This window comes from Atractosteus spatula, chromosome 13 (genome assembly GCF_055471065.1).
Source record: "Atractosteus spatula isolate fAtrSpa1 chromosome 13, fAtrSpa1.hap1, whole genome shotgun sequence".
Classification (NCBI taxonomy): Eukaryota; Metazoa; Chordata; class Actinopteri; order Semionotiformes; family Lepisosteidae; genus Atractosteus; species Atractosteus spatula.
Window position 1 is genome coordinate 4,320,591 of NC_142718.1, and position 144,179 is coordinate 4,464,769.

A 144,179-nucleotide genomic window follows, 5' to 3' on the forward strand; every position below is an offset into this window, starting at 1 on the left:
CGCATTTGTACTGTATACTTGGGGATTGTGGGTTAAGTCAGATTTCTGCAAACACTTTCTTAGTTTTATGAAAGAACCCCACAAGAGTTACAAGTTACTTGAACAAAATGGTAACTACTTACAGTAACTAATTACTCTTACTGTTTCACAATGTAAGTAAATACGGTTATAACTTGTTTGGGCAAAATATTTGCCTGGGCGATCACAGATCTTCCTCAATACATTTTAATTTAGGTTTGTGCATCAAAGGCTTTTGTTCCTCAACTGTTCTTGGGACTGAAAAGGAAGCACAGTTGATGTCCATGACTCCTAAGTGAATCAATCAGAAAAGCAGCTTATTAAAGTCGAGGTGGAACCATATATTGTAATCTAATCCATGGCTGGTTTAAGCCTAGGGCATTTCATTAGTCATTAGCTGTGACAAGAATTCTTTGAGTACCAGTGCACATGTCAGGGTTGACGTTAAGAGCACCTGGTTGGACCCTGTGCTGAGTCATTAGGCAGCTAGTCTTTGGTGTCCAAATCCCAAGGGCAAAAGGCAAAAGTCGTAGTCGAGGTAGAAGAGCTAGGTCGGGTATCACAAGAGTCAGGTCGAGAGCATCCACATCCAAAACGAGAGACGAGACGAAGTTGAAGCGGGAGAAAAAACAAGGTCGGGTAGCCAGAAATCAGGTTGAGAGTATTAAACGCGCACAGGAGAAAGCCAAAGGCTATTCTCAATAGTGAGCGGGGACTGAGAGGGTATAAATAGGGAAGAGCATGAGGAATGAGAATTGATTAATTAGTGCGCGGGGGTTGGTGGCGAGAGGTGCTCATAGGAATGTGGTTCGTGACAGCACAAGTGGTTAAAAACCATTTCCTTGGTGTTTATTTTGCAACGGTGAATTCTGGCACCTGCAAACTTGCAGTGATGTCAGTGAGCAACGTATCATTCTTCTAACTCACCTGTAAGACACTGTGGAGCTCACAAAGACAAATGGCATACTGTAGCAATTCATAATTTAAAAAAACCTTAATCTCTATAATGCACAAACAAAATTTGAAGGATCACTCAGAGCTAAAGAGAGAAAAGAATATACAGTAAAGGTTTATATGTGATTTGATTTTGTTTTGCAGCACACTACCTTACAGAATAGCATGACACAAGCAGATATTAGACACATTATATAATCCACAAACTTGTGATGCCAAAGTATTCTTCGTGGATTATCTGTTATGAAGTAGATACACTGAGTTTCTGAGAAGACAAAAGCATTGTAGAAAATAAAGCAATAAGGTATGTTTGTCATTGAGGTAAAGTAAGGAATAGTATATTTTATTGCTTTTTAATATAACATTTATGACTAATTTATACAGGTCAAACAATCATTCCTCCCATTGCTGTATTCTTACAAAGCAAGTTATGCTCAGTTTTCATTTAACCATATTTTGATATTATTTCTATAGTTTTTTATGAATATCTGTGAAAACTGCTTCTTCTGTGCCAGTATAAAAAATAAGGAATATTGGACTTAACACCAAGCAACCAGCTGGTAGTATCTCTTGAAAGTCAGAAAATTAAGTAGACATTAAGCAATATAAATCTTTGTTATCTGTGCCAGGGTGCTGTACCTACAGATCCCAATATACCCTTACTGAAATACTTTAAAATGAAGTTTAACAAAGTTCTAGCATCATTGCGGTATGTGTGGTTTCAGTGATGAAAGACAAACCCCAAAGGATCTGTTCGTGTATACTTCTAATTTATACAAATTATAGCTACCCAGAGGTAATAGTTTAATATTGTCTTTTAGAGTCCACTTACTATTCATGTTACTCTGTACTAACATGTCTTCACAGAACATGGATCAAACTGTAGCAAGGAAGTGCTAACTGAGCATCTTTTTGAGCTGATAGCTCTTATTTGTTGCATAAGATAGTTGATATAGTTATTTTTCATAAACCCTCTACAGCACCTGGTAGTATGGCAGATTGTAAATGTGCTGCCGTAGAAGAAAGGTTCAGAGCTGTGCTTGAGGTGTTCATTTAAAACAATGTGTGTCTTTTCTCTTCCAAAACAAGACTCTCGCAGGCTCTTGGGACAATTTTCCCCACAAAATCCTGAAACCACAGGTCGAAAAGTGAGACACATACTATGGGTCTGTGTTACAGACTATAGACTATACTAACAGTGTACTCAAACACAAAAGTATACAAGGACAACTGAGAGACCTCAATTAACCTAAGAAAACATGACTAAAGTATTCATTTTTTGCTGCATTCCTAGAAGTACCATGTCAATCTTTGTACCAGGTGTCCCGTTGCCGTTTAAAATATTGTAAAAAGCAGAAAAGGAACAGGATGATTGTAACCTTAAGTAATATGGAAGGAACCATCAGGACATGACAGGAGCACATGCACAACCTCGGATATTTCTCAACATTTCTCCTCTTCTTAAGTTAATTCAGGGGGCAATTTAAGCAGCAAGCGGTGCAACATACAACATTTAAGTAATTTTTGTAAGTTTCATTTGTAAGAAAAGAAATACAAAAAACAGCACACGGACCATAAAAATGATTAAAGTAACAGTGTGCAATATTTAAGAAGGTGTTAAAGGGGAACTGTAACGCTCTTTTTATATTTTGGTGTTAGAAAGCATCAGCATTGATGAGTGCATTTCAAACCACAATACAAGTTAAATGTACACGGTAACTTGTAAAACCTCCAATTTACATCACAAAACAGATGTAAATACAAGTTTTTACAGGTCTGCACAGAGCCATGTTCTGGGATTCAGAACGAGGCAACAAAACTTCCTATGACTTCATGCGCCCTATTACATTGTAAACAAGCAGGCTTGTGAATACAGCTCTTTTAATCCAATTGAAGCATTGCTCTTGACTTCGAAACGGTTTTGCCAACCAATACTACTTCCTTGTTAACTCTGCATGCAGATCACTTTGGAACATTTCTGTGGTGAAATGTCTGCTGCACAACTTGTACTCATTTGCTCGTACATCACATTACATTAGTCATTACAGACACTAGTGAGCAGCTAGTAAAGGGCAGCATTAATTCGTGGGAACTCGAATGTGAGTTTGTGGTGACATGGCGACTTGCAGTACTTCACAAAGTTCACGATTTTGTGCTTAATTCTAAATTTGGAATATTTTTCCATAGTATCCACTAATTTGTTTGTTACAAAGATTTATTAACTGATCTGAGAAACTGGAACTGCAGATTCCCTTTAAGAAGGTATTAAAGTATGTACTTGTAGAGGGGGCACTATGCAATAGAGATCAAAGTGATACAACTTTTTTACACTTATTATCTGTAAGCCTGACAGACTTTAGAAGAAAGCTAAATTTCCTTCTATTTCTCTTGCAAAGGGGACAGCGGAAACATCTTCCTGAAGACAAAAAGTCTAAAGACTGATGAAGGACATGATGGGACTTCAATGTTGCTGTAGGTCTTCCTCAGGATCTGCTGGCCTCCTTTAAAGACTCACCCATGATTTCAGAGCTGAGACAGCATTTTGCCTTTTTGACTGAGAGAATTGAGCCAACAGATAAAGGAAGAAGTTCAAATACTTTCTATAAAAGGGCTAGAGGAGCTAAGAACATGAGCAGGCTTATTTAGACTTCTAGTTCCTTTACTGAAGAAGAACAAAATCCAAAGGAAAGAAAAATGGCAAGTTTAGAAATTGCACTACATTACAGGATGCAAGGGCAGAATTAAAAAAAAATTATCTGTCTTACATAGATGAATGAATAGTCTTTAACATGGATAAAAATAAATGTCTACTTAAAGGTTAAAATAAACATTTCAGGATAAATCCAAAATAGTTCACTGAGTGCAGTTTTAATTTCCTCCAGAGTGGCTTTCCAAGCCTCCTGGAAAGTAAAATAGATTCAAAAACAAATTACTTCAAATGGATGTGTCTAGTACAGCTTTAATTAGATCATCAGATGTTGTTTGCAGGCATGGCTGCCCTCACTGTTAAGGACATGAAAATTGTGGTCTGTCATACGCCTGCTGGCTGTTTCCTCTTCAGAATCCGTTCTGTATGTTCATATATTGGGGTTGTATGGTACCTGGCTCCATGTGGTCTAGAATATTTGCAGAAATGACATGAAGATGTTCAAATGATTCGTATTTCCACAGCCAGATAAGACTTTCTGACATTTTCAAAAAATTCAAAAAGCACACTTACTCTGATTTTTTGGGGTGACTGTACTACTTTTCTGGAAACTACAGATGATATTGTTATTTATGTCTCATATGTTTGATGACTGACATTTTAAGAGTTGCATATATGGATTATTGTACTTGGACATGGCATTAATTTATATCACGATCTTTGTGCTATGGAGAATTACCAGTATTGGCGGATAGTGATCTACAGTACCTTAAGGATGTTTAACAGTTTAGCGTGAACAGTCTTTCTTAGTGTAAGTAAGCTTTTTAACATTATCCTGCAATTAACATGCAATTTCACAGCAATTAAGCACACAGCAGACTGAACACAGTCCACTTTAAGAAAGGAAAAAAATTCAGAGAATGGAAATCAGTGATAAACACTGAATGTCAAAACAACGTGAAAAGCCCAAATATAAATTCCTGTCCTTTTCAGTGTCAAACTGGAATTTTAATTTTTTGTGACTGTCATCATTAAGGCCTCTTTTGTTTATCTTGTTACAGCTACTACTCGTACAATAATCCCAAAGTTCAGCTACAAACTGAAGCAATATTCACAACTTTTACCAAGTCTCTAATTTAATGAGCAGATTCTCAGGAACGACCTAATGTTATAACCCGTAATATAAACATAGAACACATACAAAAAAGGCAAGACGGTGTATCTTAATGACTGCCTGATTAACAAACAAGAAAAGTTTATTGTTGCTGTGCTACTTCTTCAAAGAGAGATACACGCCAGATCTGCTGTCCAACAGCTTGAAGAAAATGTACAGCAAGAATCTTAATGACTACCTTGAAGTTGCCATCAAAGTATCCCTCAATTGTTGTCCTTTGAGCATCAAAATATCCCCAGACTAGGCTGTACTGATAGACCTCACCAAGAAAAACTTAGAACTCACATCAAATGCTGCCTTTGTTTTGATTTTTTTTAACATTAACATATCAAGGGGATCTAAAATGCTTTGAATGCTGAGCTATTTTCCCTAGGTGTGTTCTCAGTACTACAAAGGGGTGACCAAACTTTCAGGAACGTTTCGAGTATGGCAATAAGCAGTATGAAAACAGGCTGGAATAATGTTCTACATAACAAATCCCATTTAGTCGCACATAATATTAATAAACAATCTAGTACAATATTGTAAACATCTGCAAATGCCACGGACTGGAAATTACTGTAATGACTAGCAATTTGTATTTATGTTTTACAGTAAAGACTAGCTTCTGTTCAAAAGCGATTGTGCCCAAATACTTTTGCAGTTCTTCTTGAGGTAAGCATTAAATGTGCCAGCTGTTACAAGTTAGAAATAAATGGAGCAAGTCAATTTACAATATCTGCAGGAGTTACCTATTGAATTCTCTCATGACAACCAGTTCCTGTACAGTCACATATAAGTAGCACTTACAGCAAATGAAAGCAACTACAACTTCTTCTGCCACGCAGTGGATCACTAACCTAGAATTATAAGAGCAAGAAAGAGTAAAAACAACTCTTCCACATCGGACATCTCTTTCACAGCACTGTCTCCAAACCCACAAAACCCTTTATCTTCTGCCTGTGTTTTTTACCGTCTCACTACTGACAAAAACCCAGTATCTTTCTACTGCTCTATGTTTCTTAGTAAAATAAACTGGTGTTTAAATTATGTTATCCCAGTGATAAACACATATGTGGAGCAAGGTTATAAACAAGTTCCTTTTATGAAAAAGTGAAAATAAAATGCATATTTAGATTTTTTATTAATTATTATTTTGCAGTACAAATAAGAAAAAATTATCTCCTTTTCTTTTACTCATACTGTGTGACCAACAAATGTATGTGCACATTAGAGCAATTTACTAAATAATATTGCAGATAACTGGACACTGGGCAGCTTTATTTTAATGTTCACTCTACCCTCAAACTGCATTAACCTGGATAACCACTTTTTGTCTTACATTTTAATTACGTTCCTTTTCCATTATTTTAACGGACTCAAAGTCTTAATCTATAACCCATTATCATCAATGTGTTCATATCTGGCTTTTCTATAATTGTCCATAAACACTTATCCGACAAACAAAAAAAAATTTATCATTAAAAACATCTCAGTTTTAAGTGCCCGCCAAAAATAGTTTTGTGATCTAGTTCAGGAAAATAAAGAAATAAACAAGTCAACATAATAATATATTAAGGTGATCATTTGAGAGCTTTGAGCTCGACTGGAAAGAAAAGAACTGTATAAATGCAAGGATGTATAACTAATTATGAAAACTGGGGGCCTAGTTCAGCCAAAATGGTTTACCTGAACCACATATTTAAAACTACTTTTGTCCTGTTCGTGGGAGCTGCTGTAATGACTGAACTGAAACCACCTTCCACCTGATGTGTTGCTACGGTCATTTTGACCCCCACACCAGATCCCCAACTTCTTTGAAAAATGACATTTGTAACACAAACTACACCAGCTCAAAAACCATTAGGTCAGTTATCTCCACACAACTCCAATGAATTGGAAGTCTTTCAAGTATTGATGTTTACACCCTTACAGTGGAACTATTTGTTATGGTTGCCACAACATTTTTAACAGGTCAACAGAGTAATTAAGGTAGTTCAACCACCCTCACACACCAGATAAATATAGAAATTTAGTTTTGCAAGAACTAGGTACTGTCCTTGGAACTTACAATAAATCTTTCATTTTGGTGTAACGTCAATTGGATTAGAAGTACAAATTCATCAGTGTCCGTGGTTAGTTTGCTGAATTTGTACACAGTATACTAAGCATCAAAGACATCACTCTTTATGGATTTTTATAGAAAGTTAGTATATGAATGTTGGATAGTTTGGATAATTTAAGATTTTGCCATCATGTTATTGAGTTTGTCGTATAAGCACAGAATCGCCTCATTAACGTGGGAGGATTGGGCCTGTTGATTGTGAGTTTATATAGGGAGGGAGAAATAAGCCTTCTATTTTGGAGGCTGGACTAAGTCTGCACAGGAAGGCAGCCTGGCTGGACATTACAGCCAAGCACAGTCTCCAATGAAGGCCACAGTCTGCCAGATCATGAGTCATGACACTTCACTGGATCAATGGGGAGGACCATGCTGTAGGGATTGTTAGCAACCTCACTGCATGACGAGACATTAATCAAGACTTGCAACCTCACTTACTGAGCAGTCCCCACCTGGATGATGTGACGGCAGCCATAGTGTGCCAGTTTACTCACCACACAACAGCTGTCAGCGGGGACAGAACAGAGTGATGAAGCCAATTCATAGATGGGGATTATTAGGAGGCCACGATTGGTAAGGCCAATGGGAAATATGGCCAGGATGCCGGGGTTACACCCCTACTCTTATCGAGAAACACCCTGGGATTTGTAATGAGCACAGAGAGTCAGGACCTCGGTTTTAAATCTCATCCAGAGGACGGCGCCTTTTCACAATATAGCGTTCCCATCACGATACTGGGGCATTAGGACCCATACAGACAGCAGGCTGAGCGCCCCCTACTGGTCTCACTAACACCTCTTCCAGCAGCAACCTTAGGTTTTTCCCAGGGGGTCTCCCATCCAGGTACTGACCAGGCTCACACCTGCTGAGCTTCAGTGGGCTACCAGCTGTGAGTTGCAGGGTGATACGGCTCCTGGCATATTCTTGTGGGCTCCTCCCAAAACCGCCTTGCTGATTGTTAAACAATGGCTTTCTCACGAGATAATGTGAAAGTTATGCCACAGATACTCTCCTTGTCAGCCTCGAGCCCACCGGAGCATCAATGGCATGAGCAGAGAGGAAATTTTGCTTTCCTTTATTGCCAACAGCCACTCCTTAACACCTTTGACGCCACCTTGTGTTCCGGAGGATTGCACAACAGTGGAATCTTCTTTGACTGCCATCTAAAATGTAATATGGATTATTATTTCACCTGCAAAGCCCACAGATGACTTTGAGAATAGCCTTACTTTAGGCTTATTTATTCTATACAAGGTTTTCTTCCTCTGACTAAAAAGGCCGAGCCCCAGCCCAGTATTAAAGTACCAGCTCATGAAAGATTAAAACAGAGCCAAGGTGGTACGATTGACACATCTCTAATAAAACAATCAGTTATAAGCCAGGTTACAGAATATTGGAATACCTCTCCGTCTCAGAAACAAGAGCCCGACACTGGTCACAACAGCTCTCAGATAATAACACCCAGACTGCATTGACACAATTTTGTGCATGGAATTCTCAGTATTAAATGTCGCCAGGCAATATGAGACAGCCTTTGGCTCTTGTAATTCATGTAATTCATGTTTTAGGTACAATGGTTTGATAAAAGAGAAGACAGAACACCCAACGTTTCAGCCGTGGAGCCTTCTTCAGCAATGTTTCGATCGTTCAGTGTCACAAGAAAAGTTGCGTTACTGTAGGATTGTGACAAAAACATGGCTGTTGTCTGCAGGTGTTGTCTGGGTTGCCGCGACAACTCCACCAAGACTTTTGAAAGCTGGCTGCCAGGAAACTTACAGGACAGGGGGGGTGGAGGGGTAAATTAGCATTACACAAAGCTGAGAAACAACTTCAAGAAAGAATTCTCATGATCTGGAATAGGGGAAATGAAGAGTAATAAACATACAGGCAATACACTGTCACAGGATTTCAATGCTTCACAAAAAACAGATTGTCCAGCACTAATATGCTATATCAGTTTTAATGGAACAGTTTTTAAGCATCACCAACAATGTTATGCAAGGTCACGACAAGAAAATCGCATGGTATGACAGGCCAACAGTAGCAAGCAAAATTAAAGAGACTGAAATTACAAAATTACATGAGATTAAAACAAACCAACGGCACTGCACATTTTTGTTAAGTGCATAATTTTAGAGAGGACTGGGCAAAGGTTTGCAAAAGGCTGAAGATATCGATTAACACATATAATAAATATATTTTTGGGACATTTGCATTGATAAAAGGACTATACTTTGAAATGAAGAAGAGCCCCCAGCCTCAAATATCAGAGAGCCTGTTTAAAAGACTTCAGTCAAAACTTTCATGCTGAAGGTTTAGCACACAATCAGCTGTGCTTAGTCTGCTACACACTTACAGAACTTCTTACTTATAGTAAATAACTACTGTATATCCCATAGGAAACAGAACAAATTCATCACTTAATAGTTGAAAATAAAGGTCAGAAATGTATTGTACTGTACAGAGGACAGGTGATTTCCAAGTTTCCAATGTATAGTGTACCAATCTGCACCCAGTCATTACAAGAGTGATTTTTTTTCCCCATTCACACTGTATGATATCATCCGGAACAACACCTGCTGAACTGGATTTGGGTTGGATGTAAAGACTCTGTCTGATGTGCAGGAATCTATTTTTATACCCTCACCCAAAAAGCTGCAAGAGAAAAAAACCCAAAATAAGAAATTAAGAAATAAAGACGGCTCATAGAGAGAAAGAGCAACCCCATTCAGAAAGGAATGCTTCTGGAACCGAATGTGACCATTGCTGTAATAAAGATCACCTTTTTCCAGCTACAGGATGCCTTAATGTTATATGCCTTCAATTCAGATTCAAACCAAAAGGGTATAGCAATGTCAAAAAAGTATGTTTTGTGTACAAGGAACCAAAGAAATGAAACGATGGCTTGGCTGTATTCCCTTAGTGAATGTATTTCCATCCTCGAGCTCTATTCAGCTTTTTATTACATCGGTCATTAAAGAGTTGAGCATTTCTCTTCCTTTACTTCTCTGAGAATGGTTTCTTGCACTGTGAGGGCAATGTTAAAGGAAATCCTTTTTCAGACCTAAACATCTGAATGAAAAGGTCAATGCCTAGTAACAGAAATATGAATCCGAGACCAGTCAGAAATCTAAGCGCCCAGATCTGAGCAACAGGCCTCCAACAAGTTAATTGAAATTCATTGAAGTCTGAGCGTACGCGAAGAGGCAGAACAAAAGACAGTAAGAGGGGGGGGAAGCCCCCAAACAAGTTTCTTTCTCTGGGAAGTAGGGTGGAGTGGGACCCTGGCTATCTCACCCTGGCACGGGGATACAGGAGACAAAAACAAAAAAACCCTTGTCTTTGCATGTAAACGCAGTTTACATTTATGCAAAAGAAAAAAGCCGAATGCCCTTAATCGTGACTGGCAGGGTGGCTGACCTCTCTTCCACAGGCTACCTCGCACACAAAAGCCGGCATTTTCAACCCTTTTCTTTAAAGTCTGTCCAACTGCTTTTTTTAAAAAAAAATTATTATTCCCGCCTAGTGACAAGGAATGGATAAGTCTTTTATTTATTTATTTAAAGCCTCTGAAACCTCCTTCAGGGGCAGCTAAGGGGAGAGTGGAGGCTAAGCGGAGGTTTAGCCATGTTTGTCTGGGCCCTTTTGTAAGTGGCAAGGCTTTTTGGCTACGACTGACAACCGGCTTTGATTCACAGGCTGACAGGAGTCAGCCTCAGCACCCAAGCTGAGACCTCGCTCAGTTCCAGCTGGCGAAGGAAGAAAAGAGCTTGGGTTCTTTTCACAGACAGTATTGCAACACCTTCAGTTTCCCCTTAGCAGGAAGGGCAACATGCAGACACACACACACACAAACGCAGCCCGAGCTTCAGTTTACTGGCCTATATTGTTGGAGGGGGAAAACCGCAGGTTTTGTTCAAGTTCCACCACAACCAGGTGACTTCTTGACAACTGCGTGTACTTGGAGAATTATCAAGAGGTTTGAGGGCAACATCGGTGCAACACTTCAAGAAATTGAAACAGAACACACCAGGTTAAGATTCTTTCAAAAGAAAACCTGCATTTTAACCAATGTAAGGAAGCACTTCTTCAGGAGGCTGAACAAATATGGCTGTTTGGGTTGCTCGGTTCCTTAAGGAGAAGACAAGAGCTTGACAATCATCTTGTTGGCACATGACTATGATTAACCATTCACAAATTTGACACTTCATATTTTGATACAGGTTTCCGTTTCTGGAAGAAAGCTCCAACAAGATTATGGGCACCCATGTGCATAAACATACATCTTAAGGTGAATTTCACCTCTCTTAGAATTTAAGGCTATTGCTCAAAGCAGCTGAACGTAGTGTACTGAGGAAACAAGTTAAGGACACACAAATCCTGGATTAAAACTTAAGGTATTCAAGACTTCATAACATCAATTTTGTGATTCATAACCTCAATTTTGTGATTTTTATGATTTCTGTGATTCTTGTGATTTTTGTGAGCTCGTGGAACAGGCATTTCATTGCCAGCAACTACTGCTGCACGCCGTATTGTTGTGCATTTGATCAATAAACTTTGATTTGATTTTGATTTTGACTTCAGGTGTGACAGGTGTAACTCACCATTAATCTGCTTCTAACTTTGTTGCAACCTCTGTAGTCAAGTAATTTGTTTTGCTTGGGAGTATTTCTAAGTCCTAGATCATTTTACAGATCAGATGTGACATTCCCAGGTTTTTATGTTGGTCAAACATCCAGGGTTTTAGCCCCGTTCACAGTTTTCAGAACAACCATTTCCTCATCTGACGGAGGGAGACAATCACACACAGCACAACCCTCCAGGCCGAATAAGCTGCGAATCGTTCTGGACTGGTAAATAAAAACACTAAAACAATGGGCATTTTGTTCGAAGAAGCAGAATCGAGCCTATTGTTTACGGCACATTCTGAACCAAATGAGCGGTACAATTTTCCGACAGCAGAGGTCAGTCTTCAGTGCCGCACTGTGTAACCCGATGCAAGAGACCGAAAACTTCAAATCAAAAGTCTTGCTCCTGAAAAAGAGAGATTTGATTTTTTCCCCTCTCTCTAAAACACTGTACATTAACGGAGAGCAGTATCCTCATTTTTAGGAAACAAGTCCAACTCAGAAAAACAATACAGAACATAAAGTCTTAACTAGTAGATACGTTTACACAATTATGTTTGTGAAGTATCAGTATCTACAGTATAATTATTTCATACTAAGAGCCAATACAAAACAACAAATGACTATTGAAACAAATAGCATTTGTTTTGTTTGAGTACACACTGTGTATAATACTATGAACTTAAATATTCATTATTTCACTCAACAGCCCTTGGGAATTCCTCCTGCACTCAAAGATAGAGGAGCATTTTTTTGTGACAAATTTATTTCCATCTTGTACAGAATCTGTGCTAGTGCTATACACACAACCGATCTCTGAAATTTTGGCAATTCGACAATTTGAAATTTCTTCATCACAAAGTTTGTGAGCCAGATTCATGGTTCTTCATTCTAATAATGAAAATAATGAAGCTTAGCACGGACAATTACCTTTGTTATTCCTTAAACATACAGGAAGATACCAGGGTAACGGCTCAGGATGAGAGAGACATTAGGTTAGAAATTCAAGTTGACAGGTACATGTACAAAATGCAGAGAGTGTTCCAGATAGAGAGAGTTTCAGCTGGGATTAAGGACTGAAATGTGGGACCCCAGTTTTCATGCTACCTGCTAAGGAACTTGTAAATAAATTCAGTTTTGCCATTAGTATCACTTTTAGTCTTTTTCCAAGATGCTAATGAAAGTTTTCTGCTACAATGTCAAAAGTATCGGTAATCTGAAAATGTACACAATTTATACTTAAAGTTTATTATTCTTGACAGTAATATCTAAGGCATATCAGCCAGATTCAACAGGAAACTGCAGATCCAAGTTTTGGAATAATGGCGTTAATTTGTGAAACTACCAGGTTACTAGCAGGAACCTAAACTAGCAGGTTTGCTGCTGGAAGCTAGCTGAGATTGAAGTCTTCAGCTTAAACTTTCTTAAGTTTAGTATTCTAAATACTGAAAGGTTGCAATGACAATTACAGTGGTGACACAGTAAACTTTAAATTCTCTCAATTTGTTCATTTATACCTATTTTTGAACACAACAAGACTTAATTTTTAGTTTTCCCAAATTCAGTTGTAAAAGCATTTTTGAGTAGGACCAGGTTTAACTATAAAACACTGTTATTTTGGCTATATATAGTGTATTATAAGTAACTGTACATTTCACATTCCCTTTTTATAAACAGCAATTTGGTTATCTTTTGACATTGTTACCAATTTTCATCATATCAAATTTGTCATATACAGTATTTGCATCACTAAGACTGTGACTTGTTCTGACATGACTAACACATTACTGTACTTAAAGTCTGATTCTGCTTAGAGCCTTGACGTGTTTATAACATAAGCTACGTTTTTAGCACATGTATACCATATTCTGTTACAGACATACAGTATTTATAGTACACACAGGTGTCTGTTCTCAAATCGTGTTATGTTTAACAGCTGAAGTCTTCGTATTAATGTCCCAGTTCTACGTCCTCTTTATTAATTTAAAATTTTAAACCAAATGAATATGAAAAAGAACCTAATCAATTTCAGAATCATTATTCCCATATTTAAAATTCAAATGAGAAATAGATTACAGCACAAATGCATTTGCTGTGACGTCTTAGCCACAACGGGCGTTCAGATAATAAAATGTTTCGTCTGCTGCCACCTGATGGACCGTATTGGTACTACACGACTAAATTGCAGATTGAGCGCGATCACTTTTTTTAAAATTAAATTGACCAGATTACTGTACATGTGACTTCAAATACAGGAACAATTAGAGGAGTGCTGTCTAACTGCCCTTGAATTTTAATTCCTAATTTCAACCTATCGTCTGCCGACTCTGAAATACACGCACTGTTGAGGCGTTCATTTATACAATTAAATTTGTTTATATTCTATTAATGTACAATTACATACTGTAAAAGGTAAACGTAAGAACAAATTCAGCACAAGTCATCGTCATCAACTTATGTAAATAGTGATAGTGAAGAAATAGTGATTTTATATTATATTCTGTTGATCTCGCCCCTCTTTTCCAGTGTGCGACAACACCCGCCTAATTGAACTTCAACTTACAAATTTTAAGTAAAGTACAAATGCCGATCACTTGTTTTCTTTTATATATGGAATCAGAAATAAGTACAAATCCATTATACATTATTAAGCATCAAAAGAAACATAATTCACCCATGTTTATCCGAAATGAAGCATGCGCACGTTCTATATTGATTAAATATTTTTGACCTCGTTTTGATTAACTGATCACTCATGCCTAACGTGAAAAACTCGGATGAATAAGTGGTAAACGGAAGTGGTAAGCAGAAAATCAGGTGAAAAAAGCAACTCGACACGCCGTAACTAAGAAGGCTGTCAGCACAGTCGCTCGCTATCTCGAGTGTTCGCAACCACTAATCTCTAACCTGTTAAGCCTTTGCAGCCAAAAACACGTCTCCTCGGTAAAATCGATGGGTTAGTCCAAGTCTAGTCGTTTGTTCATGATTTTGTCCCTCTGTGAACCACTGCGTCTTCTGCTTTTTGCTCCAGTTGAGGTCGCAATCAAAAGCTAACCGACTTCAGTTTTGAATATTTTTAAATTTGCTTTGGGGTCTTAAAAGGTCACATGTGTTTTGTAATTGGTATCAACCCCACACCAATTTCTGCGTTTCAGAACTGCCCTCATTCAGGTGTGTTGCTGGAAATGCATCCAATGGGACCTCTGCAGAAGGAAAAAGAAAGCTTATTGTGAAAAAGAAACTTCATTCCACCTCTTTCAGGTCAGCGTACACTAACCACTTAAGAGCTGTTCAATCAGAAATTAGGGTAAGAAAGTGAGGTAGCAGTGGTTAGGGTGCTGGACTAGAAGGTTACAGGTTCAAATCCCAAATGAGACACAGCTGTTGTCCCCTTGAGCAAGGTGTGGCACCTGAATAGTTTTGATAAAATAGAAGCTGTAAAAATGGATATAAATATATGCTGATTTGGATAAAAGCATCAGCCAAATAATGCTTTATAAATAAGGTGGGTGCCTCTGACTGAAAGGTTGCCAGTTCAAATCCTGCAGCCGGCAGAGGAATCCTACTCCATTGGGCCCCTGAGCATGGCCCTTAACCCCAACTGCTCCAGGGGTACCATATAAATGGCTGACCCTGCACTCTGACCCCCCAGCTTCTCTCTCTGTCTGTGTGGATCATGGAGAGCGAGTTGGGGTATGTGAAAAGACAAATTCCTAATTCAAAAAATTGTATATGACCAATAAAGTGATCTTTATTAGTAAGAGGAAAGGCTTAGCAACATTTAGTTAGAGGAAACGGTAATCTCGAAGTTGGGAATTTTAGAAAACTAAAAGTCTAAACAAGCAAACTGATCAATTAAAGGCATCAATTAGCTCTGGTGTTTTAGAGCTCAGCTGGAACAGAAAACTGCCGACATCATCAATTATCTACAGAAGCTCATTTTTTGTGATTGAAGACAACTTGACTTCACAGTGGTGCGTTGAATACTGTATGTCCTGGGACCTCACCAGTCACCATTTCTACAGGCTCAATCTGATGTTACAGCATTCCGGAAGCACGACACAAGACCTCACACTGCTCCATCCCTTTGTGAATGGGAGAGAGCCTATATCACCCATGACTGCAGTTCAGTATCCACCCGGGTGAGGCAATGACATGCATTTTGCAATAGCAGTCCCACTACACAGGAGATCAGGTGGAGTAACAATGGAATTAAAGGGGAACTTTAAGGGGGGCAGATCTTGTAGAAGTTATATTACTTCTGATGATGGCTATTCGCTTGTGACTTTCAGAGGACGCCCCCTGAAGATGACTATTTCTGAAGTTGTTGCAGTTATACCCTTTCTTTTGATGCTCAGGAACAACACGCGTTAACAACAGGCATATCTATAAAAAGGCGTGAAGATAAATATGTTGACATCTGGATGTGTGCATTACTAATGCACTTTGAAATGACCTCAGAATTGCATGGATTCTGAGGGTGAGTTCCTTGACTGGTTTATTGTTTGGTTTATGCTATTTTTTTTTTGCTGTTGTAGGTTCAGTTTCATTGATACAAGATATCTGTACCATCGCCTACCATCAATATTTTGCAATGCATTTTCAGGGCCTTTTTTAAAACCGATGTATAAGAAGTGGAAGTGCACTAAGCAGAAACACAGTAAGTGAGATTCATGCAGTAGAAAAAACTACAAATAAACAGTGAAATGAAATGTGGATGTAGAATACAATGCTATTGGAACTTAGATAGGCACAGGATGATTACCAAAAGTTTAGATACCTAAAAACAGTACCGTAAGTACCATTTTAGGCTTTCATAAAATAATGTACTGTACCCTAATTACTTCATTTTGTCCAAATGCATCATAGTTAGGTATGAATAAGACACGAAGAAATCTAAAATATGGCAAGTATACTCAAATGTACCGCTACAAAAAGGCTTATTTCTGTGTATAGGAGAGCTGCCTAATAATACATCTACCCTATTGCCTTTTTCCAATGGCTCAAGGAAAGTAGAAGTTTTCTAGAAGAAAATGTTTAAATTATGAATCAAGTAAATAGTGCTTTGAATCTTGCCCCGACTTCCATTTTCAAATAATGAAACAGGTTCGTTACAGATCTATATTTATATTTAGCATGCTACAGTACATTAATATATTAATAATGTTAATCACTGGCAAAAATGTGTGCTGGTAAAATGTCATATTTACAACCACAAAGCAGCATGTCTGATTCAGTTGGAAGTACCGAATTTTGGTTCCTTTTTACATATGAAACACAAGCAGCAATTACATTTACAAAGGTATAACTGTTTACAAAGTATCAATATGATCAGACTGAATACAAAACATCTTTGTGATATTACTGAACGTGCAAAGGTCTGTAGTACAGTTTCATGGTTTTACTCACAGCTGACAACATATGATTTAGCAGAGAACTTGTTACAAAGAACGTTTAGAAATAAGGAAGGTATAATCAGAGCTTTCCATTTCAGTTGGCACTAATTTGTTTTAAACAAAATACACTACATCTAAAAAAAAAAGTATACTTGCCCAAATTGACATGGTCTCAGAACAGCATCTTCATTAAAAAAAATAATCTACTATTATCAACTGCTCAGAACAGTGCAGTGTACTTTCTTAATTGCCTTGGCAAATAATCATCACCATTAATGACCCAGAACTATTTACATCTCTGCTAAAAACGATGATGCCGTTGGAAAAACTGAATTTAGTAAAAGAAAAGGCAATGGAAGAATGAGTTTAATAAAAAAAACATTTCACTGCGGAGTACAGTACGTTATTACTTTAATTCTCATCTGTTATTGTGTTACAATTGTAAGACTGTTTACAAGACTATACAACGGAGGCAAAAACATTCATCTTTCCCCAGATTACTTCATGGTGATCATTACAGCAACAATTCCTTGATGCATGCTCAGAGCCCGTTTCTTACATACTATGCATTACTAAAATACTATATACTGTATAACTGGAGCTATATATTGGACTACAGGTTCTGGAGAAGGCTTAGAAGTCACCTTTAAAACATCAATTTGTAAAGATCTAAAACCCAATTAAGTTTCCTTGTGCTAAAAAACACAAATGACACATCACACAGGTGACCTACAAGACCTTCATGGCTCCCCAGGACCCTATAAGATCCTGATGTATGATGCAATATTCTTCTGTCAGGCATATAAATTGATTTTTTTAGCCAATGTGTGAAACTGTCAAAACTGTACATCAGCTTACATAGAATGGTGAACAATGCCCAAACAATTAAATCAGAAATCACTCTGAAAAACTGAGATCTTTTAATTGCAGATAACAACCAATGGGTACTTGTAGCAAGCTTTCTGGCAAGATGGAAACAATATCATTACAAAAGGTCTGCAGGTAAAGAACATTAATGTACTAACACTTAGAAAGCTTCAAAAGGGTGATTTACTACCACTGTGTCTTTGTAACAAGTAGTGATGTAGAGGCAATTCTTCCTGGCTGCACTTCTCTGCCTTTTACGTTTGCAATAGAAGCACTGTAGTCGTGTACAAAGTAATTTTTCCAGGATTTTGAATATTATATTAATGTGATTGAAATAAATTGACGACTACTGGCAAACCTTTTCAAACATTGAATTCATACAACTTTTCCAGATTCCCACAAGACAAGGGCCATTCCATGCATCAAATGTTAGGAGAGAAGTTCTGCCCCCTCAACTGAAGTCTTCCTGACCACGATTAATCAGCAGGGCTATCTGAAGAGAAATTTTAAAAAGAGGCTATGTGAGTGCTCTTGAAATGAGGAGATAAAAAGGAAACTGAGGAATCTAAGAAAAGAAAAGTCAGATCTCTATCAAGGAACCTGTATACACCACACAAGTAGGAAAAGGAACTGGAAGGACTAAAGCTATGCTTGCAATAAAAACTCCCACTCCTTACCAAGTTTAATCCGTAATACTACTGTAAGTAACCGATTTTTGGTTTGCCAAAATACTATACAAGGCTGTATATATAGTCACAATAACTATTTTCATTTAGAAAACATAAAAAAATTGCCATTCGCAGATTTTAAATTTACACTTCACAAATCACAATTCAATCAGTAATATGAACAGAAAAAAAATCTGCAATACCCTGCTTTGTTTTGGATTTTCCTTTTTCTAAACTCTTAAGATTTGACAGGATCAAGTCGTTTTCATTTACAACAGGTATCGTGGCGGACGATACTTAATTCACTTTAGTCTCTATGCTGGGGCCACTAAAATAAAAGCACAACCAGTCAGAAGAAGAGGAGATAGCACCTTCCTGATAACTTTGTTTTTGGATTAATTTAATTTTACTTTGGTTTGAAAAATAAGAGCATAATCTACGAAAGGTTACAAACGAGAGGAGGCCATTTGGCAATAGCTAGTCATCCATGGATCTTGGGGTACTGGATTCAACAAGATGATTGGGTAGCGAGCTTGTTGCATTCTCCTACACCCCTTTGTGTACATATGTACCTCCTGTTCTCACTTTTGAATGCGCTTCCACGTAGTTAATGGATGGGGATGATAACCAGACTTACTAAAAACGTTACAAGGCAGTGTTTTTGATCACAAAGCATGTGTTACATCTTCAAGCTCAAAGTAAAATGATTACTTTTTAAAAAATAACATCCACAGTCCTATAAGAATATGGGAAGAATGAAACATACAGGCAACAGCATTCCTAGAAGGCTCAACCCTTCTACCTCTCTTTAAAAAACAATTGATAAAAATGAAGCCTGATCGAATCGTTCAGATTAAACAAACTGTAAAAACACAAAGATCCTAAGGTTTTACAGACTAAGCTTCTACTCCCTCCAGATTTCACACTTAATTTGTTTCTTTAAAGTGCCATCTCTATTGCGGTGTCACACTTTTCTTTCAAAGCTGAATAGTCATTTTGGAATGCTCAAGTAGTTCAGTTCTTCAACTCTGGCCCAAGATAACAGATCAGCAAGCTTTATAGTACTGTAAAAAATGGATAAACAGATGGAACCCAGAAGACTGTGGCTCTCAAGGGCAGAAACTGAGGAACACCACTTTCAGTCAATAACTAAAATTTATGTAGGCTGAATATATATATAAAAATCTGATCATTTAGATTTGTAATCTTTATCCATTGTAGTGCAAAGCAGAACAGATAATTTTGAGTTTTTTAAATGAGGGAGTTTAAAGAACATGAGAAATAAGTAATAGTTAATAGTATGAATGTGCCTGTATTAATACTGAATCCACAACAGGATTCAATATATTTACTTTGGTTTGTAAACCAATATCAATGGATAAGTCTCTTTTTACTATAGTGGTGAAAAGACTAGAAGGAGACTTGTAAAATGTCACCGTTTTATGTAATAAGTGTCCCTTTCCAAAAATGTCATAATTCAAGTTCTCCTAAGATCAGAGAGTGTCTACACGCAAAACTATTGAGCTTCTGAAAAGAACGCCCGGCATGGCCTTTTCAAAATTTTAAACATTTAATGGTGTGACTCAAATGTGATTGATTTTCATCACAACGGGGGAAAAAACATCTCAGATTACCCAAGAGTTCTCAAAGTACTCCTGTCCCAAGATACATTGTCTGCTGTGCACTAACGCGGAATCAGCTGAAGCAGTCAGTCTCATGCAGACAAGATCACTTCCTTACACAAGGACAAAGGTAGCTTGTTCCCATGTGTCCCTATTATGGTTTGAGGTAAAGTCATGCAAAAAAAAAAATAGACATATTTCACAAAACACAATTCAAGATGACAACTACAGAAAATGCCCACCTTTTGAAGAATGGGTCTAGAGTCTCGTGCATGTTGCAGACAATTTAAATTGGGTCAGCGATAACAATATTGATGCTTACCATTACAAAACCGCAGGAACCCTGATTCCTAATATTTCTTTATCTGCTTACACAGATATAATACCAATATGTTCATGCCTATGGCCAAACGATGAGGCAGTCTGTACTCAGGCAGGCAAGATTTACTTATCCTACCCAGAACAAACATCACTTCCTAATACCATCCTGAAAGTCACCAACATGATTTCACAAGGAAATGGTGTACTCGTGTATGTCATCACTAAACTAAGGTATATACAAGTGGTGGAAATATATGTATGTTATTTTAATAAGTTACATTTTTTTTATTTCCAAATCCATAAAGCAACTTGATTCAGTTTCCATAATGTAAAGACCTGTTCTGTAAAATGACAGCCATACTGTCAATTAATGTTTCAATAGAAGACTAAAAATGTTAACAAGCTGCTTACTCCAGAAATGCCATTTTGTGTCTCTGTACATGGCATGTATACATGTATGAATTCAGGTATATGTACAATTTATTTTTCATTATCAGGTTACTAAAGATTACAGATAACCCTACCATTATTTTTACATAAAACTAGTCCACTGTCAACATATCTGTCAGGCATGACAGAAAACACAGCCTTAATCAAACTTTGTTTAAAATGTTTGTGAAAACCAAATCATTTCACAGCACACCGCCAACATCATTTTCTCAGTAACCTACCAGCTAATATACTATAAATCATGGTCTGGTCAAATCAAATTCTTCACGATGGTAAAAATTTTCAGCTACGATGACCACGCTCCCTCGTTTACATTTGTAAGTAGGACTGAATTAGATTTCTTGTGAATGTGGCTACATTTCACTGACCAAAACCCTGGTATGTAATTATATGCTTATATTTAGAAACAGGAGAAGCATCTTCAAATTTGTGATAAAGCTAGGAGTCTTCCGTCTGCGGGCAGGAAGAGGGTGTCTCTGTAGGCTGCGCCACTGTCAGTTCCTGCTCTTCTTCCCTCGGCTCTGAGCTCAGGCCCAGCTCTGCGTCCATCTGATCCAGTTCTCTTTGGTCCAGCAGCTCGAAATCTTCCTCCTCCAGGCCCCCAGGTGCTGTCGCTCCATGGGCAGGGCTTTCAGTCTCCTCTTTCAGTTCAGTCTCAGTCAGGGGCGTCTGGGGCTCCGGAGGGAGGAACTCGGCTATGGAAGGGCCCTCGCTGGCCTCGCTGGAGCGCAGGAGGGCGGACAGAGTGTTCTGTACCACAGTGGAAATGGCCGTGCTGACAATCTCCTCGCTCAGGGCCTCAAGGGAGAGCCCCTGGCCCTGAGCCTCCTCTCCAGTCCCCGGCGGCCTCCCGTGCCCGTTGAAGTGCGTGTTGACGAAATGCAGAGGGGACGCTAGGCTCTGGATCAGGAAACCTGCGGGGCTCTGCTCCCCGGGCCCCGGAGGGGTCGCCAGGGCTGTCTCTAGCTGCTGGCCCACGCAGCAGCGTGGGGACCCCTGCTCGATCGAGGTGTACTCGTCCACTGAGGGGAACTCTGGCAAGTCTTTGGAAAAGGTTTCCTCTGGCTCACTGTTCATGCTCTGCTGGTCCAAGTCTGCAAAAACAAAAAACAAAGGGAAGATAACTACATAGATGCAAAGCAACGCATATTATATACAGGTCTGTGAATATGTATGCATCCCTTTTCACATTTTCTACCTCTCTGCACATCTTCAGAGATGCTATCAGAGCAGGTGGCACAGTGGCATGATGGGTAGCATTGCTTCCTCACAGCACTGAGGCCCTGGATGCAATTCCTGCTATCTGCATGGAGTTCGCATGTTCTCTCTGCATTCCTCCAGGTACTCCAGTTTCCTCTCACAGTCCAAAAACATGCTGGTAGGCTAACTGGCTTCTGAGAAAATTGGTGCTGGTGTGCATGTGTGTGGCCTGCGATGGACTGGTATGCAATCCAGGGCGTACCCTCACTTGTACCCGTTCCTATTGGAACAGGCTCTGGCTCTTCCGTGACCATGTATTAGACAGAGAAAATGGGGGTCATGTGGGTCCTAGTGAAATATAAAGGGAGCCTGAGTGAATAAAGAAAACCAAAGTTTTCATAAACAAGTCATCTTATATCCATCTTATGTCCCTGTGTGAAAAAGTTAACACCCCCTTAGATTCAGTAACTGCAAACAGACGCTTCCTGTAATTGGTGACCAGTCCGTCAGATCACTGTGTGGGAATTTTGGCCCACTCCTCCATGATGAACCGTTTGAACTTCGTGACATCTGTAAGTTTTCTACCAGGAGCTGTTTGTTTCAGGTCCTGCCACAACATTTCTAAGAGGTTTATGTCTGCACTTGAACCATTCCAAAACATTGAATTTCTTTGTACGGTCTCAATTTTTTAATAAATTATAGTCTTTTTGAAATTTTTGTCTTTCAAATCACCCTTGAAGTTGAAGGTAAAATGACAGGCTCTCAAAAGGTATTCACAAATTCCACAGGCAAACTTACAGTTACAGTACCTAGTTATTTAAGCCATTATTAAAGTGAAACGTGTAATAGAAACTGTGTCTCTACAAACCAAAAGCTTCTAGTAAGACACAAATTTTAGAGAATGAAAGAATCAGTATTTTGGAATTGTAGTCCTTGTGCAAGAACCTGTGACTAAAAACCATCCAACCTGCTGAATCACACCCATCATTCCAGTGACATTGTCATTCAGTCTGTGAATGCTATACGATCTTCAAGATCCCAGACATATGAATTCACTTACAGTACCTACCCTTTGTGAAATTCACTACACAAATGCAGGATGGTTTTTTTCTGAGAAGCGAAACGGGTTTACCTTCTGACACATCAGTGAGCTGTGGTGTTGTTGCCCTGGAGACAGAGAATCCACCGCTCTCTAGAATTGAGGCCTCTTCATCAGACAGCTCCGAGTCCGTGATGGCCAAGGCGAGAGCCGCCGTCTTCACGTCCACCTGGCAGAGACATTGACAGTACTCCAGCCCTTTTATTTCCGCAGTACATAAATAAGCCACTGGCCAGTCCGATACAGACACAGGCCAGTGAATCCTGAAGTGTGGCACACAGGACCTAATTATTTGCAGACCCATGGGAAGAGTACTTACAGTTGGAGAGAAACAGGAAAGCTCCTCCTCACTTTCACTCTCGGTCTCTGCCAGCGCCTCTTCACTTCCTTCTGGCTCCTTTTTCATTTCTACACAAGACGTTAACTCTTATAAGACCACAGCTCTTAAATGCAAGATATGTTTTTCATATCCTCACGTCCACTACCAGAAGCTTACACCCTCCCCTTATTTACTGTATTACTAAAAAAAAAGCATTTCACCTACACAGAATAAAGACACCCACTAATTAGCTGTTTGAGCCATTCCAGGATTTCTGAGCTGCTGGCTAAGGGGGCAAGAGGAGACCTACCACTGCTTAATACAAATGCAGTATAAGACTGGAAATATATATTTACCATTTACTCACACTGAATTGGTATGAAAGCCTGCAAAGCTCAGTCATTTTTAGAAAATTGGCATTTAACAGTTTTGTTGCTTTTGCTTGTTTGCCTTTTCTCAGTCCCTATACACTGTTTACAATGATCCTAAGTCAAACAATGGCCCGTGCCTTTTATGCAACATAGTTACAAAGTCTGTCAATATAAATATTAAACTAGGATAAAACTGGATCAACAATTCCATAAAACAGATGTTGGCCTTTCATTAAATCTATTAATGACAGTTTATTTTGGCTCTGTCTTTCGACAGCTGCCCTGCTGCTTTTCTTTAATAGTGACTTACTTTTCTTCTCATGCTTGCGGTGCTGTGTGCCTCCCTTCATGCTGTAGTCGAGTTTCATCAGGATGGGCTCTAGCCCAGTGTACATCTTCTGAATCAACTCATGGTATACCACCAGTGGCCAGAGCAGTACACTCAGCACTGCGGAACACACCAGAGAAACAGAAATAAAAAAACTGTCTTGATCTTGTTTTGAGACCTCCCATAAGATGACCAATTTAAAAAGTGGGATTAACGTCAGAGAGTGATATGCACTCATATTTACTTACATATAATATACGAGATCATTATTCCTGGGATGTAATGTCCAACAACAGCCAAAATTGAGCATCCTGCACACATCATCGCACAGAACTGAAAGAACATAATAAAGAACACAATACTTAATTCTGAATAAGACCACTTACATCTAATACAAGCATTCCTTGTATTTACACAGTAGTTATCATTCTGAAGGTCGGGAGCTTCACATATTGAATGGGAATCGATTCATATGAATGTGATGAAGTGAGAAAACCATCAAGGTCAGCTATTGGTAAAATAAAGGTGAGTTCGAATAAGTGGAAATTAGCCAGGACATGGGGATTAACACACCTAGTCTTCATGAAAAGAGCACATTTAAGGCAAGAGTATATGTATTGTGTGATCTTTAACAACCACCAGTAGAGAAGGTGTCAGTTTAACACCACATTTGATGGTCAGCATTTTCCTATTGGAGAGTGATCGCACCACACTGAAGCGTTAGTCTAGAAGAGCGCCACCTGCTGGTCCACTTGCACCACTTTCAGCAGCAACATGATTTTCCTTAAAGTGATCTTCCATCCATCCATGCTTGAGTAAACCAGGACAAATATAATGTATAAAACAGAAGAATAAGTTCCAAAAATAGGGGTTTTGGATCTTAAAGATAAAAAAAAGAGATCACTTTCATCCATGCAGAAATATGAATAATTTCTGCAGTGTAATGCCATGTTTAGAGATGGTTAGAGAGGGTAAAAGACAGATAATAAGCATTATATTTACATGTATTTATAATAATGTATAATATGGATAGCACAGTGGTGCAGTGGTTCACTTTCCTGCCTCATAGCGCTGGGGTTCTGGGTTCTATTCTAGACCTGGGCCGCCATCTGTGTGGTGGTTTGTATGTTCTCCCCGTGCTCTTGTGGGTTTCCTTTGGGTGCACCAGTCTTCTACCATAGTCCAAAGACATACCGGTAGGTTAACTGGCTCCTGGGAAAATAGACCCTAGGTGTGAGTGAGTGCATGTCTGTGATTGTGTCTGTGTGTCTGCCCTGAGATGGACTGGCGTCCCATCCAGGGTGTACCCGGCCTCACGTCTGCTGCTTGCTGCATAGGCTCCAGCTCCCCTGTGACCCTGAACTATATATAACATACTGTATATTAAACTCTACAAAATATTGTGTTGAACTCTTTTACATTAAGGAAAATATTAAAGCAATGATAAAGGAGTAAACATAAGGTATTACTGCTTTGGAACAAATTCTGTTATACCCTGGATGGATTCTGGTTGAATGAAAACAATCTTCACTACAAACAGATTAAGAGTACAGACAAAATCTTAAATCCCATGCATTAGAAAATATCAAAACAAGTAGAACTAGGCATTTCAAAGTTTAAACTATATATTCTGGAAATGTAGTGCTTGTTCTCCAGTAATCACTTTAGATTAAAATCTATTTAGATGAAAACCCGACCACTTGATCATGCAATCATGTTTATCACAAGAGATATATTACCTTGCCATGATTGAGCCGTTTGTACTGCAGCATTTCTTGAATGTAGAGGCTGCAGGTCAGGTAGCTCTCAGCCAGATGGTGACTAAGCTCTGGAACACTTAGGAGCCGGGGATGCACTGCTATATTTTCTCTGAAGATACAGAAACAGTCCAGTCCCATTTCAAAAGTACTCCAATTGAGAATTTTTTTCCCAGCAGAGAACACCAAACATACAAAAATAGACAAAAAAAAACTGGATGCAATGTATGCTACAATAATGGGGCAATGCTTGGAAAAATGTGTCAAATATCTTAATAGCTTCTAGCTTGATCAAAAGTCAGTCAGATGCTCCCAACAGACAAAGACAATGTGGACTATGAAGGTTCATATAGGCTTGATCTAAAATGTGTCTTTAAATTGCTTTAAGAAAACCAGACATAAAGAAATGTAAGTAAAAAAACTACTATAAAATATAAGACTTGATACAAATACTCTGTATTATAAAGCTTATAATTGAGAATTTCTAACTGCACACACTGCACATAGCTACAAAACTTCTGTAGTATAAACTTTCAATACGTCAGACTTCAAACGGAAAGAGACGGCCAGCTATTTACAGTGGTTAACAGCATTTTAAGAATTAACAAGTCATCTTACTGTAATTTAGTAACTTTTAATATCTACAAAAAGGTATCAAAGACAGTCTGTGTACTTCTCTACAAAAATGACAAAAAATACTCTTAATATTGGGTCAATCCCCAGTTATTAGAACTGAAATGTGTCATGACATCAATTACACTGTGCTTACAAATTGTTATGTATTTGGTATCAAACGCTTTGTTTTCAGATGTCACTCAATGGTTCAAATATTTAGCTAGAGGCCTTATGACCAAGGAGTGTTTCAGTAGGAGAAAGAGATTAGATAGTAGGCCAAGAAATGTCAGTACATTTCTACTAAAAAATTCTGAAAGTATTAGTATTAGGAGCAAATTGTTGAAGTTTATTAGTTGTTTTTTCTTTGTACAAAGAAGTCCTATTTTTCTGTAACTGTTTTTGTCATTTACAACATGCAATATAAATAGTGCTTTGTTTCATTTTAAGTACCCAGATTTCTTTAGTTAAAATTAATTTACAAACTTAAAAGTCCTACTCAAAAGAAAACCCGACAAATTGAAAATGCAAACACTCACTCATCTCAATGATGGTTTCCAGATTTGTTCAAACAATTTGTCAAAACATGAAAACCACTGTCACTGCCAGACTACACACCATTTATAGGCCTACTCAGCCTTCAAAAAGGTAACATTAAGTGCTTCAAGACATTCTGAAGAGAACGTGGCGAACGTGTTTTTTGGTTGAGTACATACATGTCACTTCTGGAGGCTTCTGGGTACCGAACTGCAGCCCAAGCAGGAGAAGCAAAAGAAAAATATTAAATGTTAAACAGTTATATTACATCTATAGATAGAAGTATACTTCACTAATACTTTTTTTAAAAAGCTCTACAGTAGTATTATTAGCGATGACTAATTTTAGGGTCATGGTGCCTTATTGCATGTATGTACCAATACTGTTGATAATGAGATTTGGGAGCTACAGTTCCCATGACATGGTGCAAGTTTTACCTCAGTATTATATCTGACCAGAAAACACAGCAAATGTTCAAAAGACTACTGAGGTGAAATAAGGTATTAGTCACTTCAAAAAGTAACATGCACAGCTCTTTCGCCTGTGTATACATCCAAACTGGGTATACTGGTATCTTTCTGCATTTTTGTTTTTCGATTTTTACTCTGCTTGACATTCCTATTAAATCACCTCAGCAACCTCCATCCAATTAACTCGCTGATCAGGTAATGGTGAAGCAACTGATTAATCAAAAAGATGTCAAAAACCTTTACATTTCAAAATGTTTTTTTCTGAATTTTCTCAAGATTAACACAGACTGATATACTTGTTTTTTTATGTCAGTGGCACAAACAACAACATTGCATCTTATGTAGAATTTCCATGGCCTTGTATTTGTTTTTTATTATTCAAGCCAACGGTCACTGCTGTGTTTTTTAAATCAGACTCATTTCCATCAATTTTAATATTTTACATTTTATTAAATGTACAACTTCATAACTGATGAGGATCCCTCTTCTGTTGTTCAAGGACTGATAGCAGATGTTCCCTAGTATCACAGAATGATTTGATAGCAGGTACAGCATTGGAAACTGAATCTTTGCGACAGGATAGTTACAAAAGAACATTCAAACAAAGAAAAAAAAAGAACTTGATCGCAAATCACTTTGTCAATTAAACTCATTATTTAATAAAGTAACTTTGAACTCGCTGAACTGAAGGAGGCCGAAATATTTTCAAAACCTGGTTTATGGTGCCCAGATTTTTTTCCTCTTTTGAAAACCACGATGTCTGTGTCTTCTGAAAATAACATATTGGGTGGTATCTTGCCATTTGATATGCAAGATAATGTAAATGTTAAAGTTAATGAACTCATCTCAATATACATGAGGCAAAACAGTGTTTTAAACTTAATCAAGTAACTTACACCTATAAAAAAAGAAAAACTGAGCAGTTTAGCCTTCTACTTTGATTTCTGCCAGATGTCATTTTTGGAACAATTAAGTAGAAGCATATTCAGATTATGAGAAATTGTCAAGAGAGGAGAAATTTAATAACCGTGTCAGTGCCATGTTTCATTAATACACTTTTACAGCATCACCTGGAGAGCTGCTACACACAGAGTGAGCCCTGCACCACACATTTTGCTGCTTGATATGAAACAGCTGCCACCACCACTAAATACTGGTTAACAACAGGCAAGAGTAACTTCAAATAACTAGCCACACTGAGGTAGGCAGCTGAAAGCCCAACAGCAAAAAAGAACTGGGTCAGGTCAAATCGGTCAGCAGGACCTATTTCCATCACACAAAATGACACGATTCATTTATTGCTTCTTCTTGGGGTACAGCTTTTTCAAAACCAAACAGCTTGCTTAACACACAATTAATGTGCTGGAACAAAACTAACAAATCAGCTCACGTTGTATCTAAAAATACAGTTTAAGCTCCTCGTATGGCTGACTCATCCTGTTCAAGGCAGATAATTGATCAAGGGAGATCGATGAAGGGCGGATAAGTAGCAGACGATATAATTCAGCAGCTCATAACTAGGGTGGTGTACTGTATCAAGGCTTGGTATTGAAAGTTGCAGTACCATCCTGAACCTCCAGAGGACCATATTAACACTTAGGTACCACTGACCAAAAGCCAGAGAAAAATACTCCAATCCCAAATGGAAGCCAAATCCAACATTTAAGCACAGTACTTTTTTCCACTTTATCACAAAGTCAGCAAAGGGCTCTTTCCTAAATAAGAATTCAGCAGAATTTCTGTAGACTCAATAAATCTGAACTTTATTGGGGGGGGGGGTTGTTAAAATTTTAAGGGTTCAATATCACTGTCACAATGCAACAAAAAATATTTTCGTACATGAGGATATATAAAACCATATTCTGGTCAATGGCTACAGCTAAGGTTTAGAGAGCCAGCAGCCATATCACCCTGCAGCTTCCAGCTGTCAGCCCACTGAAGCTCAGCAGGTGTGAGCTTGGTCAGTACCTGGATGGGAGACCTCCTGGGAAAAACTAAGGTTGCTGCTGGAAGAGGTGTTAGTGGGGGCGCTCACTCTGTGGTCCATGTGGGTCCTAATGCCCCAGTATAGTGACAGGACACTATGTCGTCCTTCAGATGAGACGTAAAACCGAGGTCCTGACTCTCTGTGGTCATTAAAAATCCCAGGGTGTTTCTCGAAAAGAGTAGGGGTGTAACCCCGGCGTCCTGGCCAAATCATGGCCTCCTAATAATCCCCATCTATGAACTGGCTTCAATACTCTGCTCTCCTCCCCACTGATAGCTGATGTGTGGTGAGTGTACTGGCGCACTATGGCTGCCGTCGCATCATCCAGGTGGGGCTGCACATTGGTGGTGGTGGAGGGGAGTCCCCATTACCTGTAAAGCACTTTGAGTGGAGTGTCCAGAAAAGCGCTATATAAGTGTTAGTAATTATTATTATTAGAGATGTATAGGTGTCATAGAACAATTACTTTAGAATTAGAATCCCTTGAAATACCGGGTTGGAGTAAAAAGTTTTATTTCTTGTCCATCAGGAACAGTTTCAATATAAACACAAAATACAAACAGCCCGTTATAATTCAGGCTTTCATTCACTTTCCATCCCTAACCATCCTCCTACGAGCTCCTCACATATTTTCTCAACTACACAACTTCACACACAAACAGAAGAGCACTACACAAACATCCTACATTCCAGTCCGACACTATGTCCCACCCATTAGTTAAGAGCTGCTTCTGGAATGTATATTACCACAAATTATATATACGGATCCCGGTCATTAAGGAATCAGTGCTCCAACAGTGTGTAAAACTACCCCTCTGTGCACGCTAAAAGCAGGTAGGGTTCTGACCCTTCCCTTCTCTGAGACGCTTGGCTGTCCCAGTTTACCTGTGATGGCAGGCAGCTTGTCTTTCCACCTCTCCAGCAACACCAGCCCCAGCAGAGACAGGCTCAGCAGGAACAGGGGTCTCAGGGTCGTGGAGGACAGAAGCCTGTACAGAGGGAAGAAAAAAAAAAAGGAAAGCTGACAAATGACGGCCTTTCACCAAATAATAGGTTATCATGACAATGTGGGGATGCATTCTGTTTCGAAGAATCACAGTTACACGATCCAGAGGACTCAAAAACAAGACAAAAAAATCTCCGAACAAACCTCCCTGTCTGTACCAGGAAAACAGCATGCAAGTCGACGAAAAAGCCTTTTTCCACCCCCCCCTCAGAAAAGATCTCTCTTTCCGGACGCCTAATTAATTGATTAGAAACACGCTGCTGAAACGACACAGCTGGGGGTCAGGAAGCACTGGCTGGCTCACGCTAGCAAATTAACCTCAAATTCAATTATGAAGCTAGGTAATTAACAACAGCCGGACCGGACTGTCATGACACTGTGGACATCTGCAACTATCTGACCTGAGATCAGTGTTTTCTTGGTATGGGACACAAATCCTCCAATGAAGTCAGATGATTAAGGTGCACAGCCCTCCCAATATATTGAGTTTCTTTTGGTTGGAAAACTTCTCGATTGGCATACAGCTGCCTACAAGCAAACCAACCCATTGTACACGGTAACATGTTTCTCTACCACAAACCTCATACAGGCATTGATGTCAGCAGTTAAAAAACCAAACAATTTACTTGTAGTGTCAATAAGAGACAGCGACAGTAAAGACATTATTGTCTCCGAGTCTCTTTCCACCCACAAACTTCCACCGCAAATAAAACCAAGCGGTTCATAAAAATGCCAACAGCTTCGACATGAAGCAAAGATGCACTGAAATTTGCACAGGATTTTTTAAACTCAAGTATTTAAATCTAACTTGGGTAAAAATGAAGCAAACGCGCGTGTGTGTGTGTGTGTGTGAACACTTCTTTAATGTAAGCTGCGATAAAAATTGAGGCGACTGTTATAAAGTGTAACATCTCTCAGTCTCGCAGCTGCCGCGACCATACTTTTAGGGACCAGGCTTTTTTCAGTAAATGCGCTGCAATTTTCTTTCTAAAATGCCTGGGCTGGGTGCTTTAGACAGGAAGGCCAACTGACATTTCTGTTGTCAAGTTCCTAGACATTTTTTTTTTTCCCGGCCGTCCTCTTTCGTCGAAAACCCAGGTTATCTCTCACAGTACGGTTTGCTGACAAGCGCAGGCATGACCTTCCCGACTAAAAAAAAAGAAGACGGGCTCTGAACTCCATCGTTTCTGCCTTTAAAAGTGGTGTTTATAACCACAGAGCAACGACCACCCGGTTTGTGCGTTTGTGCGCAGTGCCGTTCCTCGCAGTATTACATGGCGTGACTAACAGGACGGGTTTAAAACGCCCTGGACCCGCCGCGTTCCGCATAATGGTGTCAGTGGCTTAAAAGAAAGGGCCGGTAGCCTTTAAAGGATGAGATGTTTTACCAGAACACGCCATTCAGCGTGCAGGCGACGATGATGCTGTGCAGTGGCCTCTCCCACACCAGCAGCCTCTGCACCCAGAGCACGGCGAGCTCGTACTGCGCCAGCAATCCCTGCAGACGTTCGCGGACCCGCCGCAGCTCCGGGCTGCCGTCCCCGGCCGCCCGCTCGGCCTCCCCGGCCGGGAACAGGGCCTCCAAACCGACCGTGGAGGAGGACATGAAGGGATCCCGACCCGCCGCAGCTCCTGCCTCCTCCCCGCTCGCCATCTTCCAATGTTGTTGTTATGGTGCTGGAGATCACGGGGTCGGGAGGAGGGGACGTTAACCCCTGTCATGTGACCCCGCTTAGCGGTCCTTGCGTGGCTTCATTACTGACACCTGCTGGACAGGGGTGACAGTGCTCTAAAAGGTTTAAATATTTTTTCTCTTCATAGTGACTTACACATTCTGAGACACAAAGTAGAGTACACATTATGAGACATTTAATTTCTGGGATTCTAAAATATATATAAAGTCAGTTATCAGTATGCAAATTTGTATACGGGCATTTCGTGTTGTTTTTTTTAAAATTGTATAATTGACAAGTTAGGGACTCCCCTCCACCACCACCAGTGTGCAGCATCCACCTGGATGATGCAACGGCAGCCATAGTGTGCCAGACTGTTCCCCACACATCAGCTCTCACTGATCAACTATCAGTGGGGAGGAGAACAGAGAGATGAAGCCAATTCATAGATGGGGATTATTAGGAGGCCATGATTGGTAAGGGCTAATGGGAAATTTGGCCAGGACGCTGGGGTTACACCCCTACTCTTTTCGAGAAATGCCCTGGGATTTTTAATGACCATTATGTTTCATTTGGAGGACGGCGCCTTTTTACAGTATAGTGTCCCCGTCATTATTAGGACCGACGCAGAATGCAGGGTGAGCGCCTGACACACTACTGTGTGTGTCTGTGGTTTCTTTCTCACTGGGGAAATCTTCATGAAGTTCTGGTCCAGAGGTTAGAGTGCCACCTACTGGTCTACCAGCACCAATTACAACAATAACCAGGATGACCTTGGAGATCCCCCCACCCCAGTACTGGAATTAACATAGCCTTGCATAGCTTCTGATCTAAGCCAAAGCCTTCTGTAGCTTCTGATAACAGAGCTGCAAATTATGGTTTCTCGTTGCAGTTTCTGTATAATCTATTCTATTGTATGGAGGTTTATCCCTGTTTTTAAAGCACTTCAAGTGGTAGACACCACTGTTTGTTATTGATTGATAGCTTTGATAAGCTTGAAGGTATTATCTTCTGTCCTGTTGTTAATGGTAACAGAGGAGGACAGTGTGACAGGCTCTTTCAAGGGACTTTTGAACCACCTGTTTACCAGGGGTGTATATTTGCACAGTTCCCTTACATCCTGTTCCCAGAAGTTAAGTAAACACATAACTTGGCAAGAAAAAAAAAACTACATTTCGAGATTGGTAGATAGGTGATGAGAAACAAAAAAAAATCGATGCGACATGCAAATCTGTTTCAGCAGACAATCTAGGTTTGAATCATTAAAGTGAAGTGTTATCATTGTAATTAACATTACAGAGTAAGACAGGGGTGTAACAGCAGGTAGCCTTTGCATGTAATTGGGAGGGAGTCTCTCAGTGGCAGCTTAGGTGTTATTTTCAGGAAAGATAACAACATAGTAAATTGGAAAACTATGGTCCTTAATTTGTTTTAGAACTTCTTTATTATTAACATGATGCTGCAGTGTTACATTCCGATACATATGATCTAGGATGAAACACAACTTCTAATTGGGCAGATGTATACAGTGGTGTGCTGCAGGCATGGTGTAGATTATGATACAGTGGGCTACCTAGTTAAATTGTAGATTACAGTATTCAAAAATGCAGAGTGGCAAAAACAGAGACAATGAGAATGACAAAATGACTCAGAGCAGTGGTTCTTAACCTGGGGGTGTGAGATGTGCTTTCTGGGGGGTGAAAGATGACTAAATGTTGAAAAAAGTAATTTCTGAATGTCTAGCAATACATTTCCACCTAGGGCTGATAATGTAAAGACAATCTATTGACATTTTTGCAGTATAAGTTACAAATTAGGCCAGTTTTCAAATCCAGCTGCCTGTTTTTCAACTAATGAACAAAAGCTGAAAATCACTCTCCTAACTTTTTTCCCAAAATTCCCAATTGAGATTTACTGGCCAGTTGTTTTTTAACAAACAAGGAACCACATCCTGTTGGTTTGTTTTTTTAGTTTCCCAGTATATCCAGCTCTGTATTTTGTAAGAAACTGGTTTTAGTGAAATTATCATATCTCCATTTTCAGAGATAGTATGTCTTCCTGGTATTGTCACCCGATACTGTACCTGAAAGCTTTATCAGATGGTGGACATTTGGTTTGAAGAAACAGAAGCCATATGCCATGAGATTATAGTCTGGTCAATGAGAGCTCATGCCCTAAGAACAAATATTAGCACTGAAGATAAAAAACAATTACAGCCACTGAAATGTTTTTTTAAGGATATATTTCTTTTTACTTTTTTTACTGTGAATCCTTTACCTGACACCTCTGGTTGTGACACAGTATTAAAAACTCACCTGGTGCAGAAGAGTTTTTATCACATCAGCTCTTCATCTTTTTTAATTAAAAATGCTACAATCTTACTTCTTGTGCAGAAGACTGTAATGTGCATTTTGGATTGCCAGAAGTTTGTATTCTTATTTCATCCCTTAAAATAGGCAAGGTAAGACCTTTTTATATTTCTATATGTAAAGGATTTTTAATGTCAGTTTTGATGTTAACCTCTGTTTTAAAACATTATTTGCTACTGTAGCTACTGCCCTTGTGCTTATTTCTGTTGATTTTAACTGTAGGTTTTCCAGCACTCATATTTACTACTTTTTTTAATTTACATAACACAGATACTATACCTGCAAAGCTGGTACAATACTCTTATAAGGATTCATCTGTATAAGCTGCACCTAAGGTATTTTCAGACAACAAATTGCTCACATGAACTGCCTTCTGCATAGTCTCAGCTGGTGATCCTGAGAAAAAAAATCCAGTGGAATGAATCTGAGAATTTGAGCAAAATAGCAGGCAATTACCACAGACCTCAGGTACTGTAGGGAGAAAAGACCGCCTGGTTCAGCCAAGATAAAGAGGTCTGTGAGATCAATGAATGGATGAATGGACAGCAACTTTAACTATACTCATTCCAACTGAGTGAGAGGGACATGACCGCAAACCCCACACTGCCCAGCGAGGAATCGAACCTGGGAGTTTGTGTAACCGTTGTCATGTAAGACAAACGCTATATAGAACTGTCAATACAACAAAACATCATGCAACGCAGTTATTAGACCTCTGTTTCTGAAATTGGGTTTGAGGTTGAATGGTAAAGACATTCTTAATGAACAGCATTACTTAACTGCTTAAAGGAAACTTTGCTGGTAACCTTAAAATAGAAGCAATTCTACTTGCAGCTATAGTACACTACAGTAATGTAACATTCAGTACAAATGAGTATTATTTGCATGATCAACTCACTCAAATTAGAGATTGAGTCAGTCCAATCTTGCTTTCATATATCATATGAAAGTGTGGTTTGTAAGAGTAATATGGTAATTATACGGTAATAATATACCGTATAATGAAAAGAGCAATAATTTATATAAGAACATAAGAAAAGGTTGAAAATACAAAAGGTTTCAGAAAGGAGGCCATTCAGAACATCAGGGGGACTTTCCATCTGGTTTTTGGCAGCTAATTAGGTTTTTCATCCAGTCATTTCTTAAAGAAGCCAGTTTATGTGTTTAACAACATGACTGAGTATCTGTTCCAGACTTGCATGCATACCAGGCTATCTTAACTTTGTTATTGTGCTGTTTTTCTGACCATTGTTCAGCAAATAAATATTAAAATAGACTATTTTCACCAGAAAACATATCTAGAATCCCCTACAATAGATTGTTTTAAAATGATTATGAAAATTTGAATGTGGCACAAAAGAAGCCCCAGTTCCACAGAAGAGCTGATATGACAGACATCAGTGAGAGACATCAATGAAACTGCTGACTAACCTGAAGGCCAGGAAGTGGAATTTCCACTCAGATAGCAAAAGTAAAAACAGGAAAGTGCACAGAAAACCGAGGGGAAAAAAACTGTGTCAGCGCGATGATAGAAAAATATCACCTTTATCTAGTTTAATGCCACAATGTAGAATAGGTCTAGATTAGGTTTCCTTAAAAAAGGAAACTCTCAGCATAACAACTTTACCGAAAACAAAAGAGCATTGCTATTGAAACTGTGTTATTGATGCGAGTGGCATGACAGTGTGATAATTCTCACAGCTGTTCCTTAGCTCTGGGACTGATTGGGGACTGTGCTTTCTGTGTGGAGTTTGCATGTTCCCTTCATGTTGGCATGATTTTTTTCTGCTTTCCTCCAACTCTTCAAAGGCATAATGGCTAGTTTAACTGGTGTCTCAATATTGTACCTACATGTTTGTGTGTGTCCCCTGCATTGAACTGGTGTCCCTTCTGGGTTATAGTCTTGCATTGAACCCTGTGCTCCTGGGGTATATTCTGCGGTTGTAAAGAACTGATTTTTCATGATCTGGTGAACATTCTAAGCAAAGGTGTCCACTGATGTTTTATGACAGATTCCTCTTACTGCCCTAAATAAATGACTTGCAGAATTGAACCTTTGCCAGAGGCAATGCAGCAGCAAATGTAACTATTATTACTATGACATATTTACAACCAGAAAGGCCATGACAGTGTTTAAGTCCCTTTGCAAACATTAGCTACACTCATTCAGTTTCAGGTTTCTGACTGCTGGGCATTATTTTGTTGTGCCTAGACACTTCATGTTTGCTTAAGTGCAGATGCATTTATTTGATTATTAAAAAGAATCCAGAAGAAATTCCAGGGAAAACAAAGTTGGAGAGAATGTGTGTGTTTTTTTTTTCTCTAAGTGCCAGCGGCCATTGTTAATTTATGGTAAGACAAAAGTCAAAAGACAAAAGAGTTTGTCATTTTGGAAACATTTTGCAAAGCAGGCTTGTTACTGTAATTTAAGCTAAGCAGAAAAGATCAACTTGCGGGGCGCACATGTGTCATCACACACCAGGTGACAATGAGGCAAGGACAGCACTCATTGTTTTACATTTACCTCAATTCAGGTTGTTCAAAATCAGAAGTCAAAATGGCGACGTACTGTAACATGTGACTCAAACGAAAGAAAAACAAAGGAAAAAGTCACCTGGGCTTATATTTTCCAGGCAAATAGGGAATGTTTTCTGTAAGGGAGGTGCCACTATATTAGATATGTAAGGGCTTGGCTCAGAACCATGGTTTTGGAGCATAGTTTCCCTTCATTCACTTTTACTGATTAACAAGTCAGAGCTTCATTGCATGAGACAGGAATGCAGATATTGTAACGTCTTCCAGACACTGGGGTTCTGGGCATTTCATTAGAGTGAGGGGACACAGGTGGAATACCCACTGGTCAAGATGGACACGTCCACCCCAACAACACAGCGGTAAGAGACAAAAGCCATTTGTTTTGACATTGGGTATTTTTTTTAGGTTCTACCATCCATTTCTGATCATGTTTGTGATGCTAATAAAGCTCTGGAAATTTAACTGTCTAGAAAAAGACTCATATTTTTCTATAATTTATTTTACAATACATGTCAGGATTGTGGAATTGTTAGAACTTTAATATAATATTAGATAAATATAATATTATAATATTATTATTAATAATAATTAATATAATAATGAAATATAATATTAGATACATTAACAGACAATATAATCTATTTAAACTCAAGGCATAAAAGAAAACACACTGATACAGTATATCACAGATCTGAAAAAAATGTGCTGCATCTTGTCTATCTTTTTCAATTGTGTAACTCCTTAAAAATACAAAACTAACTGAGGCTTACATGTCAGAGCTACATTTGACCCAATACTACCACAGTCTCTTTGTGTTCAATTTTGGACATCATTCAAGAAAGTTTTTTCTGCTCTGGCACTAGTCCAGAGAAGAGTGGCCAGATTTATTCTCATGCTGAAATGAACGTCCTTTACTCTCAGGGCTAAAAAAATCAGAATGTTTTTTATGTCTTGAACAGAGAACACTTCAAGGACACCTCCTTCAAGTCTTCAAAATATTCAAAAGCATAAACAAAGTCAACCCAACAGACATTTTCAGAATCAGCATAGAAATGCTTTGAACTGCATTAAAACTGCAAGAGACAAACCTTTGCTGTTTTTTGTATCCTTAACTGAGTCAGCTAACAATTTTTAAATGTATTTTAACCCACTAGGTCTGCTTTCCACACTGAGGAGACTGCGTTTCTGATTTTGCTCTAAGTTGTAGATAAAGGAGTGACATCTATTTCTGTTTCATCTTCATACTTTCCATACTCTAGAACTCTGTGTCACATAATGGTTGGTCATGGTGCCTGAGAAAGTCAAAATTCATCACAGCTCTGTTATTTTACTTCTCTGAATTTCACATGCTGTTGGCATCTATCTTACTTTTTCTTCCTATTTCAGGAAAGGGATGTTTGGTATTAAGAAGAAGAAGAAAAAGGCTGACAAGGGCTTAGTCTTTGCAAATAAGGGTGCTCTGGGTAAGGCCTATAAAACAAATATGCCCTCTGTTTACCAAGCACCTTCTCCAGTTATAAAGATGTTAGATTTGTTTACACTCTGTGTTGTTCGGTAATGATAGTGTGCAAACATGCGTTATGTTCACTAGGAAATTTTTAATTTTTTTAAAGAAAACATGTCTTATTAAGGCTTCAGGGGGAGGATGGTAAATTTTGAAAATAAAAAGCATATACTGTACCTTAAGATGTTCTGTAAAAACAAAACAAATTCTCATACCAATCAGTCGATATTGTTGGCGTCTGTTTTTCAAATCCAATATACTAAGTTTCAGAGTACAGAACGTCACAGATTCAGGGATTTCAAAGAAAGGAGAGGAAGATGAAGGGAGGTATTTGAGTTCAGTTTATGTAGCTAGTTTGGTGGATATGGTCCTAAGGCACAGCTGTGTGTGATTGGCTTGTCTATGTTATCTCACCCAAACATCAGTGAAAAACCTCAATTTATAGTGACTGTGGTTAAGAGTACATTATTGGTGGTGCTTCAATGTATTGATTGGAAATTGTACACTTTACAGATGGCAGCGAAACAGACGTCACTCCAGAAACCCCTGCGCTGGCCGGAGCAAGTGAAACAGAAGATGGCAGTTTGGCTGGCCCTTCAGGAACCCCCAGAAAACCAAAAATCAGAAAAAGGTATTCAGTGCTCAAGTGTACTTAATGTTAAAACACCAACTTATGTATTATTACACAGTTACACAGCACCATAAGGGTTACTGCTGCTGCCTCTCAGTTATTGGGTCAAGTTCAGCTTGAGACACATTCGGTGTGAAGTCTGCATGTTCTCTATGTGCCTTTGTGGGCTTTCTCCAGGAGCTGTGGTCTCCCCCCCTCCATCCAAAGACACACTGGTTATGTTAATTGGTGTCTTAAATTAGTCCCTGTGTGTGTTTGCATGCCCTGTGATGGACTGGCACCGTGCCCAGGCCGTCCCAAGTTGCACCCTGTGCCATGACGTTTGACAGAAGTGGGTGGCGTTCTCATAATGTGTGGTTGGATACTTGTGGAATGTGTCTGCAATCAGCAATAGCAAAGTAAAATCCAATTATGCAACAAAACAAATGTTGTTTTTGTGTCTCTCTCTAACAGATCCAAGCCCGTAAACAAAATCCATGACAGTGAGAGTAAACCGCAGTCATTCCAGGTAAATGAATATTAAACAAATCGGAAAATGACAGAGATTGTTTCCATATGTAAAATACTGCATTACAGCTGTTTTCAACAACTTTTTCTGATACGGTCTTCTAATACTTGCATATATTGTTGTGTCAGATCTGTAAACTAAAGGCTGTAAAGTGCTAGAAAAAGCAAACAACTTAAATTTTTCTTTTACAGTGTGAATACTGGGACAATTTTTTTTTCCCTTTTATGTACAGTATCTTTTTAGCAGGGCCTTCTGTTAATTTACCATACAATTAAGCTGTAAATTGAGTGTACCACAAGAAAATCTACTGTAAATAACGCTTGCTCATTGTTTGAATGCATATTTAAGGTTATAATGTACACAGATTAGCTCTGTATAAAGTCCCTGCAAAGCAATGCCAGACTGCTTTCATGAATTCCTTCATGCAAAAACATAATCTTCTGTGTTAAATCATAACAGATTTTCTAAATCATGTAACAGATCATCTTAAATTATGTACAGTACTTTCTTGTTAAAGCCAAGGTAGAGCGCATTGCCTGTCAATTTAATTTTCTCAGTTTGTCGCTCTGTTCTGTGTGTATTTACAGTATCTCACATTCTCTAAGACGTCAGTTTACAGAGTCTGCCACTGTAAACCCAATGACAGATGGGCTAAATTGAATGACCATTTACTACACTGCAAATGGATTACATACAATACGTTGCATATTGCACATATTGCATCGTATTCATGCCCGGGGTTGTTGTGAGAAAGTTTAAACGGAGTCTGTATTTACGTTTTTAGATTTCCTTTAACATCACAGAGGCTCGACAGCTGGTGGGAGAGAACATCGACCCCTGTGTAGTAATTGAAGTCGGAGAGGAAAAGAAGCAAACGACGGTTAAAGAGGGGACCAACTCCCCATTTTACAATGAGGTAGAAAATGTTGCGATCTTGTCAGAGGGCCACTGTATCACTTTTTCATTACACGGACACGGACAACAGAGCATTTTTGAGAATCGCCACCCCCCTGCAGAAATAAAAGACACAGTACTCCACATTTTGTGAATGTTTTTTGCAGGGTTCTGACAATTAAAGTCGGAAAAGCAATATGTGTAATTTGTAGTGTTTGCGTCTTATAACATTTTTTGAACAAGTACAGTACGTCTTCCAAACACACAGTTGTGGACCGCTGTCCTTGGTGATTTACTGTAGAGCTAACCTGTTTATTAAGCTTGTGCAGCTAGCTTTAATATTTGTTCATTTTGAGATAAGGACGTTAATATTACATTATGAAATACAATTTAGTACTGCAATACATGTTAGTTTAAAAAATGCTTTTTAAAGTTTGTCAATGTAATATCGTAATTGTTCTCTTTTTCCCTACGTTAAACAAGTGATGTGTTTTTTTCTCACAATATTTAATATATGCAGTAGAAATAATTTCTCCTGTAAAATTAAAATCTCATTCATCAGTGCTTTTAGTCGAGTGAAATACTTAGAAAACATAAAAGTTACCACAAGCAACTAACTAATTTCACATTTAACTATCTCTTTGTACTGTATAACAATTTGATTTATTTAACAGTATTTCGTGTTTGACTTCTTTGGCCCTCAAGAAACATTTTTCGACAAAGTCGTCAAGCTCTCAGTAAGTACAACGTTAAACAGGTGCTATTACTGAATTAAAAATCAGGCTTTTTTTCATATTGAGTACAAAGAGCCTGAATTTACAGGAATAAATCTTCTACAGTGCTGATAAAAATTTGACCCCAAGGCTTTTCTGAATTTATTTATGTTTTAGTTCTATAATATAATTAGATTTTAATGAAAGTCATAAGAAAAGAACAAGATGACCTGATTAAAAGTATAACACAAAGACAGAAGATATTTCGGATTTAATTAACAAAGTGATTGAACAGTAAATATCCTCATGTGAATAAGTATGTAAACCATTAGATTCAGTAACAGGGGGGACCTCTTTAAGCAGCAATGACTCTGGCTTCTGCTTTTATGGATTTTGGCTGATTCTTCCCTACAGAACCCTTTAAAGGCTGTGACATGTAAGGTTTTATTTCATGAATGGCTTGCTTCAGGTCTTGCTGTCTCAATTCAATGGGGCTTGGGTCCAGACTTTGACTAACCTAATCCAAACCCCCCAAATCGTCTTCCATTCTGTTGTACAGTAGATATGCTTGTACAGTATGTTTAGGATCATTGTCTTGATGCATGACCCACTTTCAGCTCCCATGAATGAATGGATTCTACTCCAGGATTTGCAGATACAACACCAAATTCTTGGTTCTGTCAATGATGACAAGTCATCCAGGTCCTGTGGCAGCAAAGCAGCCCCAAACCATGAAACTCCCACCATCATGCTTGAGCTTCAGGATGATGTCCTTCTCTTGGAAGGCAGTGTTTGGTTTTTGCCTGGGGAGTTCGCAAAACATTTTCTCAGCACTGTGAAGTGAACTGAAATGACAAAAAAGGGGAACTCCATGGATTTAAGGAAGAGTGAGATTATAGAAATATACAGTAGTGATGGCATTAGACAGGATTAAAATTAGTGAGGGCTTATTAACAGAAAGGAAAAAATCTGTAGTTTATATTTAATTAAATAAAAACAGGAACTGTATTGCATGTCTTATTGCTAGAACTAAAACAGCTGAGAATATAATAATAATTTTGTTCCCCACCAAGGTTATGCATTCCAAAATTATGCGAAGCTTCACTATTGGATCTTTCAAACTGGATGTAGGAACTGTTTATAGCCAACCAGGTAAGATATTTCCTTATCAAATGTGGTACGAATCAATGGTCCAGTATACATTTGTCTTGGTTTCTGAATGTCTAGGGTGGAAGGGTGAAGGGTGTAGACAGAGATGGAATTTAAAAAATGTTGATGCCTTCAACAGAATGTGTTTAAAGTAGTTGGGACACTGACACACACCTCCTGGACCACGGTTTCGCTGTAGTACACATTACACTCCCAAGTACAGGAGTGTTCTAGTTTTCTTATTCTGGAAGTCTGATAACCCTCCTCATACAGATGAAGACAACACTGACAGTACTTCCTCTAAAAAGCTCACAAAGGCTGTACATGTCTTCACGGTTAGCCTGAAGGACTAACAACTATGGTAATAATAATATTAATTGCTTACACTTGTATAGAGCTTTTCTGGACACTCCACTCCACTTCATTCACTCAATTCCTCAGGTCATCAGTTCTCCAACAAGTGGGCCATGCTCACCGACCCTGTGGACATCCAGACAGGGGTGAAAGGATACCTGAAGTGTGATATTAGTGTGACAGGGAAAGGAGAGACAGTGCAGCCCACGCAGAAAGCCAGTGACGCAGAAGAGCAGATTGAAAAGTAAGTACCTGCTCCCTTATTTGCATTCCAAACGGGAGCACCTTCATTTAAAGAAAAGTTGTCCCGTTAACCCACGTTTTATGTTGTGGTAGCCTAGTCCTCAACCCGCCTCTGTACTTATAGGTATGTGCTTTAACTTCCTATATATACTCACAGTTCTACATGGTCTCATTGACGTAGAAGCAAACGCCGCAGGTAACAAAGCTTTACTTTCTCTGTTCCCAGGAACCTGTTGGTTCCTAAAGGCTTCCCCTCTGAGAGGCCCTGGGCCAGGTTCTATGTGAAAGTCTACAGGGCAGAAGGCCTTCCCAGAATGAATTCCAGCATCATGGCTAACGTGACCAAGGCTTTCATCGGAGAAAATAAGGACCTCATCGATCCCTACGTGGTGGTTACATTTTTTAACCAAATGGTAATTGTCATGACTCATAAACGCCTTCCCCCGTAAGCACCCTGGCATTCCCACGTGTACTAAATTCCTCACACGCTCATCCAGGAACTAATTATCCAACCACGTCTCTCTCTCTTCAATATTTAAACACTCTTCACCGGCTTACCTAAGCTCACTAGTGAGAAGTCTTCCACAGCTTTCTCTTGTGCGCGCTATTATTCTCGACCTGACTCCTTTGACTACCCAACCTGGTTCTCCTAGTTTTGACTTCGTTCTTGCCTAACGACATGGATTTGGAATATTAGATTTACTTTTGCTTGTACTCCCTTCCTCACGGCTTCGCACAGGGGTAAAAAATCTCAGCCCTTTCAGAAATCCTGACAGTAATGGGCTTTCAGGAGGGCTTTCCACCTCATTTGGACTGCACAGTTCTGGATTTTGCGATCTCAGCCTTCAGTTTTTTTCTGGTTGTTTTGACATTGACGCGGAGAGCTATTGAGATGGAGGGGCTGTTTGATCGTTTTGAATTTACCACCATCTGATTTAATCCACAGACTACCAAAAAAGAATTCTTTTTTGAACCCTTTAACTCTTTAATAGCACTGTTGTTTCTAGTATGTGTTATTTTTAGAATGAAAGGGAATTAACTACTGTACATCATCACATTTTAGGCAGATTTTATGTAACTGAAAGTATGACAGCTACTGTCTGAGATACCTGTAGCCATATACACCTGGGGACCTAAGCAATCTGGATCCTGCGTTTCTCTGGTGGCATTGTTTTTATAATTTAGCCCCAAAGTTCATAGTATGAGTGAAGAGCTTTGTGTTTTAGAATTGATTTATTTTTTAAGACTAGGAAAATCGACTTGACTTGCTAGATTAAAATTGAAGAAGGCCTTTCTCAAAGGCTCATGGGATTATTGCACGTGATCATTATTTTTCCCTGTATTTAAAGGGCCGAACGTCCACTCAGAAGAGTTCTGCCGATCCCGTGTGGAACGAGCAGATCGTCTTCAAGGAGATGTTTCCTCCTCTGTGCAGGAGGCTCAAGATTCAGGTCTGGGATGAGGGCAGTATGAACGATGTGGCCATGGGAACCCACTATATTGATCTGAAGAAAATATCAAACGAGCAAGATGGGGACAAAGGTAACAGTCTACTCGTTCCTTCCTCTGGTTTGCCCTATAAGTAAAAATATTACTACATTGTATTTCATTCACCGTTCAGTGAATTTCATCACTAAATCTACTTTGGAAGCCCCATTATTTCACAAAGCCCAGATTTCTTCTATGCTTTAGTGTTATCTACAGTACATTGCTTATCAGGTTGGAATTGCAACTGTATTGTTGCATTTTGCTTTAACATAGAAAAAATTAGAATTTCCTTTCTCTTGAATATCAACATTTGTATCTTCATTTGTGTTTTATAATACAATAATTTTATAGATAGGTGTGTACTTGTTGCTACGAAACAAGTTGCGAGGAAACTAGTTGCAAGGATATTTCCCAGCATATTGAAAACAAAATCTTAAGTACTGCAACGTGGAGGAGAGGATAGGACTCTGAATGTATAACTAGAAGGTGGTGAACCCAAATCCCGAGTGTGACTCTGCTGTGTACCCTTAGGCAAACTATTTAATTTTACATTGCTCCAACAACAATGCTTACTGTGTAAATGGGGATACATTTCTACTGTTAGAGATAAAGGCACCAGCCATATAAATTAATAATAGGGAAAAGCCGTATCTTCAGTTGTAAAACACTAGCCCAACTCTAATTGGATGTATGCACATCCTTCTTGCACTGTAAGACATTATTTTCATACTTTAAGCCAACAGTGAACTCAGAATAACAGAGCTAAAGAACTGGCTAGAGTATTGATGAAGTGCCCTATGTTAACAATGCATGCTCACAAGTGATCAGCAAACCACAGATATCAATTTGAACACACTCAGCCCCGATGGTGTGCAGCCAATTGTATGCCCTTCCTTCAGAAATCTCAGACACAGTTTCCTAGTGTCTTAGCCCGATTGTATTGAATGGCCCAACCTGATCTGTGAATGAAGGACTATTAGTAAAGCCAATCATAAGAAACCTCAACAATTACCGATAAATGTCAGCATCTTCCTTGTCATGTTCTTCTTGGGATAAATGTGTTTTCCCAAGCAGACATTGAGTATAGAGTATAGAGAAAGAGGAGCTTAGTTTCCCGTTTGTCATTGACTGTAGGATTTCTACCCACGTTTGGCCCCGCTTGGATCAATCTTTACGGCTCTGCCCGCAACTTCACCCTCATGGACGACTTTCAGGAGCTGAACGAAGGTGTGGGAGAAGGGGTGTCCTTCAGGGGACGTTTGTTCATAGAGCTGGCGGTGGAGATCCTGTCGGGCGCGGCCTCGGAGTCCAAGCTGTCCAAAATAGCCAAAGACCTCAAGCTCGCGCCGAAAACGGCAAAAGCAGCTGGGAAAGAGCAGAAAACGCCACCCGCGGCTGAGGAGACGAAGACGGCGACAGAGAAGAGCACAGCCCTGGGGGCAGAGGTGACTCCAGTGGATTCGCCCCCTGAGGTGAGTTTCAAGTTTGTGAACTATTGGCATCAATTGAACGTCAGCAGAGCCAGAGCTTCCATCTGGATTCTTAGAGGACTCTGAATGGAGTTTGTAACGAAAGTTCTGGAGGTATGACAACAACCACGTTCAATCAGACACAGCTGTCAATAAATAGCAATCACTCCTGATGTCATTTCCTCTCCTTAAACACTATAAACACCGTACGTGATCCCCTTCTCTCCCTTACATACCATCTCTTGCCCACCTCCACCCCATCTCCACCTCTGCAGCTGCCCCTTGGTCACCCCTCACTCTGAATGGGGGTTCCAACCTCCTCGTCGTCTGGCCGGGAGGTCGGCCTTCAGCCAAGTGGATTAAGCCAAATTTTCACTCAACACCCTATAATCCTTTCAGTACATGTAATTCCTGGGTGTTGTCACTCTTCGTGAATGTTAGTTGTGGGCGGTGTTGTCCGAGTATGTGCGATCGATAACATGACTATCACCCGTCTTGTCCAAACAGCAGTGAAGGTTATGGGAGTGAAGCAGCTCTGCTCCTTGTAGACAATCTTTGAACTATCCAGGATTAGACAGGTGGAAACAAAATATACAGTAGCAGTCCCTTTTCAAATTCTTAATCCTGATTATCAACGTCTGCCCTCTGGAAAACGGTTTAGAGTTCCAAAATGTAGATCAAATCGATACAAATATTAATTTGTTCCCTTATCTGTTGAAGCAACAAACAAATGGTAAGGGTAAATGCACATGGGTCAATAGAAATCATTCATGCTGTAACAAACTATGTATGTTTCACAAGATTGGTGTAAAACCTAAAATCTTACAGGAAGCTAAAATGTAATGGAATGGAAGTAATATTGTTCTAGGGGAGTGTCAGTCTCACACTTCATGAACTGAAATGTGTTTTTATACTGTAAATACAATATAGTTTTAGCACTGAATTGCTGCACTTAAACATGTTTTATCACTATTATATAGCTTCTGACGTCTCTTTGCTTCATTACGAGGAATAAGTGGAAAGATGTAAATATATTAATAAGACTTTTGGCCATCTTCCAGTATCATGCTCTGAATAATTTGTAGTGAATAAATTCATCCCACCCTTTTATAGCACCTTAAAGCAGCAGTGCCAGATGATTTATATGAAGTCTGATTACAGATATCGTCAAGAGCATCAGTATCAGACTTTCAAACACAACATCAGCTGTTTCCACTTCAGCTTTCCATTAAATCTGTGACCCAGGAAGCCCAGTTTTGCTGAGTACATTATGACTGCATCCAATATATACCTCAAGCTATTTAGCCTGATTTAGAATCTCTGCGCGTTTAAGAAAAAGAACAGAGTCATCTACCCATTCCTCTCTTTATAAACCACCCAGTCGTGTAGGAGCACTTGATTTCAATGCATAATGTCACCCTCACTCCTACAGTACTTATCATTGACTGAATGGTGTATGGTGATTTTCATCCTATTGGATCCTGTCCCAAAACACATCTCTTGATAAGGTGACCCACTTCATCCACCAACCACTGTGTCATTTGCAGCAGTCATTTTGCACCAGCTGCTCCACTATACAACAGATCAGGTGCAGTGAGGTCAGAAATGTAGGGGGGGCAGACTATAGAAATTCCAAATTGAAATGTAGCCAGGACACCAGGGATAACTCTTCTCCTCTAACAGGCATTACATGCAGTGGGAAATTCAATGACACAGCACTGATTTTGCTCTACTTTTTCATTTTTGTGACCTTCACAGAGCAAAAAGACAAATTTCAGATTTGGAATTCAATATCATGGCTGTTATTTCTGACATGCCATTATGCAGTGCAACAGTCATTGTGCTTTACTCATGTTATTTATTTAACATAATGTCTTTCACAGATTGACAAAGACAGTATGGAAAGCTACCTGCTCTTTGGGTCTGTATTTGAGGCTTCAATGATTGATAGGAAGATTGGGGACAAGCCTATCAGCTTTGAGTTTACAGTTGGTAAAGATTTTTCCTTTTTTAACTTGTGGCGGACATCTTAAAAAACATTTTTTAAAAACATTTCAACATATTTGTGTACAACTAAGTTTCTTTCCTAACCTAAAATGTCAAATGTCTAAACAAATGTTTACTGTTTGACTGTTTTAAATTTGTGTTCACATTTCATTCTTGAAAGCAATGCCAGAAATCGGTTTTTGTTAGATTTGTTCCAGTTTTCAGAATCTTTTTCCATGCATAATACTAATTTTGAACGACAAAACAGCCCAGGAGAGACTGAAAACACAATTACATATGCTAAATTGAATCTTTTCTTTTATACAGTGGGTGTCTTTTTCCAAATACCTCTCATGTTTTATGAAATATTGCGCATTGAAAGGCTATTTTACACATCAAATGCAGAGAATTAATATATCAATTTCCTCTTGTCAACTCATGGCACCAAAAGAACCATAATTTCCAATTCAAAATTAATTAAATATGACTTGGGTGTTGTTAAATTGTTTCTGATTAGATGTTATGTTCATACCACGGTGGTAGTAAGCTTCTTTTCTTGGTCCAGGAAATTATGGAAACTTCATCGACGGAGCCTCTCCAATCCACGCAGGGAGAAAGAAAGCTGTGGAGCATGGAGACCCAGAAAAATCTCCTCTCCTGTCATCCAGAGAGCCTGAGCGACCTCTGGAAGCCCTACCCTGCAAATCTACAACCGTACCAGAGAGGCCACAGCTGATGGAGGGAAACAGGTTTCAAAGCTGTGTTTTTCCTGCAGATCTCTTCTAGGCCTGGAGTAGATATCAGCTATTAAAAATAAGGAAATTTGACCTATGTAATTGTTAGGGCCAATATCCTGAGAGCAGATTCCTATGTGAAAATGTATGTATTAGAAGATATTCTGCCTCAATTAACACTGTTTTCCTTCAACAGACATTACTTCTTTTTGCCACACTTAAATAAGAAGCCCTGTGTACATATTGTCAGTGAATGGGAGGATCAGACATTTCGTCTGTACTACTCAAATGTGCTGGAGAATATTGCTGTTGCTTTTGTAAGTTCTCTTGATTTATTTCCCACTGGTGTACTGTACATGGTTAATGGTCACAGCATTACCCAGAAATTGAATGTTCTTGTTTTATATTAGGAAGAAGGCATAGAAGAGGTGAAAGAAATGAACAGGCTGTCCGATCCTAAAGCAGATGAACAAATGCTAAGTGTCCTTCAAGAATTTGTCAGTCGCAGCAGGTACATTGTTTATTTTTCACATTATTTTCTGGTTTATGTCCAACATTTATTTTTGTCCTGCTGGAACCTGAATCCAGGGTGTCATGATGGCACAGTGGTTAGCTGGGTGTGATCTGTGTGGAGTCTGTATATTCTCCTCATGTTTGTGTGGGTTTCTCCCATAGTCCAAAGGCCTGGTCCTGGTGTAAGTGTGGATGTAGTTACGTATGTCTATATGAGCCCTGTCATGGACTGGTGTCCTATCCAGGGTGTATCCTGCATTGTGCCTGTTGCTTGCTGTGATAGGCATGATTACATTACCATATAAAGTGGTTAGAAAATGAATGGATGAAGAAGCCTGAGTCCAGAACATGATATGTCACCTTATTGCCCTCAACACAAGTTTCCAGATACTGTAACTAATGTATAGCTAAGTTATTTGGTTGATGTTTTTATTCAAGAGTAATTTGCAGTTAGAAGGAATTTGAGTGAGGTACTTTGTTAAAAGTTACAACAACAGTACCACACATAGGATTCAAAGCCACAGCCCACAGGCCAATCCCAGTTAAAACTCTACACTGTAAATAATACAGTACTGTATACACACCGCACTACGTTCCTCAGAATTTGAACTTACTGTTTAATTTCCACCTTGAAAATAGAGCAAGCCCTTTGCACTGCCTGTTATGTTTGTATTGTATCATTTTCAAAAAGCTTGCTTTTTCACATTGGTCATAGAAATGTGTTATAAAATTTGAAACTAAAGACAGAACAAGCCTAAGAGTGTTACTTAGCTGTTTTTACAAAGTAGTAATCCAGTAAAAGGACATTCATTTTTTTTTCTTATTCCCCATTGTTTGTGAAAATGTAGTTTTATTAAAATGCCTTATGGTTTCCCAATAGAAACTTCATTGCTTTTGCTGAGAAGAAAACAAAAACAAACAACTTAACCATGCTGGACAAGAAGAGGCTCACGCTGTGCAAACAGGAGTTGGTATGATGAATGAACTATTGTGTATTTCAAGTGTTGTCGTGGCTGTTTTCAGATGAGTCAATAACTTCTTTCTGCCATGTGTTGCAGTGCAGCTGAGGTAACATGCAGAATAAGTCAGGTTTGCGTTTTACCAAAAATTAAGCTAACATTCATGCACATCACTAATCCACAATCATTCATCCACCACAAGTTTATGATTCAGTAAGCATGTAATAATCTCCAACTGTAACATACAGTGTCAGAACTGTCCACAGGTCGCAGAAGTGCCACAGTGCCAAACATTTGAATCAGCAGGTCTTGCTGTAAGGGTTTTCTAGAATAAGAAGTAGAAATGAAAGCAACAGCAACAAACTCATTTTAGTATAATACACAAAATATAGGACCTGGAGCAAGATTAAACTGAAATAGGTAGAAAAAGATTGCATATAGAACATGGCTGATACAGTGGTGCAGTGGGTAGCATTACTGTCTCACAGTGCTGGGGCACTAGGTTCAATTCCAGGCCTCACCTGGGTTCAAGACCAGACCTGGGCTGCTACAGTATCTGCATGAATTGTGCTCTCTGGTTTCCTCCCATCAAAAACTGGTAGATTAATTAAGTACATGGGAAAATTGACCTGTGTTTGTGGCTGTCTGTCCTGTGATGGACTGGCCTGGCTTCTCATCTAGGGTCTGCCCTGATTTGTGCTCATTGCTTGCTGGGATAGGCTCTGGGTCATCTGCACCTCTGAACAGAAAATGGATGGATGGAATATTATATACACTCCATAATTAAAGCGCAATAAGCTGCCAGTTAATGAGTTCTTGGAATTACTGTTTTAAATGTTGATCTGATGGCACTTAAAACCAAGAACCGGGGGAACCTCTTTACCCAAAGCATTGTGGGAGTGAAACAAGCCTCCCAGCTATATTATTGAGCCGCTACTCAAGAAACAGCCAGAGGAAAGACTTGGTTCAATTTGCTACTAAAAACTAAATTGGCTAGATGGGCCTAATGGCTTCCTCTTGGTTGTTACCTGTCTTATGTTCTTGTAGTTTCACTGAAGTAAAGAGTAATCATCTTACTTTACAAACAAGGGCTTTTTTGCTAATGAGGCTGTCCCCTCACAAAAACTAAATCTTTTTATAATTTCTACTGTACATGACATTTTACCACTGTGTTCTCAGTACTCATGTAGTGGAGGTTATGTATTCTACACCTCCATTCACTCCACAGTACATCTGAGCATTGTGTTATGCTAGGGCCATGTTTATCCAACAGATATTGTGAGATATTTGAATATAGTCATATTTGCATACACTAGTGGAGGCAGTAAATAGAGCGTCATACAGATTAGTAGTTAATCATTATTTTTTCCTTTGTCGTGTTTAAAAACGTTTTCCAGGTGGCCCTGTTATTTTAACCATCAGGATGTGCTGTGTATAAATAATTCAAAACAGTGCTCATCCAGTACATGGATTAGGTGAAAAGCAAACATTTAAATTTGTGAACAAATGAAGAAATTGAAATGTAAGAAATGAGATTCTTACATTACAGGTATAAAACCATTAAGCATCTCTTTCCCTGTCAGTTCGCTTTTTGTCCAAGTATAAGTCTGTCAATGCCTTGGTTGCCATATTGAAATGGCTGAATTGTCTCTGTCTGGTTTTAGGAAAGTATGACAAATGATGTGCAGTCCATCGCTGAGCAGAAAAGGAAAAGATTGACTTTGAAAGAGATGATTCAAGAAGCACAGAAATTCACGCAGAGACTTACATTTCTTGTGGAAGAGGTACAGTACATATTTCCTGGTTTCAAGCTAACAGCTGGAATTAGCCTAAGAAAAAATAATTGAATTATTAATTATATTTCTTGATTCTTTACATTTGTTATGTCCGGAGTTGTATATTCCAAGAACATTTATTAAGACAAAAGGCAATGTCCATTTATTTTTAGTCTTTCAGGGAAGACATCACACTGCTGATGAGGAAAGGTTTTTGCATGTGAGCCTAAGTACAGTTTTATGTCGCTAGTATATCAATATTGCTGGTACTGTATATCATTGTCCTTGAATTTCAGTTCTTTCAATCTTTTCTTCTTTTGTGTCTCCCATTGCAGCCTCAGCACACGATCCCTGACATTTTCATCTGGATGCTAAGCAACAACAAGAGAGTGGCCTATGCTCGTATCCCTGCCAGAGACCTCGTCTACTCTGAGTCTGACAACGAGAGGGGGAAGGACTGTGGAAAAATCAAAACCCTTTTTCTCAAAGTAAATCCCTTCGTGTCCAGGCCTATCCTCAGAGCCAAACAAACTCTGGTTCCTCTGCTGTCTCCTCTAAGCTCCTCCCATTTCAGTTTAATCACAGTGTTTCTCTCAGAAAGTCCAAGGTTGAAATAAGACAAAATTTGAGTCTACCAAATCGTACTTTGAAGCTTTAATTAGAACAAATTTGATCTAAAACACTGACATTTCAATGCCAGTGGAGTATGAGTTTGGAGCGAGTGATATAATCAGTCTAGTGCTGTAAGCCATTCTGAAGTGCTTTTGAGTGACCCCCACAAACTTAAATTTATAAACCATCTAATGAGAAAATGCACACAAGAATGCAGGCTCTTAAATCTACTGAGGTAGCTGAAACATTATTATTGTCATTTAAAGATTCTTGGAGTTGTGTCTACACAACTCGAATGGGTGTCAGCTTTGTTTTTAACAATCTTGAGGTAGATTTGACCAAGCTGTACAAATCTCTAATCCCAGACTTGTACAAATAACTGGAAATTTGAAAAAGTCATGGCTTGCAACTACATTCGATAAAAAGAAGAGGCTGTCTTTTATGTAGAAGGTTGTGCTTATACAGAAGAAACTGCCAAGTCAATGGGAATATTCACAAATGGGGTTTCTGAATCTTTAAATTACTAGCAACTGAGTACAGTGTGTCAGACACCTTACTGATGCTTCACTTTTGTGTATTGAATTTTTAATTGGTCTTTGGTGTTCCACCTGATCTGGTCCTGTGAGTATCTGTGTCCATAGGTCTCAAGTGCTTTGTATTTTCTTTTCCAGATGCCAGGGAAACGAGTAACTGGCTGGACAGTTCAGGCAAAGTTAGATGTTTTCCTGTGGCTGGGACGCTGTAAGGATTCCCATGTCATGCTGGAAAACCTACCAGAGGGATATGAACCCGAAGGTCTCACTGCGAGTTCCGAACACATCACCATGCCCTTGCCCGACTTCCTGGTTTATAAAAGTATGTTCATACAAAACTTTACTTCATCTTCAGTTGATATCTGCCGCTGGCTGACAGAACCTACTCATCTCATCTAGCTGTTTTTCATGGGGTCTTACTTTTGGTCATTTCTTGGGACGCAGGGCAGAGTTTCCTTGGATCAACAGTGATCCATTCTTCCTCTTCTTGTGAGACTTGTCCTTTGCTGTTTCTATCTCTGTGCTCTTACAGAAAAATCAAACATTGGCATTTGCTTTCACCCCAGCCTATGATTTTGTTTCAATATCATCTCGATGTTGGAGCATGTATTTTTTGGGGGGGATTATGCATAGTTTCTGTATCGCCTGCATATTCAGGGCTGCGGTCTCATAGTCAGGTGTCAGGACAGTTTACTGATGTTCGTGGATGACTTCCTTTTTAAGGCACAAAGGCAACTCCACCCGTAAGAACCACAGACTCACAATGAACACCTGCTCATATTTGTATTTTGTTCTTCTGGTTATAGGTTGTATAGGTTATAGGTGATTGACCTTTTCTGACCTATGCTCTATTTCAGTTTTATTAAAAAAAAACTGGTTTTGCTCATCACTCTAGAATTCTTATTGTCTCAATTCAGCCATGCAATGAAAGCAGCAATGTGGAACTCTTGAGGGCACAGCATGTAATTTTAATTTTCTGTTTCTTTTTTTTGTACTTCACAGCTCAGAACATATTCCAGCTCAGAGCGCATATGTATCAGGCCAGAGGGTTGATTGCTGCAGACAGTACAGGATTGTCTGATCCTTTTGCAAAAGTGTCCTTTGTGTCTCAGAGTCAAACGACAATGGTAATCTTCTGTTTTAAAGACCTACATCAGGGAAAGGACACAGCGGTGTACAATTCAGTGTACAGACTCATGTCATCCTAAAACAAGCAGTCTTCATAAATAAGAGATATGTACTGTACAGTACTTGTCATAAATATCAGTGTACAGTATCAGTGTTCTGTATGTAAGATATTTTTACTTTACTTTGATCACAGTCTAACATTTCTTAGGTATGTCTAGTCTGTGGTTTTATCCATTTTACTTGAAATTCCACCCTATCCGCAACTTCTCAGTATACTCATAGATTAATATATTAATATATTTAAATACAGCACTGACATTAGTGATCTGTTGTCCTGTGTAAGAAGATGGTCAACAACAGAATTCTAAAAAAAGTTCCGAACCCTTTGCCCATTGTTGTCTTATTTTTGCTACTTTGAATGTTTTGGATATTTGAGTAAATTATAAAACTACACAATGAAGACTTTGGTTTTGTACACTGTATATATTGGATTTTTGTTGGGTTGCACATACTGTACTGAACACGTCAAAACTTTTGAGGTAGCAGGGTATTGTAATGCCTGAAGATTATACACTTAACTTACTAAAAATGTAAAACTTTGCAATTATCTACATACTTATGTATGTAGTCATATCGAGAAGAACGTCATGTAATGAAATGGATGTAACCATTTTCCATGTGCAGGTAAACACAGTTTTAGATCATGTGTAAAAACATCACTAAAACGCTAAAGATTTACCATCAGTAAAAATGTTTCCTAAAGACAGCTTCCTCCTACCTCTTTGTCGTTACAGATTATCAATCAGACGTTGACTCCTACCTGGAACCAGATGTTGCTTTTTAACAGCATCACTCTTCATGGAGAGTTGAAAGATATCACTGAGGACCCTCCCATTGTGGTCATAGAGCTGTACGATGACGACGCCTTGGTGAGCTCAAGTGATTTAACATCTCTGGTCACCACAACTTAGGCTGTTCATTTCCAACGTGCTACGGAAGCAATGTTCACTGAAAGAACTGGTGATAGAGTTGCGTATTTATTGTAACGAAACAGTTCTTTCCAGACCCTATGCGGACGACACAATCTGGGGTAGTGAGGAAACACTGGGGAGAAAAGTCATGCAGGAATCGGGGATCAAAACAGGGGGCATGTCCTTGGTGCGGTTCAGGGGGGGTGAGTCCGGGGCAAACAATCCAGTAGTAATCCAAATGGGAAATCCAAACACAAGCAAAGTCCAAAGCCGGGGAGTCCATCCGAGAACAAACAAGATAAAAACTGGAACCGGGTCGGAACCAGCAGAAGGGGAACGGGAACAGAGAATAAAACCTTAACGGGACCAGGCGCTTCCAGGTCCTGGATTCGCATGATACTGAGATCAGATGCAGAGCCCGGATTAACGTCAGCGCCTGGCTTTTAAGGGGGACAGGAAGGAGGCTGGAACAAGGAACAGGTGCGGGAAATGAGGCAAACAAGGAAGAGCCAGAGCACCCTTAAGGGGGAGGGACTACAATCGTGACATTTATCCGTGATCCCCTGCGTTGTATTGAAATCATTGCGTGGGAACTGAGCAAGAGGCTGTGCCTTTCTGTACACATCAAACTTTCAATTGCAATTTCCAACATCTTCTGAGGTTAAACTATTTGGTTCCAATTCCCCTACTAAAAGTACTACATATATGCTGAATATGCCAGGTTCTTAAACCAGCTGCTAAATTTTCTGTGCATTTTAATTTTCCTCAATGGCACACATAGCCGAGAAGGATTTTAAACTCTGATACAGAGAATGATTTCCCGCTCTGGCCTGGAGTACAAAACCAAATGTTTCAATGGCACATACAGACCGTATGGTACGGGAGAGTTTAAGATAGAAGAGCATGTTTGAATGTATAGTGTACGTCTGGAGGTGAGAGGGAGCTGAAGGTCACTTCCTGGATGGCTTATTGTTTGCTGTTCACGCCTCTTTATCTGCAGGGCAAGGCAGAGTACTTGGGCTCCACAGTGGCAGTGCCTGGTGTTAAGCTCGCAGGAGAGAATTACATCCCTCCACAGCTCCAGTACTGCCCACTGTTCTGCGGCAGTCAGTCAGGAGGGGATCTGCTCGCAGCCTTTGAGCTAATTCAGGTGAGGAGGAACCTTCATGTCCTGGAAAACTTTAAGGAGTTGTTGTGACGATGCGTTGGTCAGGACCCTTTGCAACGGTACAATCCAGAAGTAAGTGAAATGGACATGGGGAGGAGACGACGAGGAACTGGGCAGGTTGACGAACAGGAGGGCGTGACGACTGTGCACTGGTGCTTGTGGGGCGTGGCCAGGGCGAATAAGTCAAGAGGAGTCCAGGGGGTAATCCAGGGTGAAGTCCAAAAATCCAGAGCCGGGTGATCCATCCAAAACAAAGACAAGACAAGGTTTAAAAACCGGAGCAGGATCCGGTGCAGGGATGGGGATTAAAAACATGATGATGAGGCCAGGTGCTCTGAGCCCCGGACCAAGACGGTCAGGACGCTGGGGTGAAGCCGATGCCGTCAGGTCTCTCCTGGACCCGCTGGTAGCCGGGCTTCCGGGCGTCCATCTCCCAAAGCTGAGCCCAGAATAGTGAGAGTGTCTGGCTTAAATAAAGAGGGGCTGTATAGAAGGCAGGTGCACATAATCAACTAAAAAGTGAAAGAGCCGGAGCGCCCTTAAGAGGAGGGTTTACGATCGTGACAGTTGTTTCAGTTCAGTCCTCAGATGTTTACCCAGTTAATTTCCACCCTTTCTCCAATACGAGAACGATACGCCGAAGTTGCCAGTAGACGCAGTAATCTCTAATTTAGCTTTTTTTTTTCGTTTAATTTTTTGGAATAAAGTTTGTATTCACCATAATTGGAACCTAATCTCAGGGTAGTAGGTTCATGTCCCACGCCAGGTCCTCCATGTTGGAGGTTGGGCACAAGGCTAACAACCCTGTCCCGTAAAAAAACTCATGTTACAGGCATAACGGGCAAAGATCCATCCATCATAATTGGAACCATGTCTAATGCGTCATTATATGTTTGACTCCCTCAAAATGTCATTTAAACTATTAAATCTGATAAATTATTATATACACATTTGCAGTTGGTGTTAAAAATGAATGTAAATAACAGATATGAATGAAGCAGGATAATAGCCCATTCACTGCAATTTAACGGTTTAATGTGTTCCACGAAAGAATGTTGTACACTTAAGCAGGGCTCTCGAATGAGTTGACACCGTAACTGCAAGAACCAGAATTTCTTTCCATGCAGATCCCAGAATCCGGTGAGGAAACCATTCCTCCCATTGATGCGCCAGATGGAAATATATACCCAGTCCCTGCAAATATCCGCCCAGTGTTGAGTAGGTATAGACTGGAGGTAAGCCACCAACAGATATCAGGTATCATTTCAGAATGAGCATTGTGCAGTCCATATTCCTTAAAACACAGACTTTTTTTAAATGCTGCAAAAAGCTGGATCCATGCCACAGTTTTCTGGAGTCAATGCAGTTGATCTGTGTCAAACACTGTGGCTCTACCATCTACTACCATCTTTGTAGGCAGCACAATTCCTGACATTTTCAAAAACTGTATCTGAAGATCCAGTCCATTAGTGCACTTTTCATAACCTTTCTGTCTTTTGAAATCATGGAAATTCACGATTTAATTCAGGTCAAACTCTTATTGTGGTGTGGAAAGACCAGTTTCCTAACCGGTTTAAAGCTAACTCAGAAGTGACTGAGAACAGTGCACAATGAAGTCTAATATATTGAGTAATGTTTGATTTCAATGTAGGTGTTGTTCTGGGGCTTGAGAGAACTCAAGAAAGTCCAGCTTCTCTCCGTGGACAGACCTCAGGTTTTTATCGAGTGTGCCGGGAAAGGAATCCGATCTTCAGTCATTCAGAGTTATAAGAGCAACCCCAACTTCACAATGCTCGTGGATGCTTTTGACGTGGTGCGTTTGTCTTGAATGATTAATCTATTTTTTTAATTGCACTGTATTAATAAGACTATAGTGTATTTAGTGTCTTTATGCAAGTAGCTGCAACTCTGGGAGTTCTTTCTGGAAAAGGAACGTTCAAGCCCTCCTTCTCTGGCACCCAGAAATGGTTTGTTCCAAGATTAATCACACCAACCTGCCATTATTTCTGCTTAAACTGTGAAGAAGAGGGTTAATTGATTGGCAGAAATGATGGTTTTAGAAGAATGTGCATTCAAACTTGCACTGTGTGGGCTCCTTTATAGAATTACATGGCAGGACAGGACATCAGGACAAGCTTAAACTGAGTGTAGAGTGTTAAATACCCTTTCCGTGTCACTATCTTTTTAGTGAAACCATAAACGCTGTCACAGCTTAAGAGCATAGTGAAAGATTGAGTTTTCATTACAGGCTGTTCAGAAATGTTTGTCTGTGCCCAACTGGTAATGCTATTCCACACAATGAACAGGAGCTTCCAGAAAACGAGCTCCTGCACCCTCCTCTCAGCATCAGCGTGGTAGACTGGAGAGCGTTCGGGCGGAGTACGCTGGTAGGGAACCACGTCATCAACAGTCTCAAACAGTTCAGCTACAAACCTCCACGCCTGCCCCCAGCAGCAGCCCTAAAGAAGGAACAAAGGCCACAGGAAGGTAAAAAAAAAAAATAAATTTTAGTCTGGCTGCTACATTTCTTCTAGTCTTCATCACATTTTGAAAAAAACAAACAATTCAAATTAAGTAAGGGTCAAATTCTTCAACACTAAACACTTGAGTGACAAAAAAAGCAAAGGCCCCAGCTCAGAAAGCAGGTTGATACCTATGGTCCTTAAGTTGCTAGTCCTGGCCGGGACCATGTGACTAGCCAATTGTGTGTGGCCAAGGTATGGTTGAATTTTGACAGCCAGGGATGGATTTTCTGGAAAACAGTACAGCCTTACATATATTTTGCAGCCAGAAGATCTAGTCTTATACAATTGCAGGTTACGTCTTAGAAGAGGGGCTGAAGTGTTGATTTAGTCTGGGGCTAAATCTTAACCTAAGGTGGAAATAAATATTTGTATTTGTCAAAGCTGTGCCTGTCACCGAGAGCAGTGCAATTGAAGTTTCTCCATCAGAGGGCGTCTATATCAACATTGAACCAGAATCAGCACCAAAACCTGAAAAGTCTCAAGAGAAAGAAGTGGACCCAGCAAAAAAGGTACATTGGCCAGTTACTTGTGACTTACTAGTGGCTTACTATTATGAGAGATGTTCCCACAAAAAAAGGAAGAGGAAAGAAGCACAGTAAAGTACTGTAAAAGAGCACTTTGTTCTTTTACTATGAACATCCATCCATTTTCTAGCTGCTTTATCCAGTACAGGGTCACGGATAAAATGAAATCCAAGTGAAAAAGAAATGCTTTTCGTTCAGGATTTTATTTTTAGTTACTTTTTTTCTGAATGTCTAAGCATTTGTTTTTTTACTTGGAGGTTGTGTGTCACAATGTGACAATAAAGGTAAAAAAATTCTGATTTAATGTCTCTTCATTTCAGCCACAAAAGTGTTACTTTCGAAGGGTGTATAAACTTTCTATAGGCGCTGTACTCCATGTTGTAGCTTTCCAACCCAGGCTTTTGATTCCCAAAAGATCCTTTAGACACTTTGTCAACATTTTTTAAAACTTCAAGATGTTTCCTTTCAGTATAGCTTGGCTTTACCATTGTTTCTATTAAGTCAATTTCCCGTGCTTTTTTCGTTTTTCTCCTTTTTTTCCTGGTGTGTGGGTGCACTCCTGCATAGCGCTTTGGGGTTATTGAAAGAACTCCTAGGTTGCTCATCCGCAGTTCGTGGAAGGGCAGTGCATTTTTTGATCAAGTGCCATTTTGAACTTTGGAGCAAGTTAATGGTTATCCCATCAGCACCTTCTCAATTCTTTAGGCTGGACGAAAGACGACTAGACGGTCGACAAAGAGGCGAAAACGCACCGTGGCCGACGAAAGTGCTGAAAACGTCATCGACTGGTGGTCCAAATACTACGCATCAGTGGAGAAACTTAAACAAGTAAGGTCACCGTAGAGCAGATTGTCCACTATTGCTTGGCTTTGAGCTGTGATCTCTACTCTGAATCCCTGCCCTTCAGATCTTATAGCAGGGGGAGGCAGCTGTGGCATTATGGGAGGGGGGCGTGTCCAGTGTGGAGGCGGAGTATGGTAAGTATGGTAAGTTTCAGCAAGCAGGAAGGAGGAAAGGAATTCTGAATTCTGCAAAAGAGCAATGAAAAGCTTGCTGGTGGGCCACCTGCCAGAGATATTGTTATTGCGATCCAAAAAAACCACAGAATGAAACCATTAGTTTCCCTTGTTATTTTAGCCTGGTTGCAAATGTGGATATTTTCTCTTCAAATAAAAGTAATTAATTTGCCCATTTTGATCATTTTTATGGTATGTTCAATTACAGAAGTGTGATGTTATAAGCATATAAAGAAATGGGGGTTTTCTAATACATTCCTACACTACTTTTTACTAGAACAAAATAAATAAAAATATATATATATATTTACGTCACCTTCACCTGGTTGACCCAGTAAATGTGATAAACCTCACTGTACTATGCATTTGGATTGTCTTAAAAAATGTCTACTTTAGTTGTGCTGATTATGGTGAGCTTGATTTAATTAATTTGGTTGCTTGTCTTTTTTCAAAAGGCAAAACAGAGGGAGGCACCTGATACGCTAAATTTATATGACAATGGTAAGTAAGGTTCATTTTTCATTATTAAGAATAGGGTCGGAACTCATTGGTCAGGTGAGCCTACGTTTGCAATAACTCACAATTACTATGGTCTCTTAAGAAGATGTGTAGCTTGAGTGTTACCTGAGAACATGCTGCGTCTATGCTAGCATGAAGCACTTGATAAAGCCATTATAAATTGGCTAGTGTGCTCGTGTTAATGGTGGAAGATACAGTGAGAGACTACTGGTCTTTATTTTCTCTGTGGACATTCTGACATGAAGAATAAAGGTGTCTTGCTCCTTGGTAAATTAATTACATACTCCTTCAAGCTCCTTTAATGTGCTACACCTACCTAAAGAAATTTAGGATGAGATTGTGTATAATACAGACGTTAGGCAAGCCAAGCTGATTTTAAAAAGCAGAGCTACATATAAAAAGGTTCACTTATTCTTATGATAGATTAAGTGGCAGACTCTGATCAAGGCTGTATTGACGTGTTTTTCTTCATGTCCCGGCTCACAACAATGTTTGTACTGCAGTATCTCCACTGCACAGCTTGCTTTCGGACGGAGTAGACTCTCTGGGTAAGGAATAGCTCTGGTTTCCCACTTTCAGATTCCTGTCCTCTGGTGTGTATTCTGATAGAGAAAAGATTCCCGTCAAGCTGTATCATTTCTTGGAAATTACACTTGGGCAACATGTCAGAAATATTACAGCATGCACACTTATGTACCATTCATAAACGGTCTATATACTGTAGTCCTTCCAAAATTCTGCATTGGTTTTTTCCTGAAGGCCTGGCATTATATATATTATCCAAAAATGTTTTGTATGAAGTTATGTTAACTCCTTCATTCTGTAGTTCATGACCATAACATGTTGTTCATGTACTGCAGAAATAAGTGAAAATAGAACAAATCTGGAGTAACTCCTTGAAAAATCCTACATCAATTATTGTAGCAGAAATTCACTTCTAGGCAGAAGTAAGATTCCAAACTGTACAATGTCTTCTTTACTTAAATTGTTTGATCATTTTCTTCAGGATTTTCACTGGTGGAGAGCATCACTTTCCATAATGTGTGGCATTTTATTTGTAGGATATACAGTACTTGTTACACTCACCCCTCCGCTCCACAGCAGGGCGTTTCGCAGTTCAGTGGCTGGCGCTGAGTGGATGTGAACCCTGTTCAGCCTCTCGTTGGCGATCCGGCATTAACGTTTGCATTTTACTTCTGAACCTCGGAGTCTGCCAGCAGTTATATCACCCTGCAGGTCTCAACTGGTAGCCCACTGAAGCTCAGCAGGGGTGAGTCTGGTCAGTACCTGAATGGGAGACCTCCTGGGAAGCTATGGTTGCTGCTGGTATTAGTATTAGTGGGACCAGCTGGGGGCACCCACCCTGTGGTCTGTGTGGGTCCTAATGCCCTGGTATAGGGCGGGGACACTATACTGTAGTGGGCACCATCTTAAATAAGAGTAGGGAGTTATCCCAGTGTCCGGGCCAAATTTCCCCCCTCGGCCTTTACCGTGGCCTCCAAATTGTCTCCATGTATGATTGGCTTGTACTTGCCCTGTGATGGACTGGCGCCCCCTCCAGGGTGTACCCTGCCTTGCGCTCGTTGCTTGCCGGGTAGGCTCCGGCTTCCCGCGTCACAGTATGGTATAAAGCGGTTTGGCAAATGACATGACATGGCCCTAGGAGCCAGAGGAAACTGGAAACCAGGAACAAGAAGGGCTCCACTGGGAAGACGAAACGCTGGATCAGAAGTGAAATGTAGATGTCAATTCCGGATGGATCGCAGAGGAGAGGCTGAATAGCCTAAATTAAATACCCTCAGAGCACCTGCTACAGTTACTGCTGTGACTATAGCCAGGCGCTCTGAATCACATCGCTATCTCCACGGTGATCAAGGCAGAGCGAAAGGCGTGGCCGCCGGCCGCTGAACTGCAAGTATAACAATACAAGCCTCTTCTGAAATTGCTTACCGGTTCTTACGAGTCTAACGAGGCTTCTTGTACAGAAATACAATGGGTGCTGTATGTCTGCGATGGTTTATACGGCACATTCTGCTGCTCTAAACATTCTGACATGGTTTGCTTTGAGTACCGACACAAAGTGATTTCTGAATCAGACTGGGATGTTTCTAAGCAGAAACATCAGCATGCCTGAAAAAAAAAAATATGGGTTGAATGTTAAATCGAAGAATAAAGAGAGAAGCAGCCCCCGTTGTTTTAAGCAAATCTCACTTTATTAGTTAAATGATGAATCGTTTGGTCTTTCAATGTCTGTCTGTGCCAGTCGACTGTTATATTTGTGTTTTACTTGGTCATTTCTTGTTTTCAGTCTTTATTGACCTTGAGAGAAAGAGTCATATTCTATAAAGGATACTGTATACACACATTCCCTTAAGAATATTAAGATTTTAGGCCTCTCATTTCTACATGCACATAAAACTTTGCCAGGGTGAATAAAATACAGATTTTGAACATGAAATGAATAGTGCTTATAGAAGACCTTGTTTATAGAACCTGCCACATACAACAGTCCAAACTGAAAAGGAGCTCTTAATTAGCCAGTAAGTCACACAGATATGGGATAACCAATTACCACACATCTCTGTTTTACTTAGCAACCAACCTCAGAGCTCAGTGATGCAGGACAGACCATTAATTAAAAAAAAAAACACAATTTGTTTATGAAGAAATATTCAGAAAATGTAGTGTTGGTCTGACAGTATTCAGAGACATTCATGGTTTAAAATATTGTGTACATTGTCTAGTTAAATTAATCACTCCCTTCCAATGATGGGAGTTTATTATTTCTTACAGATTTATACCGGAGTTCCCTTGTCTTCACTCACAGGGGAACCTTACAGAGAGATTTTTTTCTGAAATCATCTAAACCACTATTATCAGAAACAGACTCTGCTAATTATGCGGCTGTGTCAAAGCAATTTTTTGTACCTGAACTAATTAGGTTTTCCATAGCAAAGATGGTGAATACCTACAGTATGTAGTCAAGAAGTTTAGATTCTGATTTTTCTTTGTAGTTTTGGCATACATTTAACTTTTTACCCATTCCACCTGTGAGTGTTCAGTTTCAGCTTTCAAGTTTTGACAAAGTCTTCATCTTAAAAAATGTGTATGCACTATTTTTTAATTTGGTAAAATGGGATATCATTGGGAAGCAGTAAATATTTTTTTTGCCCCTTAATACTAAATATTAGGGGTAAATATTTTTGAAAGTCTGCATGGACCAAAATTAAAAAATAAAATATATATTTTTTACACAAATTACAATCAATTCTAAATAAATCATTGTTAAATGTTTCCTTGTTTGAAATGGTGAGCATCTATGTTTTTCATAATGATCTTGTTTTTAATGTTCCATATACAGTGCATAACCTTTATTTTTCTACTCTGTGCATTCCAGATGACAGGATTATTTGGATTATTTTATTTCTATTAATATATTTTACACTTTACAGAGAGACTTGGTGGGATGCCTTGTATGCAGTGAAGAAAATTAGCTTTGTTTTAGTTTCAATCTCAGCTGATTATAGAGAAAGGAGAAGCTACTGCATACTGTACAAATTAAATAAATCTCTTAATGAGTTTACAACCCACCAAGTACTACTATGAAATCAAAACTTGTTTGAGATCACTACTTCACTACTTTCTTATGTTTTCCTGTGAGAATCAAAATCATCACTTGAGAATATGCCCCTTAGATATTCAGGATTACATGCATACATGGAGTGAATAACATTGATCTTTGACGTTTGTAGTGAGCGGACAGTCTGAACAGTATGCTTTGGCCTCAAGAGATGGAGACAAGAAGAAAAAAATTGTCAAATTCAAAGGAGCGCAGGATCAACCTAAACTGGCCACCTTACAGGTGAGAGTAAAAGCACAATCCGGCAGTCATGAGTTCACATTGCGACAAACATTTTACTCAGAATTCAATTTTCGCCAGATATACGATAAAGAGCTGGAAGCTGAGTTTGGGCCGTTTGATGACTGGGTGAACACCTTCGAACTGTATCGCGGGAAAGCCAGTGAGGATGAAGGCACGAGCGACGAGAGAGTGGTGGGAAAGTTTAAGGTTGGTGCCCTCGACATTTGTGGCTTTTGGTGGCATTTGGATTTGTGAACGTTTAAAGGAAACCATAGTCAATGTGCAGACATTCATGTACAGTGTGTTTCCTTGTCTGTGTGCTTCAATCTGATTTCTGCCAAAGGATCTGTGGTTGTATCCTCTAGCTTGGTACAGATCTGATCAGCAAACCTTCTTCATCACTGCTAGTATCTGAGCTCTCCTGTGGCACATGAGACACTAAACATACAGCACACCATCACAACTTCATCTTACCTTGACAGTTTTGTGTCACTTGCATTGCCATTAGAAACCAAAAGATACTGTTAATTACCTTATTAAACTACCCCTCATTTCATACGTTTTGACCGTGCTATAACTATAGTACAACCTACTCAATTTGGAAACATTATCAGCTACAGTATTTATACTGTTTCCACACAGTTAAGATCATTCTGTTCTTGGGCTGTTGTTCTCAAAATCTACATAGAATTAATGCCAAAAAATGTTCCCATCTTTCTAAAACCTTAGTAGCTACAAATAGTTGGGAAATGATGCAAAGTATTTCACAGTCAATCTTATGATTGTATATAATACTTGTCCTGATAATTTATAACACATGTAATATAATACTTTTAGCTTGGTTGCTTCTCACAATGCTCGTTTTTTTTTGCAATGGTACAGGGCCGGTTTTGTTTATACAAGCTCACTGATGAAGATGACGATGAGATTGGCCATGACCCTGGTCAGTTCAAGATCACCCAGGCCGTCCCTCCTAATCACCCTGTGAAAGTCCTGATCCGTGTCTACATAGTGGCAGTACGTTTATTCCTCCTTCCTTTCACCCGTCAGCCAGTTCTTTCCTAAGATTAGAAAAAAGGTTTGCAAATGGTTGTGTCAGCTTTTTGAATTGACCTAGGCTGATTAGACAAGCATCATGCAAAGTGCGGGGTCCTTAGGTTTAAGTACAAGCTCATATTACATTTTTATTCCTTAATTTAGATTTAAATTATTTTTATACTGAGTCTGGTTGGCATTTTTCAGGCATTCAATCTCCACCCAGCAGACCCAGATGGCAAATCGGACCCTTACATTGTACTAAGGCTGGGGAAAACCGAGATCAAGGATCGGGATAATTACATCCCAAAGCAGCTGAATCCCATCTTTGGAAGGTGTGTGAAGGAGGTTTACTCATAATTACTACACAGACATCTCCTGTGCTCACTCCCCTCCGACCCCACAAGAGGCACGTGTTCCATCTTTGTCGCTTCATGACATTACTTTTCAACGAAACAGGGAAGCAACATCTTAAGGTTTGAAACAAGGGAGTGCATTGCCAATTAAAAAGCAAACAAAAATGTTAGAGACGACCAAGTGTCCATTATCATTGGACCAACTTTTGTTCTGATAAACTCCCTGTTATGCAAGATTGGCCACATTTCTGTTCAAATGAGAATAATCCATCCATCCTTTCTTGTAACTATATTTATCCAATACAGGGTCGCTAGGGAGTCAGAGCCTAGCCTGGCTAGCAAGAAACTCAAGGCATTGCAGGGCACACACAGACACAGAGACACACACACTCACACCTGGGCCAGTTTTCCCAGAAGCCATTTAACCTCTTAGTGTGTTATTGGACTTCGGGAGAAAGCTGTAGCATCTGGAAGGTATGGAAGCCCGTTTCCGCCAGGTAGTAAAAAAAAAACGCGCTATGGTATCTCAGAATTCCGACTTAGTATCTCAGAATTGCGACTGAGTCGGAATTCTGAGTAAGTCGCAATTCTGAGTTACTAAGTCGGAATTCTGAGATACCATAGCGCATTTTGTTTTTATTACCTGGAAGAAACGGGCTTCCATAGGAAGGAAACCTACAACCAACATGGGAAGAACATACAAAATCCACACAAATACAGTAGCACCCGGGGTCTGAAATTCAATCCAGGGCCCCAACACTACGAGGCGACAATGCTAACCGCTTCATCACCGTGGCAAATGAAAATGATACAGTATTTCCCCCAAACGTTTGACAGTTGTATTCGTTTGACTTGGCTTTTTGTTTTTTAGATCTTTTGAGATCCAAGCTACTTTTCCCATGGAATCCTTACTGTCCATATTGATTTATGACTACGACATGGTAGGGGGAGATGACCTGATTGGAGAAACTAAGATTGACCTAGAGAACAGATTCTACAGCCGACACAGGGCAACCTGTGGGATACAGAATGAATACGCCATGTGAGTTACGCAGCGGGCATCGTTTCGCTGCCTTGCATGTCATTTTCTCAGGTGTTTGATCGAAATCACATTTCATTTCTGTTTTCTGAATAGGCAAGTCTGACAGCTTAGTCACGTAAGGCATAAAGAATCATTTAGCCAGGGGCAATTCCATAATAGAAAGAAGAAATTGAATTAACATTTGCCTTTTGTTTTTAAAGAAAAGTGCGTGAATATTACAGTGTAAAAAAATGATGATCATAAGCCATTCAACAGAAGGCAGAGGCTCACAAAGTATTCCAGCCAGTGTGTCCTTCTTCTGTTTGTAAAATTTTAGAACCTTCTCAAATACAATCCTTTTTTCTTCTTCTCACAGTGATGGTTACAATGCATGGAGAGATGCAATAAAACCCACTGAATTACTGACCAAGCTCTGTAAAGAACATCGCTTAGATGGACCTCACCTCAGGCCTGGGAGAATTACCATAGGGGACAAAGTGTTCACTGGAAAAACAGTCTTTGTAGATGAAGGTATGTAAGGTCATGTTTTTAAATCTAGACAAAGTGCCAGGTAAATGTGTATATTAAGGATCCTGATGTATTGATGACATTGACATTCTATCAATGTCACTAAATAAAACATCACAAAATAAAATGACAATTGCTTAAACGTTTTTTTTCACGTTATAGGGAAGGAACTATATTTTTTGTGGAAAAAAATATTTTGTAATGAATGGTAAGGAAAAAAAAATGTGTTTCTTTGCTACATTTTTGCTGCCCATTAATAAATCAGGAAATCCTGTTAAGAAGCTAAACCTTCAGATGACGGCGCAATATCGATTTGAAATATACTTCAACAACCAAGGTTGGATGTTGACATCTGTTACTTTTGTGCAGATCAAACAGTAGAATCCTATGAGCACCTAGCGCTGAAGATTCTCCATCGCTGGTCAGAATTCCCCGACGTTGGGTGTAAACTGGTCCCAGAACATATCGAGACTAGGGTCCTCTATCACAAAGAGAAGCCTGGAATGGATCAGGTAACTGGAATCAAATTATAATATTAATAAACATTGACATGTATTTGTCCTTTCTTAACCTGTTATAAGTTGTTTTAACTACATGTAGCAAAGGTTTCTGTTCTTTTTTACTAGTGTAACAGCTTTTTCTCTTTATTGTTTAGTTACCTACAGGAAGTAATAATTGTATTCTAATTTCACTAACAAAATTAGGATCATCATTAAAATGAAAATACAGATCTTTCTAATTTGTTCCACCAATGGTATACACATAACACTGCAAAATCCATCTTGTGGCTGTATTTATTACAATCAGATAAAAAATAATAAGAACAAATATACTAACAGAATTATGAACTGTAGATAAGGCCAGATAATTAGTGGTAAACATGAAAACGAGCTAAAACTGCACAAATGACGAGATTCCCTCAGCAGACAAGATTGAACGATGTGTTGCAGTAACAACACCGGTTGAGCTGTGTTGTAAACCAGTGGGGTATTTGCAATGTCTTTCTGGTTCACATGATGTAATGATTAAAATTTCAATGGCTTCTTTGCTTGCAGCCACAGCACAGTTGAGTGTGAAAGGGTATTTCCAACCTTCCTGACAAATGTCCAAAGTTCACAATTCCAAGGACAGCAGCCATAACTATACAGTACCAGTGCCCAGTTCCTAACCCTCATCACCCCAGCTGATCTCTGGGAGAACATTTGTCAATCTGAAATTCTGTTTGGCAGTGAGTCAGGGGTCTGCCTGGAATACAACCACTCTGCCTTTCTTGCTGTGCTTCTGATACGGGGGTATATTAATAAATCATTCCAACCTCCTGGAGTCTCAGACATTTACCATACCAACTCCACTCCTGATGAATCATGAATATTTGTGATTTCCATCTCTGCCATACAGCACTTGGGTGTTCTCACTTATTCAATTGATTTTTTTTTGTTCGTCTTCACAGTTGAATAGGATTACAGTTGTCTAATAATTCTGGTTACTGCAAATCTAAACCAAAGTGCCACTTGACTCTAGAGACAGAGGGGTGGGTGGGACAGACTCCACTGAAGAGTTCATTGCTGAAACACCTAATGAGTGTCACTGTTTTTCTGTGCTTTGTAGGGTCAACTGCAGATGTGGGTAGATATGTTTCCCATGGATATGCCTGCTCCTGGGCCTTCGGTTGACATATCTCCACGGAAACCAAAAGGGTAAAAAACATATACTGTATTTCACTGTCTCTGGCCAGGCCTGATATCAAGGAAAACGCATCTGCAATAGTTTTCATTTCCTCTCCTATATTCTTTTCCAAAGAGGTGTCAGCTGGGCTGTATTTTTTCAAAAATCGTGCTTCCAGTTTTGCCTGAAATGAAAAGAAGTGCTGTGCAGAGAAAGTTTTGTGTTTCCCTCTGATTTTACACAGCTGCGCATAATGACCTTTCACCTCTTGTTCAATGATGCTGCACTCCTGTTTTTCATGTTTCACCAAAGTGAGAATTCACTGTTTTTATCTTGCGAAGGTATGAGCTACGAATTGTAATCTGGAACACTGAAGATGTGATTTTAGAGGACACAAATTTTATCACAGGTCAACAGTCGAGTGATATTTATGTCAAGGGGTAAGTGCATCTTGACCCGCTTTTTCTAAAGCTGTTCGTTAAAAAAAAGGCTACCATTTTATAAAAAAAAAAGATTAACACCAAATAGTAGCCTGGTTCTTTCAAAAGCATGACATTCTCTTAAAACAATAAAGAATACAGTCATCTCTCATGATGGAGGTTAAAAGGTTCCTGGAAATGTAACGAATTGTGCTGATCACGATTTCAAAAAGCTTCATGTACACACGCGCGCTATGAAAAAGACATTCATTGAAAACTACCTTCCATTTAGTGCTTACAGTTAGTCCAACAGTTGGAATTACTCTCCTAAGTGTGCCTGAAAAGAAATAAGGAGAAAGGTTCAGGTGAGAACGGAATCCAACGTACGTACTGTAAAAGTAATCAGGTCTTTCTTCTGAAAGTTCATTGTATAATCTCCTCCCCAGACACACCATCAGCACGCTCACTGAGTTCACGCAGCCAGTATGCCATCACTCTGCCCAGTGTTATCGATCCCAGGAATTGTGACAAAACATGTTTATCCCAGTAACCACAAAATATACAGTATTAAAAGGGTAGGGGTATGACTGCACATACAGTACCGATTTAGACTTTTAAACTATTTAATCAAATGTGTCATTAAAGTATGTTAATATTTTTTTAAAAGGCACCTACTGTAGCAGTCTAACGTTACAATCAAAGAGTGGAGGATTTTTTTTCTGCATTAGTACTATTTGTCCAGGTGGTATATCATTTCCTGATGCACCTAGTGACATTATGGCTATGTAAGCTTTTAATCTGGGATTAGCACCATACTATGCTTAGATACATATCACTTGCTCTTTGGTGTTGCGCAGAGTATCTTTAAGGTGTTTACCTGTAGATATTAAGTACTCCAGTGATACTATATATTCCTATATACTACATACTCCTATATATATTGTTCTCTATTAAAATATAACATTGCTTTAATTCACATTGAATTCACAAAACCCTGGCGTATTAGCCCGTATATGCCAGAAAAAACACAGAGAGTGGTAAACCTGTTGTGTCTAAATGATTAATTAAGAGAAAAGGGTACTGACGTCAATTTATCCCATTTGGTCCAGGTGGCTGAAAGGCCTTGAAGATGACCGACAGGAGACAGACGTTCACTACAATTCGCTGACAGGAGAAGGCAACTTCAACTGGCGCTTTGTGTTCCCATTCAACTACTTGCCAGCCGAGAAGGTGCTGGTGGTCAACAAAAGAGAGAACATCTTCTCCCTGGACAAGACCGAGCGCAAGCTTCCAGCCGAGCTTGTGCTGCAGGTCTGGGATTTCGAGAGACTTTCTTCTGACGACTTTTTGGGTAAGTTAGCAGACTCAGTTTCTCAGTGAGACTGAGACAAATGCCAAACAAAACTCATTTAGTTATTCGAGATCAAACCGAGAATGTGAATGAACACATCAAATCCATAAAAAAACAGTACCCATTTGTGGAACATTAGTAGATATTGTCTCAGGGATATCGAGTTGCGGTCAAATCTTTTTCAATCTGTATCTTGGAATTTTCCAAACTGGAAAATTATTTTTCCATTCATTCCTCAACGTTTTTGTCACATGATCGATTCATCTGCTTAGATGTTAACTGCTCCCCTAATGTGGCTTGCCAATAAGAAACTGTGCTATTTGTAAAAGAGTGTGAAATGACAATACTGAGGCTCGGGAATGAAAGTAAAGTTACTATTAGGCTGATGAGGTTACTGAAGGTTGAGGACTTTTGAAGGAACCGTTGAACTGGACCTACATGGATTCCCAAGAGGAGCCAAGTCTGCCAAAGGGTGCACTTTGGACATGCTGAAGGACACCACAGAGAAGATCTCCATTTTCCAGCAGAAACGTTCAAGAGGCTGGTGGCCCTTTGTTAAATCTAGTGAACTTACAGTAAGTAAGAGATGAGCAGTATTTTCCAATAATAGAAATATGTGATATACAGTATAAAGCTAGAAAGATTTCTGATTTCTGTAGTGATTTAGCAAAAGTGTCAGAAAAAACAGCAGATGCACAGGGAGACAGAGCTTTCGAGCCACACCAGAGTGCAGCACTAGACTCAGAACATAATGTACAGTCATACGAGCTCAGAATGGCAAAGCATTGCCATTCTGTACCACAGAAGTATAATGTTGTACAGGTTCAGAAAGTTAAATCAATACTATACAGGTACAGAATATACTCTTTCTCTACAAAATAGGATGAAAAACATCATCATCACTTTTCCTACTAATAAAAATCTTTCATTGAGTATATGCAGTAGTTTGGTTAAATTCTCATTTTAATTAATCGAGCTGACAAATTTGAAGGAGTAGAATGAAGGAGGAATGAAACAGGGAGGCAGCTTCAATGGTGAAGGTGGGATGGAGTGAGGGGAGCTAGAAAAGATGTGTGCATGGTTGTGGGTAGTTAGCGAGTATTTTATACATAGGAGAATAGGAGAGAGGACATTAGAATTTGACCGCCTCTCAAACTTCTGTGAAATAACATCATTCAATATCCTCATTTCCATTTAACTCCAGGGAAAAGTGGAAGCTGAATTCCATCTGGTGACCGCTGAGGAGGCGGAGAAGTATCCTGTTGGCAGAGCCCGCAAAGAGCCAGAGCCTTTGGAGAAGCCCAAGTAAGAGCAGCTCCCCTTTCACAGTCTGCATTTTCTCAAAAGCTGACTGCAAAGCTTGTCTAAACAGCAGTTAAATATTGTTTTCCTGAACAATCTAAAGCTTTTGGTAAACACACAACCTCTCCCAACATGGAGCACACATGCTGACGTTCAGACTATATCACTACTAACAGCTAGTGCCTGGAGGGCAGACATGCTATGGACCCCGAGAGATTATTCTTCTCCTTATGGAGTTTGATTTGTTTTTCTCTCCTCTTTGTCTGGTGTTACACTGTTACCAATACACTACATTAATATAGACTGTATTAAATATAGACTGTAGTGTCTTGGTCTGCTAAGTAAGTGCAGTATTTTTGTATGAAAACTCAATTAATGAGCCTCTATCTGATCTATAATGACTAGCTTTGGGAAAGCAAAAAAGATAGAAATCTAGCCTTCTTTTGCTTTAAGGAGTTTAGCACATACACAGTATTAACAACTACTGGCGAGTCAAAAACCTTTTGAGTAATACGGTGAATAGTGCCGTAAATAATGCGAACGTTAATGAGACAGATCGCACTCTTTCATTTATCATTAGTTTCATATTAGTATAGCCATTCACTGAATAGACTTACATAGTGCGTGCAGGGTTATTTCTTGCATTACTATAGGTCTTTCATCTTGAAATTTGCCTTAAAATCCAAATGTAATGTAGAACTTGCAGTGTCTAGATCAATCATCAATTCAAATTCACTCCCTGACTGGATTATTTGTCTTTTTGTTTTCCTAGCCGACCAGACACATCATTTTCCTGGTTTATGAATCCGTTCAAGTGCTTCTTCCACTTGATCTGGAAGAATTACAAGAAGTACATCATCATCGCCCTTGTCCTGTTGATAACTGCTCTGTTCATTGCTTTGCTGCTGTACACTCTTCCCGGTGCCATTTCCCAAAAGATTGTCAATGGTTAGAATCCGCTTGCTGCCCGTGGAAGGATCGAGCCTGCATGAACAGACGTACCCCACCATCTCAACCAACCCATGAAAACTAGTTTCATTTAAGCATCGGCATTCAAGCAAATCACATCTTCTTTCTTTTATCAGCAGATCTACTGTATATTAACTGTTTTTGTTTTGCAAATATGATTTGGAACAAGCTTCTGTCTCAGCACTGAAAAAACGTACGCCATTCTATTTTCCATTCTGAAAGCTGATAGGCAACATGGTTAAAGACCAAAAGACAGATGCAGAGACAGAAGTCTTTGTAGTCTTTACATTTTTTCTAATTTTGGATTCGTTATTATACAAACTTCACAATTTGTTCAAAGCAGAGAATATAGCTTCTAAGTATTTTTGCATTTTTGTGTTCTGGGCGACGATGAATAACATTGTTTCGACTAGTTGTTTTATGCATTTTTGCAATAAAGGCGAATTCTTGGAATTTCGCTTGGTGATCTCTCAAATGCGGATGCAAATAATCTTCATTCTGGAATGGAAAACATCTGGTAATTAAGACTGTATTATGGTGTTCTTTTTCAAACGTGTTTTCAACCACTCTGCAAAACAGCAATAGCAAAAGCAAAAGAAGGGATACATGTGTAATGCTGTACGTACAGTAGGTCAGATCCTATACGTAGCGCAACAGTGAGGGAGTGGGCGGAGCCGCGAGCACCGGTGAAAAGTCAACGCCCCTCACTGAGGGACGGAAGCACCGGTGTGAGGTGAGCAGGAACCAGAAATAACACGCAGAGGGGTGGAAAAATGAAACAAAACAAAAAGAGGGCTGTGCCGCTGTGCATCGTGACATCCAGGCTGGGCTTGCCCTGTACAACGGGGTCCAGCCTGGGGAAAAAAGAAGAGCCGCTAGCACAGCGGCGACCAGACTGGACTTTAACAGGGTCCGGTCTGGTAAGGCAGGGTATGTAAGGCCAAAACAAAATAGAAACCCAGTGTGTGGAAAATGTCTGACTGCCCCGGTAAAGAAATGTGCCAGCAAAAAGGCAAAAAGAAAAATAACGTCGGGTACAGTCCCCTCCGGGAATGTTGGTGAAAAGATACTCAACTTTCAGGGGTGCCCCCTGCTCGTCCCTTCGGGGGGTGTCCAGTGTGCCTTTATAGAGCCCTCACAGCTGTGGCTCGTCCAGCAAGGACACACTGGACACACCCCCGCGGAATGCCACAGTAGGTTTCTTATGTCTCTTAAAAACCACTACCAGGTAACTGCCCACCAAAGAACGCCATTGTAACCAAGTAGCTAAAACTTAAAGTCAAGAACTCGGCGTGGAATAAAAATTGGTTGGCAGCTATCCGACAGGTATCACTATTGATGATATAAAAAATGAAATTAATCTACAGAAGTCACCTATCAGTGATGGATCCACGAGCCATGTAATTGTCTAAAAAAGGCATTTTGTCAGATAAGCATGAATGGTACTGTATAATGCATGCAATTGAATTGCTACAGCAATTTTATGAATACCCCCAGAACAATGTGTCCTGTAGCCTCAGAGCTGGATTTAAGAATATTTTCCAAGATACATATCATCTCCAAGATACCCATAAACAAAAACAGACAATAACAAGCAGACATAAGTCACTTCCCCATTGCTAGCATATTAAATAATAATGTTCTTAAATCCCATATTGTGACAGAATAGTGACGGCAGTGACAGACAATTTTCACACAAACTATGGCATACAGTAAGTTCAAATAGTGTTGCATTTTTCCTTGGTGGGAGTTCAGTCTTTTGAAGTAGCAGAATGGTGTGCTGGAGGGTTTTGTGTGACTCTGGGCTGGAAGTATGCTCAAAAGATGGCGATCAAATCTTAGTTGGAAGCTGATCATCTTAACAGCTTGTCATACCATGACATTTTATTGTAAGATGTATAATAACATGTACTTGTGCTGGGATAAATAGCGAAATGTGACGACATACACATCAAAGGTGAGACAAATATATTATACACTTATGCAACCTAATATATTGACAGGAAATTGGATGGAGATTACATTCTCTGGCTGGAAGTGCAATGTCTTCTCCAGCAGTAGTCCTCAGAGAATAAAAATAATATTGGAATAAAGTTTATGGAGTTTTTCTTTTCCTGTAACACTTTTTGTTTTATGTACTTGCTAAAATCATATATACTGTTTTGGATTAGTTTTATTCCAAAATAATATCTATTGTGCAATAATAAATATGTAATGAGGCACAACACCGCTCAACTTAACTCTTTTAACTAGGGACCACTGTGGGCATCTGTCACTGTGCTGCAACAGAGATGTGAAAATATATACTGTAATTAGGAACTGAAGGTTCCTGAACAGAATCCTGAACTTGTAAGTGATGGTATTGGGGCAGGCATGGTAGCAAGACTGGATTGGTAGATCTTATTATTAATCATTGCTTTCAGCTTTTGGACATCATGCCACCAACAAAAGAGACATTGCAAGTTTTATAAGAACCTGAAGGGCAAAGCAAGACCTTACAAGGTTAAAATTAGCTTTTTTCTTTACTGTTGACATAGAAGACTACCACAATATACTGAACAGAGACATTACTGTTTTAATATAATTGAAGCTGCTTAAAACAAACCTCCTTAGAGTTGGGGATGAAAAAAGTGAGTTGTTCTTAGAGGTTTCTGTGACAGAAAGGGGAGTTCTGTTTTTGTTAAATAAACACATTCTTTACGGCACATTAAACACAAATGACCTGTTCTATAAACTTCACAACAAAGCATCAGTATGCGTAGCACTGCCTTTACAATAAATTCAAGTTAAGTGAATTTACCATTTACTTCTGAGTTTTGACATTTCATTTTCCTACACAAAACGTCAAGACCGTTCAAATTTACAGTAAAATGTATATCAAGAAAATGAGTATACAGAGTCAGTACTGAGCATATAATAGTTTGCAAAATGGTATCAATTTTAGTGCTGCTGCAGAAATATTCAGTAGGGATTAGCATCTCGCTTTAAGACAAAACATTCTGAAATAACATTGTACATCCATTCAGAATTAGATTAAAATAGTTACTACACAATTTCCAGCATCACAATTCATTCACTAACATTTCTCAGATCTTTCACTTTTTGAAGCACCGACTATACAAGATGAAGTGTCATGCAGTTCTACAGGGAAAAAACTACAAATGCTCAAGGATTGTCCTGCAGCAGAAATCACGAAGTTGCAAGAAAGCTGACCATTTTCTTTACAGCAAATGCACAGGGGGATAAAGTCAATAAAGTTTTGAAGTACCCTGTATTATGTGGATAAAACACGTGGGAATAAACAAGCATCTGACCCAAATCATATACTTTTTTATGCTCTTCAATGCTACCATTTTTAATTCATTCTAAATGCATTAAATGCAAATGTCATTTAAATAAATCTCATTAGATTTATAATAGATTTAACGCTTTTTACTTCAGGAATCTGTTACTTTAGGTTTTCCATTCAGGTAAATCATGTGGCCAACAAAAACATGCTGGTGATTTGTGATTTTGCTGGGGGGAAATGTTGCACATTCGAACACAAACACAAATGAGTCCAAAGTCAAAAGTGTTTGTGAATGCGCTGGTGCCTCCTCATTGCTCCTTGCTCCCTGAAGCCCCTGCTGCACTGAGGACAGGGGTAGGGCTTTTCCCCACTGTGAATCCTCCTGTGGGTTTTCAGGTGTGTTAACTGGCTGAAACTCTTCCCGCACTCAGTGCAGTGATACGGTCTTTCCCCAGTGTGGATACGCCGGTGAATTTTGAGGTCTCCGGACTGCTTGAATCTTTTGCCACAGTCGGTGCAGCTAAACGGGGTCTCTCCGGTGTGAGTGCGCTGGTGGGCTTTCAGGATGTCGATCCGTCCAAAGCTCTTGTCACATTCGTCACAGCTGTAGGGGCTCTCGCCCGTGTGAGTCCTCTGGTGAGTTTTCAGATAGCCTCTTCGGTTGAAGCTCTTGTCACACACCGTGCAGTGATACGGCTTCTCGCCGCTGTGAATCCGCTGGTGGACCTTCAGGTCTCCAGACTGTTTGAAACTCCGACCGCATTCCAGACAAGAATATGGCTTCTCACCTGTGTGGATCCGCAGGTGCGTTTTTAAGGATCCCGCATGCCTGAAAACCTTACCGCATTCTGTACACTGTGGGAGGCCTTTTGTGTCTCTTTGGGATTCAGGAACAGATCCAGAGCTGGCATTCTGCTCATCTTTTTCCTGGGGAGTCTTTTGAGTGCTGGTGTCTCCCGTCAACTTGCTATCAAAGGTGATTTTGAGATGAGGAGCCGCTGGTGGACTCTCTTCTTCAACAGCTTTAAAAACAGAAGGAGGAGACATTTTGGTAAGGTGTTTACTCTTGAAAAAGAAAAAACAAAAGCATTTACACGACCATTCACAATATTCTTCACTGTAATCCCTTTGTCCACTAACAACTTTGCATCCCCCGAGCTGTTAGTTATCTCTTTAAAAAAACGTATTACAGGCAAAGATGAGATTTCTCCTCAGTGTACTAGGAAAGCTCCATAACTGTGAAGCGCATATATGTACATTAGAAAGTGTAAAGGATAAATGACTGAGTAACTTTTGGGAAAGCTAGCACTTTAAAATCTTTCTGAAAATATACACGTGTCTCTTTCAGAGGAGAAACTAATGTATCTGCAGTTACTATAAGCATTAAACTGGGTGAAACTTACGATACACACTGAGAAAGGTTACATGTGTTGAGGATAAATGAGCACTGTTCTGCTTTGCTCTTACCTAGTGAATTAGTTTCTTACATTTACTTTTAAAACCCTTCTCCCCTATAGGGTATTCACACTAGGAAAAACATCCTACTTCCAGAGCTACATTCGTTGCTGTTACTCCTACAGTAGTATAAGAGGAATGAGGTCCTGCAAAAAACAGTTTCAGTTTTCTCATACTGTGAGTCTAAAGCAGAGTTAGCTACTATAACTCTAGTTATAGGAAGGAGACTCGGAGACTGCTTTAGAGAACACGTCAGGGCTGTGAAGATTAAAGATCTCTCCAAGCCCATTGTTTCTCATTTCACCTCTGACGGCCACGACCACTCTAATCTCTCCGTCTGTGTTCTCAAAGACGGTTTTTCCGAACTCATACATCAGAAAGACTACGGAAACCAAAATTATTCTGCAGCTAGGATCACACATTCTCCCTTCACTTAACGACAGACTACTGTTCTTTTAAATTTTCTCCATTCATTGGAAGTTTCATTTCACACCTCTCTGCACCCATTCTGACTTCACACCTCTCGATTTGCCTCTCTTTCTGTCCCCTGCTCCCGCCTCTCACTCCTCCTCCCTCCCAGCCTTTGTTCTCCCGCTACTTTACCTTCGCCTACTGCCCTGTCTCTCTCACACCAAGAAGGCTTCACGGCCGAAATGTTGTGTTCTCTTTCTTCTTTTTTTCAGCATGGAATAAACCTATTACTTGTTCCTTTGCAGCCTACGCATGCTGACGCAGCTCCCCACCTGAACTAACTCTAATTAGTACATCTGAAAGCAAATACATAACAAAATACCTTAATTCATAACACACAGTATATCCCAGCAGTATACATTTACCATGCTGCACACTGCTGTTAGATTCTTGTCTGCTGCAGAATTCACTAAGGACAGCTGTGCAGTGAGGTGTACTTACATGCAGTGCAGCTAACGGAAGCAGTCGGTTCTTTATGTTCTCCACCATACACCGTTCGAGAGGCGCAACATTCATCCTTGACAGATCCCGGCACACAATTCTGGTCACACGCCGCAGTGAAGCTGCCTGGTAATTTCCGGCCTTCAAGAGGTTCCTCTTTAACAAGAGCAGTTCTTATTTCGGCAACCTCTTCTTTCACTTGGACAGCTCCACCCCAGTGTGCCAGCTGTTCTTCAGTCGGATTCCCTGGGGATCTTTGGGCTCCTTCCTCAAAATCGAGGGAGACAGAGCTCTCCACTGAAAAGGAAGACAGCAACTAAAGTTAAAATGGTTGATCCAAGGTTAGGAGACTCCAATCTTGGTCAGCAACTAAAGTTAAAATGGTTGATCCGAGGTTAGGAGATTCCAATCTTGGTCATTATGTGTCTTTCAATTTTCAACACCTCAAGCCAGTATGTGTGCTGGTTTTCTAGGTCTCTATAAAGCACCATTACCTAAAGAGCTGAGAATAGTTGTTAGAGTGTTACTTTTACGCCAACAGCAAGCTCATATACGGTAGTCTGTTAATAGTTCAACTGAAAGATCTACAGACACAGTGATCATTCAAGACCAAAACTGGACACCCTTGGGTTAAGACATTTCTGGAGAAAGGTAAAGTCCAGAAAAGTCTTTTCCTCTTAAACTGTTGCCAATATACAGCTACCTGGTAAATCTGCTTGACTGCAGATATCCAGTACTGAAGATGGCGCCCACCCTGAGTACAGGCCTTAGTCAAGTGTACCCAGTTTAAGCCCTACCAAAATAATACTAATAATAATATTTAATGTAATAATTCAATTGCATTAAGTGTCTAAAGGAGATAGGAAGCAGATAAGTGTGAACTGAAAAACGTCAAGGCAGGCCTAAAACATGCCAAACAGTTACGTATGGGTTTAATTTCTTTCTTATTGCTAGAATATTTTGATTGGTAATCCCTGATCTGGATTTGAATCTGGATGTGTTTATTTATGTGAATTGGCTTCGGATTGTCCCTGGGCACACATGCCCTGTTATGGACTGACTTCCAGGGTTAACATGATACACTTAGTATAGTAAAGTGTAGTTTGGCACAGTACACATACTAATGATAGCAGTATAAAAAATACATTAGTATTATTTCATGACTCAGAAATATTTCCCCCCAAAAAACCTAAGTAACCATCATAATGTTTATTGCTGTTTTACCAATTTCCAATACCATGGATAAAATATTTCAAATACTTAAATTTGGGTACAAACTGCATTCATAGATACTGTTTGAGAAGTTCATTAAACATACAGCTTTTGGCTGCGTTCATACAATTTCTACAACAAACTGCAAGACATAACACTGGATTATTCCAAACTAGATTATACAGATCTTTCAATAGCACGTTGCTTTCTGAAAAGTGAGGAGTTGCAATTTACTCCTAATAACGTCACAGTGTGGTGGAGACTACTGTAAATTTGTTGTAATAAAAAAAAACCTCATGCATACTACCGCCGAGTATACTGCTTTGTATCCTTCTAGCTGGAAAGCCAATGTAATCTTTTGACAAACCTTTGGCAGGTGCCCATTCTCTTGACAGTGACGCGCTCGCTTCACAATCTAAAGCAATGAATGGGAGATCCGTTTCTGTTTTAACAACGACGGATTCATGAGCTAAATCCTGGGCGTTTTCCGAATTTCTGAGAAGTTCAATGCACCTGGTTACATCCGACAAACAAATACAGCCCGAACCGGGCTGGGTTTCAGCTAAACTGTGAGGAACGGAGGGGTGGTTCTCAGTCGATTGACCCTTCGCTTGCGTGCAGAAGACCGTCACAAACTCGCCTGTTCTGGCATTTTGTGCCAGTGGGACTACTTCATTCACATTAAAGTAATTTAAATTTGATTCCTGCTCTATCCAAACCCTCCTGTCGCGGCGCTCCTCGTTCCCACTCCTGACGGCACTCATGTATTTACGAAGCGTCTTCATCTGACACCTGGAGATTTCCAGCATTTCCTTCATGCTTTCGTTTTCTTTTTCTTTGACAGTCATTTCTTTTTTCATATCCTCTAGCTTGCAGCCCACAAAATTCGCCATTTCGCCCAGAACCGTATCCACTGCCGTCCTGACAGCCTGATCGATAACGGAGCCCAGCTGGTCTCTCAGCAACGAAACGGAGATGTTTAAGTCCATCTTCTTCTCGAGAGAATACGCTGCTATTGGGTTTTGCAAATCCTGTTATTGTCAATCTATAAAAATCTTCGTGTATATTCGGATTATGTTAAAGCGGTTACCCTCTAATTTGCTGTTGTTTTTAACCAGTGAATCGGCAAATAACAGCCCGTAGGGAGGCAAAACTCGAAAACCACGGATTAAAACGTATTTTTTATTTATTTAATTCATATATTTTAAAAATGTAGCTCTAGAGTTGGAAGAAGTAAAATGAGATTCTTAGCGGACTTCCATTTTAAAGGAAACAGTCACAGCACAACGGATTTGATTTTCCTGTTAAGAGCACCACCACAGATAACACCCGACTGCGCTAAACACAGCGTGCGTCCTCTACTGGAGACTGGTGTCAATATTTTTTGTTTCATATACAGAAGAAGAAAAGTCAATAGTTAAGGTCATGTACATTCTGTATTATAAACAGTAGTTTAGTTGACATTGTAGTACAACATACATTGTAATAAAAAACCCCAACATAGAATGAATCAAAAGAACAGCCAATCTTAGCACTGCGTTTTAGGTCACATAAAACAATCAAATGTACAGTATGCAACCAAATTTGTGTAAACCAGTTTTCCAGGGGCATTTTTTAAAAGAATTTGATTAGAAGTTAAATGAATTGATCAAATCTTTACCGTTTACAGACGTTTTAAGCACTCTACATTTATGTGCTGCATGTACTTCTTTAGTGGCACTTAAAACATCAAGGACAATATCCTTATAAGATTAATACAGATCTTTCTAGTATTTAACCAAAAACAATAAAGGTCAATATGATCACACATTAAAAATGTCCTTGAGTGTACCAGAAAGGGCTCACGTGGCCAGATGTATTACGTGTGATAGTATGTTTTAGTTTAATGAATTCAATAAAAATCCTATCCTCTTTCTTGCAGAGTGTTCCCATTGGTTAGCTTGTGTGCTTGTAGTGGTATGGATGACAGATATTCAGGCCTTCAAGGATATAGCACTGGAATAATAGAAATAATAGAATAATAGGAAATGGCACTGGAATAATAGAAATAATAGGAAATACGTCTTTTTCCCTTGGGGTGGGCATAGAAGAGCACTTGGATGGTTTTTTAAAAGTTATTGCATTATTGCAAGTTGAATTATTGTCCAAATCAGTTTGTTTTTATTTATTCCACTTCATGTATTTTGCCAGCATTTGTAGGGGTTATTCATTTTTGATCTGTATCACCTTGGGTCAGAAAATCTGCTAAACAAATTATTTATACATATAAATAATCCATATACAGGGTGCACTAAAGAGGTTTCCTAACAGCCACATCGAGAATACACATACCGGTTCTATTCTAAGCTTCTGTTATTAACAGCTTCAATGTCCTATTAATAAACACCAATTCAGGCAACACTACTGGTCACTTACAGCACACGACTGACCTGGCCATGATCTGCATATTCTTCAAACTTACATCTTTGACAGTGAGACTTGTTTATGCAGTAGTCTTCTTGTCAGCAGAGTATACATGAGTATACACCTACTGTATGTGGAAAACAAAGTCCTGGGTACATGTATTGTATACATGTTTTACAGTTAGGAGATTGGTATTAGGGTAACAACTAGAGTTATTCATGTATAGTTACAAGTGATCCAGAAGGCAATTCACAGGACCATTCTAAACGACATGGATTGAAGTGACAGAAAACACAAAGGCTACCCCAGAGCTTAAAAGAAGTAAAAAAACAACTATTGTGCCATCTTCTCTGTTAGTAATGTTTGTCTTCCTTGCTGTATTGTTGAATTGGGTTGTGTCAAAAAAACACCTTTCCCCCAGAAGGTAAAAAAGCTTGAATGGAACTTAGCGTAATTGTCTTTAATCTCTTTTCTCTGAGTGTTCAAGTCCTGTGTTCAACCAGTGTTTGTAAGGTGCAGGGTGCAGACAAGGCGTGTTGAAATAGGATGGCTTGCTCTGCATTTATTCCGTTAAGTTGAACGGAGTGCTAAATGAATGTACATTAAGGCTCAAGTGGCCTAAAAGTCCGAAACAACTAATACATTTTGGCTCTATTTGTTAATATGCCTGTGATTTCAAAGCCCATGACAAGAGTTTGAAAGCTAAATCAGGTTCTTTCAAACTGTTGCTGACGGGCAATTCAGACGCCATTCCTTTTTGGGGCAAAGCACTGTATACAGCCATATAAGTCAGAAAAAAATGTTTAGAAAACATTGAAAGAACTATATTCCTAAGTATCCATTCAGCCCTAAAACACAGCCATGCCATCAAAAACTCTCTACATTGTATGGGAATAAAACCCTAACCCTAGCTTCGGGTTTTGCTAGTTAGGGTTAGGGTTCAAATATTTCTCAAAGACATTTTTCTCAAAATTCCACTCCTTAGACTGGAAAATTTGCTTCTCTGAATCAAAATATGAGTCTGAAAAGACAATACAACACTGCCAAAACCAAAAGAGTGTGTCAGGAATGCTCAAATTAATTGTTGAAAGGTATTCTTTCATTGGACATTTTGGGTTGAACGGAGTGCTAAATGAATGTACGTTGAGGCTCAAGTGGCCGAAAAGTCCGAAACAACTAATACATTTTGGCTCTATTTGTTAATATGCCTGTGATTTCAAAGCCCATGGCAAGAGTTTGAAAGCTAAATCAGGTTCTTTCGAACTGTTGCCTGTCGGGCAATTCAGACTCCATTCCTTTTTGGGGCAAAGCACTGTATACAGCCATATAGGTCAGAAAACAATGTTTAGAAAACATTGAAAGAACTATATTCCTAAGTATCCTTTCAGCCCTAAAACACAGCCATGCCATCAAAAACTGTCTACATTGTATGGGAATAAAACCCTAACCCTAGCTTCGGGTTTTGCTAGTTAGGGTTAGGGCTCAAATATTTCTCAAAGACAACTTTCTCAAAATTCCACTCATTAGACTGGAAAATGTGCTTCTCTAAATCAAAATATGAGTCTGAAAAGACAATACAACACTGCCAAAACCAAAAGAGTGTGTCAGGAATGGTCAAATTAATTGTTGAAAGGTATTCTTTCATTGGACATTTTGGGTTGAACGGAGTGCTAAATGAATGTACGTTGAGGCTCAAGTGGCCGAAAAGTCCGAAACAACTAATACATTTTGGCTCTATTTGTTAATATGCCTGTGATTTCAAAGCCCATGGCAAGAGTTTGAAAGCTAAATCAGGTTCTTTCGAACTGTTGCCTGTCGGGCAATTCAGACGCCATTCCATTTTGGGGCAAAGCACTGTATACAGCCATATAGGTCAGAAAACAATGTTTAGAAAACATTGAAAGAACTATATTCCTAAGTATCCTTTCAGCCCTAAAACACAGCCATGCCATCAAAAACTGTCTACATTGTATGGGAATAAAACCCTAACCCTAGCTTCGGGTTTTGCTAGTTAGCGTTAGGGCTCAAATATTTCTCAAAGTCAATTTTCTCAAAATTCCACTCATTAGACTGAAAAATGTGCTTCTCTAAATCAAAATATGAGTCTGAAAAGTCAATACAACACTGCCAAAACCAAAAGAGTGTGTCAGGAATGGTCAAATTAATTGTTGAAAGGTATTCTTTCATTGGAAATTTTGGGTTGAACCGAGTGCTAAATGAATGTACGTTGAGGCTCAAGTGGTCGAAAAGTCCGAAACAACTAATACATTTTGGCTCTATTTGTTAATATGCCTGTGATTTCAAAGCCCATGGCAAGAGTTTGAAAGCTAAATCAGGTTCTTTCGAACTGTTGCCTGTCGGGCAATTCAGACGCCATTCCTTTTTGGGGCAAAGCACTGTATACAGCCATATAGGTCAGAAAAAAATGTTTAGAAAAGATGGATAGAACTATATTCATAAGTATCTTTTCAGCCCTAAAACACAGCCATGCCATCAAAAACTGTCTACATTGTATGGGAATAAAACCCTAACCCTAGCTTCGGGTTTTGCTAGTTAGGGTTAGGGCTCAAATATTTCTCAAAGACAATTTTCTCAAAATTCCACTCATTAGCCTGGAAAATTTGCTTCTCTGAATCAAAATATGAGTCTGAAAAGACAATACAACACTGCCAAAACCAAAAGAGTGTGTCAGGAATGGTCAAATTAATTGTTGAAAGGTATTCTTTCATTGGACATTTTGGGTTGAATGGAGTGCTAAATGAATGTACGTTGAGGCTCAAGTGGCCGAAAAGTCCGAAACAACTAATACATTTTGGCTCTATTTGTTAATATGCCTGTGATTTCAAAGCCCATGGCAAGAGTTTGAAAGCTAAATCAGGTTCTTTCGAACTGTTGCCTGTCAGGCAATTCAGACGCCATTCCTTTTTGGAGCAAAGCACTGTATACAGCCATATAGGTCAGAAAACAATGTTTAGAAAACATTGAAAGAACTATATTCCTAAGTATCCTTTCAGCCCTAAAACACAGCCATGCCATCAAAAACTGTCTACATTGTATGGGAATAAAACCCTAACCCTAGCTTCGGGTTTTGCTAGTTAGCGTTAGGGCTCAAATATTTCTCAAAGTCAATTTTCTCAAAATTCCACTCATTAGACTGAAAAATGTGCTTCTCTAAATCAAAATATGAGTCTGAAAAGACAATACAACACTGCCAAAACCAAAAGAGTGTGTCAGGAATGGTCAAATTAATTGTTGAAAGGTATTCTTTCATTGGAAATTTTGGGTTGAACCGAGTGCTAAATGAATGTACGTTGAGGCTCAAGTGGCCGAAAAGTCCGAAACAACTAATACATTTTGGCTCTATTTGTTAATATGCCTGTGATTTCAAAGCCCATGGCAAGAGTTTGAAAGCTAAATCAGGTTCTTTCGAACTGTTGCCTGTCGGGCAATTCAGACGCCATTCTTTTTTGGGGCAAAGCACTGTATACAGCCATATAGGTCAGAAAAAAATGTTTAGAAAAGATGGAAAGAACTATATTCATAAGTATCTTTTCAGCCCTAAAACACAGCCATGCCATCAAAAACTGTCTACATTGTATGGGAATAAAACCCTAACCCTAGCTTCGGGTTTTGCTAGTTAGGGTTAGGGCTGAAATATTTCTCAAAGACAATTTTCTCAAAATTCCACTCATTAGACTGGAAAATTTGCTTCTCTGAATCAAAATATGAGTCTGAAAAGACAATACAACACTGCCAAAACCAAAAGAGTGTGTCAGGAATGGTCAAATTAATTGTTGAAAGGTATTCTTTCATTGGAAATTTTGGGTTGAACCGAGTGCTAAATGAATGTACGTTGAGGCTCAAGTGGTCGAAAAGTCCGAAACAACTAATACATTTTGGCTCTATTTGTTAATATGCCTGTGATTTCAAAGCCCATGGCAAGAGTTTGAAAGCTAAATCAGGTTCTTTCGAACTGTTGCCTGTCGGGCAATTCAGACGCCATTCCTTTTTGGGGCAAAGCACTGTATACAGCCATATAGGTCAGAAAAAAATGTTTAGAAAAGATGGAAAGAACTATATTCATAAGCATCTTTTCAGCCCTAAAACACAGCCATGCCATCAAAAACAGTCTACATTGTATGGGAATAAAACCCTAACCCTAGCTTCGGGTTTTGCTAGTTAGGGTTAGGGCTCAAATATTTCTCAAAGACAATTTTCTCAAAATTCCACTCATTAGCCTGGAAAATTTGCTTCTCTGAATCAAAATATGAGTCTGAAAAGACAATACAACACTGCCAAAACCAAAAGAGTGTGTCAGGAATGGTCAAATTAATTGTTGAAAGGTATTCTTTCATTGGACATTTTGGGTTGAATGGAGTGCTAAATGAATGTACGTTGAGGCTCAAGTGGCCGAAAAGTCCGAAACAACTAATACATTTTGGCTCTATTTGTTAGTATGCCTGTGATTTCAAAGCCCATGGCAAGAGTTTGAAAGCTAAATCAGGTTCTTTCGAACTGTTGCCTGTCGGGCAATTCAGACGCCATTCCTTTTTGGAGCAAAGCACTGTATACAGCCATATAGGTCAGAAAACAATGTTTAGAAAACATTGAAAGAACTATATTCCTAAGTATCCTATCAGCCCTTAAACACAGCCATGCCATCAAAAACTGTCTACATTGTATGGGAATAAAACCCTAACCCTAGCTTCGGGTTTTGCTAGTTAGCGTTAGGGCTCAAATATTTCTCAAAGTCAATTTTCTCACAATTCCACTCATTAGACTGAAAAATGTGCTTCTCTAAATCAAAATATGAGTCTGAAAAGACAATACAACACTGCCAAAACCAAAAGAGTGTGTCAGGAATTGTCAAATTTATTGTTGAAAGGTATTCTTTCATTGGAAATTTTGGGTTGAACGGAGTGCTAAATGAATGTACGTTGAGGCTCAAGTGGTCGAAAAGTCCGAAACAACTAATACATTTTGGCTCTATTTTTTAATATGCCTGTGATTTCAAAGCCCATGGCAAGAGTTTGAAAGCTAAATCAGGTTCTTTCGAACTGTTGCCTGTCGGGCAATTCAGACGCCATTCCTTTTTGGGGCAAAGCACTGTATACAGCCATATAGGTCAGAAAAAAATGTTTCGAAAACATTGGAAGAACTTTATTCCTAAGTATCCTTTCAGCCCTAAAACACAGCCATGCCATCAAAAACTGTCTACATTGTATGGGAATAAAACCCTAACCCTAGCTTCGGGTTTTGCTAGTTAGGGTTAGGGCTCAAATATTTCTCAAAGACAACTTTCTCAAAATTCCACTCATTAGACTGGAAAATTTGCTTCTCTGAATCAAAATATGAGTCTGAAAAGACTATACAACACTGCCAAAACCAAAAGAGTGTGTCAGGAATGGTCAAATTAATTGTTGAAAGGTATTCTTTCATTGGACATTTTGGGTTGAACCGAGTGCTAAATGAATGTACGTTGAGGCTCAAGTGGCCGAAAAGTCCGAAACATCTAATACATTTTGGCTCTATTTGTTAATATGCCTGTGATTTCAAAGCCCATGGCAAGAGTTTGAAAGCTAAATCAGGTTCTTTCGAACTGTTGCCTGTCGGGCAATTCAGACGCCATTCCTTTTTGGAGCAAAGCACTGTATACAGCCATATAGGTCAGAAAAAAATGTTTAGAAAACATTGAAAGAACTATATTCCTAAGTATCCTTTCAGCCCTAAAACACAGCCATGCCATCAAAAACTGTCTACATTGTATGGGAATAAAACCCTAAACCTAGCTTCGGGTTTTGCTAGTTAGGGTTAGGGCTCAAATATTTCTCAAAGACAATTTTCTCAAATTTCCACTCATTAGACTGGAAAATTTGCTTCTCTGAATCAAAATATGAGTCTGAAAAGACAATACAACACTGCCAAAACCAAAAGAGTGTGTCAGGAATGCTAAAATTAATTGTTGAAAGGTATTCTTTCATTGGACATTTTGGGTTGAACGGAGTGCTAAATGAATGTACGTTGAGGCTCAAGTGGCCGAAAAGTCCGAAACAACTAATACATTTTGGCTCTATTTGTTAATATGCCTGTGATTTCAAAGCCCATGGCAAGAGTTTGAAAGCTAAATCAGGTTCTTTCGAACTGTTGCCTGTCGGGCAATTCAGACGCCATTCCTTTTTGGAGCAAAGCACTGTATACAGCCATATAGGTCAGAAAAAAATGTTTAGAAAACATTGAAAGAACTATATTCCTAAGTATCCTTTCAGCCCTAAAACACAGCCATGCCATCAAAAACTGTCTACATTGTATGGGAATAAAACCCTAACCCTAGCTTCGGGTTTTGCTAGTTAGGGTTAGGGCTCAAATATTTCTCAAAGACAATTTTCTCAAATTTCCACTCATTAGACTGGAAAATTTGCTTCTCTGAATCAAAATATGAGTCTGAAAAGACAATACAACACTGCCAAAACCAAAAGAGTGTGTCAGGAATGCTAAAATTAATTGTTGAAAGGTATTCTTTCATTGGACATTTTGGGTTGAACGGAGTGCTAAATGAATGTACGTTGAGGCTCAAGTGGCCGAAAAGTCCGAAACAACTAATACATTTTGGCTCTATTTGTTAATATGCCTGTGATTTCAAAGCCCATGGCAAGAGTTTGAAAGCTAAATCAGGTTCTTTCGAACTGTTGCCTGTCGGGCAATTCAGACTCCATTCCTTTTTGGGGCAAAGCACTGTATACAGCCATATAGGTCAGAAAACAATGTTTAGAAAACATTGAAAGAACTATATTCCTAAGTATCCTTTCAGCCCTAAAACACAGCCATGCCATCAAAAACTGTCTACATTGTATGGGAATAAAACCCTAACCCTAGCTTCGGGTTTTGCTAGTTAGCGTTAGGGCTCAAATATTTCTCAAAGTCAATTTTCTCAAAATTCCACTCATTAGACTGAAAAATGTGCTTCTCTAAATCAAAATATGAGTCTGAAAAGACAATACAACACTGCCAAAACCAAAAGAGTGTGTCAGGAATGGTCAAATTAATTGTTGAAAGGTATTCTTTCATTGGAAATTTTGGGTTGAACCGAGTGCTAAATGAATGTACGTTGAGGCTCAAGTGGTCGAAAAGTCCGAAACAACTAATACATTTTGGCTCTATTTGTTAATATGCCTGTGATTTCAAAGCCCATGGCAAGAGTTTGAAAGCTAAATCAGGTTCTTTCGAACTGTTGCCTGTCGGGCAATTCAGACGCCATTCCTTTTTGGGGCAAAGCACTGTATAAAGCCATATAGGTCAGAAAAAAATGTTTAGAAAAGATGGATAGAACTATATTCATAAGTATCTTTTCAGCCCTAAAACACAGCCATGCCATCAAAAACTGTCTACATTGTATGGGAATAAAACCCTAACCCTAGCTTCGGGTTTTGCTAGTTAGGGTTAGGGCTCAAATATTTCTCAAAGACAATTTTCTCAAAATTCCACTCATTAGACTGGAAAATTTGCTTCTCTGAATCAAAATATGAGTCTGAAAAGACAATACAACACTGCCAAAACCAAAAGAGTGTGTCAGGAATGGTCAAATTAATTGTTGAAAGGTATTCTTTCATTGGACATTTTGGGTTGAACGGAGTGCTAAATGAATGTACGTTGAGGCTCAAGTGGCCGAAAAGTCCGAAACAACTAATACATTTTGGCTCTATTTGTTAATATGCCTGTGATGTCAAAGCCCATGGCAAGAGTTTGAAAGCTAAATCAGGTTCTTTCGAACTGTTGCCTGTCGGGCAATTCAGACGCCATTACTTTTTGGGGCAAAGCACTGTATACAGCCATATAGGTCAGAAAACAATGTTTAGAAAACATTGAAAGAACTATATTCCTAAGTATCCTTTCAGCCCTTAAACACAGCCATGCCATCAAAAACTGTCTACATTGTATGGGAATAAAACCCTAACCCTAGCTTCGGGTTTTGCTAGTTAGGGTTAGGGCTCAAATATTTCTCAAAGACAATTTTCTCAAATTTCCACTCATTAGACTGGAAAATTTGCTTCTCTGAATCAAAATATGAGTCTGAAAAGACTATACAACACTGCCAAAACCAAAAGAGTGTGTCAGGAATGCTCAAATTAATTGTTGAAAGGTATTCTTTCATTGGAAATTTTGGGTTGAACGGAGTGCTAAATGAATGTACGTTGAGGCTCAAGTGGCCGAAAAGTCCGAAAAAACTAATACATTTTGGCTCTATTTGTTAATATGCCTGTGATTTCATAGCCCATGGCAAGAGTTTGAAAGCTAAATCAGGTTCTTTCGAAATGTTGCCTGTCGGGCAATTCAGACGCCATTCCTTTTTGGAGCAATGCACTGTATACAGCCATATAGGTCAGAAAAAAATGTTTAGAAAACATTGAAAGAACTATATTCCTAAATATCCTTTCAGCCCTAAAACACAGCCATGCCATCAAAAACTGTCTACATTGTATGGGAATAAAACCCTAACCCTAGCTTCTGGTTTTGCTAGTTAGGGTTAGGGCTCAAATATTTCTCAAAGACAATTTTCTCAAATTTCCACTCATTAGACTGGAAAATTTGCTTCTCTGAATCAAAATATGATTCTGAAAAGACAATACAACACTGCCAAAACCAAAAGAGTGTGTCAGGAATGCTCAAATTAATTGTTGAAAGGTATTCTTTCATTGGACATTTTGGGTTGAACGGAGTGCTAAATGAATGTACGTTGAGGCTCAAGTGGCCGAAAAGTCCGAAACAATTAATACATTTTGGCTCTATTTGTTAATATGCCTGTGATTTCAAAGCCCATGGCAAGAGTTTGAAAGCTAAATCAGGTTCTTTCGAACTGTTGCCTGTCGGGCAATTCAGACGCCATTCCTTTTTGGGGCAAAGCACTGTATACAGCCATATAGGTCAGAAAACAATGTTTAGAAAACATTGAAAGAACTATATTCCTAAGTATCCTTTCAGCCCTAAAACACAGCCATGCCATCAAAAACTGTCTACATTGTATGGGAATAAAACCCTAACCCTAGCTTCGGGTTTTGCTAGTTAGGGTTAGGGCTCAAATATTTCTCAAAGACAATTTTCTCAAAATTCCACTCATTAGACTGGAAAATTTGCTTCTCTGAATCAAAATATGAGTCTGAAAAGACAATACAACACTGCCAAAACCAAAAGAGTGTGTCAGGAATTCTCAAATTAATTGTTGAAAGGTATTCTTTCATTAGACATTTTGGGTTGAACGGAGTGCTAAATGAATGTACGTTGAGCCTCAAGTGGCCGAAAAGTCTGAAACAACTAATACATTTTGGCTCTATTTGTTAATATGCCTGTGATTTCAAAGAACCATGGCAAGAGTTTGAAAGCTAAATCAGGTTCTTTCGAACTGTTGCCTGTCGGGCAATTCAGACGCCATTCCTTTTTGGGGCAAAGCACTGTATACAGCCATATAGGTCAGAAAACAATGTTTAGAAAACATTGAAAGAACTATATTCCTAAGTATCCTTTCAGCCCTAAAACACAGCCATGCCATCAAAAACTGTCTACATTGTATGGGAATGAAATCCTAACCCTAGCTTGGGGTTTTGCTAGTTAGGGTTAGGGCTCAAATATTTCTCAAAGTCAATTTTCTCAAAATTCCACTCATTAGACTGAAAAATGTGCTTCTCTAAATCAAAATATGAGTCTGAAAAGACAATACAACACTGCCAAAACCAAAAGAGTGTGTCAGGAATGCTCAAATTAATTGTTGAAAGGTATTCTTTCATTGGAAATTTTGGGTTGAACGGAGTGCTAAATGAATGTACGTTGAGGCTCAAGTGGTCGAAAAATCCGAAACAACTAATACATTTTGGCTCTATTTGTTAATATGCCTGTGATTTCAAAGCCCATGGCAAGAGTTTGAAAGCTAAATCAGGTTCTTTCGAACTGTTGCCTGTCGGGCAATTCAGATGCCATTCCTTTTTGGGGCAAAGCACTGCATACAGCCATATAGGTCAGAAAAAAATGTTTAGAAAACATTGAAAGAACTATATTCCTAAGTATCCTTTCAGCCCTAAAACACAGCCATGCCATCAAAAACAGTCTACATTGTATGGGAATAAAACCCTAACCCTAGCTTGGGGTTTTGGTAGTTAGGGTTAGGGCTCAAATATTTCTCAAAGACAATTTTCTCAAAATTCCACTCATTAGACTGGAAAATTTGCTTCTCTGAATCAAAATATGAGTCTGAAAAGAGTATACAACACTGCCAAAACCAAAAGAGTGTATCAGGAATGGTCAAATCAATTGTTGAAAGGTATTCTTTCATTGAACATTTTGGGTTGAACGGAGTGCTAAATGAATGTACGTTGAGGCTCAAGTGGCCGAAAAGTCCGAAACAACTAATACATTGTGGCTCTATTTGTTAATATGCCTGTGATTTCAAAGCCCATGGGAAGAGTTTGAAAGCTAAATCAGGTTCTTTCGAACGGTTGCCTGTCGGGCAATTCAGACGCCATTGCTTTTGGGGCAAAGCACTGTATACAGCCATATAGGTCAGAAAAAAATGTTTAGAAAACATGGAAAGAACTATATTCCTAAGTATCCTTTCAGCCCTAAAACACAGCCATGCCATCAAAAACTGTCTACATTGTATGGGAATAAAACCCTAACCCTAGCTTCGGGTTTTGCTAGTTAGGGTTAGGGCTCAAATATTTCTCAAAGACAACTTTCTCAAAATTCCACTCATTAGACTGGAAAATTTGCTTCTCTGAATCAAAATATGAGTCTGAAAAGACTATACAACACTGCCAAAACCAAAAGAGTGTGTCAGGAATGCTAAAATTAATTGTTGAAAGGTATTCTTTCATTGGACATTTTGGGTTGAACCGAGTGCTAAATGAATGTACGTTGAGGCTCAAGTGGCCGAAAAGTCCGAAACATCTAATACATTTTGGCTCTATTTGTTAATATGCCTGTGATTTCAAAGCCCATGGCAAGAGTTTGAAAGCTAAATCAGGTTCTTTCGAACTGTTGCCTGTCGGGCAATTCAGACGCCATTCCTTTTTGGAGCAAAGCACTGTATACAGCCATATAGGTCAGAAAAAAATGTTTAGAAAACATTGAAAGAACTATATTCCTAAGTATCCTTTCAGCCCTAAAACACAGCCATGCCATCAAAAACTGTCTACATTGTATGGGAATAAAACCCTAACCCTAGCTTGGGGTTTTTGCTAGTTAGGGTTAGGGCTCAAATATTTCTCAAAGACAATTTTCTCAAAATTCCACTCATTAGACTGGAAAATTTGCTTCTCTGAATCAAAATATGAGTCTGAAAAGACAATACAACACTGCCAAAACCAAAAGAGTGTTTCAGGAATGCTCAAATTAATTGTTGAAAGGTATTCTTTCATTGGACATTTTGGGTTGAACGGAGTGCTAAATGAATGTACGTTGAGGCTCAAGTGGCCGAAAAGTCCGAAACAACTAATTCATTTTGGCTCTATTTGTTAGTATGCCTGTGATTTCAAAGCCCATGGCAAGAGTTTGAAAGCTAAATCAGGTTCTTTCGAACTGTTGCCTGTCGGGCAATTCAGACGCCATTCCTTTTTGGGGCAAAGCACTGTATACAGCCATATAGGTCAGAAAAAAATGTTTAGAAAACATTGAAAGAACTATATTCCTAAGTATCCTTTCAGCCCTAAAACACAGCCATGCCATCAAAAACTGTCTACATTGTATGGCAATAAAACCCTAACCCTAGCTTCGGGTTTTGCTAGTTAGGGTTAGGGCTCAAATATTTCTCAAAGACAATTTTCTCAAAATTCCACTCATTAGACTGGAAAATTTGCTTTCTGAATCAAAATATGAGTCTGAAAAGACAATACAACACTGCCAAAACCAAAAGAGTATGTCAGGAATGGTCAAATTAATTGTTGAAAGGTATTCTTTCATTGGACATTTTGGGTAAAACGGAGTGCTAAATGAATGTACGTTGAGGCTCAAGTGGCCGAAAAGTCAGAAACAACTAATACATTTTGGCTCTATTTGTTAATATGCCAGTGATTTCAAAGCCCATGGCAAGAGTTTGAAAGCTAAATCAGGTTCTTTCGAACTGTTGCCTGTCGGGCAATTCAGACGCCATTCCTTTTTGGGGCAAAGCACTGTATACAGCCATATAGGTCAGAAAAAAATGCTTAGAAAACATTGAAAGAACTATATTCCTAAGTACCCTTTCAGCCCTAAAACACAGCCATGCCATCAAAAACTGTCTACATTGTATGGGAATAAAACCCTAACCCTAGCTTCGGGTTTTGCTAGTTAGGGTTAGGGCTGAAATATTTCTCAAAGACAATTTTCTCAAAATTCCACTCATTAGACTGGAAAATTTGCTTTCTGAATCAAAATATGAGTCTGAAAAGACAATACAACACTGCCAAAACCAAAAGAGTGTGTCAGGAATGGTCAAATTAATTGTTGAAAGGTATTCTTTCATTGGACATTTTGGGATGAACGGAGTGCTAAATGAATGTACGTTGAGGCTCAAGTGGCCGAAAAGTCCGAAAAAACTAATACATTTTGGCTCTATTTGTTAATATGCCTGTGATTTCAAAGCCCATGGCAAGAGTTTGAAAGCTAAATCAGGTTCTTTCGAACTGTTGCCTGTCGGGCAATTCAGACGCCATTCCTTTTTGGAGCAAAGCACTGTATACAGCCATATAGGTCAGAAAAAAATGTTTAGAAAACATTGAAAGAACTATATTCCTAAGTATCCTTTCAGCCCTAAAACACAGCCATGCCATCAAAAACTGTCTACATTGTATGGGAATAAAACCCTAACCCTAGCTTCGGGTTTTGCTAGTTAGGGTTAGGGCTCAAATATTTCTCAAAGACAATTTTCTCAAATTTCCACTCATTAGACTGGAAAATTTGCTTCTCTGAATCAAAATATGAGTCTGAAAAGACAATACAACACTGCCAAAACCAAAAGAGTGTGTCAGGAATGCTCAAATTAATTGTTGAAAGGTATTCTTTCATTGGACATTTTGGGTTGAACGGAGTGCTAAATGAATATACGTTGAGCCTCAAGTGGCCGAAAAGTCCGAAACAACTAATACATTTTGGATCTATTTGTTAATATGCCTGTGATTTCAAAGCCCATGGCAAGAGTTTGAAAGCTAAATCAGGTTCTTTCGAACTGTTGCCTGTCGGGCAATTCAGACGCCATTCCTTTTTGGGGCAAAGCACTGTATACAGCCATATAGGTCAGAAAAAAATGTTTAGAAAACATTGAAAGAACTATATTCCTAAGTATCCTTTCAGCCCTAAAACACAGCCATGCCATCAAAAACTGTCTACATTGTATGGGAATAAAACCCTAACCCTAGCTTCGGGTTTTGCTAGTTAGGGTTAGGGCTGAAATATTTCTCAAAGACAATTTTCTCAAAATTCCACTCATTAGACTGGAAAATTTGCTTTCTGAATCAAAATATGAGTCTGAAAAGACAATACAACACTGCCAAAACCAAAAGAGTGTGTCAGGAATGGTCAAATTAATTGTTGAAAGGTATTCTTTCATTGGACATTTTGGGATGAACGGAGTGCTAAATGAATGTACGTTGAGGCTCAAGTGGCCGAAAAGTCCGAAAAAACTAATACATTTTGGCTCTATTTGTTAATATGCCTGTGATTTCAAAGCCCATGGCAAGAGTTTGAAAGCTAAATCAGGTTCTTTCGAACTGTTGCCTGTCGGGCAATTCAGACGCCATTCCTTTTTGGAGCAAAGCACTGTATACAGCCATATAGGTCAGAAAAAAATGTTTAGAAAACATTGAAAGAACTATATTCCTAAGTATCCTTTCAGCCCTAAAACACAGCCATGCCATCAAAAACTGTCTACATTGTATGGGAATAAAACCCTAACCCTAGCTTCGGGTTTTGCTAGTTAGGGTTAGGGCTCAAATATTTCTCAAAGACAATTTTCTCAAATTTCCACTCATTAGACTGGAAAATTTGCTTCTCTGAATCAAAATATGAGTCTGAAAAGACAATACAACACTGCCAAAACCAAAAGAGTGTGTCAGGAATGCTCAAATTAATTGTTGAAAGGTATTCTTTCATTGGACATTTTGGGTTGAACGGAGTGCTAAATGAATGTACGTTGAGCCTCAAGTGGCCGAAAAGTCCGAAACAACTAATACATTTTGGCTCTATTTGTTAATATGCCTGTGATTTCAAAGCCCATGGCAAGAGTTTGAAAGCTAAATCAGGTTCTTTCGAACTGTTGCCTGTCGGGCAATTCAGACGCCATTCCTTTTTGGGGCAAAGCACTGTATACAGCCATATAGGTCAGAAAACAATGTTTAGAAAACATTGAAAGAACTATATTCCTAAGTATCCTTTCAGCCCTAAAACACAGCCATGCAATCAAAAACTGTCTAGATTGTATGGGAATGAAACCCTAACCCTAGCTTGGGGTTTTGCTAGTTAGGCTTAGGGCTCAAATATTTCTCAAAGTCAATTTTCTCAATATTCCACTCATTAGACTGAAAAATGTGCTTCTCTAAATCAAAATATGAGTCTGAAAAGACAATACAACACTGCCAAAACCAAAAGAGTGTGTCAGGAATGGTCAAATTAATTGTTGAAAGGTATTCTTTCATTGGAAATTTTGGGTTGAACGGAGTGCTAAATGAATGTACGTTGAGGCTCAAGTGGTCGAAAAATCCGAAACAACTAATACATTTTGGCTCTATTTGTTAATATGCCTGTGATTTCAAAGCCCATGGCAAGAGTTTGAAAGCTAAATCAGGTTCTTTCGAACTGTTGCCTGTCGGGCAATTCAGATGCCATTCCTTTTTGGGGCAAAGCACTGCATACAGCCATATAGGTCAGAAAAAAATGTTTAGAAAACATTGAAAGAACTATATTCCTAAGTATCCTTTCAGCCCTAAAACACAGCCATGCCATCAAAAACAGTCTACATTGTATGGGAATAAAACCCTAACCCTAGCTTGGGGTTTTGGTAGTTAGGGTTAGGGCTCAAATATTTCTCAAAGACAATTTTCTCAAAATTCCACTCATTAGACTGGAAAATTTGCTTCTCTGAATCAAAATATGAGTCTGAAAAGAGTATACAACACTGCCAAAACCAAAAGAGTGTGTCAGGAATGGTCAAATCAATTGTTGAAAGGTATTCTTTCATTGAACATTTTGGGTTGAACGGAGTGCTAAATGAATGTACGTTGAGACTCAAGTGGCCGAAAAGTCCGAAACAACTAATACATTTTGGCTCTATTTGTTAATATGCCTGTGATTTCAAAGCCCATGGGAAGAGTTTGAAAGCTAAATCAGGTTCTTTCGAACGGTTGCCTGTCGGGCAATTCAGACGCCATTGCTTTTGGGGCAAAGCACTGTATACAGCCATATAGGTCAGAAAAAAATGTTTAGAAAACATGGAAAGAACTATATTCCTAAGTATCCTTTCAGCCCTAAAACACAGCCATGCCATCAAAAACTGTCTACATTGTATGGGAATAAAACCCTAACCCTAGCTTCGGGTTTTGCTAGTTAGGGTTAGGGCTCAAATATTTCTCAAAGACAACTTTCTCAAAATTCCACTCATTAGACTGGAAAATTTGCTTCTCTGAATCAAAATATGAGTCTGAAAAGACTATACAACACTGCCAAAACCAAAAGAGTGTGTCAGGAATGCTAAAATTAATTGTTGAAAGGTATTCTTTCATTGGACATTTTGGGTTGAACGGAGTGCTAAATGAATGTACGTTGAGGCTCAAGTGGCCGAAAAGTCCGAAACATCTAATACATTTTGGCTCTATTTGTTAATATGCCTGTGATTTCAAAGCCCATGGCAAGAGTTTGAAAGCTAAATCAGGTTCTTTCGAACTGTTGCCTGTCGGGCAATTCAGACGCCATTCCTTTTTGGGGCAAAGCACTGTATACAGCCATATAGGTCAGAAAACAATGTTTAGAAAACATTGAAAGAACTATATTCCTAAGTATCCTTTCAGCCCTAAAACACAGCCATGCCATCAAAAACTGTCTACATTGTATGGGAATAAAACCCTAACCCTAGCTTCGGGTTTTGCTAGTTAGCGTTAGGGCTCAAATATTTCTCAAAGTCAATTTTCTCAAAATTCCACTCATTAGACTGAAAAATATGCTTCTCTAAATCAAAATATGAGTCTGAAAAGACAATACAACACTGCCAAAACCAAAAGAGTGTGTCAGGAATGGTCAAATTAATAGTTGAAAGGTATTCTTTCATTGGACATTTTGGGTTGAACGGAGTGCTAAATGAATGTACGTTGAGGCTCAAGTGGCCGAAAAGTCCGAAACATCTAATACATTTTGGCTCTATTTGTTAATATGCCTGTGATTTCAAAGCCCATGGCAAGAGTTTGAAAGCTAAATCAGGTTCTTTCGAACTGTTGCCTGTCGGGCAATTCAGACGCCATTCCTTTTTGGAGCAAAGCACTGTATACAGCCATATAGGTCAGAAAAAAATGTTTAGAAAACATTGAAAGAACTATATTCCTAAGTATACTTTCAGCCCTAAAACACAGCCATGCCATCAAAAACTGTCTACATTGTATGGGAATAAAACCCTAACCCTAGCTTCGGGTTTTGCTAGTTAGGGTTAGGGCTGAAATATTTCTCAAAGTCAATTTTCTCAAAATTCCACTCATTAGACTGAAAAATGTGCTTCTCTACATCAAAATATGAGTCTGAAAAGACAATACAACACTGCCAAAACCAAAAGAGTGTGTCAGGAATGGTCAAATTTATTGTTGAAAGGTATTCTTTCATTGGAAATTTTGGGTTGAACGGAGTGCTAAATGAATGTACGTTGAGGCTCAAGTGGTCGAAAAATCCGAAACAACTAATACATTTTGGCTCTATTTGTTAATATGCCTGTGATTTCAAAGCCCATGGCAAGAGTTTGAAAGCTAAATCAGGTTCTTTCGAACTGTTGCCTGTCGGGCAATTCAGATGCCATTCCTTTTTGGGGCAAAGCACTGCATACAGCCATATAGGTCAGAAAAAAATGTTTAGAAAACATTGAAAGAACTATATTCCTAAGTATCCTTTCAGCCCTAAAACACAGCCATGCCATCAAAAACAGTCTACATTGTATGGGAATAAAACCCTAACCCTAGCTTGGGGTTTTGGTAGTTAGGGTTAGGGCTCAAATATTTCTCAAAGACAATTTTCTCAAAATTCCACTCATTAGACTGGAAAATTTGCTTCTCTGAATCAAAATATGAGTCTGAAAAGACTATACAACACTGCCAAAACCAAAAGAGTGTGTCAGGAATGGTCAAATTAATTGTTGAAAGGTATTCTTTCATTGGACATTTTGGGTTGAACGGAGTGCTAAATGAATGTACGTTGAGGCTCAAGTGGCCGAAAAGTCCGAAACAACTAATTCATTTTGGCTCTATTTGTTAGTATGCCTGTGATTTCAAAGCCCATGGCAAGAGTTTGAAAGCTAAATCAGGTTCTTTCGAACTGTTGCCTGTCGGGCAATTCAGACGCCATTCCTTTTTGGGGCAAAGCACTGTATACAGCCATATAGGTCAGAAAAAAATGTTTAGAAAACATTGAAAGAACTATATTCCTAAGTATCTTTTCAGCCCTAAAACACATCCATGCCATCAAAAACTGTCTACATTGTATGGCAATAAAACCCTAACCCTAGCTTCGGGTTTTGCTAGTTAGGGTTAGGGCTCAAATATTTCTCAAAGACAATTTTCTCAAAATTCCACTCATTAGACTGGAAAATTTGCTTTCTGAATCAAAATATGAGTCTGAAAAGACAATACAACACTGCCAAAACCTAAAGAGTATGTCAGGAATGGTCAAATTAATTGTTGAAAGGTATTCTTTCATTGGAAATTTTGGGTAAAACGGAGTGCTAAATGAATGTACGTTGAGGCTCAAGTGGCCGAAAAGTCCGAAACAACTAATACATTTTGGCTCTATTTGTTAATATGCCTGTGATTTCAAAGCCCATGGCAAGAGTTTGAAAGCTAAATCAGGTTCTTTCGAACTGTTGCCTGTCGGGCAATTCAGACGCCATTCCTTTTTGGGGCAAAGCACTGTATACAGCCATATAGGTCAGAAAAAAATGTTTAGAAAACATTGAAAGAACTATATTCCTAAGTATCCTTTCAGCCCTAAAACACAGCCATGCCATCAAAAACTGTCTACATTGTATGGGAATAAAACCCTAACCCTAGCTTCGGGTTTTGCTAGTTAGGGTTAGGGCTGAAATATTTCTCAAAGACAATTTTCTCAAAATTCCACTCATTAGACTGGAAAATTTGCTTTCTGAATCAAAATATGAGTCTGAAAAGACAATACAACACTGCCAAAACCAAAAGAGTGTGTCAGGAATGGTCAAAGTAATTCTTGAAAGGTATTCTTTCATTGGACATTTTGGGTAATACGGAGTGCTAAATGAATGTACGTTGAGGCTCAAGTGGCCGAAAAGTCAGAAACAACTAATACATTTTGGCTCTATTTGTTAGTATGCCTGTGATTTCAAAGCCCATGGCAAGAGTTTGAAAGCTAAATCAGTTTCTTTCGGACTGTTGCCTGTCGGGCAATTCAGACGCCATTCCTTTTTGGGGCAAAGCACTGTATACAGCCATATAGGTCAGAAAAAAATGTTTAGAAAACATTGAAAGAACTATATTCCTAAGTATCCTTTCAGCCCTAAAACACAGCCATGCCATCAAAAACTGTCTACATTGTATGGGAATGAAACCCTAACCCTAGCTTGGGGTTTTCCTAGTTAGCGTTAGGGCTCAAATATTTCTCAAAGTCAATTTTCTCAAAATTCCACTCATTAGACTGAAAAATGTGCTTCTCTAAATCAAAATATGAGTCTGAAAAGACAATACAACACTGCCAAAACCAAAAGAGTGTGTCAGGAATGGTCAAATTAATTGTTGAAAGGTATTCTTTCATTGGAAATTTTGGGTTGAACCGAGTGCTAAATGAATGTACGTTGAGGCTCAAGTGGTCGAAAAGTCCAAAACAACTAATACATTTTGGCTCTATTTGTTAATATGCCTGTGATTTCAAAGCCCATGGCAAGAGTTTGAAAGCTAAATCAGGTTCTTTCGAACTGTTGCCTGTCGGGCAATTCAGACGCCATTCCTTTTTGGGGCAAAGCACTGTATACAGCCATATAGGTCAGAAAAAAATGTTTAGAAAACATTGAAAGAACTATATTCCTAATTATCCTTTCAGCCCTAAAACACAGCCATGCCATCAAAAACTGTCTACATTGTATGGGAATAAAACCCTAACCCTAGCTTCGGGTTTTGCTAGTTAGGGTTAGGGCTCAAATATTTCTCAAAGACAACTTTCTCAAAATTCCACTCATTAGACTGGAAAATTTGCTTCTCTGAATCAAAATATGAGTCTGAAAAGACTATACAACACTGCCAAAACCAAAAGAGTGTGTCAGGAATGCTAAAATTAATTGTTGAAAGGTATTCTTTCATTGGACATTTTGGGTTGAACGGAGTGCTAAATGAATGTACGTTGAGGCTCAAGTGGCCGAAAAGTCCGAAACATCTAATACATTTTGGCTCTATTTGTTAATATGCCTGTGATTTCAAAGCCCATGGCAAGAGTTTGAAAGCTAAATCAGGTTCTTTCGAACTGTTGCCTGTCGGGCAATTCAGACGCCATTCCTTTTTGGAGCAAAGCACTGTATACAGCCATATAGGTCAGAAAAAAATGTTTAGAAAACATTGAAAGAACTATATTCCTAAGTATCCTTTCAGCCCTAAAACACAGCCATGCCATCAAAAACTGTCTACATTGTATGGGAATAAAACCCTAACCCTAGCTTTGGGTTTTTGCTAGTTAGGGTTAGGGCTCAAATATTTCTCAAAGACAATTTTCTCAAAATTCCACTCATTAGACTGGAAAATTTGCTTCTCTGAATCAAAATATGAGTCTGAAAAGACAATACAACACTGCCAAAACCAAAAGAGTGTGTCAGGAATGGTCAAATTAATTGTTGAAAGGTATTCTTTCATTGGACATTTTGGGTTGAACGGAGTGCTAAATGAATGTACGTTGAGGCTCAAGTGGCCGAAAAGTCCGAAACAACTAATTCATTTTGGCTCTATTTGTTAGTATGCCTGTGATTTCAAAGCCCATGGCAAGAGTTTGAAAGCTAAATCAGGTTCTTTCGAACTGTTGCCTGTCGGGCAATTCAGACGCCATTCCTTTTTGGGGCATAGCACTGTATACAGCCATATAGGTCAGAAAAAAATGTTTAGAAAACATTGAAAGAACTATATTCCTAAGTATCTTTTCAGCCCTAAAACACATCCATGCCATCAAAAACTGTCTACATTGTATGGCAATAAAACCCTAACCCTAGCTTCGGGTTTTGCTAGTTAGAGTTAGGGCTCAAATATTTCTCAAAGACAATTTTCTCAAAATTCCACTCATTAGACTGGAAAATTTGCTTTCTGAATCAAAATATGAGTCTGAAAAGACAATACAACACGGCCAAAACCAAAAGAGTATGTCAGGAATGGTCAAATTAATTGTTGAAAGGTATTCTTTCATTGGACATTTTGGGTAAAACGGAGTGCTAAATGAATGTACGTTGAGGCTCAAGTGGCCGAAAAGTCCGAAACAACTAATACATTTTGGCTCTATTTGTTAGTATGCCTGTGATTTCAAAGCCCATGGCAAGAGTTTGAAAGCTAAATCAGTTTCTTTCGGACTGTTGCCTGTCGGGCAATTCAGACGCCATTCCTTTTTGGGGCAAAGCACTGTATACAGCCATATAGGTCAGAAAAAAATGTTTAGAAAACATTGAAAGAACTATATTCCTAAGTATCCTTTCAGCCCTAAAACACAGCCATGCCATCAAAAACTGTCTACATTGTATGGGAATAAAACCCTAACCCTAGCTTCGGGTTTTGCTAGTTAGGGTTAGGGCTGAAATATTTCTCAAAGACAATTTTCTCAAAATTCCACTCATTAGACTGGAAAATTTGCTTCTCTGAATCAAAATATGAGTCTGAAAAGACAATACAACACTGCCAAAACCAAAAGAGTGTGTCAGGAATGCTCAAATTAATTGTTGAAAGGTATTCTTTCATTGGACATTTTGTGTTGAACGGAGTGCTAAATGAATGTACGTTGAGCCTCAAGTGGCCGAAAAGTCCGAAACAACTAATACATTTTGGCTCTATTTGTTAATATGCCTGTGATTTCAAAGCCCATGGCAAGAGTTTGAAAGCTAAATCAGGTTCTTTCGAACTGTTGCCTGTCGGGCAATTCAGACGCCATTCCTTTTTGGGGCAAAGCACTGTATACAGCCATATAGGTCAGAAAACAATGTTTAGAAAACATTGAAAGAACTATATTCCTAAGTATCCTTTCAGCCCTAAAACACAGCCATGCAATCAAAAACTGTCTAGATTGTATGGGAATGAAACCCTAACCCTAGCTTGGGGTTTTGCTAGTTAGGCTTAGGGCTCAAATATTTCTCAAAGTCAATTTTCTCAATATTCCACTCATTAGACTGAAAAATGTGCTTCTCTAAATCAAAATATGAGTCTGAAAAGACAATACAACACTGCCAAAACCAAAAGAGTGTGTCAGGAATGGTCAAATTAATTGTTGAAAGGTATTCTTTCATTGGAAATTTTGGGTTGAACGGAGTGCTAAATGAATGTACGTTGAGGCTCAAGTGGTCGAAAAATCCGAAACAACTAATACATTTTGGCTCTATTTGTTAATATGCCTGTGATTTCAAAGCCCATGGCAAGAGTTTGAAAGCTAAATCAGGTTCTTTCGAACTGTTGCCTGTCGGGCAATTCAGATGCCATTCCTTTTTGGGGCAAAGCACTGCATACAGCCATATAGGTCAGAAAAAAATGTTTAGAAAACATTGAAAGAACTATATTCCTAAGTATCCTTTCAGCCCTAAAACACAGCCATGCCATCAAAAACTGTCTACATTGTATGGGAATAAAACCCTAACCCTAGCTTCGGGTTTTGCTAGTTAGGGTTAGGGCTGAAATATTTCTCAAAGACAATTTTCTCAAAATTCCACTCATTAGACTGGAAAATTTGCTTTCTGAATCAAAATATGAGTCTGAAAAGACAATACAACACTGCCAAAACCAAAAGAGTGTGTCAGGAATGGTCAAAGTAATTCTTGAAAGGTATTCTTTCATTGGACATTTTGGGTAATACGGAGTGCTAAATGAATGTACGTTGAGGCTCAAGTGGCCGAAAAGTCAGAAACAACTAATACATTTTGGCTCTATTTGTTAGTATGCCTGTGATTTCAAAGCCCATGGCAAGAGTTTGAAAGCTAAATCAGTTTCTTTCGGACTGTTGCCTGTCGGGCAATTCAGACGCCATTCCTTTTTGGGGCAAAGCACTGTATACAGCCATATAGGTCAGAAAAAAATGTTTAGAAAACATTGAAAGAACTATATTCCTAAGTATCCTTTCAGCCCTAAAACACAGCCATGCCATCAAAAACTGTCTACATTGTATGGGAATGAAACCCTAACCCTAGCTTGGGGTTTTCCTAGTTAGCGTTAGGGCTCAAATATTTCTCAAAGTCAATTTTCTCAAAATTCCACTCATTAGACTGAAAAATGTGCTTCTCTAAATCAAAATATGAGTCTGAAAAGACAATACAACACTGCCAAAACCAAAAGAGTGTGTCAGGAATGGTCAAATTAATTGTTGAAAGGTATTCTTTCATTGGAAATTTTGGGTTGAACCGAGTGCTAAATGAATGTACGTTGAGGCTCAAGTGGTCGAAAAGTCCAAAACAACTAATACATTTTGGCTCTATTTGTTAATATGCCTGTGATTTCAAAGCCCATGGCAAGAGTTTGAAAGCTAAATCAGGTTCTTTCGAACTGTTGCCTGTCGGGCAATTCAGACGCCATTCCTTTTTGGGGCAAAGCACTGTATACAGCCATATAGGTCAGAAAAAAATGTTTAGAAAACATTGAAAGAACTATATTCCTAATTATCCTTTCAGCCCTAAAACACAGCCATGCCATCAAAAACTGTCTACATTGTATGGGAATAAAACCCTAACCCTAGCTTCGGGTTTTGCTAGTTAGGGTTAGGGCTCAAATATTTCTCAAAGACAACTTTCTCAAAATTCCACTCATTAGACTGGAAAATTTGCTTCTCTGAATCAAAATATGAGTCTGAAAAGACTATACAACACTGCCAAAACCAAAAGAGTGTGTCAGGAATGCTAAAATTAATTGTTGAAAGGTATTCTTTCATTGGACATTTTGGGTTGAACGGAGTGCTAAATGAATGTACGTTGAGGCTCAAGTGGCCGAAAAGTCCGAAACATCTAATACATTTTGGCTCTATTTGTTAATATGCCTGTGATTTCAAAGCCCATGGCAAGAGTTTGAAAGCTAAATCAGGTTCTTTCGAACTGTTGCCTGTCGGGCAATTCAGACGCCATTCCTTTTTGGAGCAAAGCACTGTATACAGCCATATAGGTCAGAAAAAAATGTTTAGAAAACATTGAAAGAACTATATTCCTAAGTATCCTTTCAGCCCTAAAACACAGCCATGCCATCAAAAACTGTCTACATTGTATGGGAATAAAACCCTAACCCTAGCTTTGGGTTTTTGCTAGTTAGGGTTAGGGCTCAAATATTTCTCAAAGACAATTTTCTCAAAATTCCACTCATTAGACTGGAAAATTTGCTTCTCTGAATCAAAATATGAGTCTGAAAAGACAATACAACACTGCCAAAACCAAAAGAGTGTGTCAGGAATGGTCAAATTAATTGTTGAAAGGTATTCTTTCATTGGACATTTTGGGTTGAACGGAGTGCTAAATGAATGTACGTTGAGGCTCAAGTGGCCGAAAAGTCCGAAACAACTAATTCATTTTGGCTCTATTTGTTAGTATGCCTGTGATTTCAAAGCCCATGGCAAGAGTTTGAAAGCTAAATCAGGTTCTTTCGAACTGTTGCCTGTCGGGCAATTCAGACGCCATTCCTTTTTGGGGCATAGCACTGTATACAGCCATATAGGTCAGAAAAAAATGTTTAGAAAACATTGAAAGAACTATATTCCTAAGTATCTTTTCAGCCCTAAAACACATCCATGCCATCAAAAACTGTCTACATTGTATGGCAATAAAACCCTAACCCTAGCTTCGGGTTTTGCTAGTTAGAGTTAGGGCTCAAATATTTCTCAAAGACAATTTTCTCAAAATTCCACTCATTAGACTGGAAAATTTGCTTTCTGAATCAAAATATGAGTCTGAAAAGACAATACAACACGGCCAAAACCAAAAGAGTATGTCAGGAATGGTCAAATTAATTGTTGAAAGGTATTCTTTCATTGGACATTTTGGGTAAAACGGAGTGCTAAATGAATGTACGTTGAGGCTCAAGTGGCCGAAAAGTCAGAAACAACTAATACATTTTGGCTCTATTTGTTAGTATGCCTGTGATTTCAAAGCCCATGGCAAGAGTTTGAAAGCTAAATCAGTTTCTTTCGGACTGTTGCCTGTCGGGCAATTCAGACGCCATTCCTTTTTGGGGCAAAGCACTGTATACAGCCATATAGGTCAGAAAAAAATGTTTAGAAAACATTGAAAGAACTATATTCCTAAGTATCCTTTCAGCCCTAAAACACAGCCATGCCATCAAAAACTGTCTACATTGTATGGGAATAAAACCCTAACCCTAGCTTCGGGTTTTGCTAGTTAGGGTTAGGGCTGAAATATTTCTCAAAGACAATTTTCTCAAAATTCCACTCATTAGACTGGAAAATTTGCTTTCTGAATCAAAATATGAGTCTGAAAAGACAATACAACACTGCCAAAACCAAAAGAGTGTGTCAGGAATGGTCAAATTAATTGTTGAAAGGTATTCTTTCATTGGACATTTTGGGATGAACGGAGTGCTAAATGAATGTACGTTGAGGCTCAAGTGGCCGAAAAGTCCGAAAAAACTAATACATTTTGGCTCTATTTGTTAATATGCCTGTGATTTCAAAGCCCATGGCAAGAGTTTGAAAGCTAAATCAGGTTCTTTCGAACTGTTGCCTGTCGGGCAATTCAGACGCCATTCCTTTTTGGAGCAAAGCACTGTATACAGCCATATAGGTCAGAAAAAAATGTTTAGAAAACATTGAAAGAACTATATTCCTAAGTATCCTTTCAGCCCTAAAACACAGCCATGCCATCAAAAACTGTCTACATTGTATGGGAATAAAACCCTAACCCTAGCTTCGGGTTTTGCTAGTTAGGGTTAGGGCTCAAATATTTCTCAAAGACAATTTTCTCAAATTTCCACTCATTAGACTGGAAAATTTGCTTCTCTGAATCAAAATATGAGTCTGAAAAGACAATACAACACTGCCAAAACCAAAAGAGTGTGTCAGGAATGCTCAAATTAATTGTTGAAAGGTATTCTTTCATTGGACATTTTGGGTTGAACGGAGTGCTAAATGAATGTACGTTGAGCCTCAAGTGGCCGAAAAGTCCGAAACAACTAATACATTTTGGCTCTATTTGTTAATATGCCTGTGATTTCAAAGCCCATGGCAAGAGTTTGAAAGCTAAATCAGGTTCTTTCGAACTGTTGCCTGTCGGGCAATTCAGACGCCATTCCTTTTTGGGGCAAAGCACTGTATACAGCCATATAGGTCAGAAAACAATGTTTAGAAAACATTGAAAGAACTATATTCCTAAGTATCCTTTCAGCCCTAAAACACAGCCATGCAATCAAAAACTGTCTAGATTGTATGGGAATGAAACCCTAACCCTAGCTTGGGGTTTTGCTAGTTAGGCTTAGGGCTCAAATATTTCTCAAAGTCAATTTTCTCAATATTCCACTCATTAGACTGAAAAATGTGCTTCTCTAAATCAAAATATGAGTCTGAAAAGACAATACAACACTGCCAAAACCAAAAGAGTGTGTCAGGAATGGTCAAATTAATTGTTGAAAGGTATTCTTTCATTGGAAATTTTGGGTTGAACGGAGTGCTAAATGAATGTACGTTGAGGCTCAAGTGGTCGAAAAATCCGAAACAACTAATACATTTTGGCTCTATTTGTTAATATGCCTGTGATTTCAAAGCCCATGGCAAGAGTTTGAAAGCTAAATCAGGTTCTTTCGAACTGTTGCCTGTCGGGCAATTCAGATGCCATTCCTTTTTGGGGCAAAGCACTGCATACAGCCATATAGGTCAGAAAAAAATGTTTAGAAAACATTGAAAGAACTATATTCCTAAGTATCCTTTCAGCCCTAAAACACAGCCATGCCATCAAAAACAGTCTACATTGTATGGGAATAAAACCCTAACCCTAGCTTGGGGTTTTGGTAGTTAGGGTTAGGGCTCAAATATTTCTCAAAGACAATTTTCTCAAAATTCCACTCATTAGACTGGAAAATTTGCTTCTCTGAATCAAAATATGAGTCTGAAAAGAGTATACAACACTGCCAAAACCAAAAGAGTGTGTCAGGAATGGTCAAATCAATTGTTGAAAGGTATTCTTTCATTGAACATTTTGGGTTGAACGGAGTGCTAAATGAATGTACGTTGAGACTCAAGTGGCCGAAAAGTCCGAAACAACTAATACATTTTGGCTCTATTTGTTAATATGCCTGTGATTTCAAAGCCCATGGGAAGAGTTTGAAAGCTAAATCAGGTTCTTTCGAACGGTTGCCTGTCGGGCAATTCAGACGCCATTGCTTTTGGGGCAAAGCACTGTATACAGCCATATAGGTCAGAAAAAAATGTTTAGAAAACATTGAAAGAACTATATTCCTAAGTATCCTTTCAGCCCTAAAACACAGCCATGCCATCAAAAACTGTCTACATTGTATGGGAATAAAACCCTAACCCTAGCTTCGGGTTTTGCTAGTTAGGGTTAGGGCTCAAATATTTCTCAAAGACAACTTTCTCAAAATTCCACTCATTAGACTGGAAAATTTGCTTCTCTGAATCAAAATATGAGTCTGAAAAGACTATACAACACTGCCAAAACCAAAAGAGTGTGTCAGGAATGCTAAAATTAATTGTTGAAAGGTATTCTTTCATTGGACATTTTGGGTTGAACGGAGTGCTAAATGAATGTACGTTGAGGCTCAAGTGGCCGAAAAGTCCGAAACATCTAATACATTTTGGCTCTATTTGTTAATATGCCTGTGATTTCAAAGCCCATGGCAAGAGTTTGAAAGCTAAATCAGGTTCTTTCGAACTGTTGCCTGTCGGGCAATTCAGACGCCATTCCTTTTTGGGGCAAAGCACTGTATACAGCCATATAGGTCAGAAAACAATGTTTAGAAAACATTGAAAGAACTATATTCCTAAGTATCCTTTCAGCCCTAAAACACAGCCATGCCATCAAAAACTGTCTACATTGTATGGGAATAAAACCCTAACCCTAGCTTCGGGTTTTGCTAGTTAGCGTTAGGGCTCAAATATTTCTCAAAGTCAATTTTCTCAAAATTCCACTCATTAGACTGAAAAATGTGCTTCTCTAAATCAAAATATGAGTCTGAAAAGACAATACAACACTGCCAAAACCAAAAGAGTGTGTCAGGAATGGTCAAATTAATAGTTGAAAGGTATTCTTTCATTGGACATTTTGGGTTGAACGGAGTGCTAAATGAATGTACGTTGAGGCTCAAGTGGCCGAAAAGTCCGAAACATCTAATACATTTTGGCTCTATTTGTTAATATGCCTGTGATTTCAAAGCCCATGGCAAGAGTTTGAAAGCTAAATCAGGTTCTTTCGAACTGTTGCCTGTCGGGCAATTCAGACGCCATTCCTTTTTGGAGCAAAGCACTGTATACAGCCATATAGGTCAGAAAAAAATGTTTAGAAAACATTGAAAGAACTATATTCCTAAGTATACTTTCAGCCCTAAAACACAGCCATGCCATCAAAAACTGTCTACATTGTATGGGAATAAAACCCTAACCCTAGCTTCGGGTTTTGCTAGTTAGGGTTAGGGCTGAAATATTTCTCAAAGTCAATTTTCTCAAAATTCCACTCATTAGACTGAAAAATGTGCTTCTCTACATCAAAATATGAGTCTGAAAAGACAATACAACACTGCCAAAACCAAAAGAGTGTGTCAGGAATGGTCAAATTTATTGTTGAAAGGTATTCTTTCATTGGAAATTTTGGGTTGAACGGAGTGCTAAATGAATGTACGTTGAGGCTCAAGTGGTCGAAAAATCCGAAACAACTAATACATTTTGGCTCTATTTGTTAATATGCCTGTGATTTCAAAGCCCATGGCAAGAGTTTGAAAGCTAAATCAGGTTCTTTCGAACTGTTGCCTGTCGGGCAATTCAGATGCCATTCCTTTTTGGGGCAAAGCACTGCATACAGCCATATAGGTCAGAAAAAAATGTTTAGAAAACATTGAAAGAACTATATTCCTAAGTATCCTTTCAGCCCTAAAACACAGCCATGCCATCAAAAACAGTCTACATTGTATGGGAATAAAACCCTAACCCTAGCTTGGGGTTTTGGTAGTTAGGGTTAGGGCTCAAATATTTCTCAAAGACAATTTTCTCAAAATTCCACTCATTAGACTGGAAAATTTGCTTCTCTGAATCAAAATATGAGTCTGAAAAGACTATACAACACTGCCAAAACCAAAAGAGTGTGTCAGGAATGGTCAAATTAATTGTTGAAAGGTATTCTTTCATTGGACATTTTGGGTTGAACGGAGTGCTAAATGAATGTACGTTGAGGCTCAAGTGGACGAAAAGTCCGAAACAACTAATTCATTTTGGCTCTATTTGTTAGTATGCCTGTGATTTCAAAGCCCATGGCAAGAGTTTGAAAGCTAAATCAGGTTCTTTCGAACTGTTGCCTGTCGGGCAATTCAGACGCCATTCCTTTTTGGGGCAAAGCACTGTATACAGCCATATAGGTCAGAAAAAAATGTTTAGAAAACATTGAAAGAACTATATTCCTAAGTATCTTTTCAGCCCTAAAACACATCCATGCCATCAAAAACTGTCTACATTGTATGGCAATAAAACCCTAACCCTAGCTTCGGGTTTTGCTAGTTAGGGTTAGGGCTCAAATATTTCTCAAAGACAATTTTCTCAAAATTCCACTCATTAGACTGGAAAATTTGCTTCTCTGAATCAAAATATGAGTCTGAAAAGACAATACAACACTGCCAAAACCAAAAGAGTATGTCAGGAATGGTCAAATTAATTGTTGAAAGGTATTCTTTCATTGGACATTTTGGGTTGAACGGAGTGCTAAATGAATGTACGTTGAGGCTCAAGTGGCCGAAAAGTCCGAAACAACTAATTCATTTTGGCTCTATTTGTTAGTATGCCTGTGATTTCAAAGCCCATGGCAAGAGTTTGAAAGCTAAATCAGGTTCTTTCGAACTGTTGCCTGTCGGGCAATTCAGACGCCATTCCTTTTTGGGGCATAGCACTGTATACAGCCATATAGGTCAGAAAAAAATGTTTAGAAAACATTGAAAGAACTATATTCCTAAGTATCTTTTCAGCCCTAAAACACATCCATGCCATCAAAAACTGTCTACATTGTATGGCAATAAAACCCTAACCCTAGCTTCGGGTTTTGCTAGTTAGAGTTAGGGCTCAAATATTTCTCAAAGACAATTTTCTCAAAATTCCACTCATTAGACTGGAAAATTTGCTTTCTGAATCAAAATATGAGTCTGAAAAGACAATACAACACGGCCAAAACCAAAAGAGTATGTCAGGAATGGTCAAATTAATTGTTGAAAGGTATTCTTTCATTGGACATTTTGGGTAAAACGGAGTGCTAAATGAATGTACGTTGAGGCTCAAGTGGCCGAAAAGTCAGAAACAACTAATACATTTTGGCTCTATTTGTTAGTATGCCTGTGATTTCAAAGCCCATGGCAAGAGTTTGAAAGCTAAATCAGTTTCTTTCGGACTGTTGCCTGTCGGGCAATTCAGACGCCATTCCTTTTTGGGGCAAAGCACTGTATACAGCCATATAGGTCAGAAAAAAATGTTTAGAAAACATTGAAAGAACTATATTCCTAAGTATCCTTTCAGCCCTAAAACACAGCCATGCCATCAAAAACTGTCTACATTGTATGGGAATAAAACCCTAACCCTAGCTTCGGGTTTTGCTAGATAGGGTTAGGGCTGAAATATTTCTCAAAGACAATTTTCTCAAAATTCCACTCATTAGACTGGAAACTTTGCTTCTCTTAATCAAAATATGAGTCTGAAAAGACTATACAACACTGCCAAAACCAAAAGAGTGTGTCAGGAATGGTCAAATTAATTGTTGAAAGGTATTCTTTCATTGGAAATTTTGGGTTGAACGGAGTGCTAAATGAATGTACGTTGAGGCTCAAGTGGCCGATAAGTCCGAAACAACTAATACATTTTGGCTCTATTTGTTAGTATGCCTGTGATTTCAAAGCCCATGGCAAGAGTTTGAAAGCTAAATCAGGTTCTTTCGAACTGTTGCCTGTCGGGCAATTCAGACGCCATTCCTTTTTGGGGCAAAGCACTGTATACAGCCATATAGGTCAGAAAAAAATGTTTAGAAAACATTGAAAGAACTATATTCCTAAGTATCCTTTCAGCCCTAAAACACAGCCATGCCATCAAAAACTGTCTACATTGTATGGGAATGAAACCCTAACCCTAGCTTCGGGTTTTGCTAGTTAGGGTTAGGGCTCAAATATTTCTCAAAGACAATTTTCTCAAAATTCCACTCATTAGACTGGAAAATTTGCTTTCTGAATCAAAATATGAGTCTGAAAAGACAATACAACACTGCCAAAACCAAAAGAGTATGTCAGGAATGGTCAAATTAATTGTTGAAAGGTATTCTTTCATTGGACATTTTGGGTAAAACGGAGTGCTAAATGAATGTACGTTGAGGCTCAAGTGGCCGAAAAGTCCGAAACAACTAATACATTTTGGCTCTATTTGTTAATATGCCTGTGATTTCAAAGCCCATGGCAAGAGTTTGAAAGCTAAATCAGGTTCTTTCGAACTGTTGCCTGTCGGGCAATTCAGACGCCATTCCTTTTTGGGGCAAAGCACTGCATACAGCCATATAGGTCAGAAAAAAATGTTTAGAAAACATTGAAAGAACTACATTCCTAAGTATCCTTTCAGCCCTAAAACACAGCCATGCCATCAAAAACTGTCTACATTGTATGGGAATAAAACCCTAACCCTAGCTTCGGGTTTTGCTAGTTAGGGTTAGGGCTGAAATATTTCTCAAAGACAATTTTCTCAAAATTCCACTCATTAGACTGGAAAATTTGCTTTCTGAATCAAAATATGAGTCTGAAAAGACAATACAACACTGCCAAAACCAAAAGAGTGTGTCAGGAATGGTCAAATTAATTGTTGAAAGGTATTCTTTCATTGGACATTTTGGGTAAAACGGAGTGCTAAATGAATGTACGTTGAGGCTCAAGTGGCCGAAAAGTCAGAAACAACTAATACATTTTGGCTCTATTTGTTAGTATGCCTGTGATTTCAAAGCCCATGGCAAGAGTTTGAAAGCTAAATCAGTTTCTTTCGGACTGTTGCCTGTCGGGCAATTCAGACGCCATTCCTTTTTGGGGCAAAGCACTGTATACAGCCATATAGGTCAGAAAAAAATGTTTAGAAAACATTGAAAGAACTATATTCCTAAGTATCCTTTCAGCCCTAAAACACAGCCATGCCATCAAAAACTGTCTACATTGTATGGGAATGAAACCCTAACCCTAGCTTGGGGTTTTCCTAGTTAGCGTTAGGGCTCAAATATTTCTCAAAGTCAATTTTCTCAAAATTCCACTCATTAGACTGAAAAATGTGCTTCTCTAAATCAAAATATGAGTCTGAAAAGACAATACAACACTGCCAAAACCAAAAGAGTGTGTCAGGAATGGTCAAATTAATTGTTGAAAGGTATTCTTTCATTGGAAATTTTGGGTTGAACCGAGTGCTAAATGAATGTACGTTGAGGCTCAAGTGGTCGAAAAGTCCAAAACAACTAATACATTTTGGCTCTATTTGTTAATATGCCTGTGATTTCAAAGCCCATGGCAAGAGTTTGAAAGCTAAATCAGGTTCTTTCGAACTGTTGCCTGTCGGGCAATTCAGACGCCATTCCTTTTTGGGGCAAAGCACTGCATACAGCCATATAGGTCAGAAAAAAATGTTTAGAAAACATTGAAAGAACTATATTCCTAATTATCCTTTCAGCCCTAAAACACAGCCATGCCATCAAAAACTGTCTACATTGTATGGGAATAAAACCCTAACCCTAGCTTCGGGTTTTGCTAGTTAGGGTTAGGGCTCAAATATTTCTCAAAGACAACTTTCTCAAAATTCCACTCATTAGACTGGAAAATTTGCTTCTCTGAATCAAAATATGAGTCTGAAAAGACTATACAACACTGCCAAAACCAAAAGAGTGTGTCAGGAATGCTAAAATTAATTGTTGAAAGGTATTCTTTCATTGGACATTTTGGGTTGAACGGAGTGCTAAATGAATGTACGTTGAGGCTCAAGTGGCCGAAAAGTCCGAAACATCTAATACATTTTGGCTCTATTTGTTAATATGCCTGTGATTTCAAAGCCCATGGCAAGAGTTTGAAAGCTAAATCAGGTTCTTTCGAACTGTTGCCTGTCGGGCAATTCAGACGCCATTCCTTTTTGGAGCAAAGCACTGTATACAGCCATATAGGTCAGAAAAAAATGTTTAGAAAACATTGAAAGAACTATATTCCTAAGTATCCTTTCAGCCCTAAAACACAGCCATGCCATCAAAAACTGTCTACATTGTATGGGAATAAAACCCTAACCCTAGCTTGGGGTTTTTGCTAGTTAGGGTTAGGGCTCAAATATTTCTCAAAGACAATTTTCTCAAAATTCCACTCATTAGACTGGAAAATTTGCTTCTCTGAATCAAAATATGAGTCTGAAAAGACAATACAACACTGCCAAAACCAAAAGAGTGTGTCAGGAATGGTCAAATTAATTGTTGAAAGGTATTCTTTCATTGGACATTTTGGGTTGAACGGAGTGCTAAATGAATGTACGTTGAGGCTCAAGTGGCCGAAAAGTCCGAAACAACTAATTCATTTTGGCTCTATTTGTTAGTATGCCTGTGATTTCAAAGCCCATGGCAAGAGTTTGAAAGCTAAATCAGGTTCTTTCGAACTGTTGCCTGTCGGGCAATTCAGACGCCATTCCTTTTTGGGGCATAGCACTGTATACAGCCATATAGGTCAGAAAAAAATGTTTAGAAAACATTGAAAGAACTATATTCCTAAGTATCTTTTCAGCCCTAAAACACATCCATGCCATCAAAAACTGTCTACATTGTATGGCAATAAAACCCTAACCCTAGCTTCGGGTTTTGCTAGTTAGAGTTAGGGCTCAAATATTTCTCAAAGACAATTTTCTCAAAATTCCACTCATTAGACTGGAAAATTTGCTTTCTGAATCAAAATATGAGTCTGAAAAGACAATACAACACGGCCAAAACCAAAAGAGTATGTCAGGAATGGTCAAATTAATTGTTGAAAGGTATTCTTTCATTGGACATTTTGGGTAAAACGGAGTGCTAAATGAATGTACGTTGAGGCTCAAGTGGCCGAAAAGTCAGAAACAACTAATACATTTTGGCTCTATTTGTTAGTATGCCTGTGATTTCAAAGCCCATGGCAAGAGTTTGAAAGCTAAATCAGTTTCTTTCGGACTGTTGCCTGTCGGGCAATTCAGACGCCATTCCTTTTTGGGGCAAAGCACTGTATACAGCCATATAGGTCAGAAAAAAATGTTTAGAAAACATTGAAAGAACTATATTCCTAAGTATCCTTTCAGCCCTAAAACACAGCCATGCCATCAAAAACTGTCTACATTGTATGGGAATAAAACCCTAACCCTAGCTTCGGGTTTTGCTAGATAGGGTTAGGGCTGAAATATTTCTCAAAGACAATTTTCTCAAAATTCCACTCATTAGACTGGAAACTTTGCTTCTCTTAATCAAAATATGAGTCTGAAAAGACTATACAACACTGCCAAAACCAAAAGAGTGTGTCAGGAATGGTCAAATTAATTGTTGAAAGGTATTCTTTCATTGGAAATTTTGGGTTGAACGGAGTGCTAAATGAATGTACGTTGAGGCTCAAGTGGCCGATAAGTCCGAAACAACTAATACATTTTGGCTCTATTTGTTAGTATGCCTGTGATTTCAAAGCCCATGGCAAGAGTTTGAAAGCTAAATCAGGTTCTTTCGAACTGTTGCCTGTCGGGCAATTCAGACGCCATTCCTTTTTGGGGCAAAGCACTGTATACAGCCATATAGGTCAGAAAAAAATGTTTAGAAAACATTGAAAGAACTATATTCCTAAGTATCCTTTCAGCCCTAAAACACAGCCATGCCATCAAAAACTGTCTACATTGTATGGGAATAAAACCCTAACCCTAGCTTCGGGTTTTTGCTAGTTAGGGTTAGGGGTGAAATATTTCTCAAACACAATTCTCTCAAAATTCCACTCATTGGTCTGGAAAATTTGCTTCTCTGAATCAAAATATGAGTCTGAAAAGACTAAACAACACTGCCAAAACCAAAAGAGTGTGTCAGGAATGGTCAAATTAATTGTTGAAAGGTATTCTTTCATTGGACATTTTGGGTTGAACGGAGTGCTAAATGAATGTACGTTGAGGCTCAAGTGGCCGAAAATTCCGAAACAACTAATTCATTTTGGTTCTATTTGTTAGTATGCCTGTGATTTCAAAGCCCATGGCAAGAGTTTGAAAGCTAAATCAGGTTCTTTCGAACTGTTGCCTGTCGGGCAATTCAGACGCCATTCCTTTTTGGGGCAAAGCACTGTATACAGCCATATAGGTCAGAAAAAAATGTTTAGAAAACATTGAAAGAACTATATTCCTAAGTATCTTTTCAGCCCTAAAACACAGCCATGCCATCAAAAACTGTCTACATTGTATGGGAATAAAACCCTAACCCTAGCTTCGGGTTTTGCTAGTTAGGGTTAGGGCTCAAATATTTCTCAAAGACAATTTTCTCAAAATTCCACTCATTAGACTGGAAAATTTGCTTTCTGAATCAAAATATGAGTCTGAAAAGACAATACAACACTGCCAAAACCAAAAGAGTGTGTCAGGAATGGTCAAATTAATTGTTGAAAGGTATTCTTTCATTGGACATTTTGGGTAAAACGGAGTGCTAAATGAATGTACGTTGAGGCTCAAGTGGCCGAAAAGTCAGAAACAACTAATACATTTTGGCTCTATTTGTTAGTATGCCTGTGATTTCAAAGCCCATGGCAAGAGTTTGAAAGCTAAATCAGGTTCTTTCGAACTGTTGCCTGTCGGGCAATTCAGACGCCATTCCTTTTTGGGGCAAAGCACTGTATACAGCCATATAGGTCAGAAAAAAATGTTTAGAAAACATTGAAAGAACTATATTCCTAAGTATCCTTTCAGCCCTAAAACACAGCCATGCCATCAAAAACTGTCTACATTGTATGGGAATAAAACCCTAACCCTAGCTTGGGGTTTTTGCTAGTTAGGGTTAGGGCTCAAATATTTCTCAAAGACAATTTTCTCAAAATTCCACTCATTAGACTGGAAAATTTGCTTCTCTGAATCAAAATATGAGTCTGAAAAGACAATACAACACTGCCAAAACCAAAAGAGTGTGTCAGGAATGGTCAAATTAATTGTTGAAAGGTATTCTTTCATTGGACATTTTGGGTTGAACGGAGTGCTAAATGAATGTACGTTGAGGCTCAAGTGGCCGAAAAGTCCGAAACAACTAATTCATTTTGGCTCTATTTGTTAGTATGCCTGTGATTTCAAAGCCCATGGCAAGAGTTTGAAAGCTAAATCAGGTTCTTTCGAACTGTTGCCTGTCGGGCAATTCAGACGCCATTCCTTTTTGGGGCAAAGCACTGTATACAGCTATATAGGTCAGAAAAAAATGTTTAGAAAACATTGAAAGAACTATATTCCTAAGTATCTTTTCAGCCCTAAAACACATCCATGCCATCAAAAACTGTCTACATTGTATGGCAATAAAACCCTAACCCTAGCTTCGGGTTTTGCTAGTTAGAGTTAGGGCTCAAATATTTCTCAAAGACAATTTTCTCAAAATTCCACTCATTAGACTGGAAAATTTGCTTTCTGAATCAAAATATGAGTCTGAAAAGACAATACAACACTGCCAAAACCAAAAGAGTATGTCAGGAATGGTCAAATTAATTGTTGAAAGGTATTCTTTCATTGGACATTTTGGGTAAAACGGAGTGCTAAATGAATGTACGTTGAGGCTCAAGTGGCCGAAAAGTCAGAAACAACTAATACATTTTGGCTCTATTTGTTAGTATGCCTGTGATTTCAAAGCCCATGGCAAGAGTTTGAAAGCTAAATCAGTTTCTTTCGGACTGTTGCCTGTCGGGAAATTCAGACGCCATTCCTTTTTGGGGCAAAGCACTGTATACAGCCATATAGGTCAGAAAAAAATGTTTAGAAAACATTGAAAGAACTATATTCCTAAGTATCCTTTCAGCCCTAAAACACAGCCATGCCATCAAAAACTGTCTACATTGTATGGGAATAAAACCCTAACCCTAGCTTCGGGTTTTGCTAGATAGGGTTAGGGCTGAAATATTTCTCAAAGACAATTTTCTCAAAATTCCACTCATTAGACTGGAAACTTTGCTTCTCTTAATCAAAATATGAGTCTGAAAAGACTATACAACACTGCCAAAACCAAAAGAGTGTGTCAGGAATGGTCAAATTAATTGTTGAAAGGTATTCTTTCATTGGAAATTTTGGGTTGAACGGAGTGCTAAATGAATGTACGTTGAGGCTCAAGTGGCCGATAAGTCCGAAACAACTAATACATTTTGGCTCTATTTGTTAGTATGCCTGTGATTTCAAAGCCCATGGCAAGAGTTTGAAAGTTAAATCAGGTTCTTTCGAACTGTTGCCTGTCGGGCAATTCAGACGCCATTCCTTTTTGGGGCAAAGCACTGTATACAGCCATATAGGTCAGAAAAAAATGTTTAGAAAACATTGAAAGAACTATATTCCTAAGTATCCTTTCAGCCCTAAAACACAGCCATGCCATCAAAAACTGTCTACATTGTATGGGAATAAAACCCAAACCCTAGCTTCGGGTTTTTGCTAGTTAGGGTTAGGGGTGAAATATTTCTCAAACACAATTCTCTCAAAATTCCACTCATTGGTCTGGAAAATTTGCTTCTCTGAATCAAAATATGAGTCTGAAAAGACTATACAACACTGCCAAAACCAAAAGAGTGTGTCAGGAATGGTCAAATTAATTGTTGAAAGGTATTCTTTCATTGGACATTTTGGGTTGAACGGAGTGCTAAATGAATGTACGTTGAGGCTCAAGTGGCCGAAAATTCCGAAACAACTAATTCATTTTGGTTCTATTTGTTAGTATGCCTGTGATTTCAAAGCCCATGGCAAGAGTTTGAAAGCTAAATCAGGTTCTTTCGAACTGTTGCCTGTCGGGCAATTCAGACGCCATTCCTTTTTGGGGCAAAGCACTGTATACAGCCATATAGGTCAGAAAAAAATGTTTAGAAAACATTGAAAGAACTATATTCCTAAGTATCTTTTCAGCCCTAAAACACATCCATGCCATCAAAAACTGTCTACATTGTATGGCAATAAAACCCTAACCCTAGCTTCGGGTTTTGCTAGTTAGGGTTAGGGCTCAAATATTTCTCAAAGACAATTTTCTCAAAATTCCACTCATTAGACTGGAAAATTTGCTTTCTGAATCAAAATATGAGTCTGAAAAGACAATACAACACTGCCAAAACCAAAAGAGTATGTCAGGAATGGTCAAATTAATTGTTGAAAGGTATTCTTTCATTGGACATTTTGGGTAAAACGGAGTGCTAAATGAATGTACGTTGAGGCTCAAGTGGCCGAAAAGTCCGAAACAACTAATACATTTTGGCTCTATTTGTTAATATGCCTGTGATTTCAAAGCCCATGGCAAGAGTTTGAAAGCTAAATCAGGATCTTTCGAACTGTTGCCGGTCGGGCAATTCAGACGCCATTCCTTTTTGGGGCAAAGCACTGTATACAGCCATATAGGTCAGAAAAAAATGTTTAGAAAACATTGAAAGAACTATATTCCTAAGTATCCTTTCAGCCCTAAAACACAGCCATGCCATCAAAAACTGTCTACATTGTATGGGAATAAAACCCTAACCCTAGCTTCGGGTTTTGCTAGTTAGGGTTAGGGCTGAAATATTTCTCAAAGACAATTTTCTCAAAATTCCACTCATTAGACTGGAAAATTTGCTTTCTGAATCAAAATATGAGTCTGAAAAGACAATACAACACTGCCAAAACCAAAAGAGTGTGTCAGGAATGGTCAAATTAATTGTTGAAAGGTATTCTTTACATTGGACATTTTGGGTAAAACGGAGTGCTAAATGAATGTACGTTGAGGCTCAAGTGGCCGAAAAGTCAGAAACAACTAATACATTTTGGCTCTATTTGTTAGTATGCCTGTGATTTCAAAGCCCATGGCAAGAGTTTGAAAGCTAAATCAGTTTCTTTCGGACTGTTGCCTGTCGGGCAATTCAGACGCCATTCCTTTTTGGGGCAAAGCACTGTATACAGCCATATAGGTCAGAAAAAAATGTTTAGAAAACATTGAAAGAACTATATTCCTAAGTATCCTTTCAGCCCTAAAACACAGCCATGCCATCAAAAACTGTCTACATTGTATGGGAATGAAACCCTAACCCTAGCTTGGGGTTTTGCTAGTTAGGGTTAGGGCTCAAATATTTCTCAAAGTCAATTTTCTCAAAATTCCACTCATTAGACTGAAAAATGTGCTTCTCTAAATCAAAATATGAGTCTGAAAAGACAATACAACACTGCCAAAACCAAAAGAGTGTGTCAGGAATGGTCAAATTAATTGTTGAAAGGTATTCTTTCATTGGAAATTTTGGGTTGAACGGAGTGCTAAATGAATGTACGTTGAGGCTCAAGTGGTCGAAAAATCCGAAACAACTAATACATTTTGGCTCTATTTGTTAATATGCCTGTGATTTCAAAGCCCATGGCAAGAGTTTGAAAGCTAAATCAGGTTCTTTCGAACTGTTGCCTGTCGGGCAATTCAGATGCCATTCCTTTTTGGGGCAAAGCACTGCATACAGCCATATAGGTCAGAAAAAAATGTTTAGAAAACATTGAAAGAACTATATTCCTAAGTATCCTTTCAGCCCTAAAACACAGCCATGCCATCAAAAACAGTCTACATTGTATGGGAATAAAACCCTAAACCTAGCTTGGGGTTTTGGTAGTTAGGGTTAGGGCTCAAATATTTCTCAAAGACAATTTTCTCAAAATTCCACTCATTAGACTGGAAAATTTGCTTCTCTGAATCAAAATATGAGTCTGAAAAGACTATACAACACTGCCAAAACCAAAAGAGTGTGTCAGGAATGGTCAAATCAATTGTTGAAAGGTATTCTTTCATTGAACATTTTGGGTTGAACGGAGTGCTAAATGAATGTACGTTGAGGCTCAAGTGGCCGAAAAGTCCGAAACAACTAATACATTTTGGCTCTATTTGTTAATATGCCTGTGATTTCAAAGCCCATGGGAAGAGTTTGAAAGCTAAATCAGGTTCTTTCGAACGGTTGCCTGTCGGGCAATTCAGACGCCATTGCTTTTGGGGCAAAGCATTGTATACAGCCATATAGGTCAGAAAAAAATGTTTAGAAAACATGGAAAGAACTATATTCCTAAGTATCCTTTCAGCCCTAAAACACAGCCATGCCATCAAAAACTGTCTACATTGTATGGGAATAAAACCCTAACCCTAGCTTCGGGTTTTGCTAGTTAGGGTTAGGGCTGAAATATTTCTCAAAGACAACTTTCTCAAAATTCCACTCATTAGACTGGAAAATTTGCTTCTCTGAATCAAAATATGAGTCTGAAAAGACTATACAACACTGCCAAAACCAAAAGAGTGTGTCAGGAATGCTAAAATTAATTGTTGAAAGGTATTCTTTCATTGGACATTTTGGGTTGAACGGAGTGCTAAATGAATGTACGTTGAGGCTCAAGTGGCCGAAAAGTCCGAAACATCTAATACATTTTGGCTCTATTTGTTAATATGCCTGTGATTTCAAAGCCCATGGCAAGAGTTTGAAAGCTAAATCAGGTTCTTTCGAACTGTTGCCTGTCGGGCAATTCAGACGCCATTCCTTTTTGGGGCAAAGCACTGTATACAGCCATATAGGTCAGAAAACAATGTTTAGAAAACATTGAAAGAACTATATTCCTAAGTATCCTTTCAGCCCTAAAACACAGCCATGCCATCAAAAACTGTCTACATTGTATGGGAATAAAACCCTAACCCTAGCTTCGGGTTTTGCTAGTTAGCGTTAGGGCTGAAATATTTCTCAAAGACAATTTTCTCAAAATTCCACTCATTAGACTGGAAACTTTGCTTCTCTTAATCAAAATATGAGTCTGAAAAGACTATACAACACTGCCAAAACCAAAAGAGTGTGTCAGGAATGGTCAAATTAATTGTTGAAAGGTATTCTTTCATTGGAAATTTTGGGTTGAACGGAGTGCTAAATGAATGTACGTTGAGGCTCAAGTGGCCGAAAAGTCCGAAACAACTAATACATTTTGGCTCTATTTGTTAGTATGCCTGTGATTTCAAAGCCCATGGCAAGAGTTTGAAAGCTAAATCAGGTTCTTTCGAACTGTTGCCTGTCGGGCAATTCAGACGCCATTCCTTTTTGGGGCAAAGCACTGTATACAGCCATATAGGTCAGAAAAAAATGTTTAGAAAACATTGAAAGAACTATATTCCTAAGTATCTTTTCAGCCCTAAAACACATCCATGCCATAAAAAACTGTCTACATTGTATGGCAATAAAACCCTAACCCTAGCTTCGGGTTTTGCTAGTTAGGGTTAGGGCTGAAATATTTCTCAAAGACAATTTTCTCAAAATTCCACTCATTAGACTGGAAAATTTGCTTTCTGAATCAAAATATGAGTCTGAAAAGACAATACAACACTGCCAAAACCAAAAGAGTATGTCAGGAATGGTCAAATTAATTGTTGAAAGGTATTCTTTCATTGGACATTTTGGGTAAAACGGAGTGCTAAATGAATGTACGTTGAGGCTCAAGTGGCCGAAAAGTCCGAAACAACTAATACATTTTGGCTCTATTTGTTAATATTCCTGTGATTTCAAAGCCCATGGCAAGAGTTTGAAAGCTAAATCAGGTTCTTTCGGACTGTTGCCTGTCGGGCAATTCAGACGCCATTCCTTTTTGGGGCAAAGCATTGTATACAGCCATATAGGTCAGAAAAAAATGTTTAGAAAACATTGAAAGAACTATATTCCTAAGTATCCTTTCAGCCCTAAAACACAGCCATGCCATCAAAAACTGTCTATATTGTATGGGAATAAAACCCTAACCCTAGCTTCGGGTTTTGCTAGATAGGGTTAGGGCTGAAATATTTCTCAAAGACAATTTTCTCAAAATTCCACTCATTAGACTGGAAACTTTGCTTCTCTTAATCAAAATATGAGTCTGAAAAGACTATACAACACTGCCAAAACCAAAAGAGTGTGTCAGGAATGGTCAAATTAATTGTTGAAAGGTATTCTTTCATTGGAAATTTTGGGTTGAACGGAGTGCTAAATGAATGTACGTTGAGGCTCAAGTGGCCGAAAAGTCCGAAACAACTAATACATTTTGGCTCTATTTGTTAGTATGCCTGTGATTTCAAAGCCCATGGCAAGAGTTTGAAAGCTAAATCAGGTTCTTTCGAACTGTTGCCTGTCGGGCAATTCAGATGCCATTCCTTTTTGGGGCAAAGCACTGTATACAGCCATATAGGTCAGAAAAAAATGTTTAGAAAACATTGAAAGAACTATATTCCTAAGTATCCTTTCAGCCCTAAAACACAGCCATGCCATCAAAAACTGTCTACATTGTATGGGAATAAAACCCTAACCCTAGCTTCGGGTTTTTGCTAGTTAGGGTTAGGGGTGAAATATTTCTCAAACACAATTCTCTCAAAATTCCACTCATTGGTCTGGAAAATTTGCTTCTCTGAATCAAAATATGAGTCTGAAAAGACTATACAACACTGCCAAAACCAAAAGAGTGTGTCAGGAATGGTCAAATTAATTGTTGAAAGGTATTCTTTCATTGGACATTTTGGGTTGAACGGAGTGCTAAATGAATGTACGTTGAGGCTCAAGTGGCCGAAAATTCCGAAACAACTAATTCATTTTGGCTCTATTTGTTAGTATGCCTGTGATTTCAAAGCCCATGGCAAGAGTTTGAAAGCTAAATCAGGTTCTTTCGAACTGTTGCCTGTCGGGCAATTCAGACGCCATTCCTTTTTGGGGCAAAGCACTGTATACAGCCATATAGGTCAGAAAAAAATGTTTAGAAAACATTGAAAGAACTATATTCCTAAGTATCTTTTCAGCCCTAAAACACAGCCATGCCATCAAAAACTGTCTACATTGTATGGCAATAAAACCCTAACCCTAGCTTCGGGTTTTGCTAGTTAGGGTTAGGGCTCAAATATTTCTCAAAGAGAATTTTCTCAAAATTCCACTCATTAGACTGGAAAATTTGCTTTCTGAATCAAAATATGAGTCTGAAAAGACAATACAACACTGCCAAAACCAAAAGAGTGTGTCAGGAATGGTCAAATTAATTGTTGAAAGGTATTCTTTCATTGGACATTTTGGGTAAAACGGAGTGCTAAATGAATGTACGTTGAGGCTCAAGTGGCCGAAAAGTCAGAAACAACTAATACATTTTGGCTCTATTTGTTAGTATGCCTGTGATTTCAAAGCCCATGGCAAGAGTTTGAAAGCTAAATCAGGTTCTTTCGAACTGTTGCCTGTCGGGCAATTCAGACGCCATTCCTTTTTGGGGCAAAGCACTGTATACAGCCATATAGGTCAGAAAAAAATGTTTAGAAAACATTGAAAGAACTATATTCCTAAGTATCCTTTCAGCCCTAAAACACAGCTATGCCATCAAAAACTGTCTACATTGTATGGGAATAAAACCCTAACCCTAGCTTCGGGTTTTGCTAGTTAGGGTTAGGGCTCAAATATTTCTCAAAGACAATTTTCTCAAAATTCCACTCATTAGACTGGAAAATTTGCTTCTCTGATTCAAAATATAAGTCTGAAAAGAGAATACAACACGCCAAAACCAAAAGAGTGTGTCAGGAATGGTCAAATTAATTGTTGAAAGGTATTCTTTCATTGGAAATTTTGGGTTGAACGGAGTACAAAATGAATGTACGTTGAGGCTCAAGTGGCCGAAAAGTCCGAAACAACTAATACATTTTGGCTCTATTTGTTAGTATGCCTGTGATTTCAAAGCCCATGGCAAGAGTTTGAAAGCTAAATCAGGTTCTTTCGAACTGTTGCCTGTCGGGCAATTCAGACGCCATTCCTTTTTGGGGCAAAGCACTGTATACAGCCATATAGGTCAGAAAAAAATGTTTAGAAAACATTGAAAGAACTATAATCCTAAGTATCCTTTCAGCCCTAAAACACAGCCATGCCATCAAAAACTGTCTACATTGTATGGGAATAAAACCCTAACCCTAGCTTCGGGTTTTTGCTAGTTAGGGTTAGGGCTGAAATATTTCTCAAAGACAATTCTCTCAAAATTCCACTCATTGGTCTGGAAAATTTGCTTCTCTGAATCAAAATATGAGTCTGAAAAGACTATACAACACTGCCAAAACCAAAAGAGTGTGTCAGGAATGGTCAAATTAATTGTTGAAAGGTATTCTTTCATTGGACATTTTGGGTTGAACGGAGTGCTAAATGAATGTACGTTGAGGCTCAAGTGGCCGAAAAGTCCGAAACAACTAATACATTTTGGCTCTATTTGTTAATATGCCTGTGATTTCAAAGCCCATGGCAAGAGTTTGAAAGCTAAATCAGGTTCTTTCGAACTGTTGCCTGTCGGGCAATTCAGATGCCATTCCTTTTTGGGGCAAAGCACTGCATACAGCCATATAGGTCAGAAAAAAATGTTTAGAAAACATTGAAAGAACTATATTCCTAAGTATCCTTTCAGCCCTAAAACACAGCCATGCCATCAAAAACAGTCTACATTGTATGGGAATAAAACCCTAAACCTAGCTTGGGGTTTTGGTAGTTAGGGTTAGGGCTCAAATATTTCTCAAAGACAATTTTCTCAAAATTCCACTCATTAGACTGGAAAATTTGCTTCTCTGAATCAAAATATGAGTCTGAAAAGACTATACAACACTGCCAAAACCAAAAGAGTGTGTCAGGAATGCTAAAATTAATTGTTGAAAGGTATTCTTTCATTGGACATTTTGGGTTGAACGGAGTGCTAAATGAATGTACGTTGAGGCTCAAGTGGCCGAAAAGTCCGAAACATCTAATACATTTTGGCTCTATTTGTTAATATGCCTGTGATTTCAAAGCCCATGGCAAGAGTTTGAAAGCTAAATCAGGTTCTTTCGAACTGTTGCCTGTCGGGCAATTCAGACGCCATTCCTTTTTGGGGCAAAGCACTGTATACAGCCATATAGGTCAGAAAACAATGTTTAGAAAACATTGAAAGAACTATATTCCTAAGTATCCTTTCAGCCCTAAAACACAGCCATGCCATCAAAAACTGTCTACATTGTATGGCAATAAAACCCTAACCCTAGCTTCGGGTTTTGCTAGTTAGCGTTAGGGCTGAAATATTTCTCAAAGACAATTTTCTCAAAATTCCACTCATTAGACTGGAAACTTTGCTTCTCTTAATCAAAATATGAGTCTGAAAAGACTATACAACACTGCCAAAACCAAAAGAGTGTGTCAGGAATGGTCAAATTAATTGTTGAAAGGTATTCTTTCATTGGAAATTTTGGGTTGAACGGAGTGCTAAATGAATGTACGTTGAGGCTCAAGTGGCCGAAAAGTCCGAAACAACTAATACATTTTGGCTCTATTTGTTAGTATGCCTGTGATTTCAAAGCCCATGGCAAGAGTTTGAAAGCTAAATCAGGTTCTTTCGAACTGTTGCCTGTCGGGCAATTCAGACGCCATTCCTTTTTGGGGCAAAGCACTGTATACAGCCATATAGGTCAGAAAAAAATGTTTAGAAAACATTGAAAGAACTTTATTCCTAAGTATCCTTTCAGCCCTAAAACACAGCCATGCCATCAAAAACTGTCTACATTGTATGGGAATAAAACCCTAACCCTAGCTTCGGGTTTTGCTAGTTAGGGTTAGGGCTCAAATATTTCTCAAAGACAACTTTCTCAAAATTCCACTCATTAGACTGGAAAATTTGCTTCTCTGAATCAAAATATGAGTCTGAAAAGACTATACAACACTGCCAAAACCAAAAGAGTGTGTCAGGAATGGTCAAATTAATTGTTGAAAGGTATTCTTTCATTGGACATTTTGGGTTGAACGGAGTGCTAAATGAATGTACGTTGAGGCTCAAGTGGCCGAAAAGTCCGAAACATCTAATACATTTTGGCTCTATTTGTTAATATGCCTGTGATTTCAAAGCCCATGGCAAGAGTTTGAAAGCTAAATCAGGTTCTTTCGAACTGTTGCCTGTCGGGCAATTCAGACGCCATTCCTTTTTGGAGCAAAGCACTGTATACAGCCATATAGGTCAGAAAAAAATGTTTAGAAAACATTGAAAGAACTATATTCCTAAGTATCCTTTCAGCCCTAAAACACAGCCATGCCATCAAAAACTGTCTACATTGTATGGGAATAAAACCCTAACCCTAGCTTGGGGTTTTTGCTAGTTAGGGTTAGGGCTCAAATATTTCTCAAAGACAATTTTCTCAAAATTCCACTCATTAGACTAGAAAATTTGCTTCTCTGAATCAAAATATGAGTCTGAAAAGACAATACAACACTGCCAAAACCAAAAGAGTGTGTCAGGAATGGTCAAATTAATTGTTGAAAGGTATTCTTTCATTGGACATTTTGGGTTGAACGGAGTGCTAAATGAATGTACGTTGAGGCTCAAGTGGCCGAAAAGTCCGAAACAACTAATTCATTTTGGCTCTATTTGTTAGTATGCCTGTGATTTCAAAGCCCATGGCAAGAGTTTGAAAGCTAAATCAGGTTCTTTCGAACTGTTGCCTGTCGGGCAATTCAGACGCCATTCCTTTTTGGGGCAAAGCACTGTATACAGCCATATAGGTCAGAAAAAAATGTTTAGAAAACATTGAAAGAACTATATTCCTAAGTATCTTTTCAGCCCTAAAACACATCCATGCCATCAAAAACTGTCTACATTGTATGGCAATAAAACCCTAACCCTAGCTTCGGGTTTTGCTAGTTAGGGTTAGGGCTCAAATATTTCTCAAAGACAATTTTCTCAAAATTCCACTCATTAGATTGGAAAATTTGCTTTCTGAATCAAAATATGAGTCTGAAAAGACAATACAACACTGCCAAAACCAAAAGAGTATGTCAGGAATGGTCAAATTAATTGTTGAAAGGTATTCTTTCATTGGACATTTTGGGTAAAACGGAGTGCTAAATGAATGTACGTTGAGGCTCAAGTGGCCGAAAAGTCCGAAACAACTAATACATTTTGGCTCTATTTGTTAATATTCCTGTGATTTCAAAGCCCATGGCAAGAGTTTGAAAGCTAAATCAGGTTCTTTCGAACTGTTGCCTGTCGGGCAATTCAGACGCCATTCCTTTTTGGGGCAAAGCACTGTATACAGCCATATAGGTCAGAAAAAAATGTTTAGAAAACATTGAAAGAACTATATTCCTAAGTATCCTTTCAGCCCTAAAACACAGCCATGCCATCAAAAACTGTCTACATTGTATGGGAATAAAACCCTAACCCTAGCTTCGGGTTTTGCTAGTTAGGGTTAGGGCTGAAATATTTCTCAAAGACAATTTTCTCAAAATTCCACTCATTAGACTGGAAAATTGCTTTCTGAATCAAAATATGAGTCTGAAAAGACAATACAACACTGCCAAAACCAAAAGAGTGTGTCAGGAATGGTCAAATTAATTGTTGAAAGGTATTCTTTCATTGGACATTTTGGGTAAAACGGAGTGCTAAATGAATGTACGTTGAGGCTCAAGTGGCCGAAAAGTCAGAAACAACTAATACATTTTGGCTCTATTTGTTAGTATGCCTGTGATTTCAAAGCCCATGGCAAGAGTTTGAAAGCTAAATCAGTTTCTTTCGGACTGTTGCCTGTCGGGCAATTCAGACGCCATTCCTTTTTGGGGCAAAGCACTGTATACAGCCATATAGGTCAGAAAAAAATGTTTAGAAAACATTGAAAGAACTATATTCCTAAGTATCCTTTCAGCCCTAAAACACAGCCATGCCATCAAAAACTGTCTACATTGTATGGGAATAAAACCCTAACCCTAGCTTCGGGTTTTGCTAGATAGGGTTAGGGCTGAAATATTTCTCAAAGACAATTTTCTCAAAATTCCACTCATTAGACTGGAAACTTTGCTTCTCTTAATCAAAATATGAGTCTGAAAAGACTATACAACACTGCCAAAACCAAAAGAGTGTGTCAGGAATGGTCAAATTAATTGTTGAAAGGTATTCTTTCATTGGAAATTTTGGGTTGAACGGAGTGCTAAATGAATGTACGTTGAGGCTAAAGTGGCCGAAAAGTCCGAAACAACTAATACATTTTGGCTCTATTTGTTAGTATGCCTGTGATTTCAAAGCCCATGGCAAGAGTTTGAAAGCTAAATCAGGTTCTTTCGAACTGTTGCCTGTCGGGCAATTCAGACGCCATTCCTTTTTGGGGCAAAGCACTGTATACAGCCATATAGGTCAGAAAAAAATGTTTAGAAAACATTGAAAGAACTATATTCCTAAGTATCCTTTCAGCCCTAAAACACAGCCATGCCATCAAAAACTGTCTACATTGTATGGGAATAAAACCCTAACCCTAGCTTCGGGTTTTTGCTAGTTAGGGTTAGGGGTGAAATATTTCTCAAACACAATTCTCTCAAAATTCCACTCATTGGTCTGGAAAATTTGCTTCTCTGAATCAAAATATGAGTCTGAAAAGACTATACAACACTGCCAAAACCAAAAGAGTGTGTCAGGAATGGTCAAATTAATTGTTGAAAGGTATTCTTTCATTGGACATTTTGGGTTGAACGGAGTGCTAAATGAATGTACGTTGAGGCTCAAGTGGCCGAAAATTCCGAAACAACTAATTCATTTTGGCTCTATTTGTTAGTATGCCTGTGATTTCAAAGCCCATGGCAAGAGTTTGAAAGCTAAATCAGGTTCTTTCGAACTGTTGCCTGTCGGGCAATTCAGACGCCATTCCTTTTTGGGGCAAAGCACTGTATACAGCCATATAGGTCAGAAAAAAATGTTTAGAAAACATTGAAAGAACTATATTCCTAAGCATCTTTTCAGCCCTAAAACACAGCCATGCCATCAAAAACTGTCTACATTGTATGGCAATAAAACCCTTACCCTAGCTTCGGGTTTTGCTAGTTAGGGTTAGGGCTCAAATATTTCTCAAAGACAATTTTCTCAAAATTCCACTCATTAGACTGGAAAATTTGCTTTCTGAATCAAAATATGAGTCTGAAAAGACAATACAACACTGCCAAAACCAAAAGAGTGTGTCAGGAATGGTCAAATTAATTGTTGAAAGGTATTCTTTCATTGGACATTTTGGGTAAAACGGAGTGCTAAATGAATGTACGTTGAGGCTCAAGTGGCCGAAAAGTCCGAAACAACTAATACATTTTGGCTCTATTTGTTAATATGCCTGTGATTTCAAAGCCCATGGCAAGAGTTTGAAAGCTAAATCAGGTTCTTTCGAACTGTTGCCTGTCGGGCAATTCAGACGCCATTCCTTTTTGGAGCAAAGCACTGTATACAGCCATATAGGTCAGAAAAAAATGTTTAGAAAACATTGAAAGAACTATATTCCTAAGTATCCTTTCAGCCCTAAAACACAGCCATGCCATCAAAAACTGTCTACATTGTATGGGAATAAAACCCTAACCCTAGCTTCGGGTTTTGCTAGTTAGGGTTAGGGCTCAAATATTTCTCAAAGACAACTTTCTCAAAATTCCACTCATTAGACTGGAAAATTTGCTTCTCTGAATCAAAATAAGAGTCTGAAAAGACTATACAACACTGCCAAAACCAAAAGAGTGTGTCAGGAATGGTCAAATTAATTGTTGAAAGGTATTCTTTCATTGGACATTTTGGGTTGAACGGAGTGCTAAATGAATGTACGTTGAGGCTCAAGTGGCCGAAAAGTCCGAAACATCTAATACATTTTGGCTCTATTTGTTAATATGCCTGTGATTTCAAAGCCCATGGCAAGAGTTTGAAAGCTAAATCAGGTTCTTTCGAACTGTTGCCTGTCGGGCAATTCAGACGCCATTCCTTTTTGGGGCAAAGCACTGTATACAGCCATATAGGTCAGAAAAAAATGTTTAGAAAACATTGAAAGAACTATATTCCTAAGTATCCTTTCAGCCCTAAAACACAGCTATGCCATCAAAAACTGTCTACATTGTATGGGAATAAAACCCTAACCCTAGCTTCGGGTTTTGCTAGTTAGGGTTAGGGCTCAAATATTTCTCAAAGACAATTTTCTCAAAATTCCACTCATTAGACTGGAAAATTTGCTTCTCTGATTCAAAATATAAGTCTGAAAAGACAATACAACACTGCCAAAACCAAAAGAGTGTGTCAGGAATGGTCAAATTAATTGTTGAAAGGTATTCTTTCATTGGAAATTTTGGGTTGAACGGAGTACAAAATGAATGTACGTTGAGGCTCAAGTGGCCGAAAAGTCCGAAACAACTAATACATTTTGGCTCTATTTGTTAGTATGCCTGTGATTTCAAAGCCCATGGCAAGAGTTTGAAAGCTAAATCAGGTTCTTTCGAACTGTTGCCTGACGGGCAATTCAGACGCCACTCCTTTTTGGGGCAAAGCACTGTATACAGCCATATAGGTCAGAAAAAAATGTTTAGAAAACATTGAAAGAACTATAATCCTAAGTATCCTTTCAGCCCTAAAACACAGCCATGCCATCAAAAACTGTCTACATTGTATGGGAATAAAACCCTAACCCTAGCTTCGGGTTTTTGCTAGTTAGGGTTAGGGCTGAAATATTTCTCAAAGACAATTCTCTCAAAATTCCACTCATTGGTCTGGAAAATTTGCTTCTCTGAATCAAAATATGAGTCTGAAAAGACTATACAACACTGCCAAAACCAAAAGAGTGTGTCAGGAATGGTCAAATTAATTGTTGAAAGGTATTCTTTCATTGGACATTTTGGGTTGAACGGAGTTCTAAATGAATGTACGTTGAGGCTCAAGTGGCCGAAAAGTCCGAAACAACTAATACATTTTGGCTCTATTTTTTAATATGCTTGTGATTTCAAAGCCCATGGCAAGAGTTTGAAAGCTAAATCAGGTTCTTTCGAACTGTTGCCTGTCGGGCAATTCAGACGCCATTCCTTTTTGGGGCAAAGCACTGTATACAGCCATATAGGTCAGAAAAAAATGTTTAGAAAACATTAAAAGAACTATTTTCCTAAGTATCCTTTCAGCCCTAAAACACAGCCATTCCATCAAAAACTGTCTACATTGTATGGGAATAAAACCCTAACCCTAGCTTCGGATTTTGCTAGTTAGGGTTAGGGCTCAAATATTTCTCAAAGACAACTTTCTCAAAATTCCACTCATTAGACTGGAAAATTTGCTTCTCTGAATCAAAATATGAGTCTGAAAAGACTATACAACACTGCCAAAACCAAAAGAGTGTGTCAGGAATGGTCAAATTAATTGTTGAAAGGTATTCTTTCATTGGACATTTTGGGTTGAACGGAGTGCTAAATGAATGTACGTTGAGGCTGAAGTGGCCGAAAAGTCCGAAACATCTAATACATTTTGGCTCTATTTGTTAATATGCCTGTGATTTCAAAGCCCATGGCAAGAGTTTGAAAGCTAAATCAGGTTCTTTCGAACTGTTGCCTGTCGGGCAATTCAGACGCCATTCCTTTTTGGAGCAAAGCACTGTATACAGCCATATAGGTCAGAAAAAAATGTTTAGAAAACATTGAAAGAACTATATTCCTAAGTATCCTTTCAGCCCTAAAACACAGCCATGCCATCAAAAACTGTCTACATTGTATGGGAATAAAACCCTAACCCTAGCTTCGGGTTTTGCTAGTTAGGGTTAGGGCTCAAATATTTCTCAAAGACAACTTTCTCAAAATTCCACTCATTAGACTGGAAAATTTGCTTCTCTGAATCAAAATAAGAGTCTGAAAAGACTATACAACACTGCCAAAACCAAAAGAGTGTGTCAGGAATGGTCAAATTAATTGTTGAAAGGTATTCTTTCATTGGACATTTTGGGTTGAACGGAGTGCTAAATGAATGTACGTTGAGGCTCAAGTGGCCGAAAATTCCGAAACAACTAATTCATTTTGGCTCTATTTGTTAGTATGCCTGTGATTTCAAAGCCCATGGCAAGAGTTTGAAAGCTAAATCAGGTTCTTTCGAACTGTTGCCTGTCGGGCAATTCAGACGCCATTCCTTTTTGGGGCAAAGCACTGTATACAGCCATATAGGTCAGAAAAAAATGTTTAGAAAACATTGAAAGAACTATATTCCTAAGTATCCTTTCAGCCCTAAAACACAGCTATGCCATCAAAAACTGTCTACATTGTATGGGAATAAAACCCTAACCCTAGCTTCGGGTTTTGCTAGTTAGGGTTAGGGCTCAAATATTTCTCAAAGACAATTTTCTCAAAATTCCACTCATTAGACTGGAAAATTTGCTTCTCTGATTCAAAATATAAGTCTGAAAAGAGAATACAACACGCCAAAACCAAAAGAGTGTGTCAAGAATGGTCAAATTAATTGTTGAAAGGTATTCTTTCATTGGAAATTTTGGGTTGAACGGAGTACAAAATGAATGTACGTTGAGGCTCAAGTGGCCGAAAAGTCCGAAACAACTAATACATTTTGGCTCTATTTGTTAGTATGCCTGTGATTTCAAAGCCCATGGCAAGAGTTTGAAAGCTAAATCAGGTTCTTTCGAACTGTTGCCTGTCGGGCAATTCAGACGCCATTCCTTTTTGGGGCAAAGCACTGTATACAGCCATATAGGTCAGAAAAAAATGTTTAGAAAACATTGAAAGAACTATAATCCTAAGTATCCTTTCAGCCCTAAAACACAGCCATGCCATCAAAAACTGTCTACATTGTATGGGAATAAAACCCTAACCCTAGCTTCGGGTTTTTGCTAGTTAGGGTTAGGGCTGAAATATTTCTCAAAGACAATTCTCTCAAAATTCCACTCATTGGTCTGGAAAATTTGCTTCTCTGAATCAAAATATGAGTCTGAAAAGACTATACAACACTGCCAAAACCAAAAGAGTGTGTCAGGAATGGTCAAATTAATTGTTGAAAGGTATTCTTTCATTGGACATTTTGGGTTGAACGGAGTGCTAAATGAATGTACGTTGAGGCTCAAGTGGCCGAAAAGTCCGAAACAACTAATACATTTTGGCTCTATTTGTTAATATGCCTGTGATTTCAAAGCCCATGGCAAGAGTTTGAAAGCTAAATCAGGTTCTTTCGAACTGTTGCCTGTCGGGCAATTCAGATGCCATTCCTTTTTGGGGCAAAGCACTGCATTCAGCCATATAGGTCAGAAAAAAATGTTTAGAAAACATTGAAAGAACTATATTCCTAAGTATCCTTTCAGCCCTAAAACACAGCCATGCCATCAAAAACAGTCTACATTGTATGGGAATAAAACCCTAAACCTAGCTTGGGGTTTTGGTAGTTAGGGTTAGGGCTCAAATATTTCTCAAAGACAATTTTCTCAAAATTCCACTCATTAGACTGGAAAATTTGCTTCTCTGAATCAAAATATGAGTCTGAAAAGACTATACAACACTGCCAAAACCAAAAGAGTGTGTCAGGAATGCTAAAATTAATTGTTGAAAGGTATTCTTTCATTGGACATTTTGGGTTGAACGGAGTGCTAAATGAATGTACGTTGAGGCTCAAGTGGCCGAAAAGTCCGAAACATCTAATACATTTTGGCTCTATTTGTTAATATGCCTGTGATTTCAAAGCCCATGGCAAGAGTTTGAAAGCTAAATCAGGTTCTTTCGAACTGTTGCCTGTCGGGCAATTCAGACGCCATTCCTTTTTGGGGCAAAGCACTGTATACAGCCATATAGGTCAGAAAACAATGTTTAGAAAACATTGAAAGAACTATATTCCTAAGTATCCTTTCAGCCCTAAAACACAGCCATGCCATCAAAAACTGTCTACATTGTATGGCAATAAAACCCTAACCCTAGCTTCGGGTTTTGCTAGTTAGCGTTAGGGCTGAAATATTTCTCAAAGACAATTTTCTCAAAATTCCACTCATTAGACTGGAAACTTTGCTTCTCTTAATCAAAATATGAGTCTGAAAAGACTATACAACACTGCCAAAACCAAAAGAGTGTGTCAGGAATGGTCAAATTAATTGTTGAAAGGTATTCTTTCATTGGAAATTTTGGGTTGAACGGAGTGCTAAATGAATGTACGTTGAGGCTCAAGTGGCCGAAAAGTCCGAAACAACTAATACATTTTGGCTCTATTTGTTAGTATGCCTGTGATTTCAAAGCCCATGGCAAGAGTTTGAAAGCTAAATCAGGTTCTTTCGAACTGTTGCCTGTCGGGCAATTCAGACGCCATTCCTTTTTGGGGCAAAGCACTGTATACAGCCATATAGGTCAGAAAAAAATGTTTAGAAAACATTGAAAGAACTTTATTCCTAAGTATCCTTTCAGCCCTAAAACACAGCCATGCCATCAAAAACTGTCTACATTGTATGGGAATAAAACCCTAACCCTAGCTTCGGGTTTTGCTAGTTAGGGTTAGGGCTCAAATATTTCTCAAAGACAACTTTCTCAAAATTCCACTCATTAGACTGGAAAATTTGCTTCTCTGAATCAAAATATGAGTCTGAAAAGACTATACAACACTGCCAAAACCAAAAGAGTGTGTCAGGAATGGTCAAATTAATTGTTGAAAGGTATTCTTTCATTGGACATTTTGGGTTGAACGGAGTGCTAAATGAATGTACGTTGAGGCTCAAGTGGCCGAAAAGTCCGAAACATCTAATACATTTTGGCTCTATTTGTTAATATGCCTGTGATTTCAAAGCCCATGGCAAGAGTTTGAAAGCTAAATCAGGTTCTTTCGAACTGTTGCCTGTCGGGCAATTCAGACGCCATTCCTTTTTGGAGCAAAGCACTGTATACAGCCATATAGGTCAGAAAAAAATGTTTAGAAAACATTGAAAGAACTATATTCCTAAGTATCCTTTCAGCCCTAAAACACAGCCATGCCATCAAAAACTGTCTACATTGTATGGGAATAAAACCCTAACCCTAGCTTGGGGTTTTTGCTAGTTAGGGTTAGGGCTCAAATATTTCTCAAAGACAATTTTCTCAAAATTCCACTCATTAGACTAGAAAATTTGCTTCTCTGAATCAAAATATGAGTCTGAAAGGACAATACAACACTGCCAAAACCAAAAGAGTGTGTCAGGAATGGTCAAATTAATTGTTGAAAGGTATTCTTTCATTGGACATTTTGGGTTGAACGGAGTGCTAAATGAATGTACGTTGAGGCTCAAGTGGCCGAAAAGTCCGAAACAACTAATTCATTTTGGCTCTATTTGTTAGTATGCCTGTGATTTCAAAGCCCATGGCAAGAGTTTGAAAGCTAAATCAGGTTCTTTCGAACTGTTGCCTGTCGGGCAATTCAGACGCCATTCCTTTTTGGGGCAAAGCACTGTATACAGCCATATAGGTCAGAAAAAAATGTTTAGAAAACATTGAAAGAACTATATTCCTAAGTATCTTTTCAGCCCTAAAACACATCCATGCCATCAAAAACTGTCTACATTGTATGGCAATAAAACCCTAACCCTAGCTTCGGGTTTTGCTAGTTAGGGTTAGGGCTGAAATATTTCTCAAAGACAATTTTCTCAAAATTCCACTCATTAGACTGGAAAATTTGCTTTCTGAATCAAAATATGAGTCTGAAAAGACAATACAACACTGCCAAAACCAAAAGAGTGTGTCAGGAATGGTCAAATTAATTGTTGAAAGGTATTCTTTCATTGGACATTTTGGGATGAACGGAGTGCTAAATGAATGTACGTTGAGGCTCAAGTGGCCGAAAAGTCCGAAAAAACTAATACATTTTGGCTCTATTTGTTAATATGCCTGTGATTTCAAAGCCCATGGCAAGAGTTTGAAAGCTAAATCAGGTTCTTTCGAACTGTTGCCTGTCGGGCAATTCAGACGCCATTCCTTTTTGGGGCAAAGCACTGTATACAGCCATATAGGTCAGAAAAAAATGTTTAGAAAACATTGAAAGAACTATATTCCTAAGTATCCTTTCAGCCCTAAAACACAGCCATGCCATCAAAAACTGTCTACATTGTATGGGAATAAAACCCTAACCCTAGCTTCGGGTTTTGCTAGTTAGGGTTAGGGCTCAAATATTTCTCAAAGACAACTTTCTCAAAATTCCACTCATTAGACTGGAAAATTTGCTTCTCTGATTCAAAATATAAGTCTGAAAAGACAATACAACACTGCCAAAACCAAAAGAGTGTGTCAGGAATGGTCAAATTAATTGTTGAAAGGTATTCTTTCATTGGAAATTTTGGGTTGAACGGAGTACAAAATGAATGTACGTTGAGGCTCAAGTGGCCGAAAAGTCCGAAACAACTAATACATTTTGGCTCTATTTGTTAGTATGCCTGTGATTTCAAAGCCCATGGCAAGAGTTTGAAAGCTAAATCAGGTTCTTTCGAACTGTTGCCTGACGGGCAATTCAGACGCCACTCCTTTTTGGGGCAAAGCACTGTATACAGCCATATAGGTCAGAAAAAAATGTTTAGAAAATATTGAAAGAACTATAATCCTAAGTATCCTTTCAGCCCTAAAACACAGCCATGCCATCAAAAACTGTCTACATTGTATGGGAATAAAACCCTAACCCTAGCTTCGGGTTTTTGCTAGTTAGGGTTAGGGCTGAAATATTTCTCAAAGACAATTCTCTCAAAATTCCACTCATTGGTCTGGAAAATTTGCTTCTCTGAATCAAAATATGAGTCTGAAAAGACTATACAACACTTCCAAAACCAAAAGAGTGTGTCAGGAATGCTAAAATTAATTGTTGAAAGGTATTCTTTCATTGGACATTTTGGGTTGAACGGAGTGCTAAATGAATGTACGTTGAGGCTCAAGTGGCCGAAAAGTCCGAAACATCTAATACATTTTGGCTCTATTTGTTAATATGCCTGTGATTTCAAAGCCCATGGCAAGAGTTTGAAAGCTAAATCAGGTTCTTTCGAACTGTTGCCTGTCGGGCAATTCAGACGCCATTCCTTTTTGGGGCAAAGCACTGTATACAGCCATATAGGTCAGAAAACAATGTTTGGAAAACATTGAAAGAACTATATTCCTAAGTATCCTTTCAGCCCTAAAACACAGCCATGCCATCAAAAACTGTCTACATTGTATGGGAATAAAACCCTAACCCTAGCTTCGGGTTTTGCTAGTTAGCGTTAGGGCTCAAATATTTCTCAAAGTCAATTTTCTCAAAATTCCACTCATTAGACTGAAAAATGTGCTTCTCTAAATCAAAATATGAGTCTGAAAAGACAATACAACACTGCCAAAACCAAAAGAGTGTGTCAGGAATGGTCAAATTAATTGTTGAAAGGTATTCTTTCATTGGACATTTTGGGTTGAACGGAGTGCTAAATGAATGTACGTTGAGGCTCAAGTGGCCGAAAAGTCCGAAACAACTAATACATTTTGGCTCTATTTGTTAATATGCCTGTGATTTCAAAGCCCATGGCAAGAGTTTGAAAGCTAAATCAGGTTCTTTCGAACTGTTGCCTGTCGGGCAATTCAGACGCCATTCCTTTTTGGGGCAAAGCACTGTATACAGCCATATAGGTCAGAAAAAAATGTTTAGAAAACATTGAAAGAACTATATTCCTAAGTATCCTTTCAGCCCTAAAACACAGCCATGCCATCAAAAACTGTCTACATTGTATGGGAATAAAACCCTAACCCTAGCTTCGGGTTTTGCTAGTTAGGGTTAGGGCTCAAATATTTCTCAAAGACAACTTTCTCAAAATTCCACTCATTAGACTGGAAAATTTGCTTCTCTGAATCAAAATATGAGTCTGAAAAGACTATACAACACTGCCAAAACCAAAAGAGTGTGTCAGGAATGGTCAAATTAATTGTTGAAAGGTATTCTTTCATTGGACATTTTGGGTTGAACGGAGTGCTAAATGAATGTACGTTGAGGCTGAAGTGGCCGAAAAGTCCGAAACATCTAATACATTTTGGCTTTATTTGTTAATATGCCTGTGATTTCAAAGCCCATGGCAAGAGTTTGAAAGCTAAATCAGGTTCTTTCGAACTGTTGCCTGTCGGGCAATTCAGACGCCATTCCTTTTTGGAGCAAAGCACTGTATACAGCCATATAGGTCAGAAAAAAATGTTTAGAAAACATTGAAAGAACTATATTCCTAAGTATCCTTTCAGCCCTAAAACACAGCCATGCCATCAAAAACTGTCTACATTGTATGGGAATAAAACCCTAACCCTAGCTTCGGGTTTTGCTAGTTAGGGTTAGGGCTCAAATATTTCTCAAAGACAACTTTCTCAAAATTCCACTCATTAGACTGGAAAATTTGCTTCTCTGAATCAAAATAAGAGTCTGAAAAGACTATACAACACTGCCAAAACCAAAAGAGTGTGTCAGGAATGGTCAAATTAATTGTTGAAAGGTATTCTTTCATTGGACATTTTGGGTTGAACGGAGTGCTAAATGAATGTACGTTGAGGCTCAAGTGGCCGAAAAGTCCGAAACATCTAATACATTTTGGCTCTATTTGTTAATATGCCTGTGATTTCAAAGCCCATGGCAAGAGTTTGAAAGCTAAATCAGGTTCTTTCGAACTGTTGCCTGTCGGGCAATTCAGACGCCATTCCTTTTTGGGGCAAAGCACTGTATACAGTCATATAGGTCAGAAAAAAATGTTTAGAAAACATTGAAAGAACTATATTCCTAAGTATCCTTTCAGCCCTAAAACACAGCTATGCCATCAAAAACTGTCTACATTGTATGGGAATAAAACCCTAACCCTAGCTTCGGGTTTTGCTAGTTAGGGTTAGGGCTCAAATATTTCTCAAAGACAATTTTCTCAAAATTCCACTCATTAGACTGGAAAATTTGCTTCTCTGATTCAAAATATAAGTCTGAAAAGACAATACAACACTGCCAAAACCAAAAGAGTGTGTCAGGAATGGTCAAATTAATTGTTGAAAGGTATTCTTTCATTGGAAATTTTGGGTTGAACGGAGTACAAAATGAATGTACGTTGAGGCTCAAGTGGCCGAAAAGTCCGAAACAACTAATACATTTTGGCTCTATTTGTTAGTATGCCTGTGATTTCAAAGCCCATGGCGAGAGTTTGAAAGCTAAATCAGGTTCTTTCGAACTGTTGCCTGTCGGGCAATTCAGACGCCATTCCTTTTTGGGGCAAAGCACTGTATACAGCCATATAGGTCAGAAAAAAATGTTTAGAAAACATTGAAAGAACTATAATCCTAAGTATCCTTTCAGCCCTAAAACACAGCCATGCCATCAAAAACTGTCTACATTGTATGGGAATAAAACCCTAACCCTAGCTTCGGGTTTTTGCTAGTTAGGGTTAGGGCTGAAATATTTCTCAAAGACAATTCTCTCAAAATTCCACTCATTGGTCTGGAAAATTTGCTTCTCTGAATCAAAATATGAGTCTGAAAAGACTATACAACACTGCCAAAACCAAAAGAGTGTGTCAGGAATGGTCAAATTAATTGTTGAAAGGTATTCTTTCATTGGACATTTTGTGTTGAACGGAGTGCTAAATGAATGTACGTTGAGGCTCAAGTGGCCGAAAATTCCGAAACAACTAATTCATTTTGGCTCTATTTGTTAGTATGCCTGTGATTTCAAAGCCCATGGCAAGAGTTTGAAAGCTAAATCAGGTTCTTTCGAACTGTTGCCTGTCGGGCAATTCAGACGCCATTCCTTTTTGGGGCAAAGCACTGTATACAGCCATATAGGTCAGAAAAAAATGTTTAGAAAACATTGAAAGAACTATATTCCTAAGTATCTTTTCAGCCCTAAAACACAGCCATGCCATCAAAAACTGTCTACATTGTATGGCAATAAAACCCTAACCCTAGCTTCGGGTTTTGCTAGTTAGGGTTAGGGCTCAAATATTTCTCAAAGACAATTTTCTCAAAATTCCACTCATTAGACTGGAAAATTTGCTTTCTGAATCAAAATATGAGTCTGAAAAGACAATACAACACTGCCAAAACCAAAAGAGTGTGTCAGGAATGGTCAAATTAATTGTTGAAAGGTATTCTTTCATTGGACATTTTGGGTAAAACGGAGTGCTAAATGAATGTGCGTTGAGGCTCAAGTGGCCGAAAAGTCCGAAACAACTAATACATTTTGGCTCTATTTGTTAATATGCCTGTGATTTCAAAGCCCATGGCAAGAGTTTGAAAGCTAAATCAGGTTCTTTCGAACTGTTGCCTGTCGGGCAATTCAGACGCCATTCCTTTTTGGGGCAAAGCACTGTATACAGCCATATAGATCAGAAAAAAATGTTTAGAAAACATTGAAAGAACTATATTCCTAAGACTCCTTTCAGCCCTAAAACACAGCCATGCCATCAAAAACTGTCTACATTGTATGGGAATAAAACCCTAACCCTAGCTTCGGGTTTTGCTAGTTAGGGTTAGGGCTCAAATATTTCTCAAAGACAACTTTCTCAAAATTCCACTCATTAGACTGGAAAATTTGCTTCTCTGAATCAAAATATGAGTCTGAAAAGACTATACAACACTGCCAAAACCAAAAGAGTGTGTCAGGAATGGTCAAATTAATTGTTGAAAGGTATTCTTTCATTGGACATTTTGGGTTGAACGGAGTGCTAAATGAATGTACGTTGAGGCTGAAGTGGCCGAAAAGTCCGAAACATCTAATACATTTTGGCTCTATTTGTTAATATGCCTGTGATTTCGAAGCCCATGGCAAGAGTTTGAAAGCTAAATCAGGTTCTTTCGAACTGTTGCCTGTCGGGCAATTCAGACGCCATTCCTTTTTGGAGCAAAGCACTGTATACAGCCATATAGGTCAGAAAAAAATGTTTAGAAAACATTGAAAGAACTATATTCCTAAGTATCCTTTCAGCCCTAAAACACAGCCATGCCATCAAAAACTGTCTACATTGTATGGGAATAAAACCCTAACCCTAGCTTCGGGTTTTGCTAGTTAGGGTTAGGGCTCAAATATTTCTCAAAGACAACTTTCTCAAAATTCCACTCATTAGACTGGAAAATTTGCTTCTCTGAATCAAAATAAGAGTCTGAAAAGACTATACAACACTGCCAAAACCAAAAGAGTGTGTCAGGAATGGTCAAATTAATTGTTGAAAGGTATTCTTTCATTGGACATTTTGGGTTGAACGGAGTGCTAAATGAATGTACGTTGAGGCTCAAGTGGCCGAAAAGTCCGAAACATCTAATACATTTTGGCTCTATTTGTTAATATGCCTGTGATTTCAAAGCCCATGGCAAGAGTTTGAAAGCTAAATCAGGTTCTTTCGAACTGTTGCCTGTCGGGCAATTCAGACGCCATTCCTTTTTGGGGCAAAGCACTGTATACAGCCATATAGGTCAGAAAAAAATGTTTAGAAAACATTGAAAGAACTATATTCCTAAGTATCCTTTCAGCCCTAAAACACAGCTATGCCATCAAAAACTGTCTACATTGTATGGGAATAAAACCCTAACCCTAGCTTCCGGTTTTGCTAGTTAGGGTTAGGGCTCAAATATTTCTCAAAGACAATTTTCTCAAAATTCCACTCATTAGACTGGAAAATTTGCTTCTCTGATTCAAAATATAAGTCTGAAAAGACAATACAACACTGCCAAAACCAAAAGAGTGTGTCAGGAATGGTCAAATTAATTGTTGAAAGGTATTCTTTCATTGGAAATTTTGGGTTGAACGGAGTACAAAATGAATGTACGTTGAGGCTCAAGTGGCCGAAAAGTCCGAAACAACTAATACATTTTGGCTCTATTTGTTAGTATGCCTGTGATTTCAAAGC

General features: G+C 38.7%; 3 protein-coding genes across 3 annotated transcripts; 1 reads left to right on the forward strand and 2 right to left on the reverse strand.

The window, feature by feature from the left end:
• Positions 1–17,315: 17,315 nt before the first annotated feature.
• On the reverse strand, positions 17,316–32,214 carry retreg2 (reticulophagy regulator family member 2). Its single transcript, XM_088930455.1, has 9 exons — positions 31,924–32,214; positions 30,415–30,518; positions 27,252–27,282; positions 25,906–26,035; positions 24,415–24,499; positions 24,149–24,286; positions 23,468–23,556; positions 23,182–23,317; positions 17,316–21,943 (listed from the first exon to the last, which is right to left on the reverse strand). Exons 1-9 carry the CDS (start codon positions 32,187–32,189, stop codon positions 21,288–21,290), a joined length of 1,635 nt encoding a protein of 544 aa, XP_088786581.1. The 5' UTR covers positions 32,190–32,214; the 3' UTR covers positions 17,316–21,287.
• A 5,133-nt stretch (positions 32,215–37,347) lies between these two features.
• Positions 37,348–75,292, forward strand: fer1l6 (fer-1 like family member 6). The gene is made up of 42 exons (XM_088931223.1): positions 37,348–37,471; positions 38,499–38,575; positions 39,130–39,247; positions 39,701–39,755; positions 40,540–40,671; positions 41,324–41,386; positions 42,436–42,514; positions 42,953–43,109; positions 43,335–43,521; positions 44,458–44,650; positions 45,731–46,068; positions 47,949–48,057; positions 48,617–48,800; positions 48,982–49,102; positions 49,196–49,296; positions 50,179–50,269; positions 51,922–52,041; positions 52,368–52,520; positions 53,316–53,499; positions 54,180–54,304; positions 55,100–55,234; positions 56,277–56,426; positions 57,572–57,679; positions 58,096–58,257; positions 58,751–58,931; positions 59,351–59,478; positions 60,199–60,321; positions 60,965–61,010; positions 61,532–61,576; positions 64,781–64,890; positions 64,969–65,097; positions 65,773–65,907; positions 66,133–66,260; positions 67,153–67,323; positions 67,679–67,833; positions 68,200–68,342; positions 69,439–69,527; positions 69,837–69,935; positions 71,024–71,265; positions 71,683–71,840; positions 72,470–72,570; positions 73,340–75,292. Exons 1-42 carry the CDS (start codon positions 37,443–37,445, stop codon positions 73,518–73,520), a joined length of 5,535 nt encoding a protein of 1,844 aa, XP_088787349.1. The 5' UTR covers positions 37,348–37,442; the 3' UTR covers positions 73,521–75,292.
• An 86-nt stretch (positions 75,293–75,378) lies between these two features.
• Positions 75,379–81,638, reverse strand: LOC148821687 (uncharacterized). Its single transcript, XM_088931221.1, has 3 exons — positions 80,772–81,638; positions 79,193–79,489; positions 75,379–77,847 (listed from the first exon to the last, which is right to left on the reverse strand). The coding sequence occupies exons 1-3, from the start codon at positions 81,391–81,393 to the stop codon at positions 77,102–77,104; spliced, it is 1,665 nt and encodes a 554-aa protein (XP_088787347.1). The 5' UTR covers positions 81,394–81,638; the 3' UTR covers positions 75,379–77,101.
• Between the last annotated feature and the right edge of the window lie 62,541 nt (positions 81,639–144,179).

Excerpts from the sequence above, each read along its gene's own strand:
- retreg2 (XM_088930455.1), bottom strand. The coding sequence starts at position 32,189 with ATGGCGAGCGGGGAGGAGGCAGGAGCTGCGGCGGGTCGGGATCCCTTC. Across the intron at positions 23,557-24,148 it reads CCGCAAGCATGAGAAGAAAA|AAATGAAAAAGGAGCCAGAA; the intron begins GTAAGTCACTAT and ends CGTCTTGTGTAG. Across the intron at positions 21,944-23,181 it reads GCTCACTGATGTGTCAGAAG|ACTTGGACCAGCAGAGCATG; the intron begins GTAAACCCGTTT and ends TTGTTTTTGCAG.
- fer1l6 (XM_088931223.1), top strand. The coding sequence starts at position 37,443 with ATGGACACGTCCACCCCAACAACACAGCG. Across the intron at positions 49,297-50,178 it reads GAATTTGTCAGTCGCAGCAG|AAACTTCATTGCTTTTGCTG; the intron begins GTACATTGTTTA and ends GTTTCCCAATAG. Across the intron at positions 67,324-67,678 it reads ATACAGAATGAATACGCCAT|TGATGGTTACAATGCATGGA; the intron begins GTGAGTTACGCA and ends TTCTTCTCACAG.
- LOC148821687 (XM_088931221.1), bottom strand. The coding sequence starts at position 81,393 with ATGGACTTAAACATCTCCGTTTCGTTGCTGAGAGACCAGCTGGGCTCC. Across the intron at positions 79,490-80,771 it reads AGAATGGGCACCTGCCAAAG|TGGAGAGCTCTGTCTCCCTC; the intron begins GTTTGTCAAAAG and ends CTTCCTTTTCAG. Across the intron at positions 77,848-79,192 it reads TTCCGTTAGCTGCACTGCAT|CTGTTGAAGAAGAGAGTCCA; the intron begins GTAAGTACACCT and ends CTGTTTTTAAAG.